The following is a 144,179-nucleotide window of genomic DNA, read 5'->3' as shown; positions in this document are numbered from 1 at the left end:
AATAAATTTATTCCTATTTTTTCTCTTAACAGTCTGTCTCATACTTCTTAATTTATTTGTCTAGCCTCTAAAAAACACAGGATCATTAATTTTGTATCTTGACAATATAATGAAATTCAAACATTTCTGCTAGGTTTAGCACCTTTAAAAAAATTATTTGAGGGTTGGGAATGGCATTATAACCACATTTATTTCATTTGCATAACTGTAGCCAGGTGCAAAGATTTCAGTGGATTTGATGTATTTGTTAATAATTAGCAACTCCAAAAAAGATGCTTTTTGTTTTTGGACCACACTCAGGTGTACTCAGGGCTTACTCCTGTTTCTGTATTCAGGGAATTCCCCTGGCAATGCTCAGGGGACCATAAATGGTGCCAGAGACCAAACCCTAGTCAATAGTGTGCAAGGCAAGCACCTTATCCAATGTACTGTCTCTGTCTCTCCAGTCTGAGAAGATTCCCAGTTTGAAAAGTGCCTTGTCCCACGAGTACACTCTACTCTATGATCTGAACTACAGAAGTGTTTTAGCCCTGGTATGAGTTTTACCCCTGGAAAAAGACTGCAGAGAAAAGAAACAGACAAGAAGAGAGAACTAATTTCGAATCTCTCACAGACCCTCAGCCTGAAGTAGTTCATATAATTTTAATAGAAAATATCCAATGATTGTCTGTACTTCAGATCAATGGGCTATGTTTCACACATGACTAAGAAGAATATGCCATCAAACACCTCATCTGCAGCATAATAGAGAATAAGAGAGAGAGGGCCTTAAGAAGTCTAATTCATCATTTTCCTGTGACTCCATTGTTCTCCTAGAAGGAAGCCATGTTTATGATGGATTCTCCTATTCCTTTCTGAGTTTTTCAATCCTGGATCTTTCTCAGCAGCTCTTGTCCCTAAAAAGTCTTTCCTCCACAGTTTTCATGTCTATACATATGTATACAGAGGCTTGGGGCTGGAGTGATAGTATGGTGAGTAGGTGCTTGCCTTGCATGTGGCTGATGCAGGTTCAATTCCTGACACCACATATGGTTCCCTAAGCACTGCAAAGAGTGGTCCTTGAGCAGAGTTAGGAGTAAGATCTGAGTACTGCTGAGTGTGGCTACATCTAAATAAAACAAAACAGCAACAACATGTATATAGGTAGAGGGGAGAGAGACAGAGAGAAAGCAAGAGGGGTTTCCACTGATAAAGAAAATAGACCCCTGCCCACATTTCAAACAGGCTAATGTCAGAAAGCAGGAGCTGCTGAGTAGCAGCTGAGTCTAGGTGACATGATGTAACCATGGAATGCATTTGGGATGCCTCTTAGTTGATCATAATCTGACTTTGTAACCATAGAATATACTTCATGCCTTTGAGATAGTCTTTCCTTGTGTTTGGGTATTTCTGCTTCAGTATTTCCCCACAAGCTGCTTTTAAATGCCCCATTCCCAATCATATATTCTATAGAATGAAACCCTCACTCTTATTCAGGTCCCAGTCTTATGAACATGAATTTACCTGGGTCCAAGAACATAATAAACTTGAGTCCTCCCTACTCTTGAAGATGCTGCTTGGTTTTTTGCTGGCTCTTCGTTAAAATTTCCATAATCACATAAATAATCTATCTGTTTTCTATTTACTAAAAGATTTCTCATTTTATCTCTCCCATTATATGTTTACTAAAAATAAAATATTGTTTTGGGGGGGAAAGACATAAAATTTATAACTTGCTACTTAAAGCAAAGAATTTCAGGCAGGTCTCTGGGGTTAAAAGTATATTAATAAGTTTCAAGTAGAGAAAGAGACAATAATAATTTTGGAATTATTTTTTGTCTAGCTGTTGGGAAAAATTTGGGGGCTCCAAACCTTTTTAAAGCAGCACTTAGCAAAGTGGTCAAGTTTAGCTTTTTGGGGATGGGGGTAGTTAAAGGGGGGAAGAATTGGGAACATACCTATCGGTGCTCTGGGGATACTCCTGGACCTAAGCCCAGAAGTCACTCCTAATGGTGCTCAGAGGACCATATGAACTGAGAACCAAACTGGGGTCAATCACATGCAAAGCAAATGTTTTACCTCATATAGGTACCTTGGTTCTCCTGGTATCTTTTCTCTCTCTCTCTCTCAATTTCTTTAAACAGAGTATTTTGACATTGTATGAATAAACTTCAGAAAGTTGTGTTGCATTTACCACATCCATAGGGGATTATAAAGTAGTTGCTTACACTGGAGGATACTAAAGCTTCTCTGTTTGGTAAAATTTGAATATCACACCTAAAGTCAACAAATCTCTGTTGCCTGCAAACACTGGGAATATGATAAATTACACAGGGTGTCCAGGAAATGACACAGCACTGGAAACATGAGCGTGGATTTTGGATTTAGATCACTCTAAAATCCAATCTCAAATATGGTTTATTGTCAATTTTTCAGTTATTCTCTTTTATCAACAGAGTTGATAATTATTTGTCACTTAAAAAAGTTCTGCTTTAGGTTATTTTTTCAGATATAAATATGGTTTCTTGACATTAAAATATGATTTCCTGTCATTAACTACAGATGGGCAGCCATGAGACATTTTCTGGTTAATGAGATGCTAGAGACTCTGGAGTAACTTGTAACTAAGAAGAACATGTCAGCTGGCAAGATGCTTTACCCTCTGTCTCACTGCTTCTTTGTGCTAGATGTCTAGCATCCATATATTTATAATTAATCCCAAGGATTGAGAGATATTGCAGGAAGTAAGGTGCTTACTTTGCACATAGCTGATCCCAGTTCAATCCCAAGCATTGCATATGATCCCCTGAGCATAGCCTGCGTTCACTCATGAGTACAGACCCAGAACAGTTCCTGAACACCCATTCTCACTCCCCAAATAAATGATATCCAGGTCAAAATGCATTCTACATGGCACAGTACAGAGGCACAAAGAATTTGGGTCTTTGAGATCTCTGAGGCTATGCAGCAATCTAAGACAGCTTTATGTATAAGCCAAACAAACTCCTTTTTGCTTAAGCTATTCACTATCCATTGCTTTATTATTTGCTGAACAAGTTGCAACTAATGTGAAAGTCACATCTAATGTCTCTGGGATTTATTTCTTCTTCTGAAATACAGGGATCTTCACCAACTGTGAAGATTTGCCTAGTTGGCATATGTAAAATTCCTAGTCCAACTCACAGTGGTAATTACAAACATTTTTATTACGGTGATTGTTTTATCATGACTACTGTTGCCCTCATTACTTATAAGATTGAGATTGGCAAAACAACAATGAGATATCATCTCACACCACAGAGACTGGCACACATTCAAAAGAACAAAAGCAATCAGTGTTGGAATGCATGGATGTGGGGAGAAAGGGATGCTCCTTCACTATTGATAGGAAGGCCGGCTGGTCCAGCCTTTTTGGAAAACAATATGGGCATTCCTTCAAAAAGCTAGAAATTGAGCTTCCATATGACCCCACCATATGACCCCACAATACCACTTCTGGAAATGCATCCCGAGGATGCAAAAAAGCATAGTAGAAATGACATCTGTACCTATATAATGACATCTGTACCTATATATCTGTACCATTGAACATATAGGTACACAATAGCCAAAATCTGGAAACAACCCAAGTGCCCTAGAACAAATGACTGGTTAAAGAAACTTTGGTACATCTACACAATGGAATATTATGCAACTATCAGGAGAGATGAAGTCATGAACTTCGCTTATAAATGGATAGACATGGAGAGTATCATGCTAAGTGAAATGAGTCAGAAAGAGAGGGACAGACATAGATGGACTGCACTCATTTGTGGAGTATAAAACAATATAACATGAGGCTGACACCTAAGGATAGTAGATACACGGGACAGATATATTGCTCCATAGCTGGAAGCCTGCCTCATGAGCAAAGAGAAGAAGACAGCTTGGAATAGAGAAGGGATCACTAAGAAAATGATGGCTTGAGGGACCAATTGGGATGGGAGATGTGTGCAGAAAGTAGATAAAGTACCAAACATGATAACCTCTCAGGGTCTGTATTGCAAACCATAATGCCCAAAAGTAGAGACACAGTATGGGGAATATTGTCTGCCATAGAGGCAGGGTGAGGGTGAGAAAGGGGGGTATACTGGGGATATTGGTGGTGGGAAATGTGCACTGGCGGAGGGATGGGTGTTTGATCATTGTGTGATTGTAACCCAAACATGAAAGCTTGTAACTATCTTACAGTGATTCAATAAAATTTTAAAAAAAGAAACTTTGGTACATCTACACAATGGAATATTATATAGCTGTTAGGAAAGATGAAGTCATAACATTTGCTTATGAGTGTATAATCATGGAGAGTATCATGCTAAGTGAAATGAGTCAGAAGGAGAGGGACAGACATAGAATGACTGCACTCATTTGTGGAATATAAATAACATAATGTGAGACTGACACCCAAGGACAGTAGACACAAAGTCCAGGAAGATTGATCCATAGTTGGAAGCTGATCTCATGAGCTGGGGGAGAAGGCAGCTGGAATAGAGAGGGGATCATTAAGTCAATGATGGTTGGAGGAATCGGCCGGGATGGGAGATGTGTGCAGAAAGTAGGTAAAGGACCAAACATGATAGCCTCTCACAGTATCTGTATTGCAAATCATAATGCCCAAAATTAGAGAGAGAGAGAGTATGGGGGAAACTGTCTGCCATAAAGGCAAGGGGATGGTTGGGAAGGGAGTGGGGGATACTGGGACATTGATGGTGGAAACTGTGTACTGGTGGAGAGATGGGTGTCCAATCATTGTATGACTGAAACTCAAACATGAAAGTCTTCTAACTGTATTTCATGGTGGCCCTCCTGTTGATCATCGATTTGCTGGAGCGGGCCCAGTAACGTCTCCATTGGAGATTTTGTTGTTACTGTGTCTGGCATATCGAATACTCTTGGTAGCTTGCCGGGCTCTCCGAGAGGGGCGGAGGAATCAAACTCTGGTCGGCCATGTTGGCTGCGTGCAAGGCAGACGCCCTACCCGCTGTGCTATCGCTCCAGCGATTGAATCATGGTGATCCAATGTAAAAAAAATATTGAGATTGGGTGTTTTTCTTTTGTAAAATGGAAAGCAGCAGAGCCAAGTTTTCCCTTGGTCAAGAATATCTTCTAGACAAGGTGCTAAAGTCACATTGGGATTGAAGCCAGCTGATTGAGCTCAGGTTTATAAAGAGCCTTACCGTATAAAAATCCTGTGTCTTAGCACAGTCTCTAAATTGTCAATATCTGAAACTGCCTCCCTCTGTTCTTATTTAAGGAGATTTTTCTAGCTTATTGCTAATGCATACTAACTGTTTCTAACACTTGGAGAGCAAGCTGTTGCTTTGTTTATAGTGAAACCAAATCTCTTGGCTGCATTTCATTCCTGAGCAGCAATTAAAGCAGCACAATACAAAATTAGCAGACAATCTAGTTTTTTTTAAAAAAGAGAAATATTCAGTAGTTACCACATATATAGTGCTTTTTTTCTGAGTATGTGAAATTGTCCCGATTCTGAATTGTTTAGTAAAGTATGAATTTGGCCTCCTAATTTCATAAACCTTAACCTTAAAAAAATGATCAGCTGTTGCTCTTTTTTTATTTTGTTGGGTTTGGGTTTTGGTGCTAGGCACCACAGGGATAGTGGTAGTGCCAGGGATAGAATCCGAGACCCTATGGGGTGCCAGGCATACACTCAAGTCCTTTGAGTTACCTCTTTGTTCAAGCCAGTACAAATTAGTTTTCAATGATGCCTGTTGATATTTTGGTTTAGCAATACAATAGGGCAGTGTTTTTAGGGAGTATCCCCAACAATGTTTTGAGAGAATGTCCCCAACACTTGCATACATCACAGCAGTAAGGCAGTAGACAGCCCAACCTTCCCAAAGCCCTTCTGCCTTGCTATATATCTCAAGTGGTAACTTAACAGCAAAGCCTCTTTAACTAACTTTTCACTCAGCAAATGTGGAGGAAAGTCCATGAAGGTTGAGATTCTTTCAGGAATAAAGGAAAAAGATAGCTCTGAGGCAGAGGAGATGTTTTATCTTTTCTCTTTTGTAGAATAAATTTCTTTGTACACACACACACACACACACACACACACACACACCATCCTTTGATTTTCTCACTGTAGAGAATCCTAACCAATGCAGAAAAATTTCATCAGCATTATCACTTGGGAGTTGAATCAAGTGATATGGAACAGAAAGCTTAGTGACTTGCTCCAGGTCATGCAGTCAGTTGGGAGTGAATTGAAACCAGAATCATAAACCTTAACCCTAAAACAATATTAGCTATAGTATTCCAGTACATAATAACCATCTGGAAGGCATTGCACTGCCTTATTTTTTTCTAGATTATTCTTAGAAAAATGTTATAAGCAGTTATAAAATTATCTTCATTTTATAAAGGAGGAATTAGAATCTCCAAGAGTTGAAGTAATTTGATACAGGAAAGATTGTACAGTTGGTAGGGAGGTTGTCTTGCACACAGCTGATCCGGATTTGATGCCCAGCATTCCATATGGTCCCATGAATCTGTCAGGAGTGATTCCTGAGCCCAGATTCAGGAGTAAGCCTTGTATTCCACCAGGTGTGCCACTGTCCTCCGTAACCCCTCCACCTCACCTGCACACAAAAAGAGTCTAAGTAATTTGTTCAAGGTCACACAGCAAGTTATTCTAATCCTAGCATCTGGAAGTAGATGCTGGAGCTAACTCTAGTACACCTACACACTTTTCTCCATATATAACTCTCCTGCTCCCGGGCAAAGATATCCATGGGAAATGCTGTCTTTCCCATTATCTTCACATGCTAGATATTGTAGAATCCCTCACTCACAGTCAATGTTGAGGAAACGTGTTTCTAGAAGCATTAGGTAAAGACTAGAGAAGTCTAAGGTACTAGTATACTGCCAGGAAGCAAAAGAATGAAAAGTGAGCAGAGACAAGTGGCTGTCCTTCAGAATTCAGAGTGACTGCTTAACAGTTGTACCGTTCATGGTTGGCTACATTTAATGATGCCCAGGCCTGATTTACATGGTCAGATATGAAGTCAACTGCAGCGACCATCATTTTGTGAGCCTGGTTGGGCTCTTCCTACCTGCTGATTTCTATTAAGCGATATTTAGAAAAAATAATTGTGTGTGACTCTCCTGTTGGCATTAAACATAAATCATTGGTTTTCCTGGCACAGTACAATATTCAGGGAATGCAGAGAGACAAGCAATCTTTCTTTTTAATTTCTTTCTTTTTTTTTTAAAGACGCTTTGACTGAAGATGGGAGATAGTAGATAGTTTCCCATTGCAATCTGCACTCTGCTGGAGGCGCTGTGCTACGAAGAACCACTGAGCCAGCAGTAACGGATTACCACTGCAAGGGGTACCTGTGTTTAATCTTATTTTTGAATGAATTAATATTATTAGTCTTGACAAATTAATGGTATTAAATGTACAGGGTTCGTATGAGTTATGTCCACATGCACCTATTACTAAATGTGTCTCATTCTGTGTATGAAAGCTTATTAAGTCAATTCAGAGGAGTTTTCTCTTTTCTGTTTTCTAAAATACCTTCTTAGAAACCTTGAGAAGATGAACTAGTCTACATATAGATAAGTTTTTAGTGATACAAATCTGTATTTCAATCACTTTTGAAAAGGACATCATTGAGTTATTTGCCAGGGGAAGACAGGATTTATGGTGGCTTATTATATGTCCTTACAAATGCAATCATAAGTACCTACAAGAAAAATTTCTCTTCTGCACATGAGAAAATGCTCTACATCATTAATCATCAGGGAGATGCAGATCAAAACCACAATGAGATACCATCTCACACCTCAGAGACTGGCCCACATCCAAAAGAACAAAAGCAACCAATGCTGGCGCGGATGTGGCGAGAAAGGGACACTCCTTCACTGTTGGTGGGAATGCCGACTAGTTCAGCCCTTTTGGAAAACAGTATGGACGTTTCTCAAAAAATTAGAAATTGAGCTCCCATTTGACCCAGCGATACCACCCTGGGAATATACCCCAGAGAGGCAAAACTGTGTAGTCGAAGTGACATCTGCACTTGTTTGTTCATTGCAGCACTCTTTACAATAGCCAGAAACTGGAAGAAACCTGAGTGCCCAAGAACAGATGACTGGTTAAAGAAACTTTGGTACATCTACACAATGGAGTACTATGTAGCTCTTAGAAAAGATGAAGTCATGAAATTTACATACAAGTGGTACAATATGGAAAGTATCATGCTAAGCGAAATAAGTCAGAAAGAGAGGGATAGACATAGAAAGATTGCATTCATCTGGGGGATATAAAGCAACAAAATATGAGATTAATACCTAAGAATAGCTGAGATCAACACCAGGAGGATTACTCCATAGCTTAGAGGCCAGCCGGGTATTCTAGGGGAAAGGGCCGTTCAGATAGAGAAGGGAGCACCAAATAATGGGTGTTTGGAGGACCCTCCCAGGAGGGGAAATGCATGTTGAAAGTAGACTATGGACTGAACATGATTGCCACTCAATGCCTCTTTTGCAGACCACAACACTCAAAAGGAGAGAGAGAACAAAGGGGAATGCCCTGCCACAGAGGCAGGGTGGGAGGGGGGGTGGGGAGGGATATTATCCATGGTGGTGGAAAATGGGCACTGGTGGAGGGATGGGTATTTGATCATTGTGTGACCAAAACCCAAGCACAAAGATTTGTAAATCTACAACTGTACCTCATGGTGCTTCACTAATAAAAAAAAAAATTCTCTTCTGGAAGATCTGTGAGCCTTCCCACCCTTTCTCTTTTGTAGATTAAGTTTCTTTGTAAATATACACACATAGACATCATCCTTTGAAAATTTTTTTTCTAGAGAATCCTGACCAATGCAGAAAAATTTCATCAACATTATCAATTGAGAGTTGAATTAACAATGAAGCAGAAAGCTTAGGACTTGCTCCAGGTCACACAGCTAGTTGGGAGTGGACTGATAGCAGAAACAAACTCTCTTGTCCCTATTTCAATACTGTTGTTCATGTATCACCTATAGAGAGAATCACACTGGTGCCCAGTGCACACGTGAACCTTTTAGAAATCAAAACAGCCCTCTTAGATGGGATTTTGCCTTTGTGCCCAACAGGAAATACATTTAGAGCTTTAATAAAGAATAGTAAAGAGTTATGAAGAGAGGGTTATGTAGAGAGAATTCATCATCTAGGGGATGCAAGTAGGTGAGTGGTGAAAGATTTGAAGAGATGGCCACTGTGACGGAAATGGCAAATATAAGTGCCAGGATTTTGGCTTTAGGTTTGGGTTAATGATGTTGTCAGTAAATCAGTCTTACATTTGAGGTTTTTGTTTGTCATGTTTTTCTATCAACAATTTATTCCAACCCAGAAATATCAGAACCGTGTGGAGCTCGGAAGTCTGTGTTAGAAGAAAAAAGACATGACATGAAGTGGAGCACCAAAGAGACACAGCCATCCTGGCAACCTCCCATTGTCAAGGTGGAAGAAGGATAGCAACAGCCAGAGCTTATTGAATGAAATGAACTAGACAATTTCCTAAGCCTTCTCCTTGATTCAGATGATTCAATTATGTAGCAGTAACTCTGTGGAAACTTGACCCTTTGTAGCATAGGTCAAAACTATGGTCTGGGGTCCAGAGCAATAGAATAGCAGGTAGGATGCTTGCCTTGCACCTGACTAACCTGACTGCAATCCCCAGCACTGCATATTGTCCCTGAAGTCCTTCTGTGAGTGACTGCTGAGTGTAGTGCCAGGAGTAAGCTCTGGGCATTGCCAGGTGTGGCCCTCTATGATCTGGAGTGGCCAGGCAGTGAGGTTTCAGTCTAGACAAGTGCTCATGTCTGCACTGTGTCAAGTGCTCTATATCTGCAAAGTCTTAAGAAAATTCCTATTGTGTTATGTTCTGTTTAGATAGCTGTACTGACTAGTGCGACCACGTGGATGGAGCTAGAGGTGATGATGCTAAGCAAAATAAGTCGGAAAGTGAAGACAATTATGGGCAGTATCCATAGTATTCCTATGTGGAATATAAATAGCTAACACAAATAGGCTAGAAAATAGTGGCAAAAATATCATGATGGGCAAGGTTAGTGAGAAATGATGAACAGGATAATTTTGAGAATTAAAACAGCACTAGAACTTTGATGGGCATTGTGAAAGTAATAGACATATACGGATGCAAAGCTGTATATCCAAAATTAAAATGATATTGTAAATAAAAGATAAGTCAACAATTTAAAAGAAATTATTAAAATTCTGTGGTTTACAATGCCTTTTATGATGGTTTCTCATGCACATAATTCAAACATCTCAGACGTCACTAGTGTACCCCCTCAGTCTTCCAAGGAACTCAAGACCCCAGCCTCTCAAGGGCCCATCCAAATTTAATTGTACGGATTAGTTCTTTTGACCTCTATGCTACCTTTAGACCTTTGTTGCAACCTTGCTGTATATCTTTAAGCCCAACATTTAAGAGAGAACATTCTGTATCTACCCCTTAAGTCAATATTCTAACAAAAAAAATAAAATTATTCCTCTGTTGAAAGCATTCAAGAACCCACAGTGCTTCTTGAATGCAGTGCTTCTTGAATGAAAAAGAAAATGTGGGTTTCTTCCAATTTTGCCACCAATTAGCTACAGGTCCTTTGTGACTCCTGTCATCTTTCTAGATAGCCACTTCCCTTATATACAAAGTAGGATGTTACACTTACTTTGATAATCACCTTCTGCTATGAACTCCTATGATGTTTAAAGAAGGAACAAAAATCACCCTAGTTACAAATTAGTCTTATTGTTATATAGATACTTATTAAAATCTTTTCCATTCATTTCAGAAATATCTTTAATGGGTTAATATCCAAAATATATAAGGCACTGGTGGAACTTTACAAGGAAAAGACCTCCAACCCCATCCAAAATTGGGGAGAAGAAATGAACAGAAACTTCTCAAAAAAAAATTCAAATGGCCATTCACATGAAAAAAATGCTCTGTATCACTAACATCAAAGAGATGCAAATCAAAACAATAATGAGCTATCATCTTACACCACAGAAACTGGAACATATCAAAAAGAACAAGAACAACCAATGTAGATGTGGATGCAGAGAGAAAAGGCCCTTCATTCATTGTTGGTGGGAATACCAACTGTTCCAGCTATTCTGGAAAACAATATGGATGTTCCTTCAAAAACTAGAGATTGACCTTCCATATGACCCCACAATCCTACTTCTGGGAATATTTCCAAAAGACCTACAGCAGAAATGACATCTGCATTTATGTTTTCATTGCAGCACTGTTCACAATAGTCAGAATCTGGAAACAATCCCAGTGCCCGGGAACAGAAGACTGGTTTAAAGAAACTGTGGTACATCTACACAGTGGAATATTATGCAGCTGTTAGAAAAAAATGAAGTAATGAAAATTGCTTATAAATGGATGGACATGGAGATTATCCTGCTAAGTTAAATGAGTCAGAAGGAGAGGGAAAGACATAGAATAACTGCATTCCTTTATTGGTTATGAAATAACATAATATGAGACTAACACCCAAAGACAGTTGAAACAAGGGCCAGGAAGATTGCTCCACGATTGGAAGCCTGCCTCAAGTGCTGGGGGAAAGAACATTTGGGACAGAAAAGGGGCCACCATAACAATGATGGTTGGAGGGATTGCTCAGGATGGGAGATGTGTGCTGAAAACTGGTAAAGGACCAAATATGATGGTCTCTCAATATCTGTATTGCAAACCATAATGCCCAAAAGTAGAGAGAGAGTAAGAAGAAAATGCCTGCCACAGAGACAGGCAGTGGGTGTGGATGAGGTGGGGGAAGCGACAGGAGGGACACTGGGTACATTGGTGGTGGAAAATGTAAACTAGTGGAGGGATAGGTGTTGGAACATTATATGACTGAAACCCAGTCATGAAAGTTTTGTAACTTTCTATCTCACAATGACTCAATGAAAATATTTAAAGAAATAAATAACTAAATAAAAAGAAATATTCTTAATAATATATGTGAATATATATATATTCTGAAGGTATACTACTTATCCTTCAGATGATATTTTGACATCTTGTCCCATTTAATATATTCAAGCACAGTCACAAAAGAAGAAATTTTGTCTTAGAAACAAGGCTTCCAGCTAAGTTGTCTAAGTATACATTGGAATACACTGAGTGTATTTCCATGTCATACACGGGGAAAAAGATAGTGTTCTTATTGAGAGTCCTTTCTAACATCATCTGCGTTAGTCATTGCCCAGTGGAAAGAGCATGGTCTGGACAGACTCAAGACTGGGATATAATCTCAACCTGGCACCAGATATACCTGTAATCTCAAAGGAGTTTCTCATCTCTAACTTCTCAGTATTTTATGGCAGTTTATTTCAACTAATGCCATTGCCTATCTAATAGCAAATAAATTGTCAAGGCCTCCAGAAAGTGCTTTATTCCAGGGCAACTGCCCCAGTGTGGCCAAGGCCATTAGATCCAAAGGTAAGTTTATTCTGGGACTTTTTCACAGGTTCATGGGAAATACACCTGAAAGTAGAAGTTTCCAAGCTGTATTAAAACAATGTTGACAGGCAGATGGCTGCAGTGCACTGTTCTAAGTACAGAAGTCAAGAGGAACTGCATGAGGTGTCCTGGGCTGGGTGCTGGGTGCTTAAGGAACACTCTCACAGCTAATGGTTTTCTCAGAAGGTAAAGGAAAGCTATCACCTCTGTGAATTATTTCCAGTCAAATCAGGTCTTGCAGAAACTATTCCACTGCCACTGATGGTAAATTTTTATTTATTTGGTCCTTCAATGGTGTGGCCACCTTAGTTTCTAGCTCATCCATTCTCAAAAATTCAGTGTAATTCAATTCAATATAATTTACTTCTGAGTGCATCTTCTAATGAGAGAGGAAGCTTCTCAGTTCCATCCCCAGGTCACTTCTTTTCTAAACCTGTGACACTGGGAAAATCACAGGCTTTGTGTTCTATTTTTACACTTTTTAGTAAGACTCTAACAGAATTCCTAGGCTATTTTTAACTCCTTGAAAAACTAGTCAATTAACTTCTCTGTAAAACAATGATTCCACATGTAAGTAGAGAAAATTGTATCTCCAAGACTTGTGTAGAGGTGTGACGGGTGGGGGTGGGGGTGTTAACCCAAAGCTTCTTGCAAACTTGAATTTTTCTATCCCAAAACATGTTTTTTATTCTTCTCTGATGATTCCTAGTGCTTTTTTGTGTGTGCTAGTGTTTTGTTCCACACCTGCCAGCCCTCAAATAGGCACTAATTCCCCACAATGCCAAGGTCTAACTAATACTTAAATGCTTATTTTTTTTTTCAAGTTCTGTTTGTGTTGCCCATGACACTAATTTATGGTTAGATTACAATGATGGCTAATACAATCATTTAATTTGCTTAAAACTTTAATCTGGGGGTGAAATCACCCCAAGTGCTTTTTAATCATTTTTATTTTAAAATTCTTCCACAATTTCTCCCTCCATACCTCACCTTACTCTAGGTATATTAGGAACAACTAACTGTGAACTTGTCTGGGTAAAAATGCCCTAAGCTATTCTTTAAGTTAATTATCACTTTTTTTTTGGTTCTGTGAATGGCTGTTCAATGACATTGTCAGCAAGTGGAATAAACCAAATTACTTTAATTATGGAGTAATTGCACAGAGTGATGGTAATTAAATTTTGATCAGTTTAAGTGAGTGAATTAATTGCTCTTACTTGGAATGCACACCACATCAAGAAGAGTTGTTTTGTAGTTTAATTAACACCATCCACTAAAGTCTTATCATATCTAAAATGTAGACAATTAATGAGTTTGATATTATTCTCACCTTCACAAGAACTAGGATTGAATACATGCTGAGAAAGGTAGTATAGAAGGGAATCATACAAACTTAATATTCTTGTCACTTGTATAAATATATTGGTTACAATCTCTACTTTGCCTTCTGGAGAAATGTGCAAATAGAAATATTTCCATATAATTAGCTCCTGGCCTCATTTTATTTCAATAGTCCCTGATCTGTACAACAGTATCCATTTCAAAATTTTTTAGTGTTTTGAATTTCTACAGCCTGCATTTCACTGTGAATCAGTCACTTACTTCCCTTTTAACTTAGGGACTCTCTGTAAAGATGGGCTTGGAGACTTCACAAAATTTGATGCTTTATTATTCATAACTTATTAGATACATAATGCCATTCTAGTTGTCAATGCTGAACAATTAAGAAATTTTTGGAGGGAAGTTTCCTGCCTAGATCTAGATCAGTCAGTAATGATTAGCCCTGACTATAAGTCAGAATCACTTTTAAAACTTTTTAAAACTTACTTATGTCCAGACTCTATTCTGAATTCAAAAGGGAGTGGTATCCATACATGAGTATGTTTTAAAAGCTTCTTGGTATGAGTCTAAAGAGATTATACAGGGGTCAAGAACTTGCCTTGAGTGTAGCCAACCCTGGTTTGATCCCCAGCACCACATACGAATCCACTGATCCTAGAGTACCTGCAGGTGTGATCCAATGACCCTCACCCCCAACCAAATAAACAAAAAAAAAATGTTCCTTAAGCGGTTCTAATGTGTATAGTGCACAGCAGATTAATATTAAGCAGATTAAGACCCATGATTTAGAAAGTTCATCTATCCCATCAAATCTCAGAAGGAGATAGAATTATCACAAATTTCCAGGTTGAGACCCTCTCTGCTCCTTTTGTCTCTTATGAGCCAATTTTTCAGAAACATTTCACAATCATGCCTCAGAGTAGATGAATCTCAGTTTACGAACTAGAGAAGCAAAGATGCATAGAAAATGGGCTGCACTATATAGGATCCACACCACAGTTCCTTCCGACCATCTGCTCGCTGCTCCACTATTCCAGGTGAGGCTTGCCTCCAGCTAACATCACTGGGCCTAATCTGAATGGGAGGCAGACCCTCCCTTCTGACAAGGTCCGAGCAGCTTCCACACCTGGCCTGGCCATATTAAGTGCCCGCACCACAGCTCCTGAAGCACACTGTCAGTGAGTAGAAGCTCTGAATAGCAGAACAGAAGCTGAACAAAAGATCAAGGAATTCCAAAACGAAGAGGAAGCAGCTAGGAAACAGCAGAAGGTGGAAAATTGTCTTAAGGAAATAAACAGCAAACCATAGAACTATAGGATAAGCTAAAGGGGAACAATTTAAGAATCATTAAAGTCCCTGAAGAACAAGAAGTCAAATGTGATGAAGAAATAATAGTTAAAGAAATCATCAATAAGAATTTCCCAGAGTTGAGATGGCAGCCGCACGGGAGCCTTGTGGACAGCAGATTTGAGCCGGGGGCGGGGGGCAGCGGGGGCCTCATGGGAAGGGGGGCGTTCTGGGCCATCCTTCACGCCCGACCGAGGTCACCGGCTGCCCCCCACGGGCGGCTCTCCAGCACGGCCACGGCCCCGGAGGCACAAGGACTTAGCACAGAGAACCAGCCGCTTGGAGCAGAAAAGCAAATGGACTATGTGTTAAACCGAGCCACCAAGCTGTAGAAAGCAAATCATTTCACAACACTGTTTCAGCATATCTGATTGGGGGGGGGGTCGTAAACTCTAAACAATAATCGTGTATCTTCTATCGAAACAATGTATCTAGTCATAGTAGATAGAGTATTAACTAGAACTCATCTGCCTCACAGGAATTGGGAGGGGTGGGAGGTGGGGTTCTATTGGGGTTCACGGTTAAAAATAAGTATTGGTAAAGGGAAATGTGTTTGATACTTACATGACTGAGACCTAAACCCGAAAGCTCTGTAACTTTTCCCACAGTGATTCAATAAAGAAATAAACTATAAAAAAAAAAAAAAGAATTTCCCAGAGTTGAAGATTACAGGCATGAGATCCAAAAGGCCCAAAGGATCTCAGTGACAATAGACTCAACTAGGAAAACTCCAAGAAACATTGTACTCAAAATAACAAAATCCAAAGATAAAGATAAAATACTGAAAACAGTAAGATCATAAAAGGAACTTATATTCATATGAAAGCCCATAAGATGTACAACAGCTCTATCAAATGAAACGTGTAAGCCAGAAGAGTATGGAGGAAGATAGTACAAAAATGTCATCAAAATCAGCACCTCACCAAGACTACTCTAGCCAGGTAAATTCTCATTCAGATTTGAAAGAATGATACAGAGTTTCATGAACAGGCAGCAGCTTAGGGAATTCATAGCCTCGAAGCCAGATTTGCGTGAAGCCTGAAAAGAGCTCTAAAAGGCAGGGCAAATTTACCATGAGTCATTAAGTATAATACTCACAAATGGTATGTATGTGTGCCCTAATCTACATTAAGAAAGGTATGTTGACTTCTAACTTGCTGAAGGAGGGATTTTACACATTTCCAAAAAAATGTATTTATATCTTATTCCTATTGGTTAAATCACTTAGCAATCAACAATCGTAAAATGGCTTTTGTTGGTTTATTTTCTGATAATTCCAGTTGCCATTCCTTGAAGTTTTGTTGGAGCAAATAATATGAAATAAATTTGTTATATGCTTGCCAAGATAGCCTGCTGAAGGCTGGGAGGTAACCTGGGAACGTTGGTGGAGGGAGGGAGACATTGATGATGAGAACGCTGTTGAAACACTGAATGCCTGAAACAACTCTATTATGAACAACTTTGTAAGTCATGGTTTTTTTAATAAAAAGTAAAAGAAAAAAAGAAAATGGACATGATATATTGAGATATCTTGGCTATTGTTTTATTATATGCCAAGTAAGAAAAGATGTATTAGGCCAGAAAAACAGTATTCGATCAAGGCATTTGCCTTGGATGCAGTGGACTCTGGTTCTAACTTAGTATTGTGTATAGTCCCCCAAGCATCACCAGGAGTGATCCTGAGCACAGAGCCAGGAATAAGCCCTGAGCATCACTGGGTATTTCCCAAAACTGAAAAAAAAAAATCTAAAGAGAAGAAAAAGAGGGAATGTTCTAAACTTCAGGCCTGTTAATATGTCTGCCATTGACTTGATGGTCACTTCATAAGTATCAATGGGTAAGGATGATTAAATAGAGCTGGCTGGGGAATGGGATTTGCTAATTCAGCCTTGATCTGTATAATAAGAATTCAGGGCCATGCACTGTCAAAACCACATTTCCATAAAGAAGGCATAAAGATGGGCAATCAGTATATAAAAAAGAGCACCTCATCACTTATCATCAGGGAAATAAATATCAAAACAACAACGAGATATCACCTCACAACAGTCAGACTGGCACACATTATAAAGAATAGAGGAACCTGGAGAGATAGTACAGTGGATAAGGTGCTTGCCTTGCATGCAGCTAACCTTGAATTGATCCTCAGCACTCCATATAGTCCTCCAGCATCACTAGGAGTGATCCCTCAGCGCAGTGCCAGGAGTAAGCCCTGAACATCTCCAGGTGTGCCCACACCCAGAAAGAGTAGAAACTGACAGGACTAGTACAGATGTGTGTGTGTGTCGGGGGGTGGGGGTGGGGGGCTCATCCCCTGTTTGGTGTGAGTGTTATCTGGTTCAGCCTCTATGGAAAATAGTATGGAGAGTTCTCACAATATTAAGAATAGGGCAGTTCCACTTGACATTTACTTCCAGAGAACAAAAATGTTCATTTGGAAAGATATATACATACTTATATTCATTGAGGCACTACTTACAATAGTCAAGATCTTAAGACAACCCATGTGTTCAGTAAATAAGGAAGATGTAGTATATATGCACAATGGAATAAGAAATTATGAAATTCTGCAATTTGTGGCAACTTGGACAGGACTGAAGGGTATCATGCTGAGCAAAATGAATCAAAGGAAAAAGGACAAATACTTAATTATCTCTCTCACTTGTGGAATTTAAAAAAAAACATAGTTAATGAACAATGGCCAAGAAAAGACCCTAAGAATCTGCCTATAAAACTGAGTTTGTTGAGGCCCGAGTGGGAGATGTGTGCCAGGAATAGAATCAGGGTTGAGTGTACCTCTCTGGCCATACACAGAACTGGGCTTTTTCAGGGTATCTCACGGAAGTCTTTAAGAAGCTACAGGCCTATTCTGAGTTGGATCCATTAAGAATTGGGGCATTTAATAGTTTCATCTAGGCAAAGGAAGGATTAATTTGGGCTTGGCATCATGGCATCCCCATACTAGTTGGGAAAGGCAGGGATTTCATCAATGGTGCCATTATAGAGAAGCTTGCGTTTCAGTCATGCTTGTGGAGAGAAGTTGTCTGGTCTGTGTTCTCTGAGACATTTAGATTTGGTTTGGAAAAGTCACTCACTAGTTTCCAAGGAAGTTTGTTACTTTCTGAAGGGACAAGGCTTATGATTGCCATTTTCAGTCACCAGGACTTAAATATTAAAGAGAGTTTTTTAAAAGTAGAATAAGGGCCAGGAACATAGCTGAAAGGGCTGGAGCACATGTTCTGCATAAGAATAAAAGGTTTGAATCCTCAGCACCACACAGTTCTGCTGAGCACTGCCAAGGGTTTCCCCCAAGCATGGAACTGAGAATAGCCTTTTAGCCTCCAGGTGTGGTCTAGAAGCAAAACAAACAATGTGGAAGAACAATGCAATAAAATTACTGTTTTGGAAAAAACCCTCAGGTGGCTATGTGGGAGCTTCTGATGGGGCAAGACTGGGTACACATGGCACAACAGGAACAGAAACAAGGGTCCCCAGGAGTAAAGGTGGAGAAGGCAAGGCTTTTAAAGGGAACTACTAAGCAATGTGATCTTCTGGGACAGAAAAGAGAAGGGGTGAGATATGACAGTTCAACAAGATATAATAGGGGCTGGAGAGATGCAGGGGTACGGATCTTGCCTAGCACCCAGCAGACCCTGGTTTGATCACTGGCACCATATGTGGCACCCAGAACCCTGCCAAGAGTGATCCCTGAGCGCACACCCAGGAGAAAGCCTTGAGTATCACTGGGAGTTGTCCAAATCAATAAAAATAACAAAAATAGAAGAGAAAAAAAACAATGCAAAATGTCTTCTCTTTCACTGGGAAAACTACTTAAAAATTGCAAAGTATTGGCTTTTTTGCTAAAATACAAAAGTCAGTGTTTACTAATTTCCTAATGGAACAAAAGTGATTTGTTAGGCATCTAAAATTGTCCCTCTCTGGGAAGACCCCTACTATATTAGTCTTTTCTAACTAAGGGTACAAAATGTATGCAACCTGTTTATTCATCTTCATGGGATTCAGACCAAAGAGACCAAGCAGAGACATTCAGTCTCAGATTTTCATAAAAGTCTAACTCCATCTCTTAGCACAAGGTCAAGAGTCCTGAATTAGCTACCAGATGTCTGGGCAGGTGGTGAAATTGGGTCAGGTATCCAGCTCACTCCCAGTTTCCTGGGCTCTCTTCATCTTACCGGCCCCATTGGAAAGATGAAAGGGACCATTCTGGGCAAACAACAAAGAAACTGGTAGAATGTACCTAATCTCAAAAAATTAGAAGTAAAAAAATAGAGAAAAGAAAGGTTTCTTGGGGCTGGAGCAGTAGCACTGCGAGTAGGGCATTTGCCTTGCACATGGTCGACCTGGGTTTGTTCCCCAGCATCCCATATGGTCCCCCGAGCACCACCAGGGGTAATTCCTGAGTACAGAATCAGGAGTAACCCCTGAGCATCACCAGGTGTGAGCCCCCCCCCCAAAAAAAAAGGTTTCTTTAGTATCAAGCAGGAGAACAGTAGTCACTGAGTTTAGAGGAGCAGGACTTAAGTTCTCATCTTACTATTGTCCTACTTTTAGTGTTTTTAAATTGCATCTTTTTATATTAAAACAGAAGAGAACAACGCAGAGTCTCCTGCCCCTGTGCCTGGTTGTCCTCACCAGGGCCCCTTGGAGGGGGGCGAGTTGAGTTTTCCTCTCTGTCCTGAGCAGAGCCCCAGCAGCTGAAGACCTCCGGGACCCAGCCACAGCTATGCTAAGACCACTCTCAACACACTCTCACACATGAAGAAGCTGGCAGAGGAATCCAGGTGTGTGGGACTGGCGCTGAGATCTGCAAGCCTGCTCAGTTCGAGACTGGGCCTACTCCACCCAGACCCCCCATCTGCCGGTAGCTAGATAGTTACACCCACCAACTGCCATGTATCCCCATCAACGGCCAAGATCCAGAGACTGTAAAACCAAGCTCCTGGAAGCATGCAGCCACATTCGCAGCCATGTTACCTCTTATTGTCTAGTTCTCGCTCTCAGAGAACCCAGCAGGCTACCAAGAGTATCCTGCCTGCATATATGCCTGACTAGGAACACTTGTAAAAGTGATTAGAGGCAGCCCCAAAAGCCTCCATCCCTCTCGGAGAGCCCAGCAAGCTATTGAGAGTATCCTGCCTGCACGCAGAGCCTAGCAAGCTACCCGTGGTGTACTCGATATGCCAAAAACAGTAACAATGATGGTCATCATACCCCTGACTCTGAAAGAGCCCCCAGTATGCCATCAGGCTACACTAGTATGTGACAGGGACGAAAGGAGATGTTACTAGTGCCCACTCAAGCAAATCAATGAACAACAGGTTGATAGTGATAGTGATATTAAAACAGATGTATTAAGAAGACGCATGGAATAGATGGGAAACTGAACTAAATGATGAAATCAGTAACACCAAATCACAATATATTGCAACTATAAATGGTCATAAGATAGAAATTTGGGTCATTTGGTCGGAAGAGGGATTTGACAAGATCCAAAAGATCTCTTAACCTTTTGTTTTGTTAATTTGTTTGGGGAGATTTTTTTCAAGTCAGTTCAGTTTAATCTCTGGCAGCACATTTATATAAATAGCTTTGAGCTGAGTGCTTCTTAACATCTACTTCTACTCCATTTAACATAAATGTTTGGAGGCACAGACATTGGTTTGAGAGCACTATTTAATAAAACTTTGATGTCTTATTTACCCAGCACTCCTACAGCCATATTCTGCAGATTAATCTTTTATAAACTGTTTTTTAAGCTAAATAAAACACTCGGAAAGTGAGGATTCTGTTAGTTCGTGACCTCATGTTTTAGTGGAGAAAAAATGGCTTTGCAACCCATAAAATGTGTTAATGTAGGGATAGAAATCTTTATCCTCTGCTTATACTGGGTCCAATCAACAGACTGGATTAGGACCTACATAAGCTGACATTAGCATTAAAACAAATATTTAAAAACACGTGTATCCATTGCTAGTACATTACATACAGAGCTGTATTTCTTGGTAATAAAACATACCTTAACCTCAAAACACTTACCAGAAACCATGACTGTATGTGAAGTTGGATACACAAATTATGATTTACACCACTTTTTCAATTAATAGCTGAGGAATGATTTATTTTTTTATTTTTTTTATGTTTGTAGAAGTAATTTATTGAAAAATAGTAACTTATACTTATTTTCTCAGTTGAACCATTTGTGTTAAAATGTTTTCTCTTTTTAAAAAGTTGATTAGGTTTTTGGAGGACCGAGAGCTGGTATACTGGGTAGGTTACTTGCCTTGCATGTTACCTATCCAGGTTTGGTTCCTGGTACCACATTTCGTCCCCCCCACCCCATGCCCTGCCAGGATTGATTATTGAGTGCAGAACTAGGAGTTAGCTCTGACCACAGCTGGGTGTGACTCCCCAAATCAGATGGGGTGCCAGGAATCAAACCCGAGTTGGCTGCATGCAAGACAATTTCCCTAGCCATTGTACTATCACTCTGGCTTTTTTTACATTTTTATTTTTATTTATTTTTTTTTATCATTTTTTTATTAGTGAAACACCATGAAGTACACTTATAGACTTATAAATTTTTGTGCTTGGGTTTCAGTTATACAATGATCAAGTACCCATCCCTCCACCAGTGCCCATCCTCCCCCACCACGGGTCCTAGCATCCCTCCCACCCCCCATCTTCCCCCCCACCCCCCCCTCCCACCCTGCCGCAGTGGCAGGGCATTTGAGGAATGATTTAAAAACTGATTAGTAAGAGTGCAGATAAAAAAAAGAGGGTAACTTGTGCCATTTGTTTCCATGTCTTTTCCATGTCTTTGAATGTGTCTGACTGCATGCTGAAGGTGTCTTCCAGAGATGAACTGCATGATGACGTTCAGATTTTCCAACTCAATAACTCAATATTGTGGCAATAGGTGCAAAAAGTCATCCATATTTCCAAAACTCATAATGAATCTAATTATCTAGAAAATACAGTGACATGACAAACAGCTACATGGTTCTTTGAATTATTAAAAAAAAAAGTACAAATTTACATATTTCAAAATGCATCTCATTTTCCACTCAGTTACCTAACTTGTTTTTATTTTGAGGCCACACCCACCCCATCTGCCTGAGGCTACTTCCAGCTCTGTGTTATGGGGGTCCTCCCTGGTGGTGTTCAGGATACCATGTGAATCCAGGGATTAAAGTGGGATCAGCCACATACAAGGCGAGCACTTTAACCTCTGAATTGTCTTTTGGCCCAGAAATTACCTCTCTTTATCCAACATCATATTTTCACTGAGGAACTCATTTCTTCATCTGCTTTATTTTGGGCACCTTTCATGTGTTTCCATTCTGATATCCCCTAAACCCACCCCTATAAGTGTAATATATTGTTTCTGTTCTCATGGAGTTTACAGTGAAGAATTTTACATTACGGGTTAATTGATGACCTACTATGAAAATAAAGTCAACTATCTAAGCTTCAGTGTCCAACAGGTGCAAAAAGGTGCAACAGATGCAAAAAAAGTCATCAATGTCTCCAAAATTCACAATGACATCTAATCATCCAGAAAATGCCATGACATGACATACAGCTATACAGTTCACATACATACTAGGTCATATATATATATACTCTCTCTGCTTGTGGTAGGTGGAAAGTCATTGTTGGACTAAAGCAGTCAGTTCAAGCTTTGAGAGGATATGGGTATTAAACTGATTCATAAAAGAAGATAGGTAGAGGCAACAGTGTGCTGGTAAAAATCTATTCTTTGTTGCTTTTGCCAACTTCCATGAACATTCCCACCATAGTTGATTTAAAGTTACCAACCTAACCCACGAAACATAAAAAGAGAAAGTGAGGTATTTGCACTGGACTCCTTTGAGTGACTCTATCACCACTGAATATGAAATTGACAAGAAAGGATTCATTCTCTCTATAGTTTTTTGTTTGGGAGAGAGATTTTTATTTGGCATAGGGAGGGAGTGTTGGTTGGTTTTGTTTGAAGGCCACATCCACTGGTGCTGAGAGTTTAGTCTTGGATCTGTGCTCAGGAATCATTCCTGGTGCTGCTTGGGAGACCATACCTGGTGCTGGGAATTGAACTGGGGTTGGCACATGCAAGATAAGATAAATACCTTACCTGCTATACTATCTCTGTGGTCCCATCAACAGGAGACACAATGGTGTTTTTGTTGCATCCAAATAACAAAATTTCAATTCTCTCCATTTCCTCTCAATGGCAAATTCAAGAACAGCCCTAATTAAAAATTGAATAGAAATAAAAATTACATTATGGGGTCTTTTCTATGAAAGGTGATGATACTGACTTAATTTCAAGGCCTTCGGGGATATTTTCCCAAAGTGATGGTCGTCTCTCCTTGGTCTAATGATAACCTTTTTCTCAGTGTATTTTATGAACAAGATACACATTTCCAAGATGATGGTCTCAGATTAGAAGTGTGCTCCGTGTCCTTAGAACAGATCAAAGTTCCATACAATCACAGAATTAGCTGGCTGTAAAACTTGGTAGAACTTAGATTTTCTGTCTCTTAGCTATATGTTTGAAGTGTTCAGTGGGGACCCCAAATCCTGATTTCATCTCTCAAGAAATGTTAAAATGCTTCAGGCAAATCTGACTTTAATTCACCATGACTGCTAAAACAGAAGATTTGGAAACAAAAGTCATAACAAATCTCCTGTGTGATATCAGAGCTCTTTGGGGGACATTCTACAGCAGTTGCCTTGGATATATGGGTGTATCGAAAAAATAACTAACATAACAAGTATTTCTAGCTATTTTCTAAGTGCAGTTTTAAGGCTGCAGAGAGAGAAAAGAATTTTTATCCATCCATTTATCTATTCACCCATCCATACATTCAACTGTAAAAGAAGCTAGACCTCATTTTACTTGTATTGTCTCTCTCTTTTTCACTTTCAATTTTGCTCCTGTCTTTTTTGCTGGGAAAGAGAAATTCCCCCACATGAAACAACCCCAAACCCTAAAAAAAATAGCTCTTAAAATAACTGCTGACAGTTTCTGGTATGCTACTGTTCCAGTGATTCCCAAAAGTCATGAGAGTCAGAGTAATCTCCAACTGTCTGCTGCAAGGTTAGTTTTGTAGCACTTAGAGACCAATAGAATTGCAGCCTGTGCCAACCCTCAAATCCATAACCCTCTCTTCTCAGTCTACAAGACATCGATACTTCATAATCTAAGAGAATTGCTGCCTCTTCTAATTCATATTTGTAGCAGCAAAATAAAACCTTTCATCTCCATTTAAATCGCTTGACTATTTCTTCTCCCCACCACAAAAAAATATTTGTTGAGCATCTCCACTGGCCAAGCACTAACCTGTTGCTTGAGGTACATCAGTGTAGAAAGACTCCTTGCCCCCTTGAGGTATCTATTCCAGCAGAACTTGAAGTTATGAGCTTCCTGGTTTGGAATTAGACAACATAATAGAGGAGATTATAAAAGTAAAGACTGATGGAAGAATTCTAGGATTCTAGCTCCTTTGCCAAATACTATTTATATCCACAATCCTCTTTGTTTGTTTGCTTGCTTGCTTGCTTGTTTTGGGGCCACACCTGTTTGCAGTGCTCAGGGGTTACTCCTGGGTCTGTGTTCAGGAATCACTTAGGGTGGCCCTCAAGGGACCATCTGATTTGCCAACTGGGTTGCCAGCAGGCAACGCAAACACACTGTTATACTTTCTCCAGCCTCCTCCACAATCTTCCTTCTAACCTCCTGTTTTCATTCTAAATTGAAATAATGACCTGATTTTTCTAGATTCTGCACTCTCCAAAAGGACTGTAAGTACCAGTCACAAAAATGGTATGAAATGGAAGATAAAAAATTCAAATCATACTTTCTTTGACAGAAGATTAAAGAAAAAAAACTGAAGGAAAGGATATAAAACCTACTAATTTTTCTGAGTATACTATAATACACATAGCTTATAATATTTTGTGAGAATTAATGTATAAAAGAAAGCATTTATTGTCTAGAATTGCTAAATCATAATGATAATAAAAAGTGGGCTAATTTTGGGGATCAAATTGTGCAAGGCAAGTACAGTGGATAGGGCACTTGCTGTGTATACGATTTGATCCCAAGGACCCTGAGCACTGCTAGAAGTGATCCCTCAGCACAGAGCTAGGAGTAAGCTCTGAGCACTGCTGGGTGCGTGGCCCAAAAACAAACCCCCCAAATGGGCTAATTTTAAGTTGGTCTTATTTTTTTTAGGTTCTGGCAGACAGTACACTTTGATGTCTGTTTCTTGGGTCAAGCACACCTGTCACCCATCACTTCTCCCTGGGTCACACAACTATTCTTTCAAATGCTGCTTAGATTCAAGTCATTTAGAGGGGCTTCTCCTTCAGGGCATGACAAATGACTTATAGTGTCTGTTTCTTCTATGGTCTTCTGTAGCCACTATACTCTGTATCTCTGAATTAGCCCTTATTTAAGTATATCCTTAAATGTGCACATTCCTTTTTCCCACAAAGCTTGTATCTCCACAAACAGAACCTACAGAGGCCAGGACTCAGTCTGCCATCCATCACCTATCAATAACCTAGCAGTAATTGTTCATCAGTTGGTAGCAGAAGAGTGTTTACTGTATGCAAATAGGAACCCCAGAAAGGCCCCTTGGCTCACAGGTAGACAAATATATTGAGGCTCGATGTGGGACTGCACTGCACTCCCTGCTAATTCCAGAAATGTCTAATGACCCAATGGAAGACACACTGTCCCGGGGGAAGAGTTGGGGAGTGGGGAGGGGGTTATCAGCTGCAAACCTAGCCTGATAGCAACAAACCAAGAATTAAAGGGCAAATGTATATCAATAGACCTCACCTTGCAATTTTTGGGGTTTGGTGAGGAAGACAACATATACTAGAGGTGATAAAGAGTGAACTGTCACTGTCACTGTCCTCCCATTGTTCATCGATTTGCTCAAGCAGGCCCAGTAACATTGTGAGACTTGTTACTGTGTTTGGCATATCGAATACGTCCCGGGTAGCTTGCCAGACCTTGCCATGCGGGCGAGATACTCTCAGTAGCTTGCTGGGCTCTCCGAGAGGGGCAGAGAAATCGAACTCAGGTCGACCATGTTGGCCACATGCAAGGCTAATGCCCACTCGCTGTGCTATCGCTCCAGCCCAAGGAGTGAACATCAGATGCGAAGAACAAAGTACCTGATTTGGCTGAACTTTCTCACTCCCACACTAAAGATTTCTGGGCTTGTACTTTGCCTGTTGTTTGGATCTTCTGTTTTGGGTTTGGCTATGTCAATAATTTGGAAATTGATTTTTCTTGCTTAGGTCACACAAAAAATTGTGTGTTTTAAAAGCTTTTTGTTGTTATTTTGTCTAGATCAGTTTGCATTACATTAGTCCTTAAAGACTTGTGGAGTTTCTCCAAAGGTTTGTTGATTGAAATTAAGCTGAATCAGCGCTAACCTTACTTTTCACTTGTGTTTATCTGTCTTTTACTCCTTTATTTGTACCAGTAAACTAATAAAAAGGGGAAAAAGGTAGTTAAAGAGTAAGATGTACTGCCTCCAAGGTAAGGAAATATACCTGGGTCACAGAGAAGAAAGGAAGAAAGTAAAGACTTTTCTGAGGTCCAAACAGGGCTCCCTAGGACCAACATAGAAGAAAGTCACTGCAGAGGCTGGGATTCTGCACCACTTGATCACAAATCCCTTTTCAATCCACAAACAATGGTAGGACCACCGGGAAAGCAGCATTCTGATGGGGGGAGGGGGGTGACAGGGGTGGGGGGTCGGGGTGTAGGGAGGGCAGTGCAATTAGTAGCCTTAGGAAGGGGCCTGGTGCCTGGGAGGAGAGTGACTTATGCATTAAAAACACATTTTGCTCCAAGTCCTGAGCTAATCATGTTCTTCATGAACATCAGCTATTTGCCATGGGCATTGGGTCTCCCAGATTTGATGTCACAGAACTGGACGGCAGCTGATTGACTTTGTGCAGGAAACCATGGGAGCACAGTTCCCTCCCCAAACATCGGACCTATTGGTCAGATGAGCAGACCCCTCCACCAGCTGCTGAATGCAGGGTGCTTTCCAGTAGCTGTTTATTCATGCAGTAGGGAGGTCACTGATTGCCCAGGTTGGTGAAAACCCAGAAAGTGTAGATGACAATAAGAAAGTAATCCTACTGGGTTAAGGGGAAGGTAGATAGCCACAAATCATAAATAAACAAAATAGTTTGAGCTCAAATATCCAGAGGGACAGAGCTGTGTCCCCAGGGTAGAGCAGTGATTTGGAAGAAACTGATTAGCAAGGATGGCTGGCAGATTGCTTGGCCCTGCAGGGGAAAAGAGAGGGAACACAAACTTGGGAGTGTGGTGGAGTTGGGAGTGGGGGTGGGGAGCCTCACATTCTCTCGCCTTTACCCCTGGGGGAGACTAATTAACTGCTACCTATTACTAAGCTCTGTAGCTACTCAGAGACTGTAGGTCTCAGCCCAGGCTGAACATTGCAACCCCTGGGGGCTTCCAAAATGGCCCCAACCAACCCTTTCAGAGATTATAATTTAATTGGTTTGCAATGTTGGGAGGTGTGTGTGGGGGTGCATCTGGATTTTTCTAAATTCCCCCAGGTGGTTCGAATGTGCAGCTGTCAAGGTTGAAAACCCATTGTTTGGAGCCAGCCCTGACAAAGGGCACCTAACATTTATTGAGCAACTACTATCCTCAGGCACTACTCTAGATGTTTCACAAGGATGACTCCTAATCCTTAAAATCAATCTGCAGTTAGGTAAGCACTTGTCATTTTTTCAGAAGGGACTAAACTAAACCTTAAGGAAAAGTAAAAGTTCCCAGAGCATCTATCCACTCTGCCCCAAATCCAATCCTTTCCCCATACAGCAACAGCTCCTCTGGAAAGACACAGCCACCATTTCCAATACATAAAGGAGACGTAGAAAGACCAGAGTTATCATCTCCAACACTGTTCTCTATTATTTGGGGACCACATCCAGTGTTATCAGGGGTAACTCCTGGTAGTACTCAATGGACCACATGTGGTGCCTGGGATCAAGCTGGGGTTGGCCATTAACAAAGTAAATGCCTTAACACTATCTCTCTGACCCTCAAACACTCTTCATTAAAGTGTTAAAAATTGCGGAAAGACCGCACACACTTTTTTCTGTCAATATCCTATAGTCATTTTAGAACCTATGTCTGCTTCCTCACAGTTCTCTTGAAAAGCAATTTTAAAAGCTTCTGTTATCACTTCATCTTTCTCATTTTTATAACATTATGTCAGACCCTAAGAGATAGAGCAAAGAGAACACATAGTGTTTGTCTTAGGAAAACATCTTGTTGAATAGCAAATGTTAGGTGAGGCTACTTCAGAATAGTAATATAGGGCAGGGGAGCAAAATATTTGCAAACCAGTGAATTGCTCTAACCTCTCCTTATTTCAGAAACATGCTCTTGGGCCTGAGAAACAGCTATCTAAAGCTTTGCATGTGGGAGGCCCAGGTTCAATCCCTGGGCACTGCGGATGGTGCCCCTTAAGCACCACCAGGAGCAACCACCAACACAGAGCAAGGAGTAGTTCCTGGACATCGCTGGGATGGCCAAGAAACAAGCAAAAACCAAAACAGACAAACAAAGAACTGTGTGGTTTTCATATAAATGCATCAACATCCTGTAGAAGGTTGCTAGCAATGCAGACTCTCAGATTCTGTCTCGGACCTATTAATTCCCAATCTTTCTCATTTACAACCCCACTTGAAACATTTATATATTAAAGTTTGAGAAATGTGATTATTTCTCATTATTTCTTTTCCTTTTTTTTGTTTTTTTGTTTTTGAAGGGTATAAAGGCAATTCTCCCCATCGCTCTCAAAGTACATGAAACTAAGATGAGCAGGGAACCAGAATCTAGTTTATAACTAAGTCTTTTGTCAGGCTTCCTCCATGGCCCCAGGTGCCCTTGGCACAGCTGCTGATATTTAGTTACGTTCTGCACCAGCAATTCTAGCATTTGGGAAGTGAAATTCATTTTTCTCTTTCTGGCTTATGAAAGCCTAGGGCAAAGGAGGTGAAGAAAGGGGAGTTGGGAGGAAATCAGTATTGATAGTATCAGGTAGAGCAGTTAGGTCAGATTATTTTCAGTTTAGATTCTGATATTTTATTGGGGACTTGGCAGTCTATCTCTTAATTGAAGCCGGGAGAATTTCTTTAATAAGGCCATGAGCAAAGCTGTGTTGAGCTAAAGGGCTCAACATTGAACTCCTTAGTGCTTGTATTGTGTTACACCCCCTAAAGAGGGCCCATGTTCTGCTCTCTGGAATAATTACTCTTGGACTCAATCAGTGGCATCCTCTCAAGCATGATCTTCAGACACTTGTAGTATTAATTGTCCCATTTAATAAGAGAACTGCAGTCCCATTTAACCTTAAACACAAGCATAGTTTTCGTTTCTTTGGGTAGCAAAGTGAACTCAGCTCATAGATTGCCTCTGTAACAAGTTTTGTTTCAGTATTAAGAATAAAGACCTACCTTTACTACAGAAGAGACTTAAAAACGAAACCTACTTAAAAAGAGGAATGAATTTGCACCTCTTAGGAACCTCTTTGGTGCTGAGACATGCAGGTGATTTGAAAACAAACTATATTAATCTTGCAAAGTCACAAAATTATGCCATATAGTATTTGCACTTGAGAAAATTCATTATGATTCTAAGTCATGGGTTAGAAATATAATTAAACTGATTAGTGTCATAGGAAGGAAATAAAAAGCCAGACTTGTGATAGCTTCCCTTCCCCCCACACATACTCACTTCCCAGAAAGGCTCTTAAAGGAACATTTAAAACACAAGCCTTTGTTCCCTCAATCTATGGTGCTTGGGTCAGGTGGACCCTGTGGTGTGGCTGAAATATTTCAAACAGTCACTCACAAATGTGTCATTTGACCTGCTGTTCTCCCAAAGAGGTATGAAAAATGTGTTTCTTGCTGAGATAACTTGAAATCAAATAAACATAATCTCTTTAATTCTTTCTAAATAGTTCCATATTTTACATCTAAACACAACAGAATACAAAGCTCTAAGCTTTATTTTTTAAAAGTTTAAATTTTGAAAATTTTATGTGTTACTGGTTTTTTTTTCCCCTTTCAGTTTCTGTTGGTTTCATTCTAAGAGTATAATTTATATTTGCAGACCAAGTGAATCTATCCCCTTTGGAGATATGCACAAATGATGACAATATTTTTACATGGTGTGTGTGTGTGTGTGTACACACATTCACGATGTGTTTGTGTGTGTGCTTGTGTGTGTGTGTGTGTGTGTGTGTGCGCTTGCTTTTCTAAAAGTGTAGAGGGAAGTCTTCAACGAAGCTTGCAACAAATTGAAAGATATTTCCTTATGTAAAATTGGTTCTGGTCCATTGTTTTTATTTATCTGCAATAATGGTATTCACTCAAGTTTGTAATAACACTGTCATGGCTGAAGGGAGTTTGTTTTAGGTATTATATCTATTATCTGCCTCCTCACCCTTCTTTCTGCAGAATCTCCAAGGAGAAAGTCTGAATGTGGTTCGGATTGAGGAAAATGAAAAAAAAAAAAAAAGCTTCCCTAAAACCACACTGAGCAGGGTGTTATTTTAGATTGCGCTAAGATTTTTAATAATTCTTATTTGTTTGTCCTTGGTATTGAGCATTGAATAAAGCAGAACTTGCCTTTTTCTTAGAGGGGAATTATGAGTCCGGGAATCATCGTTTCATGTTCTATTCATTTTCTTTGCAGGTTTGAGACAAGCCTACCTAACCTTTTGCCCAAACAAGGAATATTTCTCTAGGGCTCCCTGGCATTGGATAAGTCGTGCTGTTTGGAAGGGTTCGCTTTATGTCGCTACCACTAGAGTGTGCTCTATTGCCATAAGATCCACAATGTCTTTCTCCACAGAATTGGCAAAGGAAATGGAGAAGATGCCCAGAAAAAAAAGGGGGGGAAAGGTGTTTCTATCTAATGACACAAGCTCCCTCTTAACTGTCTTAAGCCCTGAGTCTGGATTATGTTGCAGGATTTGACTAAGGTGGAAATGAAGGCTTGAGCTCCAATATTGGCGATATTTGGGGTGAGTTTATTTTATTTTAATTTTGCATCTGAATTAGCTCCTTTTCCAATAGAAAAGGTGGGGTATAAGAAATATTCCTTTCCCCTGCCGCCAAAATATATATTTTCAGACAATAATACTTTCACTCTTTTTATCTATTGAGTGTGGGTGTGACCCCAGTATGTGGGTGGGGAGACTTGAGAAAAATTTCTCTCTGGAGTGGAATGTCTATTGTTCAAGTCTCTAGTTCTTGAAAGAGACCCTCCCCAGCGTTGGGGCCCTGAAAACACAGTCCACAGGCCAGCACATTGCTGGGGGACCTTTGGGTATTCAGATAACTTAAACCAACCTGTCTTTCCCTTCAGCCTTCCATGAAATAGGGCAGTGTTTCCCAACCTTCCTTCACTGTGGCCCCTTCAGATCTTGTTTTCTTCCTGTGGGTGCTTCCCCCCTCTCCCCAGCTACTGGTTGATTCACTCGTTGCATACTATTTAGCAGTTGACACTTATGCCCCCAACTGCCCTTGGAATATCCTGGTGGCCTCTAGTTGAGAAACCCTGAAATAGAGCACTGCTCCATCTTTACCCCTACCCAGAAAAAGCAGGTCCCCGAGATTTTCTCCAGGGCCCAGTCCTCTGGCTCCTCTTGTGTCCCCAGTTGACTCACAGTTTTTCCTGCTGCTCTTGTTCTTGGGCCTTTAAACAACTTCAGGGCTGTGGGGAATGAAGAAGAAATTTCCCCCAAACTCCGAATTTTTTCTGGGTCGATGAACAATCAAATGAACAGTAGACGGTTTAGTAAAATAATTGACATATATATGGAGAGTCTCCATAGATATAAATTTTATTTATTTATTTATTTATTTTTTCTTTTTGGGTAACACCCGGCGATGCTCAGGAGTTACTCCTGGCTCTGCACTCAGTAATCACTCCTGGTGGTGCTCGGGGGACCATATGGGATGCTGGGAATCGAACCCGGGTCAGCCGCGTGCAAGGCAAACGCCCTGCCCACAGTAGATACAATTTTAAACTGAAAATGAATGGGTTTTTAAAAGGTTAAGACTTGCTGTTCAGAGTTGGTGATTCCAACCTTTCCTTTCTACCCCACAAACCTGTCTTCTACCCCACATTCTGAAGTGTGGAAACTACTGGTCTATCCACTGAGCTTTCCTCTCATTTGCTCAGGTTTTCCTGTTAATTCCCTACATTTTATTAAATGGGTGTTAACACCTTACCCTTTCTTTTTTTTTCCTTCTTTCTTTATGATTTGGGAGTTAGGAAGTCTGCATAGGAACTAACAGGATGCAGTGGTAGCTAACTCAGCACTTCATAAACTTGGCACAATTAGTCCAGACTATGATTACAGTCTCAGGTAGTCCCTGTTGCCAGTGGAATTCAGAGAACATGCAATAGACACAGCCAGTTCCAGGCTTTTGAGTGTATACAATTTTAAGAGCTTGTTTTTTTTTGGCTTTTCGGGTCACAACTGGTGATGCAGAGGGGTTACTCCTGGCTCATGCACTCAGGAATCACTTCTGGCGGTGCTCAGGGGACCATATAGGATGCTGGGAATGGAACCCAGATGGGCCAGATGCAAGGCAAACGCCCTCCCGCTGTACTATTGCTCCAGACCAAGGTCCATATTTAAGAAAGAGGATATAAAATTATGAATACTAAATTTAGTGTAAGGTTTTAGGAGAGGTTATGCAAAAGATAAATCTTGAAATTTGATCTTCATTAACTTCATACTAAAATCGTATCTGACGCAAGTTGAAATTTGAAAAGAGAAATGTTATAGATTAAGGAAGATTTAGCAGATTTATAAGCCAAGGGGAAGGCCTGGATCTTATATGAACCTTAATTTATACATATTTGCTATTTAAACATGTGTATGAGGCAACCAGTGAAATTTAGTACTAAAAGAATAGCTAATAATTGTTGCTAACTTGTTAGCATTATGATTACAATATAGATACTTGTTAGCATTTTGATGACAATATATACATTTAAAAATGAATGAGAGGCCAGAATGATAGTCCAGTGGGGAAGGCTGTTGCCTTCCATGTGGCCAACCTGGGTTCGATCCCTAGCATCCCATATGTTCCCCTGAGTGCTGCCAGGAATAATTTCTGAGTAGTAATCCTTGAGCATCACTGGGTGTGACCGAAAAAGCAGTAATAATAATAATAATAATAATAATAATAATAAGAGAATGGAAGACCATATCTGTGACAGTCACTTTTGGGCAGGGAGGAGGTGGGGCGGTTGGCAACCCAGTGGTATACACGGCACTCACGGATCACTCCTGGTGGGCTTGGGGGTCCATTTGAGGTGCTGGGGATAGAATCTGGGTCAGCCATGTTCAAGGCAAGTGCCCTACCCACAATGCTGTTCCCACAGTTGCTCCAGCCTGGTTACTGCAATTTCTAATATTAGAAGAGAGACAAGAAAGGTTAAATTTGGCTTCTTGAATGTGCTCTAGTGGTGAAAAGTAAAATTTCTTCCTACTCTATTTGGGTTACTAACTCTTCATGTTGTTTCCCCCTGGGTTCCCTGAGAGCCTACCCTGTGCTCTGAGCTGGAGGCCCCGGGTTTGTTTGCTGGAGTACACCATGTCTTCCCAATTCCAGGTGTTCGCAATGCCTCCTTATTCACTCCTTCCTCAAGAAGGCCTCCTCTGGCAAACTTCAGTTTCATTTCAATTCAGAGATTCTTTTGAAGTCACTAGGTAATTCCCATAATATCCGTAACAACCTGAATGTCCCATTCATAGCCTTTACTACAGTGTTTTAATGATCAAACTCTTTATCCTGTGACTCCCACAATAAGATTGGTAAACTCTGGGAAAACAGGAGTAATACATGACACACTTATCATTGTTTGACCACTACACAAAACCTGGCATATAATAGTAGCCAGTTGATATTTTTGAAATAAATAATAATGCCCAACATTTGTTGGAAGCTTATCCTATGTCAGACTAAGCATTTAATCTAATTTTTTATTCAATTCTCATAACTTTCCCATTTAATCAAAATTAAAAATTAAAAAGGCAGAGCAATGTGCCAGCTAGTATGATAGAGGTGGGATCTGAGCTCAGGAAGTCTAACTCTAGGACCTATAGAGATGCCCATTTTCCTCTAGTGCTGAAGGGAAATGATTCCTGACAGGCACTTTGACTACCATGTTCCTCGGTTCTAGCAAGACTCACATTCTGCCAAGAAGTCTATCTCCCAGTTCTTGAGTGCTTCCTGTAATCCAGCATGCTCTTAGTTCGTTTCCCATTCCTGCTGCTCAAGAAACTTCCCTCTATTTCTACAAAGGTGTATTTCTTATTTGTGGGAGGGTATTGGTCCACACCTTGCAGTTCTCAGAGCTCACTCTATGCTCAGGTAACATTGCTGGCAATATTCAGGGGACCAAGTGTGGTGTTGGTGGTGGTGGTGGTGGTGGTGGTGGGGAATTGAAAGGTTATTCACATGCAAGGTAAGTGTCTTAGCCCTTATACTATCTCTCTAGTCCCAAAAGTTTATATTTTATGAATTTATTTCCAGGACATTGCCTTATAAGGCTTTAGAATCTACTAAACCCATCTTCTTTCATGTGCACATGAGAAAGAAGTATACATGTCATTGGTCCCTCAAGTAACATATTGGAATGCTGATAGTAACACATGATGAATGGCCCCTTAACTAAGCCCATTGGTTTATATCTAGCATTTTCCAAATGTCCTGAGACCGACTTCATGATTCAATAAAATGACATACTCAACAAGGGGCATTCCACAGGGAAACAGGACTTCTATTTGGAAAAACAAAACACTCTGAAGATTTTTGTCCTAGTCACTGTCCAGCCTGCCATATGCTTCCTCTTGATAGATGTCTTATGTGTTCTGAAACTCTTCATCTAGTTTATCTTTGACTTCACATGGCCTTATTGCTAATCCTTCTGTGGTAAGGATTTAAGTATCGGCATTCTTGCCTTTCTCATCTGGGAGTGAACTCAGGATCTGAGATATCATCTAATTCAGGGCTTCTTCACCTTTCCCCACTTGTGACCACTTTTCCCCAAGAAATGCCAGAGGTGTGCACTGCCAAAAGTACATTGGATTCATGACGTCTTTGGTTTTGAATTAATTTTTTAGCTTTCGTGCATTCATAAAATGTTTCCTAGTGCAAACATTTTCACACACCTCTATTCAGTTATGCAATATCATGTGGGGTGGTGACCCCACAGTTTAAGAAGCTTGGATCTAATAGAGTGCAACCTCAGGACCAAGAGTATGACATATGTGGGGCTCAGTTCAAAAGGTATTACTCCATACTCTACCTGAGCTCTCATTCGTTAGAGAGAGCCAGTTTTCCTCTGAGGTCTTTCATGTGAGAAGTAAGGGAATTTTCATTTATCAACTGACCCATTCACTCCTATAATCTAGATAGAAGAAAAAAAATGATCCATCTTAATTTACTTTGGAAAACAAATTCAACCACTCTTCTGGATGGTTTAGTTGTAAGAATCCTGACTTTTAGAATATTTTTATTAAATAATTATTTTCTAAATCCCAATTATTAGTTGTTTTCTAAAGAAGGAAGTCATCAGTCTCAGAAAATATTAAAATGCAGTCTGGTGGCTGGAGATACAGTACAAGAGGTAAGGCACTTTCCTGGCATGCAACCGTGACCCTGGTTCAATCCTGGGCACTCTAGGAGTCCTTGTAGGTAGCACCGTACCCCTCAAAGATCTGACGTGGAGCTACTCCATGTCTACCTTCAACCTTTCTATAGTGAGGTGTCGGCTGAGGCTAAATACAGGCCTTAAGTTCCATGTAGAGACTTGCTTTTTCTGGGAAACTGAGATACCACATAAATGTCACTGCTTCCATTTGGTTTTGCCTTCAAGAGTCCCAGGGCCAAATTGGAGATTCTGTAAGCCCACACATTCAAATATTGACTTTCCCTTCAAGTGAATATTCTGTTTCTAATTCACATATTCCTGGATTTGACTTTACATTGTACACTGTGGTACCTGTTGAATGTGTAAACTTGGCTTAATGACATTTCCTGATTTTCCAATCAAACACTAATCAAGGTGCTGCTGTGAAGACATTTTATAGGTGTGATTAAAAAATCATCATTGTTTGACTTTAGAAGATTGAGCAAGTAAGATGACTCAAAGGACTCAAGCTCATTAGTTTCTTATGGAGGACCCTGGTTTGGCACCTGGCACTGAATGTATGGTTCACTGAGCACTGTCAGATAGGAAGGAATTAATGATGTCAGGAAAGAAGAGAGGAAGGATTGATAGCTATCCTAAATCATCTGAGTAGGCCTGATTCAATCAATTCAAAGACACTAAAAGCAGAGCTGACGGATTCCTATTGAAGACGTTGAAGAAACCATTCCACTGTGCACAGTCACTTCACTCCATGCCCCAGGATTCTGACTTGCTCCAGCATATGACTTATTCCATAGACATAAGGTTTTTCTCACTGGTCCTGACTATTCTATAGGTAATTATTTGTAATTATGTATGTCTACATCTATGTCTATCTATATATCTTTACTAGTTGTTTCTCAAAATTCTATATGGTACACTTTTTTCTCTTTTTTTCCCCAGTAATTATTATCTCTTACCTCTTGTATAAAGAAAAAATACACATTCGGTAAATAGTCTTTATAGAGTTTATTGAATCAAGTCCCATATAGGCCAAGGATCAAGTCCCACTACCATGTGCTACCTCAATTCTCTTCCACCTTCATACCTTCTAGCTTCATTCCTTCCTTTCTTTGACTCCATACTCTCTAGCCTCCTCTACATCTTTACTTCCTCACTTTCACTCTTCAGATGCTCTCATGGATTACAAAAAACTCATGACATTTCAACCCCTGTGCATTCTCATACTACTGCTCACTTTCCCTGCATGCAAGGCCCTCCCGTTGATCGTCGATTTGCTCGAGCGGGCCCAGTAACATCTCCATTGGAGACTTTGTTGTTACTGTGTCTGGCATATCGAATACTCTCGGTAGCTTGCTGGGCTCTCCGAGAGGGGTGGAGGAATCGAACTCGGGTCGGCCATGTTGGCCGCTTGTAAGGCGAACGCCCTACCGCTGTGCTATCGCTCCAGCCCTGCATGCAAATGTGTTCATTTTTCCCTTCTGTTTCCTCAGTTTTTAGCCAACTGTTACTTGAAACTAACATTTTGAACCTTCATAGTTTCCATTAAGGGCTGGAGCGATAGCACAGCAGTAGTGCATTTGCCTTGAGAGCAGCTGGCCTGGCCGAGCCAGGTTAAATTCTTCAACCCCTCTCTGAGAGCCTGGCAAGCTACCGTGAGTATCACGCCTGCATGTCAAAGTCTGGCAAGCTACTGTGACATAATCAATATGCCAAACACAGTAACAACAAGTCTCACAATGGAGACATTACTGGGCCTGCTCGAGCAAATTGATGAACAACGGGAGGACAGTGCTACAGTGCTATAGACAATGCTAGTTTCAATTACCTTCACGTCACTAAATCTGATGTTAGATGGACCTGCTGGTTACCTCCTTTACCAGCCATTCATAACTTTTTCTTTTGTATTAGAATCTGGAGATCTGGATAGAAACACACACACACACACACACACACACACACACACACACACACTTCTTAAGTTTTCTTTGCCACAGGGGCGGCCTATTAGTTTTTGACTACTGAGGTTGTGACTACAACTGTGACTACTACAGTCACAGCCATGCTCAAGGCTACTCTTCACATGCTCAGATGAACCTCACGCATGAAGGAACCAGAAGAGGAACGCAGGTATGCGGGACCCGGGGCTGAGATGTCCAAGCCTGCTCGGATCGGTACTGGGCCTCCTCCACCCAGATCCCCCATTTTCCAGTAGCTTGGCAGTCACACCCACAAACTCCCCCCCCCAATTCTGCCCCCATGCCATGTAATCCCATCCAAGGCCAAGATCCAGAGATTATAAAACAAAGCTCCAGAAGTGCGTGGCTGCATTCTTGGCTGCACGACCACTTATAGTCTAGCCCACTGATATACCTAAAGCAGCACACATGTGTTTGGTTTTAACATACTTGCTTGTATTCTCTTATATATGTTCTCCATCCCTCTCGGAGAGCTGGCAAGCTACTGAGAATATCCTGCACGCACTGCAGACCCTGGCAAGCTACCCATAACGTATTCGATACACCCAAAATAGTAACAATAATGGGTCTCATTCCCCTGACTCTGAAAGAGCCTCCAATACGGCACCGTTGCGAAGGACGAGTAAGGAAAGACTGCTGAAATCTCAGGGCTGGGGTGAATGGAGACATTACTGCCACCCGCTCAAGCAAATCGATGAACAATGGGATGATACAGTGATACAGTGATAGTGAGGTTTAGAGTATAATCATAAAATAATATTTCCAGAATATTCTCTAAATGGATTGCCCTTATCTTTTCTTGTTCTTTCTCAAATAAAGATATAAGGTTTTGGAGCAGTTGGAGTCATTTTGGAGAGCAAATTATCTTGGTAATGTAAAATGGTTTGGGCAAAAAAGAGATAAAAGGAGATCAGTTCTATGTATAATGATTTCAAGGAGTTGCCAAACCAGGTGGGTCTGAGTTCACTCAGACCTGCTCTACATGAAAGAATTAGCTTTTGCATGGTTAAGCTACCATAGCAAGGTATTGGCTACAGTAGCGAAATGAAAGCCCTAACAGATACAGAAATTTATTATTGTTAATTTTCACTAAACTCAATATTTGTTAAGAAATGTTTGTTTGTGCTCGCTTCGGCAGCACATACATTAAAATTGGAAAGAAATGTTTGTTAAGCAAAATATTTGTTAAGTACAATTTAATAATATTTGTACCTGTCAGCATTGTAGTTACAAGTATATAATGGAAATAAGACAGACAAAGTCAAGGACAAGGGATTATAGCTCAGTGGTAGTGCATGTGTCTTACATATACCAGATACTTTCTCTCTCCTCTCTCTCTCTCTCTCTCTCTCTCTCCTTCCCTACCTTCCTCCCTCCCTCTCCCCTTTTAACTAATTCATTCATCCATTCACCCAACACCCAAATTCATGCTCCACTACTTATCTATACACCAAGACATGGGCAAAGAATTATGCCCTTTTGAAAGTAATATTCCAGAATAAAAATTTGTGGTTTTATTTTGGAATCACCTCCGGAGGAGCTTGGAGGGATCAGAACTCTGGCTCTAGTGTGTAAAGCAGTTCCCCAGCCCACTGAGCCATCTTCCTGATTCCCAGATTTATTTTTTAAGTTCAATAGCAAAAGAATAAGTGGATTTGAGAGAGAGATTGAGAGATTTTTGGGGAGAAGAGGTTTACTCCTGGCTCTAAGCTCAGGGATCAGTCCTGGCAGTGCTCAACATGTAATATACAGTGCCAGCAATCAGATTTGAGTCAACTGTGTGCAAGCAAGTACCTGAACCCCTTTATTGTCTCTCCAGCCCCAGGAATAAAAACAAAACAAAAAATGAAAAACAAGTGCAGGGGCTGGAGCGATTGTACAGCAGGTAGGGCATTTGCCTTGCACGTGGCCAACCCGGGTTCAATTCCCAGCATCCCATATGGTCCCCTGAGCACCGCCAGGAGTAATTCCTGAGTGGATGAGCCAGGAGCAACCCTTGTATATTGCTGGGTGTGACCCCCCCACCAAAAATTCAAATGTATACTTGATTCAGTCAGTATTACTCATTGGCATGCTCCTTCATCCAAGAAATGGGAGACAGTATAATTTAAAAATTCATTATTACCAAAAATTTAGCAGACTGAAACAGCATTCATAACTTCCCAGTTTTCCTAAGACATAAATTTGTCATCTGTGTCAGTATCTCCCACAAGCCACAAGAATTAGAGGCAGAACAAGACCCTAGTGGGGAAAGGTCCTGGGCAATTCCAGTATACCAGTGCATGGCAGCTTGCTAGACTGAGGTCACTGATCCTTGCTGACGGCTGGATGGCAGTGACTTATGTGAACCTCTCTGTAGACCTCTTGACAATGTAGATGGCTTCACCAAAGAAACAAGTTGGAGAGAGAAAGAGAGAGAGAGAGAGAGAGAGAGAGAGAGAGAGAGAGAACACTAAATTAGTCAGTCTTTTACATTTATTTCATTTTCACATGCTTCTTAAAAATCTTCATTGAGATGTGTTTTGCAGTACTGTTAATGAATGGTTCATTGAGATGTGTTTTGCAGTACTGTTAATGAATGGTTCCTATATACATCATTCCAACACACCTGCCTCCAAAGGATCCACTTTCCTCCACTGAGGTTCCTAAAGACCCCTCCCTTTCAGGCCCCTCCCATGTCTCACCTCCACCCTAAAGCTCACTTTTATGGACCAACTCTCCAGTTCTGTCGCCTGTAGCCCTTTGTTGCTCCCTGACCATCACACTTTTAAAATATCAGTGTAAGCTATATCAGAGATATTTTTATATGGATTATTGTTGGTTAACAATTGTTTTTTTTTAAATAACCTAACCTTGTAAGTGATATCCATGTCTTGTTTGATACTGATAGTGACGACATCCCTGAGTCTAACCCTCACACCAAGGTTAAGTGATCATGTAGGAGTGAGTATTAAACTCAGAGACTATGGGCAGCTGTTTTTGAGCATCTGCCCGCAGGAACACACAAGGGTGGCCTAGAAAGCATTGTTGACACAATGACTGTCAATCAACCTGAGTGCATGTCAATTACTCTATGGTAGGGACACAGTGTTCCTGGTGAATCAATCGTTTCTAACATGTTTCAGATGGTCTCCTCTAGTCTTCAGTATAATTGAGCTGCATTCCACTGAGGTTGCCCTCTTCCAGTGTCCCTCAACAATAATTGCAATCATAATGTAAAATATAAGCTTCAGAATTGTACTAAAAGCCTGCAGTGTGGATGACCAGGAGTCCTATTATATTTTTGCACTGCAGCTTTTGGGAAGTAAATTGTAGTCATTTTATTTACCGCTTTGTGGCCAAAGCTCCACCAAAATACTTTTTTTTATTCAAGTAGAAGACACCATTATCAAAGATGAGTAATTTGTATTAAAATAGAAGTTCAAGTTTCCCAGTTCAGTGAGTAAATTTTTCTCATTTTTATGAGAATTTCGTTTGTTTCTTATTTTGATTTTGGGGTCATATACAAGGTGCTCGGACTTCCTTCCTCCTCGACCCCATGCAATTCCAGGGATCAGACCCGGGACTCCTGCATGCACAGTCTGTGCTCCAGCCCTTTAAGCCATCTAAGCCATCTCTCTGCCTCTTTGCAATTTATTTGGGGGATAGGAGAGATGAACCACACCCTGAGATGCTCAGAGCTACTTCTGGATCTGTGCTCAGAAGTCTCACCTAATCTATTTGGGGGATCATATGCGGAACCAGGGTTAGGTAGGATGATGCATATAAAATTTATTTTTAAGTTTTTTAGTCTTACCTGGAAGTGCTGGGGTTGGGGTTGGGGGTGGTGTTACCCTCTGCTGTGTGCTAGAGGTGGGCAAATGGTAACTATGAATTGACAGGAGTAGGCCCTATATGCCATGCATATGACCCACATATGGCTTCCTGAGCACCGCTAAGAGTGATCCCTGAACCCAGAACCAGGAGTAAGTCCTGAGCACCATCTTGTGTGGGCCCCCCTCAACACAAAAAAATAATAATCTTTAACAGTAAAATTTAAAGCTTACCCAACGGATCGAATCATCAACAGACGGACTTACACTGACCCACATGCGATGAATGTCGAGATCGAGATGGGTGCACGCACTGCCTGCTTGCCTGGCTTTGGGCAGTTCGTGTAGTTCCACCCCGCGCCGCAGGGGGCGGACGCGGCTCTCCCTCGCTCCCGCTTCCCAGCCTCGCGGCGGTCTCTGTCGGACCCAACCAAGTCAGCGCCACGGCGGGGGGGGGAGACACCACCGAAACGGCTTGCGGTTTTAGAGAAGGTTCGCCCGCGTCTCGAGCGACTGGAAGGCGTTTACGTCTTTTCTTGGAGGACCGTGGGCGCCCACGCGTGATGCGCTCCAAGAAGTCTCGCAGGGCTGGGGGGAGGGTTCCTCTGTGACCCGCGTCTCACCTTCCCCCCTCGCTCGGACCGAGGAAGGTGCGGCCCAGCCTGCGGCGCCCGGACCGGAAGCCAATGCGGTGGCCGCGCGGCCCGGGGCTCGCCGGTGGCCCCGGGAGCTCTGTGCGAACCGAGCCCTTGGGCCGGCAGGGCTCTCCTTCCTCGGTCCCCACCGGCCCATGGGTCACCATGGCGACGGCAGGGACGCGGCCCGGGGGGCGGGCATCCCCGAAGGAGTGGCGGCCCCGCTCGGGGGCCCTGCGGGGCGGCGTCGCCGTGTTCGCCGCGGTGGCCGCGGTGTTCACCCTCACGCTGCCCCCCTCGGTGCCGGGGGGAGACTCGGGTAAAGTACTCTCAGGGTGGTCTTCCCTGCCCCTCCTTGCTCTCCGGGCCGGCTCACGGGGTATGGGGGTGGAGGGGTTCCCCGCTTCCCATTCTCCCCGGACCTGGGTTCTTCTCACGGTGTCCAGGCGCGGCTGGTGGGTTTCACCTGATGGAGACTTTTAATCCCGTGACATTTGCCTGGCTTTGAAGTTTTGTTTGCGGGCCGTTTTTGGGGGGGTGTGGGAGAATGGAAGCGGGCGGCCGGCGTGCACAGGCTTCACTTTCTTGAGCCCTGGCTGTGCTCGTGGTGGCAGGAGCGCGCACCTGTAGAGGGTTCCCAGGCGGCTGGTACCCGTGCAGTGGGCAGAAGGTGATGCAGAGGGGAACTAAGACACCGGCCCGGGAGAGGGGCAAGTGCCACCTGCATAGTGGCTCAGCCGGACCGGCCGCCGAGGTGTTCTTGTACTTGAAACCTGAACCTTGAGAAGGTTCACACTGGGGTGGGGGTGGGAGGGGGGGCACTTCAAAGAAAGCCCTTTGCGGCTTCAAGCAAAGTGCTTCTATTTCAAACCGACACGAAAGGGGCAAGGCTCACTCACGGCCGTTTCAACCACAGGGCTTAATTAGTTACCTCTCTGGGACGAGAAAAATCCAGGTTTTGCATTCGGTTTGGCTGTCAGGTTCAGTGATTGTCCATGCCTGATAGGGGACGGTAATTGGCCATGGTCAGGATGCACCTGTCCGGGGGTGGGGGCGGGGGGGGGCATGCAGTAGAGAGCCTGTAAAAGGAAAGAAGTGGAGGGCCCTAGTTAACCCTTTGCTGCCTGCCCATAGAGCCCCAAGTTTATTTTAGTGGCGTGAAACCAGGAGCCTTTGCTTACATTTCCTCTTCATAGGGTAGAGAGGGGCGGCGGAGTTGGAGGTTCCTGCCCGGGTCTGGGTCCTTGTCTTGTTGTGGGCAGCGGCTAAGTTCTTCCCCAGGCTCCACGTGGGAAGGATTTGCGTCTCCGCTTAATCTAGTTCTTTGCCATGCGGCTCTCTCAGTAAACTGACTTCTGTCAAGAGAATGAGCTAGCACCTCACTCTGACACCTCTGTCATTTTATGACCTAATCTTGGGGGTGGTATCCCAGGTTCTATTTCGCTTATGGAAGTTTGTAAGACCAGCCCACATGCAGGGACGAGAGGATTATGCAGAATGCAGGGAGTTGGAGGTGAAGGGGCCTTCCTCAGGGCTGCCTGCCAGGCTGAGGAGCCTTGACATTTGCAAGTCTTTTTTTTTTTTTTTTAATTTATTGAATCACCTTGAGATACACTTAACAAGCTTTCATGTTTCAGTTACAGTCACACAATGATCAAGCAACCATCCCTCCACCAGTGCATATTCTCCACCAGCAATATCCCCCCCTACCCCAGCATCCCCCCATCCAACCCTTCCCTTGTCTCCATGGCAGACAATTTTCCCCCATGCTCTCTCTCTGCTTTTAGGCATTATGGTTTGCAATAGAGATACTGAGAGGTTATGTTTGGTCCTTTATCTATTGTCCTCACACATCTTCCATAACGATCGATCCCTCCAACCATCATTGACTTAGTGTTCCCTTCTCTATTCCAGCTGCCCCATTCATGAGACAGGTTTCCAACTATGGAGCAATCCTCCTGGCCCTTGTGTCTACTGTCCTTGGGTGTCAGTCTCATGTTATTTTATATTCCACAATTGAGTGCAGTCCTTCTATGTCTGTCCCTCTCTGACTCATTTCACTTAGCATGATACTCTCCATGTCTATCCACTTATAAGCAGACATTTGCAAGTCTTTACCTTTGTTCTCCCAGGTCTAGTGAACAAGACACAGGGGCAGGGTTTTGTTCATGGTTAGGAAGGAGTGGAGTTCCATGTCTCCAAGGTTTATAGTAAATCACAGGAACAGTTTGATAGTTGGGAGAAGTTCTTCATGAAGAGCATTACTGGTAGTTGGTTAGTTCAATGCCCCCCCTAAGCAAAAGGAAAGTATTGAAAGCTACCATAGTTGTTTGACCCTAAAATATGGGGTGGGATGAATAACAGCCGACATTCCACTTATTAGATGCCAGATTATTGCCGAGTGCTTTGTATGGCTGAGGCTTAATACTCCTGAACTGCCAGAAGAGTAGCTCTCAGTATCATCCCATTTGGGGGGTGAGGTTCTTTTCCAGCCACGTTTTGGAGGCCACTCCTTGTTAATCCCCAGGGAGATAGTGCTGAAGGCCATCAAGGCCACATGCACTCATGTCAAACTTAGGACCCAAGCATTCAAAGCTTACACCTAAGCCCTCTGCACTCTCCCCTGTTACACTGCCTTATATAGATGACAAAACAAGTTTAATTGTGTACAGAACCACAACCACAAGCAGGGTCAGTCAAGGATAAAACCAAGTAGACTCAGAATTTCACAAATTTTATTTATTTTTTTGTTAAATCCACTGTAACCATCTGTAGTGTTATTTAATGTCTTATTTGAAACCTGTGATTGTATTAATGCTGTCTACTCCTTTTTCCCAATAAAGCTGATCTTCACTTTGAGTTACAAAACTTTGTCCTAATTTAAGTTTAACACTATAGAGTGGTTGCTTCTATTATTTTAATGTGTATTTTGGGGAATAAAAAATTAATCTTTACAAGTGTTGCGAGTAAAATGTGTCTAACCTTTGACACCGATGTTATATCAAATGTATTGTTACAAAAAATATTTTTCATCAATAAATGAAAAAATATCTCAAAACCAATGCAAAGCATGTGTTTTTTTCCCGATATATCTCAAATTATACTCGCTAAATATGTATCACCTTGTGGTGTAACTGCCAAAATTAATATCCACACAGTTTGATACTCAGTTGATTTGTGGACAGAAGTCCTTTATAAGAGAGGCTTTCCTTTCTAATAGATCTTCTGGGAGGGAGGAATAAATTATGCTATGTAAGTATCCATATATTTTAAGGATATTGCCTTCAATAGATTTGTTATATGGCAATATTCTATAATATAAAGTAGATCCAGAGACCTGGGTTTTGTAGAAGTTAAGCTTCTGCTATCAACTCTGAGCTTGTGTATCCAAGACAAAAACCATGACTTTCAGATTTGAATATATTTCAGAATCACCTGGGAAACTTGTGCCCCAAGACCATAAATTCATAGTTTAAGTGGGTTTGGTGTGTGGTCAGGGCATCATTTTTAAAAAGCACTCAGGAATTTTGACGCAGTCAGACATAGATGAGGAAAAACCTACTGTGAAAATAAGGGGAAACCCAGAATACACTTTAGTTATTTTTTAAAAATTGCTCAAAAAATTATTCACTTTATTACCAGCATTAAGAGTATCACCCTTTAGCTCTTTGTTAAGAATACTTTATTTTAAAAGTTATCTTTTCCATTTAAAATTTAATACTTGATAAAAGTTGATGGAACTTAATTCTTAATTACATTCCAGGTTTATCTCTATAACAGCTCTAGCAAAGAATAACTATTCATTTTTTTATGGTATAAGGTTTGTAAAAGGTATAAAGTTTTCTTTTTTTTTTTTTTTTTTTTTTTCTTTTTGGGTCACACCTGGTGATGCACAGGGGTTACTGCTGGCTCATGCACTCAGGAATTACTCCTGTGGTGCTCGGGGAGCCATATGAGATGCTGGGAATCGAACCCAGGTCAGCCGTATGCAAGGCAAATACCCTACCCGCTGTACTATCACTGCAGCCCCTAAAGGGTGGTTTTCTTAATGTTAAACATAGTTTTAAGTAAATTTAGATGGAGAGGAAACAGTGACCTTGAAATTTAGTATTACCATGTTTTTTGGCACTTACAGATAAGGATGAAAAACATTAAAACTAGGACTGAGGGGCCCAGGGACAGTCCAGCGGGGTAAGGTACTTGTCTTGCTTGCAACTGGCCCAAGTCGTATCCCTGACACTCCAAAAGGCTCCCTCCAAGCCCTCCAAGAGTGATCCCTGAGCTCAGATCCAGTAGTAAACCCTGAGCACAGCTGTTGTGCCTCCCCCCCCCAAAGCAAAACTGGAACTGAAGATATAGATAGCATACTGAGTGAAATTATAAAATATCTTTGGTTGTAGACTGTTTTAAATATTTTTAGATCATAAACAATTTTAAAAGGCTTATAAGATTCAAAAAGGAACTGTTTTCTGAGATGCCCTTGAGTACTAAATTGACTTCAGTGAGTACTGCCTGCCCTAGTTGGGTTTCTGTAAAGCTAGCAGCCCTTCACACTTAAGTAGGGAATCTGAGGAGCAGGGATGATACTGTGATCAACCTCTATTGGTCAACCTCTATGTACAGGGCCTGCCTTCCATCCTTTGTGTGTGATCAGATGGATAGATGATACACTGATCCTGAAATGGTTTGGGAACAGATTCTCAACTTAGTATAAAAAAACATGAAGAATATAAGACAGTCCATTGTTGTAAGTGTTAAATAGATAGACTCAAAGGAAAAGGAGAAAGAAGGCTGAATGGAAAGGTGTCACTGAGAAGGTGACAAGCCAACTAGATTTCGAAGAATCTAGGTGATCTTGAAGAATGCTGAAGGTGCCCAACGGGACCCTTCGCAGGGAGTACAGGGTGATATGATTTGGCCGGGAGCATAGTTTTCATGGTTTTCATTGCAAAGTCACCTTAAGTTGTAGAGGGCCCTGTATGTCGTTCTGAGGAATTTGAATTTCATTCACTAAATAAGGGCGGGCTGGAGCGATAGCACAGCGGGTAGGACGTTCGCCTTACAAGCGGCCAACATGGCCAACCCGAGTTCGATTCCTCCGCCCCTCTCGGAGAGCCTGGCAAGCTACCGAGAGTATTCGATATGCCAGACACAGTAACAACAAAGTCTCCAATGGAGACGTTACTGGGCCCGCTCGAGCAAATAAGGGCAGCCACTGAGGAATCATAAACAAAGGGATAATCCATTCGTCCTGAGTAATGCCGTGGTGGCAGTAAGGAGTGATGTCAGCATGAAGTTTAGTTGAAGGAAAAGTTTGGTCAAAGCTATTGCTATAGCCCAGTTTGAGGGGATAAAGGTCTGAGTTGTGCCTGCAGCTGTAGACATTAAAAGCAGAGTGTTTTGATATAGATTGAAAGATAGAAAATAGTGTATTTCCAATAGGTAATATTAAACTTTCATAAATCATTAATAATTTTTTTAATCATCCCTCTATTATGAACAGAGACAAGCCAGAAATAGTTTTTACTTCTGAGTATTTAAAAAACAAAATCAAAATCAGCATTTTGCAAATATACTTATTTTATAAATCTTGAAAATTGCCAGTAATGACAATGATCTATTAGTATGTAATTATTAATTTTGTGGTTTGAAAATATGTGGTATATGGTAGAGTTTACAAAAATTACTTGAAGTTAATACACATTTGAAAAATATTTTCAATTTCCGGTATTTTCAATTAACCCAAATGTTAATTTGGAATGATGGAATGTCATACTTTATGGAGTGTTCAAACCTCAGCTGCTTTACCTTTTATATCTCAAGGAGATTGCTTATTTGTTTTGAGTCTCACCCAGTGGTGCTTGAGAGATCATACGTAGAGCTGGCGATCAAGCCTAAGCCTGCATGCAGAGAACACACCTAGTCCATCTAGTCATCTCTGTCTCCGTATGGTTGCATCTTTGTAGATTTGTACCTAATACCTAAGCAGTGGGCTGGAGCGATAGCACAGCGAGTAAGGTGTTTGCCTTGCACGTGGCTGACATGGCCAACCCGGGTTCAATTCCCCCACCCCTCTCGGAGAGCTCCGCAATACTACCGAGAGTATCTCGCCCACATGACAAAACCTGGCAAGCTACCCATGACATATTCAATATGCTAAAAACAGTAACAAGTCTCACAATTCGTTATGAGACGTTACTGGTGCCCACTCGAGCAAATCGGTGAACTACAGGAGGACAGTGCTACAGTGCACTGCTACCTAAGTGATATTATGGCATTTTGCATTAATGTTTTATTAGCAGTCACATAAGTTCAAGTGTGTACAGTTTTCAGGAAGGAAAATAACTTTAAAAAAAAATTGGAATCAGCTGTGTTTTTACTGACCAGTTATTAAAAACTATCAAAGATAATTTGTTCATTAAGACTTAAGGGAGAAAATATTCTTGCTCTATTTCATGCTGTTAAATCTCTACAGATTTGCAGTTTTATCCAGTCAAATTAATGCAAAACCCCAGTGCAAGCATTTGGATTTTGAAAACTTTGGAGGAGTGTCATTTCCTAATAGTAATTATTGGTTTTACATTATTTTTTCACAGGGGAACTGATCACAGCCGCACATGAGCTTGGAGTAAGTATTAGTTTTATTGTTTAATCAATGCTCTCATTAACAGTTTTAGGAATTAAGAAAGTTTAATTAAGCATGGAGTAAAGTAGATTAATTTATTTTCAAACCCCAGTTTTTAGTAACTTATAAGTACAGTACGTGACAATTTACTTTAAGTTTTAAATCCAATTAAACTAAATTATAAAGCAAAGCCTTTACTATATATACAGTAGCTGGCTTATTACCCCAAATTTTGTATAAGCTGTGGAGAATAAAATAAATCGGGTTAACAATTTTAATAAGTTTATTATTTAATAAACTTTATTATGGTGCATGATCCCTTTTAGGCAAGACGTTAGGACTGTCAGTGTGGCGGTAATCCTGTAGCAGTGTGGTCTTTTAACTTTCTAACCAATACGATAGATCAGGACCTGCTTCTTTTTCAATAGTTTTTTTAAATGACCCTAATGTACTGTGAACCCAGAGAACAAATTGCTTAGAGAACTGACAATGAAATGTGTCACCCCTTCTTGAGGTGACATACCATGTGATAGATGCTGCCAAATCCACTAAAGAAAATATTTTATTTGTATTGGGACAAGAGGATTACAATGGAAAACTACATACAGCTCATGCACTTAAGTCTTCATACCTGCCACCAAAAGGGCTGCTCTTCACTTAAAGCCAGTGGGACTCTTCCTGTGCTAGACGAAAACCTTCTTCTAACTTGCTTAATTTTCCCATAGGTTGCCCATCCTCCTGGTTACCCCTTGTTCACTCTGGTGGCTAAACTGGCGACTCTACTCTTTCCTTTTGGCTCAATTGCCTATCGAGTTAATCTTCTCTGTGGCTTGTTTGGAGCAGTAGCTGCATCATTACTTTTTTCCACTGTTGTCAGGTAAAGTAATTAATTGGTTGAAATTCTTTTTTTTTCTTTTTAAATAAAAGTATTTTTGACTAACTGGAAATGAAGCCTTCATATCGGACAAGCACATACATTAACAAACAAGAACAAAAACTGGTTTTCTGAACAGCTTTCTTGACCAGTTGTGTGATTTCACTTTCTTAACTTATAGTGATTCTATATGCATTTGACCCCTCAAATGATTACACAATTGGTTTTATTTATACTATGGAGACAAAGTTGTCACCTATTCATTATCACAGTTCTCTGTTTAGGCAGAACTAAAGAGCTTTGTCATTTTATGAAGATGCAGATGGGTCAGTTTCATTCAACAATATGAGGTTCAGCTTTTGCTAGATGGTAAATAACACTTAATTACTCAGCAGTATTGATGATAGGTGGGTGCATAACAGATCCAGAACAAGTTCCAATCATGTTCTAAATATGCACATGGTGTATACTTTTAAAATGAGGCTATTAAGAAAAGTCAATTTGGGATAAGATTTATTTAAGGTTTCAATTTGTTCCTATATTGCTGAAGGGGAGATAGGCAAATTAGTGCCCACTAACTTCATTTAAGAATGCTTTCCTAATTTGGAAGGCTGTATTATTTTTAAAAACCAGGTCATTAGTTTATGATACTGGTGAAGTCATTTTTCTGTGATATTATTGCCTCCATTTTTAAGTGAGTCTAGCTTATGATTAGGAGAATTGTACTGAAAAATAAAAATTTAATGGTGAAAAAATAATTCAAATACTTCTTTCAAAGACCAGTGCTCATTCTATTATAAATGCAGGCATTCTTACATGGAAACATAGTATAATTTGAACAGCTTCCGATGTCTTTTTTGAAGACAGATGCTTTATTTGCATTTGTCATAATACCGCTTTTTAGTTGGCTCCTTTCTAAATTTTCTGAGTTATTGAAAGATAAAAGTTAATGTAATTACAAATCTTGTAAACCTGTTAGTAGAAAGTTTTAAGATTGAAATATTATATTATCACTTATTAAATGTTTCTCTATATTATTTGTTTCTATTCCAGTCTGACATGGTCAGATGAAATGTTTTTGTTTTTTTTTGGGGGGGTGTTTTTTTTTTTTTTAGCTTTTTGGGTCACACCTGGCGATGCACATGGGTTACTCCTGGCTCGGCACTTAGAAATTACTCTTGGCGGTGCTCAGGGAACCATATGCGATGCTGGGAATCGAACTCGGGTTGGCCACATGCAAGGCAAACATACTACCTGCTGTGCTATTGCTCCAAGCCCCAGGAGTGAAATGTTTTAAAAAATCCTTCTCAACTTGAATTGTTTAGTGTTATATTTTATTTTTTCACAGTGATTAGAATGATTTTTATAAGAATTGTACCTTTTATAAATGACTCCCATTTTTATTGTGGGAAAATAATACATTTTTATTTTAAAATATCTAGGTTAAAATTTAGAACATTCTTTTTCTGTACTGAATATATGAATTACTGGTTTACTCAAGACATTCTAAGATAAACATTTTTTCTAATTTTTAACTAATTCAGTCATTTCAACTAATATTTATCATTTAATGGTTTATCTCAATTTTCAAGGGTCATTTCTATACAGTTTACATAGATTTAAATGGCTATACTGTTTACATAGACTTAAATGGCATGCAGATATAAATGGCTCTTAAGTCACGTTTCCTAACACTTTTCCATGTTTCTCAGTACCTTTATTATTGGTGCCTTTTTATGTGCAAACCGCTATAAAAACATATATTAAAAATCTTTATTTTTATACAATCTAAATAGCTTTGGGCAATAATTTTGAGTTGCCCTATTATTGTACTTGATTCTTTAGGTTTTCAGATTAGTACACCAGTTCATATGGAGACTTTCTTTTCATAAAGTCTATACAAATTAACAATAAGTTTGTATAGTTGATGACAATTTTAAATTAAATTCTTATAATACTAATGTGAATATTTGAGTGGTTTTAGCAATACAGGACTTTGGAAAAAATTGCTTTCTTTAAGAAAAGATATCTAACAATATTATCTCTTACATGTATTTTAATATGAAAAATACTTCATTATTTTCAATACAAATAATTGACAAGGTACATGTCCTTTGGGAACAACCTAGTTCAAGTGGCAAATCTGTTTTGTCAAACAATAGACACCCTTCAGGAAAGAGCAAGCCATCTCTATGGTAATAGGACTAACAGTAGCCTATTGATCGAATGGAAGAAGACATTATACAATGTCAGCTGGCTTGTTACAATTTCATTTGTTGTATGACCTGAACTTAACCTTTAAAACCTTTCTTCTGTGAATATAAACTCAACAGCAGGACACAGTTCTTGTATAGCCATTACAGTGACAGCTTTTTTCCAGTCCTAGCATACAGTAAAACCTTTACAAGTTGACTCCTTTATCAAAATTTGTTTAGGAGACATTTCACTACTTTAATCATTTACAGACCAAATAATTTTGTTTTGTTGTTGACTATTGAAGGGTTCTGATCCAGGAAACAGTTTTCTTCTTTTTCCTCCCATCACTTACGAGAACATTACTGTACATGTAGGATTAGTGATGACTGGTGTGCAGTAAATTAATTCTTGTAACAGGTTTAGATTTTTTTCAGGTAATTGTTCACATAGCATTCACTATATTTAGCTCTTGGGGTGGACATAAAGACCTTCTGTACCTTTTAAACAAAGATTGTATTTCAAAAGCAAATTTCTGTTTAAATGTGTTGATGTAAAAAGCTCCATTTTTTTTCAGTAAACATGACTTAGAGTGAAAGAACAATTTATTCGTTGTTTCCAATTACTCTGTAATTTTTGCTTTTCTTGCATCTTTCTCTCGCTTTTAAAAGCTGTAAGATGTCATTAACACTGCATTTTTTGTCAATCTTTCCTAATGGCTGGCAAGAACGCATTTGTATTTGCCTTGCCTTAATGTAGAAAGCATTTGAGTATAACACATTGAAAGCTGTATGTGTCACTGTAGTTTATTGAATTAAAAATAGTAATATTGGGGTGGTCATTTCTCTATACATTTTATTTATGTATTGTCCCCTTAAGGGACATTTTTAAGCATGCGTTATGTTAAGGGAGTCTAATCTAATACATTTTGTTTATATAAAGTAGCATGCATTTTATTAATGTTAATACCTATGTACTTAAGACTGTGTAATACTATTAGTGACTTAGATGAATTGGAATTTTCTCTTTTAAGGTCATTGAAGGAAATGATTTTTTAAATTTAAGCATTGATATTTAAAGTATCATTTGAAATTCACAAATTCAACTAATAGAAAATAAAGAAGCTATTGGTAATAAGTTACTAACATGAATATGATTTAGTATTCCTTAGAACTTGAATTTCAAATTTTCTGAGAAACACTGAACTAAGTCTTACAAACAGAATAAGGAAGGACTCTAAAATCACTATCATTAAATGTCGCCAGGCTAACATTTCATATGTTCTGGTGGCACTAAAAGAGAATGATTGAGGATGTTGATAGCATTGTATAATTTTTTTTACCTTGGGGAAGACTTAAATTGCTTATGATCTCAGATGAGGGCATATCTTGTATCAATTATTTTGGTAGTTCCAGGAAAGGAATGTGTTCTCAATAGGCTTCATAGTCAGCCTATCCTTTCACACTAATATGAAACTATGCGGAACTATAAAAGAAATTATTCAACAAATTTATTGTGCTTTCAGGTGAAAGAGCTAAAGGCTTTATAATTGAACTATTTAAATTTTTAACATCAGTAAAATCGTTTTACTTTTAGTCAAAATTTAGAAGTTGTTTTAAAAAAAGTAAGACAAAGTCACTGAACATTGAATAGTTTTTCAGGTTTGCTTTTATTTTAAAGTACTGCTTTAGGAAACTTGAACCAAAAGCCTCCAGATCCCACTAGCATTGTATGATCAGAGGTGAGATCCCTAATGTCAAGTAGGGTACTTAGAACTTAGAATAATTAAAGATCTGTGAAGCACTCTGCTTACCGCAGAGAACTTTTAATCAATTTTTGCAATATTTAAATATTTTCTGGCAGATTATTTTGTGTCAGTATTTTATTTATGGAAAATTTTGTTTTCTATAAGTTTATCTCTAAATATTTTGCTTCTGCAAAAAATCAATTTGATTTGACTTTAGGAAAATGGACACTAGATTCTGAGCACTGTCTGCTATTCTTAGAGTTATGAGCTAATATTCCATTTAACAAAAAGTAGAAAATTAGAATGCCATACCTCAGAGAATGTAGAACCTCCTGCTTAAGAGATATTTGGATTTTCCAGCTCAAAGAGTATTTTAGATTACTGCCATAGAGAATAATGTGCAGCTCTTCCTAATTTTGGAGGTAACTATGCATAAGTAACAAATAGTCACCAAGTTTTTGTGGTTGAAGAAGAATGGAAAGTACTGGAGCATTAATTTCCATTCAAGGGAATATCTCTCTTGATCCCTGGTTAATTGATCATATATTTCTCTCATGCTTGTATTAAAACTGCATTGACTCCGACTAGTTAAGCATATTAAAAGCTTGGTTCATTTGCATTTTCTTATAAGTAGAGAGACATATTAAGCTCAAATAGCAGTACTTCATTTTGAAGGGAAAAAAGCAGGGCAAAACTCTTTTTTTTAAGACTGTAGAGTCTTTTCTGACAGCTAGTCAGAGTTAGAATTAGTTCAAGGAAATGTTAATAATGCACCGGCTGGCCTAATCCCTTTGATATCACCAGGTATCCTCCTGTTCATGGGTTAATTGCTTTAAAAGCGAAGGCAATATTCTGAGCGGTGGGCCGCTTCACCTTTTCACAGCTGTTACCATTGAGTGACAACTAAATCCCATGTGTAAGATGAGGAAGAGCTCAATCTCCAATTGGGAGAAAATTTATGTAAACCACAATCCCTTCAGAATGTGCGGAAGTCATAGACTTTCTTGATTTACTCTGCTTTTCCCAGAAAGCTCTATTGTTCACTTTCCTAAGTCCCATCAACCCTTTGTAGCAGAATATCACAGCGGCAGCAGATAGCTTGAAATATATAAATGCTATCATAGCTCTGATTAATAGCAGTGCTTATGAGTCAAGTCTGATAACAGTGCAGCTCTCCACTCAATTTCAGATACTGCTAATGGAATCTGTCTTCTCCAATTGTAATATGAGAAGGCCTAATTTGCCATGGAGCTTGGAGCTGTCACCAGTAGGGGATTGTGGGGTCAGATGGGAGCTGCCAGGTTTTTGCCCTGCAGCTTGTATCTCTCACTTTGAATAGAGCAGCCCCCTGCCTGCCAGTTAGCTGATAGGCCGCCCTGGGGTTTATGCCACTATATACAATAGGAAAAGGCTACATAGGCTGACTTTATAATTGTGAAGCTAGCTCATATTTCCACAGCTACTGTGCTGCATAATTTCTAATAAGTGGTTTTAACAAATGTCAGATTATGAAAAGTTTCCTCAATTACGAAAACTTATAAAACATTTAAATTGCTAAATCTGTTTCCTGCTGGGATTTTGCCACTGGAACTAGTCATCAGTCATTATGGCTATAATAATAAACATGTACATTTCTTAAAAATACAAATGAAATTATAGAACATAACTTACACAGTTTTGCTACTATTCTAAGCCATTAAAATAGAAAACATCTTAATAAATTGGAAAAAGTGTGCTTAATACTATATCTCAGTTGTTTATTGAGTTGGTTATAGTTGATGTTGATGAAAGTTTTATACCTTATGTTGATTTTAGTTACTTAGATCTTTTTTAGTTTATTTCACATGTCTTTGGTATCTTTACAATTAAAAAAATTATGCATCACCTTCTCAGTTTTCAGTTTAAAAGGATTTGGTGTCTTGACCAGTGCTTTTGAGAATATCTTACAATAAACTTTTAACCAAACACAGTTTTGTTTCTAAATACAAAATACAGTCAAAATTGAATAACAAGATAATCTTGAGGTCTTGTGTGATTTTTAACGTTTCAAGTAAAATTGATGACAGTGTGTAATTTACGGGTTATTTTAAATTAGACTGTGCCTTAAGAAGATAGTCACTCCCACTGGTAAGTTATTTGGTACCATGAAAACTTAGCAAAACGTAAAGTATATTTGATGATTGTTATAAAGGCCAGTTAACTGTTCTTCTTTTGGTGATTCAGATATAATTTGATGGGAATAATAAAATGAATCATTTTGGAGTTTGAATTGCTTTATCTTTTATTGTTAATGCAGAGACCCTAATTCTAATGGTGGTTATGTGATTACATTTTATTTATAGAAGCCATTCATATTCCTAGTCCCTTTATTTCAGTTGTGTTTCTTTACTTTTGGAGAGATTATATTTCCCAGTTTAATTTAGTATTTTTAACCAGGAATTAATCTTTGTGTCTTTCTATATACTTCTAGATGATATTTATTTGGCTGAAAATTTGGGGCAGGAGCAGTTTCCTTCTTATTGAATGGATAAAATAGAGCTATTCTTGGTAGGATTTTGTTTGGAGTAAAAGTGATTTCCTTTTTAATCTGAAGACCAGAACTAATTTGGAAAATTATTAAATCGCATGGAAATATTTTATAGTGTATAGGTGTCATTGTAGTGGCTTCAGAGATATAATTTTGATATACTGTATCTTATATTATTGATATATGTTCATTGGGTTAAATTTGAAAAAAAGAAAAAACTTTGATTTTTCCTAAATTTTTATGAAGTGTAATTTGCTTACAGAGCATCTGGCAAATAATTGTGAAATGTTTTTCACAAAAGTATTGAGTGAACTCCCTCCAAATGTAAGAGAGTTTGCTGTCATCTTGTAATAGTTTAGCTTTCCAGATTGACCATCACTCAGGTCCAAGGAAGTGATCAAGAAATGCAGGTTATGTGACTGAGTCAGAAGGAGCATGTGTAACTTTCATGAACAAGACCTAGAAACAGAAGACTTGGGAGGATGGGACTCTTGCTTTCCCAGTAATCCATTGCAACTTTTCCAGTCATGAGTAAGGGTTGACTCTACTGCTCACAATACTGCCAGAAGCAGGTTGTGGCCTCTATTCCTCAATTTTACTCAATTCATACGGGAATTTTCCATGTAAAGGGGGAGGGTATTGTGTCCTCCATGCTGGGTTCTTTGGATGCAAGTAACACTGAAGACAAATATATTCATGAATTTTATGAGGCACGTCAAATGTGTATTCTGAAAGAATTTCAGGTTTCTATTATTTGCCTTTTGATTGAGGGTTAGACAAACATGTGACTACACATGAAAATCAAATACCGTGTAGTGGAAAGAAAAATATACCTTATCATTGATTGCAAACCTGTGTCAATGGTGTAAATTGTAACCTCCTGATTTATCCATTGTGTCAACAGAAGAATAGTATTCCATCAGTGAGAAAAATACTGCACAGCAGTACCTTTCTCAGGAATCTGATCTAGGTCTCTGATTTGGCAAATCCAAGGAAAGTTGGCTTGGTTTTAACCACAGAATCCTGATCCTCACATTTATTAGGGATGTTCTTAATAGCATCTCATATTTTACCACAGTGTGAGAATTCTGTCATTTGCAAAATTATCTGTATGGAAATTTTTAAACAAGTATGTTTTCATACTCTTTAGTTACATTCCCTATGCATTTACTGTATCTCCTGGAATGAGAAACACATGTTTTTAGTGATATTTAGACATTTATTTATTGTAAGTATATAACAATATATTTCATACATGACATACATTCTTATGAAAATTAGCACTTAATGACTTTCATATTATTTTATATTTTAATTACCTATATAATTGCTTTACTCCAGTAGTGTGAGGACTTGAAAAATGAGCATACAGTATTAAATTCTTTTCTAAGTCAAATAATAAAGAAATTTGGTACTGACTTGTGACTTTTATGTACTGTGGTTATGGTTATCGTTTTAAATTATAGTAATGGTGTTTGAAGTATATATCTTCGCCTATCCTCGATAGATATTATCTTACTATAATATAGGTTAATATTTATTTGTAGAAGTGATTCTTTGACCTTCTCCTCTACAACCTTAAGCAAATTATTCTGGGGATATAAAACATTTATTTTCATTCAATCCAGTCATACATACAGTATTCTTAAGTTAAAATGGAAGAAGATTTATAGTGTTTTGGAATTTATTAGTGAGTCACATGATACATAGGTAGGCTTTCTACATATTTTAATATCTTTTTTAATTTACGTGGCTTGTTGTTGATGTTTGCTTCAGTAAGATAGATGGAAGGTTGGGGTTGAAATTCAGTTCTCATCCTTTACATGTAATAGGCCCTGGATTTATTCCCCACATACCTACCACCCCTTGACATAACTTTGACAAGTTAAAACATATAACATTTGGAATATTCCAATATCTTATTTTGCCAAAAATATTATTCCAATATCTTATTCCAATAAGATATTATATTCCAATATTATTCCAGTATCTTATTACAATATCTTATTTTGCCAAAATAATATTTAAACACTTGTTTAATTTTGGATAGAATAATAAAATGATTAGGCTGGAGCGATAGCACAGCAGGTAGGGTGTTTGCCTTGCATTCGGCTGACAAGGCCGACCCGAGTTTGATTCCTCCACCCCTCTGGGAGAGCCCGGCAAGCTACCGAGAGTATCTTGCCCACACGGCAAAGCCTGGCAAACTACTCATATCGTATTTGATATGCCAAACACTGTAACAAGTCTCACAATGCTACTGGGCCCACTCGAGCAAATCGATGAACAACGGGAGGACAGTGACAGTGACAATAAAATGATTAGTTCTCAGTTTCTCTTTTAATTTAAACACCACAATTTACAAAGTTGTTCATAATAGTTGTTAATTGCATTAAATGTTCCAAAACCAGTCTCACCACCGTTGTTACCTTACCTCTACCAGTATCCTCTGTTACCCACCCACCTTCCAAGTTTTCCCCCTTCGCAGGTACTAATAAATTTACTTCATTTTGCTTGTTTATACTAAAGTGCAAATGAAATTATCAGAAAATAGAAAAGAAAAGTCAGTTTGTGATAATATATCTCATAATGTTATAACTTTGATGATTTGCTGAGCTGATATTAGTTGAGCCTTTTGTGTTACTGTTTTTGGTTGTTGATCTTGGTGGGCTTCTTATGTAACTTTCCTCTCAGATTTGCTGTGCTCCTACTGGTTTGTCAGTACTGTGGAATTTGGAGGAGATGTGATGTGGCCACATATGCTTCAAGAGCTGTGAAGCTGTATCATTTATATGTCAGAGGAGGTGGAGATCGACTGTGGTGGCTACTGGGCCTCCCTGTAAGGGAGAGTAATCTACCTGCCCCCATTCCTAGAAGACTGCAGGGTTTTTAGCCCCAAACTGATCTACCAGGGATGATTTGGCAGCTTGGTGGCTTCTTCTCTTAGTTTCTGTAAGATATATCCATTTGTATATCACTTAATTTTTTAAAGTGATGTAATAAAATGAAACCTTAAATTCTCCTTTTACTTTTCCTTTGTTATTAAGAAACTATTTTATTTAAAATTGCAGCTATTGGGGCTGGATAGATAGTACAGCAGCTACTAGGTCACTTGCCTTACACATGGCTGACCAGGGTTCAGCTTCCCATATAGTACCTGGAGCATTATCAGGAATGTGATCCCTGAGTACAGAGCCAGGAGTAACCCCTGAGTACTGCTGCCAGGTGTGGTCCCAATCCCCCAAAATCAAAAAATTAAAAATAAAAATGTCAGCAATGATAAAGAACAGGGTTCTTAAAAGATATAGACTTTAAGAGCCATAGTATAGCAGTAAGGTGCTTGCCTCACACATGGCCAACCTGGTCAATTCCTGGTACCCCTGAAAATCCCCTGAGCACCACCAGGAGTGACCCTGGAATGCAGAGCCAAGAGTAAGCCCTGAGCACTGGTGAGTGTGGCCCAAAACTGCATCGCCCCCCCCCCCCGCCCCGCCAAAAAAGAAGAGGAAAGGGAAAAGGAAATAGAAACAAATTTTTCTCAATACCCAAACCTTTACTTTTAATATTTTTGTAACTATTAAGAAAGGCTGATTTCTTTAAAATGACATAAAGAATTTTATAAAGCATTATTTGAACTTAGGTATAGATCATTAGAAACCATTATCTCTTGGGTACAGTTAAAAATTAAATATAAAGTATTTCTGAAAAATATATATGGGAATATTTTGTTTTTAAAAAGTCAAGTAACTTCTGGGGATCCACATATGTGTAAAAAGTAGCATATAATCTTAAAATTTTAAACACACTAATATGCTGACATTGTTTCCCAGTGGTATCAATAATAGCCCAAAATAATTTTTTGTAGTCCATTACGAAGTGTAAACCCCTAAATGTTAGCTTTGTAATCCATTATAGAGAGAATTTTAAATTCCTCAAATCTGGTTTCCTTACTGTGGTTGCAGTTAAATACCGTAAAAGTTTTCAGTTCCTTGGACCTATATGTATGTTTTGAAATAAAGAAATCTGTTGATTCAGTATCCATTTAATATACTTAATGTGATGAGAACCAAGAGATGAGGTAACCATTGTAGGCTTAGCTAAAGTATCTTAAAGAACACTTGTTAGAAAGGTCATGCCTATGGAAGGTTATAAAAGTTAGCAGTTAACCAAGAGTTCCAGACACGAATAAACTCATGCAAAAACGCAAATGTGGAGAAAAAGTGTATAAGTATATAGGGACTTACATATCAAACAGTATTGCTGAAAGATAAAGACAAATGTGAGATGGGCCATGTCCAAAAAGAATGGTATTCTGGATAGGCTGAGAACAAATTTTGAAAGGTCTTCTCTTTTATCACGAGGAGCTTGTAATAGTATGGGTAGTTTGTTTATTTTTGTTTTGTTTTGTTTTTGTGGTATTTTTCCACTGGGTGGGGAACTCCCAAGCCATGGTCAAGAGACCCAGCGCCCTTGCCAGCAATTCTCGGCCAACCAGGCCAGCACATAAGTGCAAAGGCAGTTCAATATGGGGATCACCTGAACCACCCTATAATAGGTTTTATAAAAGTGGTTTTATAACCAGAGATAATAAAAGTATAATCAAAGTTTACCTATAACAGGTTTTATAATCTACGAGAAGTCACTAAAGGAGTACAGAAGTGTATAATATCTTTAGGGGCAGCTGGGGAGGCCCTGACAGCTCTCCCCTTCGCCGCCCGCGGGTTTGGAATGGGCCCAGGCTGCTCCCCAAGCCAGGGCGGCCCAGACCATGGGGCAGACAGAGGAGGAAATAAGGGCCAAGCAGGTTGATTGATCAGATGCCATTTATTCCATTCTCCCCGTGCGCCTGCCCCAGTCTCTCTGAGCCTTCGTACTAGTCTCACACTGCCCTTCATTCCTGTCTCCTGTCTCTTCCACTCATCTCTCTGTGCTCTATCTCACAGCCTGGGCTCTCCACATGTCTGCTTCTGTATTCATCTACATTCTTATCTCTCTGTCTTGTCCCCTTGCTAGTCTCTCCACACTCTATCATGCTGCCCTGTGCTCTCTCCCTCTCTCCAGCTCTCTTGTCTCTCCAACTCCCCCGTCCTAGCCCCTCATTCCTCTGTCCCAGCTCTCTGGATTCAGCCTCTCTTCCACTAGTCTGTCTACCCCTACTTGTATCTCTCCCCGTTGCCCTCTGGGCCCATGCTACACCCTGTCTGGTAGCAAAATCAATATAAGAAAGCCCTTTCTGAGGGCCCACCAGGAAATACCACCTAGGATATTCCAAAGCCCTTCCTGACTGCCCAAGGGCAAAATACTTAAGGCGTTTTTCTCCTTTCCTCAGTCCAATAACTCTATCAACATCTTAATACTAGTCATTTTTGTATGGACACAGTAAGAGATACATTGAGGCTTGTAGGGTAGCTCTCCTGGAAACATCTTGCTACAGACTCAGACTACAGAGCTCAGGCCAGGTTAAACATTCCTAACCCTAGCAGGGTCCAAATGTAGTTATTACTTTTTGAATCATGACAGCATTTGCCCATGACCAGGCTCTTATAATTAAAGCATAAGGCACTTTGGCCAGGCCCATCTCGATGCCAGGGTAGCACATAGCTTACCGCTTGCCCTGGTTCCGTCCAGTCCCTTGTCGGGACCCTGCTTTTGGGGGTGCTAGGAAGTAAGGGAAGCTGAAACTTAGGTCTAGAGAACAAATGCCCAGGAGAAAATAATACTGAGAGTCACATTACAAAAGCATAGCATATACTGTCTTGTGTCCATACAAAAAGGACATTGCTCTGAATAAACTATGCAAAGGAGAAGAGAAAAACAATATTTACAAGTTTTATTATTTACAGATATATATATATCTGTAAATAATCTGTAAGTAAGTAAAGTATATCTGTAAATAATCTGTATATATCTGTAAATATATCTGTAAATAATAAATAAATATTATTTATTTACAGAGCACAAAGAAAGAAATTACAAATAAACAGAGGAATGGGAGTACTATGATGGGAGCAACCCAATAAACCTAAACTACCTGAGGCTATGCAGGAAGGACAAAACTGTTATCCTAAAGAGAGGGAAAATGCTAGATCAGATAAATATCAAAGTGGGTGAGGGAGATTACTGGGGGTGTTGTTTGTTTGTTTGTGGTCAACACCCAGTGGTGCTTAGGAGGGACATATAGTGCCAGGGATCAAACTGGGTTCAGCCACCTACAAGACATGAACCTTTACCCCTGTATTATCTCTCTGACCCCAGATCAGGAAAATATTAGATTCCTCACCCTGTTAGTTCTGGTGGGTTTAGAACTGGGGACAGATAGCAAACTAAGCTGATGCACTGGAGAGAATACAGCAGTGATGGTAATGGATGGTGAGAAGAGGGTGAGTTTTCAGAATGAAGTGAAAATGAATGTCACGTGTTTAACAGAAAAAAAAAAGGTCTCCTATTAGGTTTTTTTTAAAAAAAGAAAAAAGTAGGGACTGAAGTGATAGTATAGTGGGTAGGGCGTTTACTTTGCATGGGGCTGGGCTGGCTGGAGTGATAGCACAGTGGTAGGGCGTTTGCCTTGCGTGCAGTCAGCCTGGCCGAGCCCCTCTCGGAGAGCCCAGCAAGCTACTGAGAGTATTTAATGTGCCAAACACAGTAACAAAAAGTCTCACAATGAAGACGTTACTGGGCCCACTCGAGCAAATCGATGAACAGTGGGAGGACAGGACAGGACAGGACAGACCTGGTTTCAATTCCTGGCATCCCATATGGTCCCCTGAGCATGGCCAAGAGAGGAGTAATTCCTGAGTGCAGAGCCAGGAGTAGCCCTGGAGCATCACTGGGTGTGACTGAAAAAGCAAAAATTTAAAAAAAAATTTTTTTAAAAAATAAAAGAAAAGCAGAGATAGAGAATATAGGATCAGGACTTTTTTTTTTTTATAATCACCCAAATTAAATTTATTTTCTCTTCTGGTAAGAGAAATGTCAAATTTCAGGTGTTTTTTTTTATTAGTGAAACACCATGAGGTACAGTTGTAGATTTACAATTTTTTGTGCTTGGGTTTCGATTATACAATGATCAGATACCCATCCCTCCACCAGTGCCCATTTTCCACCACCATGGATAATATCCCTCCCCCCCCATCCACCCCATCCCACCCTGCCTCTGTGGCAGGGCATTCCCTTTTGTTCTCTCTCACCTTTTGGGTGTTGTGGTCGAGCAGGACTTGTTTTAGGGAAGAGGATGATGAATTAGTTTTGCACAGCAGGTGGACACTGAGGTTCTGAAGGGTCTCCAAGGTGAACGTGGCTCTGGAGTGAGGCTTTGGCTTTGGCTTTGCTGTTGAGATTTGGCAGTTGAAATCAAGATAGTGGATAGAGCCACCCAGGCTGTCTGCCAGCATGTAGAGCGAGGAAAACAGTTGCCTGAGAATGAAATCAGCTTTCAAGAAGGTAATGGAAAAAGGAAAAAGAGGAGTTAGTTAGAGAAAACACAAAGGGAAGATCCAGAACCACAGAGGAAGAAGAGAGGGAGGTGGGAGCCCAGGTGTGGTCTCCGAGGTGTGTCTGGGAGAGTGATCCTTGCATGGCAGAGAGAACATGAGAGCATCTCTTAGATGTCATCGGGCACTAATTTAGACAAATGTCTGGTAGAGAGTGGAGGGCCAAGGTCAAAGTTGTGGACAGTATGAGGTTAATCCGTGCCCACCTATGTCCCTTCATGATAGTACCCTAAAGGCAGTTTACTTTGCAGTCATTTATCTCTCATTAAGTTGAAATGAAGCATGCTCAAAAAATACTCAAGGAATATGTGTAGAACCATACAATGAGACTTCCTTCCTACAGAGTCAGTGAATGAGTCTTCAGGAAAGTCTTTATTATCACCATTACCAACATCTCCCCTTCACATGTCAGCAAATCACACAGGCAGCGTGTGTGAGACTAATACCCAAGGATAGTAAAAACAAGGACTGGGAGAACTGGATCACTGTTCGAAGCTTGCCATAGTGCCATGGGGGAGGCGGGACAATTAGGATAGAGAAGGGATCGTTATGACAATGGTAATTGGAAATAATCACTCTGAATAAGAACTGAGTGCTTGTTTACAATAGCCAGGATCTGGAAAAAACCCCAAGTGCCTGAGAACAGATGACTCGTTAAAGAAATTTTGGTACATCTACACAATGGAATATTATGCAGCTGTTAGAAAAGACGAAGTCATGAAATTTGCATATAAGTGGATCAACATGGAGAGAATCATGCTAAGTGAAATGGGTTAAAAAGAGAGGGACAGGGGCCGGAGCGATAGCACAGCGGGTAGGGCATTTGCCTTGCACGCAGCCAACATGGGCGACCTGGGTTCGATTCCCAGCATCCCATATGGTCCCCTGAGCACTACCAGGAGTGATTCCTGAGTGCATGAGCCAGGAGTAACCCCTGAGCATCCCCGGGTGTGACCCAAAAAGTAAAAAAAAAAAAAAGAGAGAGGGACAGACTTAGAAGATTTGCACTCATTTGTGGAATATAAAGTAACAGAATGGAAGATTAACACCCAAGGATAGTAGAGATAAGGACCAGGAGGATTGCTTCACAGCTTGAAAGCTGGCCTCACATGCTGGGGGGAAAGGCAGCTTAGTTAGAGAAGGGAACACCAAGTAAAGGGTGCTTGGGGGGGCTCGCTCGGGATGGTAGATGCATGCTGAAAGTAGACTATAAACCGAACATGATGGTCACATAATACCTGCATTGCAAACCACAACACCCTAAAGGAGAGAGAGAGTAAAGGGCAATTCACCTGCCACAGAGGCGGGGGGGGGGGGGGGGGGGGGAGGGAAGGGGAGGGATACTGGGAACATTGGTGGTGGAGAATGGGCACTGGTGGAGGGATGGATACTTGAACATTGTATGACTGAAACGTAAGCACGAAATTTTGTAAGTCTGTAGCTCTACCTCACGGTGATTCATTAAAATTTTTATTTAAAAAAAGTAATAAAATAAAAAATAAAAAGAACTGAGTACTGAGAGTAGGTAAAAGGGATATATATATCATATATATATATATAGAGAGAGAGAGAGAGATAGATAGATAGATAGATAGATAGATAGATAGATAGATATAACCTTTCAGTACTTGTATTGCAAACCACAGTGCCTAAATGGAAAGAGACAAAGCTAGGCACAGAGAGACATAGAAAGAGAAGAAAAGTATCTACTGCCATAGATGCAGGCTGGTGGGTGGGAGTGTGGCAGGAGGTGGTGATAAGAACTGTACACTGGTGAAGGGAGGGGTGTTGGGACATATGTGACTAAAACTCAATCATGAAAACTTTGTAACTGTGTCTCACTGTGATTCAATAAAAGAGGGGATTTTTTTTAATATGAAAAGAAATCTCTGTCCACGCATACTTGACTAGAATAAAAACATCAGTTTTCACTGAGTGTAGAGCAGTCAGAACACTTATATCTTCCTGGTGTGAATGTAAAATGGTTCACAGTTTAGCAGTTCCTTGAAGATTAAATATAGGGAGTTGCCCTGTGACCTACCAATTGCCCTTCTAGGTTTAGACACACTCAAAGTGAAAGTGTACACACAAAAACTTGTACGTGAATATTTATACCAGCATTATTTCTAATAGCTAAAAGGTGAAAGAACCTAAAGTCTCAGCAATAGAAGAATGGATGAGCAACATTTACTATAGCTATATAGTGGAATATTAATTCAGATATAAAAATGAATAAAATATTGGTACATGCTAGAGATTGAATGAATCTTGAAATAATCATGCTGAGTCAAAGTCAGTCACCAAAGTCTTCATACCCTATTCCATTCAGATGAACACCACGCAGAGCAAAATCTAGAGGAAGAAAGTAGGTTAGTGGGTGTTAAAGCCTAGATGTAGGAATAGGGATGGGATAAAGGGATAATGATAGCTACAGTCACTGTCACTGTCCTCCCATTGTTCATCAAATTACTTGAGCGGGCACCAGTAACATCTCCATTGTGAGACTTGTTGTTACTGTTTTTGGCGTATCGAATACGACAGGGATGGAGGAATTAAACCCAGGTCGGCTGCTTGCAAGGCAAACGCCCTACCTGCTGTGCTATAGCTCCAATAGATGGCTTTTCTTTTCCTTTTCTCGTTTTTTTTTTTTAGTGTGTGTGTGTGTGTGTGTGTGTGTGTGTGTGTGTGTGTGTATAGTAAGTTGGGATAGAAAACCTCCAACCCCATCAAAAAACGGGGAGAAGAAATGAACAGAAGTTTCCTCAAAAAAGAAATACAGGTGGCCAAAAGGCACATGAAAAAATGCTCCACATCACTAGCCATCAGGATAGAGATGCAAATCAAAACAACAATGAGATATCATCTCACATCACAGAGACTGGCACACATTCAAAAGAACAAAAGCAACCAGTGCTGGCGTGGATGTGGGGAAAAAGGGACACTGATTCATGGTTGGTGGGAATGCCCACTAGTCCAGCCTTTCTGGAAAACAATATGGACACTTCTTCAAAAACTAGAAATTGAGCTTCCATATGACCCCACAATACCACTTCTGGGAATATATCCTGAGGATGCAAAAAAGCACAGTAGAAATGACATCTGTATCTATATGTTCATTGCAGCACTGTTCACAATAGCCAAAATCTGGAAACAACCCAAGTGCCCTAGAACAGATGAATGGTTAAAGAAACTTTGGTACATCTACACAATGGAATACTATACAGCTGTCAGGAGAGATGAAGTCATGAACTTTGCTTATAAATGGATAGACATGGAGAGTATCATGCTAAGTGAAATGAGTCAGAAAGAGAGGAACAGACACGGAAGAACTGCACATTTGTGGAGTATGAAACAACATAACATGAAGCTGACATCTAAGGATAGTAGATAAACTGGACAGATAGATTACTTCATAGCTGGAAGCCTGCCTCATGAGCAAAGGGGAGAAGGCAGCTGAAATAGAGAAGGGAACACTAAGAAAAAGATGGCTGGAGGAATCGGTTGGGATGGGAGATGTGTGAAGAAAGTAGATAAAGGACCAAACATGATAATCTCCCAGGGTCTATATTGCAAACCATAATGCCCAAAAGTAGAGAGAGATTATGGGAAATCATGTCTGCCATGAAGGCAGAGGCCGGGTGGGAAAGGGGAGGTATACTGGGGATATTGGTGGTGGGCAATGTGCACTGGTGGAGGGATGGGTGTTTGATCATTGTGTGATTGTAACCCAAACATGAAAGCTTGTAACTATCTCAGTGATTCAATAAAAAAAAAAGATTTATTGTAGATTTTTTGTTGTGATAAAAATGTTAAAAAAATTTATTGTAAACACATTACCTAAACTGTAACAAATTATAAAAAAATTGTTGACCATAGTGGTTAGAACAATAGTACAGAGAGTAGGGTGCTTGCCTTGCACATAATCAATCCAGGTTTGATCCTGGCACCCCCTATGGTCCCCTGAGCACTGCTGAATGTGGCGCAAATTTTTTTTTTAAGTTGTGAAAAAATTGACTGTGATAATAACTAGACATACCTGTGAATGCACTGAAAACCTTTGTACAATTTTAAGTGAGTGCATTGCATGGTATGTGAATTATGTTTTGAGAGGCTGGAGAAATAGTGCCAGGGTTAAGGTGCTTACCCCAGTTGAATTCCTAGTCCCACATCATCTGAGCACCACAAGCAGTGATCCCTGAGCACAGGCCCAAGAGTAGTCCCTGAGTACTGCTGGATGTGGCCCCCAAATCCAAAAAAATAGTTTGTATCTTGAAATTGTATCTTGCTTTTGCTTTTTTTTGAAAGGGGGGGGGTCACACCTGGCTCTGCCCTCAGGAATTACCCCTGGTGCTGCTCAGGGGACCATATGGGATGCTGGGAATCGAACCCGGGTTGGCCACGTGCAAGGCAAATGCCCTACCCGCTGTGCTATTGCTCTAGCCCCTTGAAGTTGTATCTTACAGAAAGAAATATTCAGTTCTAGAATTGGTCGAATAAAAGAAAAGGACATTGAAACACTCACAAAATGGTTAAGAATACTGGATGATCAGGCTTTGCGTTGGAAATATCCAGAGTTCTAGATAAGCATGTTCTGGGGAAATTACCGTGCTCTCTGGGTGCTGTATATCTCACCTCCACCAACAACACTCACTGATCTGCATTCAGAGCAGTTCCCTAAAAGCTGCTGTCATTGTTGGGGAAATGATGTGTAAATGCTACCAACCATGCATGTATGGAGTCTGCCCTATTCTCTGCATTTTTTTGTAGTTGGGTATCATTCAAATAGAGAAAGGAATTTGAAGTGTTAAACAGTCGGGGGTGGAGGGGATGGGGGGGGGAGTAAAGAAGGAAGGCAGGAGGAAAGGATATTTTTTTGCTTCAGTTTATATTAGGACTACGATCCAAATTCAAGTAGATATAGTTTGACTTTTAAGCAAATTATAAACTAAACTAAATAAAAAATACTCAAAGATTTAAAAGTGAGACAGAGAGACAGGGAGGACAGATAGTACAGCAGGTAAGGTTCTTGCCTTGTACATGGTCTACCTGTGTTTGATTTTGGTTCCTAAGCCCTGTGAGAAATGATCCCTGAGTACAGAGCCAGGAGTAAGTCCTGAGGACAGTTGGATGTGGCCCCAAAAGGGTAAAAATTCAGATTATGCCCTTTTATTTGATTCCTTTATTCTCATTTCAGAACTCTTATTCGTGTATTTCATTTGTCTTTACCTTGTTTTTTTTGAATATCTAGAAAAAATTTTTTGTAGAATAGTTTAAAATTTTTCTTTTGTTTTTTCTGTGTTCAGGGATTATTCCTAGTTCTTACTCAAGGATCATTTTTTTTTTAATGTAGGTGTACTGCTATTTATTCCGCCATTGATTCAGCTGATTGAACTGGGCATGAACTCCACATTACTTTTTTTTCTTTTTTTTTTTAACTGAATCACTATGAGATACAGTTACAAAGCGTTCATGTTTTAGATTCAACCAGAAGATGATCGAACATCCATCCCTCCACCAGTGCTCACTTTCTACCACTAGTGTCCCCAGTATATCCCCCCCACCCCCATCCCAGTTCTCACCTTGCCTCCATGGCAGAAAATTTCCCCAGTACTCTCTCTCTCTACTTTTGGCCATTATGTTTTGCTCAGATTTTCTCGCCATCATTACAGCCTGCCTGTCAGGGGCAGATGTTAGATCATTTATTGTCCATTGTTCATTTTGAATATCATGGGTGCCATGGCTGCTCACTTCTGGAATCCTAGATTGTAGATGGTTGGGTTCCAGAGACATTTCTCTAGGGAACTAATCCATTTTGGGATTCATTTGGGCATCTCAGGATCAGGGCTGTTGGTGCACTAAGATGGTACCTGGAGGCACATTGTGGGTGTGACAGCAGGTGGGGAGCCAGGCAAGGACATCCCGGTGCCTCTTCTGCCATGCAGCATGGAGATTTAGTCCTGGAACTCACATACCTGGGCCTTGATTATAGCAGTTCTTGGTTGCTAGGATTCCATCAGGAGTATTTGGGGAGACTGCACCTGCTCCATCTGGGGTCCCAGTGAAATTGGCTCAGTATGGGGCCCAGATCTATCCAGCTCTGTGGTATCTTCTGGGACTCACTACTGTGTCTCTGGCTTTTGATCTCTTGCAAGATTTATTTATGGGTCTCAGAAGGAAGGCCAGTAATAGAGTGGTGCTGGAGTTGGTTTGTGGGGATGACTGCCAGTGCTTGCACATGTATTGGGGAGTTGGGGGAGGTAGCCTACTCCAACTCCATGAAATCCTGGAGATTTCAGTCACAAAGCCCGCATACCCAAATTTTCTTGGTGAGGTCTGTCCTGAGACAGTAGAGACACGCCAGGGGCATGGCAGCGATTTTGGAATTATGGGGGGGATCCACGTGGACAGGAACAGGCCAACCTGCCTCCCTACTATTTACCCCAGTCTGTTCCGCCATGCATGGGTCCGAGATTAACTGTGGCTTTTGATTTATTTCAAGATTTATCCATGGGTCTTTGAAATAAGGCCAATAAATGAGCTTGTATAGCTGAGCCGGAGGTGGTTTGTGGGCATGACTCCCACATACTTAACTTTGGACCATTTAATTTCTTGGTCCCAAGTTGCTGGGGTCCGACCAAAGGCATAGCGGAAATTTGGGGATGTCAGGAAGCCTGAAGGCACCATTGGGCTGCTGATGCTCTTTGTTCCACAGGTACAGGTTGACCTGTTGGTGGCACCATTCCCCCTCAAGGATCATTCTTGATAGTGCTTGGGAAACCGTATCTAATGCAGAATCGAACCCAGTTGTCTGCATTCAAGGCAAGCACCCTGCCCTCTATACTATCTCTCAGGCCCTATAGAATGCTTTTAAATTTGTCTTCTGTTTTGTTCATGATAGCATGTTTTGGGGGTCAAGAGTACCATAGAAATAATGCTGTTATTTTAACCAGAGCAGATCCAGAAGCATAAGATGTTTGTCTAGTTACTGATCTATTAACTTTCATCTTATGTTTGACAGGTTTGCTACTGTCTCCATTTCCCCTTATAAATAATCTTTTAAAGGAGATTACCTGGGCTACAGAGAGCACTCAAAGAGTTGAATGAGTACTGTGCGTGCAGAAGACCCATGTTCGGTCCTCAGTACCACTTGGTCTCCAAGCACTGCCAGGAGCAACCCCTGAGCACTGCTAGGTATGACTCAAAAACCAAATAAATACAGATTAAACTTAAGGGATATGCTTTCAGACTGTGTACATATTTCTGTTATTATAATACCTTTACTCACTAATTTTGGTATTATTATTATTATGGTTGCCAAATTGCAATTTTCCCCCCATTTCTCATCTAATTATTTATTAAATTTCAGTGAACTTATTTCTTCCACATTTGTGTAATGGTATCGCTATGATTTATAGATTGTTAGTTATGATTGTGTTACAGTTCATTATAATAATTATTTGATTCTGAATATATTTTGATCATCCTCACTAAGCACTTACTTCTGGGTACATAATGTTTCAGATTCCTTTTGTGCTGAGCTATTTCTGCCTGGAATTAGCCATTTTTCTCAAGAAGCTAGTATAGTTTTGAATAGAGAAAGGAATCAGTTATCTTTGGTTTTGTTTGGGGGCTACATCTGGCTGTTCTCAGGGCTTACTCCTGGCTCTGTGCTCAGGGATCACTCCTGAGCGTGCTCAGGGAATCATAATGGATGCTGAGTATAAAACTAAGGTCAGCCGCATGCACGGCAGGCACTCTACCTGCTCTCCTATCTCTCCAGCCTAGAATCATGTGTCTTAAATTTCCAAATTAATATCGGCAGGTGAAACTTTAACGTGACAAATACTTTAATATTTTTTATTCTTCATTTTCATTCTTTATTTTATTCTTTATTCTTTCATTTACTGTTTTCTTCTGTGCTTCAGAATAGATGCTTCTGACATAGATGAGGAAGTTTAACTTCAATTTAAATTTCTAAAATATTATTAGAAACAACTTTTTTAGACGGTTACCTAACAACCATTAGATAATAACAAAAAGATATTTGTTGATAGACTAAAAATCTAGGAATTAAGAGATTTGAGTTCCGAAAAGGATTCAGCATGATCAACCATATCCACACGATAACCAAGCTCATTGAGGTTTCTCGAGAGTTCAAGATACCGCTCTGTCTAATGTTTATTGATTTAAAGAAGGCCTTTGATTCTGTTGAGACTGAAGCGGTCATCGAAGCCTTAGCCAAACAGGGTGTTCAAACTCAGTACAACAGAATCCTCTGCGAGCTGTATTACAGATTCACCACCAGGATCTCACCATTCTACAAGGAAGTGATCACCTACGTAGAGAGGGGTTTGGCATGGTGATACTATTTCACCTTCAGTGCCACCCTCAAGAACGTCATGTGACGACTGGAATGGGAAGGAATGGGAGTGAAGATAGATGGTTGGCAACTACATCACCTCCGCTTTGTTAATGGCATTGTTCTAATAATACCAAACATTAACCAAGTGGCATAAATGCTGGCCAACTTTGATTGTGAGTGTGGAAAGGTCTGACTTCACCTGAATCTCACCAAGACAATGTTCATGAAAAATGAACTAGTCCCTGACATTCCATTTGCTCTCAATGAAAAGAACCATCTTCGAATGCAGCAGCTATGTGTACCTGGGTTGAGAACTCAACATGAGGAATGACTTGGCATCAGAACTGCGCAGGAGGAAGAGAGCAGCTTGGAACAGATTCAAGAGCGTCGAAGAAGTTGTTAAGAGGATGAAGAAACTCCGGCTCTGGGAACATCTTTTTTTTTTTTCTTTTTTTTTTTCCCCTTTATTTTATTTTATTTTTTTTAAAGTTGTAGATTTACAATTTTTTGTGCTTTGTTTTCAATTATACAATGATCAGATACCCATCCCTCCACCAGTGCCCATTTTCCACCACCATGGATAATATCCCTCCCACCCCCATCCCCCCATCCCCCCGTCTCTGTGGCAGGGCAATCCCCTGTGTTCTCTCTCTCCTTTTGGGTGTTGTGGTCTGCAAAAGAGGCATTGAGTGGCAAACATGTTCAGTCCATAGTCTACTTTCGACATGCATCTCCCCTCCTGGGAGGATCCTCCAAACATCCTTTATTTGGTGCTCCCTTCTCTATCTGAATAGCCCTTTCCTCTAGGATACCCGGCTGGCCTCTAAGTTATGGAGTAATCCTCCTGGTGCTGATCTCAGCTATTCTTGGGTATTAATCTCATACTTTCTTACTTTATATCCCCCAGATGAATGCAATCTTTCTATGTCTATCCCTCTCTTTCTGACTCATTTCGCTTAGCATGATACTTTCCATATTGTACCACTTGTATGTAAATTTCATGACTTCATCTTTTCTAAGAGCTACATAGTACTCCATTGTGTAGATGTACCAAAGTTCCTTTAACCAGTCATCTGTTCTTGGGCATTCAGGTTTCTTCCAGTTTCTGGCTATTGTAAAGAGGGCTGCAATGAACAAACAAGTGCAGATGTCACTTCGACTATACATTTTTGCCTCTCTGGGATATATTCCCAGGAGTGGTATTGCTGGGTCAAATGGGAGCTCAATTTCTAATTTTTTGAGAATCGTCCATACTGTTTTCCAGAAGGGCTGAACCAGTGGACATTCCCACCAACAGTGAAGGAGTGTCCCTTTATCGCCACATCCACGCCAGCATCGGTTGCTTTTGTTCTTTTTGATGTGGGCCAGTCTCTGAGGTGTGAGATGGTATCTCATTGTGGTTTTGATCTGCATCTCCCTGATGATTAATGATGTAGAGCATTTTCTCATGTGCTTTTTTGCCATTCGGATTTCTTCTTTGAGAAAGTTTCTGTTCATTTCATTGCCCCATTTTTGGATGGGGTTGGATGTTTTCTTCTTGTGGAGTTTAACCAGTATTTTGTATATCCTGGATATCAACCCCTTGTCAGATGTGTATTCGGTGAATATCCTTTCCCATTCTGTAGACTGTCTTTGTATTTTGGTCACTGTTTCTTTGGAGGTGCAGAAGCTTCTTAGCTTAAGATAGTCCCATTTATCTATCTCTGTTTTCACTTGCTCGGCCAGTGGCGTGGCATCTTTGAAGATACCATTAGCTTCAATGTCATGGAGGGTTTTGCCAACTTTATCTTCAATGTACCTTATGGTTTCTGGTCTGATGTTGAGGTCTTTAATCCATTTTGATCTTACTTTTGTACATGGTGTTAGAACATCTTTTTCACGCTACCATTGTTCCTGCCCTACCACACACCTCAGAGACCTAGACCCTACAGAAACAGGACAAGAACGCTATTCGGGTATCACAAAGAGGAATTAAAAGAGCTATGCTTGGAGTATCACACTTCACTCAAGTGAGAGAAGGAATCCAGAGTTCTGTACTCTGTTGACAATCGAGAATCAAGGACACTGTCTTATTTGCTAAGGTGTAGAAAATCAGATGGGCTGGAAACATAATGTGATTTAGAGACGACCACTGGACTAGAGCTGTTACCGACTGGATTCCAAGGGATGTCAAAAGGTGGCCGTCCACCTACAAAATGATCAGACTTCTTCGTCAAGACCCTGAACAAATGGTTTAGGTTCTTCGTGTTCCTTCAGCGAGCAGATGCCATTGGGCTACACTAGCACATGACAGGGACAAATGTAGACGTTACTGGCACCTGCTAGAGCAAATTGACAACGGAATGACAATTGATACAAGGGAAGAAATTTGAGAAAAGAGTAAAGTTTGAATAAATAGTAAAGATCAAAGAGGATAATAAATTGAGGCTTACAGTATGAGCAAAAATAAGGCTTTAGGAATTGGCTTGTTTTAGATTTTTATGTTTATATCACTGCAGATTTAATCACAGAGTTTTGCTTATTCACTGGGTCACTGTCCATTGCAATAATTATTTTGATTCTCAAGTTAAGCACGTGCCTAACTTTGATCAGCTTGACTAATTTATGGAGATGATAATGTTGGTAATTACTGCTAGGTATCATTCGGTTTATTGGAAGCCTGGATTTTAGATGGGCTCTTTTAGGATTTATCTCATAGGCAATGAAGATTTTTTGAATTTTGGAGCTAAGTAGTCATAAATGTTTTAGAACGTTTGATCTAATGTTATATTGTGAAATAGCTTGGAAACCAGAAGACAAGAAACCATTAAAATAACTAAAGAGCCAGAGAGATAGTACAGGTGCGTAAGATGGACTGCCAGGTTTGATCTCTCCTGCTGCAAATAGTTCACCAGCACTGCCAGGAGTAACCCCTGAGCACAGAGTCATTACTTGGCCATGCTTATATGAGGCCCTTGGTTCAGTTTCAGGTGCCATTGAAAAAGATAGTAACATATCTGAGGCAGTAGGAATGGAAATCAGAAGGGGTTTATTTGGAAAGTAATTTAGAAAGAAATACTGACTATAGGGGGCCAGAATGATAATATAGGGGATTAGGTGTTTGCCTCACACCTGGTCAACCTTTGTTCTGTCTCTGGCACCCATTATGGTCTGCTGAGCCCTCCAGGAGTGATCCCTGAGAGCAGAACCAGGAATAAGTCCTGAACACAGCTAGGTGTGTCCTCAAAACAAAAAACAAGAAAAAAGAAGAAAGGAAGGGAGGGAAGGAGGGAGGGAGGAAGGAAGGGAGGGAGGGAGGGAGGGAGGGAGGGAGGGAAGACTTTACTGTTTTGAATCAGTGTCACTTGGAAAATGTGACATTCTGAAAGAAACAGGAAACTTTTATTTTTAAAAAATAAGGGGAGGAAAAGCCAAATGAATTGCAAAGAGAAACTCAAAGGGAAAAATTCTGGTGACACTAAAATTTATTTTAAATTTTTTCTATGATGGTTGATTAAAGGCCATCAAATTACTCCATAACAGTTGAGTTAAGAAATAATGACTTAGAATAATCTAATATCATGATAATTAGTCACAATTATTATTCAGTAATGCTTTCTGAATTTCTTAACACATTAAAATTTGATGATTGATGATAGCTTCGGTTTTCACAGTTTTAGATTAATAGTGGAGTAGACAGTTGTTTTGGTTGGATATGCTACAGTATATTCAAATGCATTACAAGTTTCAGATCATGTGCCTGAATTAAGATTCCTGATTCCTGGTTGATCTGAAATACCTAACTTGTTGTCGTTTAGTGATGAGAAATTGATTTATAGGTGTGAGTTTTGTTTTTCTGTGTTACTGGAATTCACATTCCCATTACTCTTTTAAACAAAAAATTAGGGTTGTGGGCTACCAAGCAATCCTCAGGAAGCTTGGGATCCCCTCCAGGCTGGTGGTTTAATGTATCATTGCAGGAGTTCAAGAGCCCTGCTTAGTGCTACTCCGACTCTGCAGTGTCAGAGATCACCTGAGCCACCTGGAGTTGATCCAGGCTTCCAGGATCACATCGGTGATGCTCAGGGAACTGTGTGATGCTAGAGATTGAACCAGGCTTGATCACATGCAGCTACACACCTTAACCCTTGTATTATCCTTCCATCACAAAGAATGTATTAGTAGTAGAGTAAACAGTAACAGAATGATATAAGGACAGGAGGGAGATAGAAAAGGTGAGATTAGAAAGAAACTGTCCCCTGAGAAAAGTATCAGGAGAATAGGCCCAATAAATGCAAACAGGATATACAGAAGATCTACTCAAACGTCCTGCCCCTCCCAAGCCCTTTGCGATCATTGTGCATGTCTTAAACCAAATGTAAAGTGATCACCAATTTCCCTAGTTAAGAAAATGTAAAAGGAGAAAGTTTTTCTCCTTTCTTTAACATCCTACTTAATCCCCATGCCCCAGCTTTCCTATTCTTCCCTTCATTTTCTGAAATAAGGTTTATACTGAATTTGGCCCTCTGCTTTCAGTCTTGACCTAAGGACAAGAACTTGAGTGCTTTATACAGTACATGCTTTCCACGTGTGAGGCCCTGGGTTCAATCCCTGCTACTGCAAACCAGATATGCGTGCGCGCGCGCGCGCGCGCACACACACACACACACACACACACACACACACACATTTTAAACCCAGGCTTAATATAAAAAAATTTTTAGAAATGAATAATTTAGTTTATAAGATCTTAAAATTACCAAGTATTATAATGGAGCTTCTACTGTACTATATGTCGATAGACATAAAAGGTGCTTAGAGTGGACTATTATGAAGTCCATTATTAGGAAGTGAGAATGAGTGTTCCCGATTAGGCATTTTGCTATTTCATTTATATTTGCTCTTTAACATTTCACTCTTAACCAGACCTTCATTCTTTGTAGATGTAGTAAAAAAAAAAATGACACAGGTTTGTTATCTCTCTAGCTACTACTGTCTCTTCAGACTGTCTGAACTGGCTTGAATCCTAAAGGGTACATCTGAGAACTAAACCATATTCCGTCCATAGGATACCAAGTAGGTCTGCTCACTTGTTTGTTGATAGGTTAATATATAGACTTCCTAATTAAAATTGTTTGAAAGAAATTATCACATGAAGTAATGTATTAACCATCTTATGTGTTAGGCTAGAGCTGGGTGGCTGTCATCATTTCTGCTGTTACAGTTTATAAAGAGGAAAATAAAATCGGTTCTTTCATTGGGAAAGAAGCTTTCATGTTATCTGTATTTGCAGGCTTTCTGGCTCCTATGCTGGAGGAATCCTTGCTGCGGGGGTGTTTTCATTTTCTCGTCTAACATGGCAGTGGTCCATTACGGCAGAGGTTTTTAGCTTGAACAATCTGTTTGTGGGGCTGCTTATGGCTCTCACTGTACATTTTGAGGAGGCAGCTACTGCAGAAGAAAGATCAAAGGTAACCCATTTTGATCAAAGTGAAGTGACTTTTTTGTTTTAATTAATAGTCAGCCACTCTATTTCTCTTTTTAAACTTTGATTTAGGTACCCGTGACTATCTAAATTTCTGATTACTTTGATAATCAGAAAATACTCAGAATCAGTACCTTCTGACTATTGCCTAGGTAATTTAGGCCTGTTGCAAGAGAAAATGTTTTCAGTTCTAATGCTGTAACCCTTGAGATCCTTTATAAAACATGCCATTGTTATTTCCCCCGTAGAGACCAGAAGCTATTTTCAGGGAAAGAGAGGTTATGAAACCCCCATTTATGTCCTGTGAGATGGACAGAACTTTTTAGCTATTTTCACAAATGTATTTATGTGTGTGTTTGTCTATTAAATATCAAACCTTAAATTAATTACCTGTAAAAGATAAAAATTAAAATACTTTGCAAACTAAAATAAGAGAATTAAATATAGAAGCAAAATAGTTCAGAAGAAACCACCATAGATTCCAAGTCAAATTTTTTGAAATATGGAGAAAACCTGACTTCTAAGAGCTTATAGTCCATGTTTTGGAAAATGCTAATTCATCTTACTATAACAGAGCCTGCATTATTAAAGAGTTAGGAAACAGGAGCTAGAGAGATAGTACAGGGGATAAACTCCTGTCTTGCTTGTGTCCAGCCCCACTAGATCTCTGGAAAAACATGATCCCCCGAGTACTGCCAGGAGTAACCCTAGGACACAAATCCAGAAGTAGCCTCCAAGCACTGCCAGGTGTGACCCAACCCTCTCCCCAAAAGGATACAGAACAAATTATGAATGATCTGTGGTCTTCATAAACACACAGTGATATTATTAAAGTTTATTTTTTGTTTAGACTTTTGTTACAAGAATTATAGGTTTATGAAAAACAAGTTTTTTTAATTATTATTTAACAGGAAAAAAGTAAAAGAGAAGGAATTGTTAAACCAGTTACAAATTTTACACATAAAAGAATCACATAATACCTTATTAATATGCAGAACTTTCTACAACTTTTTAAAGACTGTCACTTATGGTCAAACTGCACCAGGGTCAGGGATATAGGTAGAGTACTTGCCTTTCATGCATGGCGGCCTGAGTGTGGTGGGCTTGATCTCAAGCACCACACACACAAACACACACACACACACACACACACACACAAAGTCAAACTGTAGTAGTTTGATAAAATTGGAAAATAGTAATAAAAAAAAATGAGTGTAAGCTGTTTGCTTTGCACGTAGCCAAGCTAGGTTCAGTCCCTGACACCTCAAATGGTTACCAGAGCCCTACCAGGAGTAAGCCCTGAGCACTGATTGGTATGGCCCAACATCCCCTCACCTCAAATAATAAGAGTAATAAATATTAATGAATATTAAAACAAATGCTTGCATCTAAGAGATTGATTTTAACCAGATCTGTGATAGAAATGCTTGTTTTTAATGTGAGATGTTGTTTTATTATTATTGTGCTTAGAATTATTGATGAATTTTTAACTTAGTTTTTGTTTGTTTTATTTTCAGATAGCTAAAATTGGTGCTTTCTGTTGTGGCCTTAGCTTATGCAATCAGCATACAATAGTGCTCTATATTTTGTGCATAATACCATGGATTCTCTTACGACTTTTAAAAGAGAAGGTAGGTTTTAAAATTTGGTTAAAATGAAAATTCATATTATTTTATTTTGGCTCCAGGTGGCATCATTTAACATTAGTGGTATCAGAAAATGTAGAACCTTGTAATTTTTTTAATTGAATATCTATGAGATAGACCATTGTAAAGGTGTTCATGTTTCAGTCATACAATGATCCAACACTTATCCCTCCACTAGTGTACATTGTACATTTTGCAACACCAGTGTCCCCTGTTTCCCTTTCATCACCCCCATCCCGCACCCCAGCCCCTTTATGGCAGGCACTTCTCTCTCTCTCTCTCTCTCTCTCTCTCTCTCTCTCTCTCTCTCTCTCTCTCTCTCTCTTTCTCTCCTTTTGTGCATTGTTATTTGCAATACAGGTGTTAAGAGCTCATCGTGTTTGTTTAGGGCGTTCAGTATTTTTACCAGGAAAGTAAAGCAGGGGTAGTTTTTTTAACTGGGTGGCAACCTTGGAATTTGTACGTTACTGCTGAGGCTTTGGGAAGTACAGGGAGGTGGGGGAAGGTAACCTGTCCCAACTCTGAGAAAGCCTGGAGATTTCAGTCACAAAACATCACATATCTGGATTTCAGTAGATTATATCTCAGAGAGGTTTGTCCTGAGACAATGGAGTCTGGTTGGGGGCATGGTGACTATTTTGGATTGTGGAAGTAAGTGGCTACCAGGGGTTCTGCTTGGGCATGCACCAGGCTGACCTGTCCCCTCTGATTTATCCTGGTCTGTTTAGCTTTGTGCAGGTCTAAGATTAACTGCAGCTTTTGATCTCTTTCGAGATTAAATTATGGGTCTCTGAAACTAGGCCGACAAATGAGCTTGTGTAATTGAGCGGGAGGTGGTTTCTGGGCGTAATTCTCACATACCTAACTTTTGGTTTAATTTATCGGGAAACTTGGTCCCAGATTATTGGGATCCAGCCAGACACACAGCAGCAATTTTGGGGTATCAGGAAGCCTGAAGGCACCATCTGGCTGCTGGTGCACTAACCGTGTGGGTAAGGTTGACCTGCTGGCAGCACCACATCCTGTACTATTTTTGAGTTTTATAAATAAATAACCTTAGATCCTAACAACACTTTAAAATGGGACTTACAAATACTATGCAATATTGAGTGCAGTGATATCTGGCCTGATTCATCTGATTTCTGTTTTCTTTCTGATTATAAACACACCTCAATGAGAATAGACTAAATAGGACTTGAAACTATAATAGTTACTGTCCTTAATTGTTGTATGCACTCTGAGACAATGGCGAGTACTAAGAGTACTTCATTCATTCATCCATCTGTGTGGAGTGACTGCTCATGCTAGAGGCTGCCAGGGAAACTGGAGATTCAGCACATAGTAAAACAGATACGGTTGCTGCAGCTGTGCACCAGCTAATGCAATTGCTGGGGAGTGGCTTTTCTTAGAACAGACTTTCCAAGAATAAAAAATGTTTGTTTGTGTGTGTGTGTCTCTATGTGTGTGTTTCCTGTCATTATAATAAAAGATGATCATTTAAAAAGCTATATAGACTATCACTTGGTTAGGCACTGGGTATTGTAGGGTACCCATAAGGAGAAGGGAAAGAGCTGAGTTAGCCACAAGTCCTTGGAAAGATCGAGGCCCTGGGACTGCCAGTCTTCCAGATAAAAGCCTGTATGAACACATTTCACTTGAATTATATTATTTAATTTGTTAATTCCTCTTCAGGCCCATCTGCTTATTATTTTATTGTTACTTATACCCAGAGATAACAGAGTTACATTAGAAAAGTAAAATTATAGCGAAATAACAAAACAGTTACCTCAAAGTTTCAGGTACTAGTGTTAATGTACTTGAATGTATTTTGTTTCTTAGCTTCTTAGAGTAGTTTGGAGATGCTAAAATTCTTATGTAATTTTTTTTAAAAAATCAATAAAAAGGAAACGTAACTATTGATAGGAAAGATCTAGTTTTTTCCTCCCTTAGATTTGAATTCTGCTAACTCAACCATGTAAAACCTTATATAAGAAATACTGACTAGGATCTGTATTGCAAACCTTTATGCCCAAAAGTAGAAAGAGACTATGGGGGGAAATTGTCTGCCATAGAGGCAGGGAGAGGGTTGGGTTTGGTGGGTTTGGGGAGTTTGGGGGGTGGGGGGAGATACTGGGGACATTGGTGGTGGAAAATGTGCACTGGTAGAGGGATGGGTGTTCAATCATTGTATGACTGAAACTCAAACATGAAAGCTTTCTAACTGTATCTCACAGTAATTCAATAAAAAAAATTTTTTTAGGGCTGGAGTGATAGTATAGCAGGGAGGGTGTTTGCCTTGCACGCGGCCAACCCAGGTTCTATCCCCAGCATCCCATAAGGTCTCCTGAGCACTGCTAGGAGTAACTCCTGAGTGCAGAGCCAGGAGGAACCCCTTGAACATTGCGAGGTGTGACCCAAAAAAGCAAAAAAAAATTTTTAAAGAAATATTAACTAGGGCCAGAGGGAACTACAATAGGTAGGGCATTTTCCTTGTATGCAACAGACCTGAGTTTAATCATAGATACCCCATATGATTCCCAAGCCTGCCAGTAGCGATTCCTGAGCACAGAATCAGGAGTAAGACTTGAGCATCACCAGGTATGGACCCAACGACAACAACAATAAAAATATATATATTAAACAGTAATCGGCAATATCTTCAATCAGGGTTTTCTTGAGCATAGAGAAAATGTGTTAGATTTTCTTTTAGAATAGCAACTCTTGATTTAAAACATGAAGATTAGGCTAGAAACATAGTATAACAGGTAAAGCATTTGCCTTGCATGCAGCCAACCTGGGTTTGATCCCCAGCACTGCATATGGTCCCTGAGTTTGATCCTTAGACTGATCACATGATCCCCGGAGCCCTGCCAGAAGTGACCTCTGAGCCCAAAGCCAGGAGTAAGCCCTGAGCATTGGAGGTGTGGCTCAAAAGCAAACACTAAAAAATAAAAAGAAGATGTGCGTCAATTTTTCACTGAACACAAGCAAAACTAGCCCCAAATATTCCCATACTTTGTAGTTAGTATTGGTTTTTAATATGTAGTGGAAGCAAACCCCTCTGGGACAAGCATAAATCTATTTTATATCATTTTATTTTGAGCTTTATTTTATTTTAGACACTATGGTTTGCAGTCTTGTTAATGGTAGGGCTTCTTGCATCACTCCCTCCACCAGAGGGTCTGCTTCCCCCCACCACTGTCTCAGTGTCCCCTCTGTCATCTTCCTCCTCATTTCCTCTCACCACAACCCCTTCCCACCATGATTAGCTTCCTATTGAAGGCCAGATCTCAGTTTCTGTTGCCTGGAGGCATTTGTCACTCCCCCAGTGGCACTGTAGCACAGTTGTTCATCAATTTGCCCCAGCGGGCACCAGTAACGTCTCCTTTGTGAGACTTGTTGTTACTGTTTTTGGCATAGCGAATATGTCACAGGTGGCTTGCCAGGCTTTGCCATGCAGGCAGGATACTCTCAGTAGCTTGCTGGGCTCTCCGAGAGGGGAGGAAGAACCGAACCCAGGTCGACTGTGTGCAAGGCAAATGCCCTACCTGCTGTGCTATTGCTCCAGCCCACTCCCCTGGTATGTATTTAAATTTTTTTTCAAATGATTTTATTTTTATTTAGGCACTGTGATTTACAAATGTATAAAGTTGGTTTTTAAATGGCCAATTTGGGTCTGGAGAGATAGTTGAGGGCGTAAGGTACTTACCTTGCACACCAACCCAGGTTCAATCCCAGCACCATATATAGTCTCCTAACCATTTCCAGGGCATAGAGAAATAAGCCCTGACTACTCCCCTTCCCCCTCCCAAACAAACAAGCAAACAGGAGACATTATATTAAAAATCATAACAAAGACGTGTATTTTGTCCTTTGGAATACAAGCCTGAAAATGCCCAGTTTTTTCCTCATGAATTGTGGGGTACACAGATAGGGTTGCATTCACATCCTGATACTAGCCAGGCTGCCTCCCCCTGCCCCACATCCCAGCTTCATTAAGATATAATTGGCTGGGGCTTGAGCCATAGTACAGTGAGTAGACACTTGCCTTGCATGCAACAGACTGAGTTTGATCCCCAGCACCCAGTGGTCCTTCAGACCTTTCAGGAGTAGTTTCTCAGTGCAGAGCCAGGATCAACCCCCTGAGTACCAGCAGGTATGGCCCAAAGACAAAAAAAAAAAACAGCAACAAGAAGAGATATATAAACAGCATAGAATAAGTTTAAGGTGTACACTGTGATGATTCAGCGTATGTACGTTTTACAGAATGATTACGTCAATAAATGAGATGCCTCCATTATCTTATGAAGTTAATAATTGTGTTTTGAGAAGCCTTGTAAGGCCTCTTTCAAATAGACAATACAATATTGTTAACTATACTCACTATGCTGTATATTATTAGAATTCAACAACTTACTCTTCTATTTTTTTTTTGGTGGGGGCACACCCAGCGTGCCCAAGGGACAATTCCCAGCTTAGTGCTTCTTCTGGTGGTGGTGTTGGTGGCAGGGGTGATGTGGACCATATGGTTCTGGGGATGGCATCTAGCCTTCTGCAGGCACAGGCATGCACTCCAGCCCCCAGCTCTGACTTTCCTACCCCTTAATACCCTGATCACTGGAAGCTTGGACCCTTTGCTTACCTTCACTCATCTACCTCTATTTCTGGCAACCGCCAATCTACTGCTTGTCTGAGTAAAATTTTACTAGAGTCCAACTCTACGTGATGATTGTACAGTTTTTGTCCTTCTTTGTCATCTGACTTATTTATTTCACTTCCCTTAATAACTCCAGTGTCTCATCAGTGTTTCGTAAATGGCAGTGTGGCCTTTGTTCCCCTGGCTGAATAATACTGGCATCATAAGTGGAGGCACGAGGCTGCACCACACCAGGGGCTGCAGATTTCTCTTCAAGATCCCAATTTCCTTCAAATACATTCCCAAAGTGGAGTTGCTGAATCATCTGGTAGATACGTTTTTAGTTTTTTGAAGTGGCTAATCTTTTTCAAAGTGACTCTACCAATTCACATTTCCACAAGGAGATACAGGGTCGTTTCTTTCACATCCTGATTGGAGCTTCTATTTTTGAGGATAGCCATTCTAACAGAGCTGAGGTCATGATAGCTTATTGTGCTTTTGATTTGCATTTTCTCAAATATTAACGCTGTAGTCACGTTTATCATTTCTTTTGGCTATTTGAATGTTTGGTAAATTGTTTAAGTCAGGAATCTTGCTTGTTCTTTAGTCAGATGATGAGGATGATTTTACTATTGAGTTGTATGCGTTTCTTACGTATAGGATATCAACTCCTTATCATATATGTGATTTGCAAGTGTCCTTCTGTAGGTTCCCTTTTGTAACTTGCTTATTTATTTATTTATTTATTTATTGTTTTGGTGTACAAACGTTTTCTTGTGGTATAGGCCCCACTTTAAAAGTTTTGCCTTCAAAACTTGTGGTTTGGTGTAATATCTGAGAAATTACTGCCAAGACCAAAGTCAAGGAGCGTCTCCCATATATATTTTTATACCCCCCCACTCCCACTCCAAGATTTACAGTTCAGATCTTATATTTAAGGCTCCAATCTGCTTTAATATTTGAGAGTGGTCAAAGATAAAAGTCCTATTCAATTCTACTTATAGTCACCTGCTTTTCCAAACAATGTTTGCTGAAATAGTATTCTTTTCCCATTGAGTTTTTTTACTTTCTTGTCAAATATTGTTCAGTGTCACTCACACACACACACACACACACACACACACACACATTTGGGCTCTCAGTTCTTTTTCTTTGGTCTGTGGGTCTGTTTTTTTTTTTTATTTTAACAATAATTTTTATTAAGGTGTGGTTAACATACAGAAAGCTGTGCATATGTAATATATGTAAAGATCAGTTTAGGGGTTACCTGTTTTTTTTTTCCCTTTATTTTATTTTATTTATTTTTTACAGTTGTAGATTTACAATTTTTTGTGCTTTGGTATCAATTATACAATGATCAGATACCCATCCTTCCACCAGTGCCCATTTTCCACCACCATGGATAATATCCCTCCCACCCCCATCCCCCCCATCCCCCCTGTCTCTGTGGCAGGGCAATCCCCTGTGTTCTCTCTCTCCTTTTGGGTGTTGTGGTCTGCAAAAGAGGCATTGAGTGGCAAACATGTTCAGTCCATAGTCTACTTTCGACATGCATCTCCCCTCCTGGGAGGATCCTCCAAACATCCTTTATTTGGTGCTCCCTTCTCTATCTGAACTGCCCTTTCCTCTAGGATACCCGGCTGGCCTCTAAGTTATGGAGTAATCCTCCTGGTGCTGATCTCAGCTATTCTTGGGTATTAATCTCATACTTTCTTACTTTATATCCCCCAGATGAATGCAATCTTTCTATGTCTATCCCTCTCTTTCTGACTCATTTCGCTTAGCATGATACTTTCCATATTGTACCACTTGTATGTAAATTTCATGACTTCATCTTTTCTAAGAGCTACATAGTACTCCATTGTGTAGATGTACCAAAGTTTCTTTAACCAGTCATCTGTTCTTGGGCATTCAGGTTTCTTCCAGTTTCTGGCTATTGTAAAGAGTGCTGCAATGAACAAACAAGTGCAGATGTCACTTCGACTATACATTTTTGCCTCTCTGGGATATATTCCCAGGAGTGGTATTGCTGGGTCAAATGGGAGCTCAATTTCTAATTTTTTGAGAATCGTCCATACTGTTTTCCAGAAGGGCTGAACCAGTGGACATTCCCACCAACAGTGAAGGAGTGTCCCTTTCTCGCCACATCCACGCCAGCATCGGTTGCTTTTGTTCTTTTGAATGTGGGCCAGTCTCTGAGGTGTGAGATGGTATCTCATTGTGGTTTTGATCTGCATCTCCCTGATGGTTAATGATGTAGAGCATTTTCTCATGTGCTTTTTTGCCATTTGGATTTCTTCTTTGAGAAAGAAGCTTAAACTAAGAAGCTTCTGCACCTCCAAAGAAACAGTGACCAAAATACAAAGACAGTCTACAGAATGGGAAAGAATATTCACCGAATACACATCTGACAAGGGGTTGATATCCAGGATATACAAAATACTGGTTAAACTCCACAAGAAGAAAACATCCAACCCCATCCAAAAATGGGGCAATGAAATGAACAGAAACTTTCTCAAAGAAGAAATCCGAATGGCAAAAAAGCACATGAGAAAATGCTCTACATCATTAACCATCAGGGAGATGCAGATCAAAACCACAATGAGATACCATCTCACACATCAGAGACTGTGGGTCTGTTTTGATGCAAATACAATATCATGACAATTACCAGAGTTTTAAAATATAATTGAACCCAGGTAATGTGATACCTCCACCTTTTGATTTTGTCATTATTGCTATGACTACTCTTTTTACAGTTCTGTGCACATTTTAGGATCCCTATTTAAATTCTTTTCCTTTTGGTTTCTGGTTCATACATGGTGATCCTCAGGGCTTATTCCTGGCTCATGCCCAGGGATCACTCCCGGTGAAGCTTAGGAGACCAAATGGGAATGGTTCCAGATCAAACCCAGATCAGTTATGTGCAAGGCAAGTGCCCTACCTGCTGTACTGTCTTACTAGTCCCAAAATTCTTTAAAAAGTATCATTGAAAATGGGTATGTATCTTTTAGGTAGATAGATGGATAGATGGATAGATATGTACGTATGTGTATATGAATCTTGATAGGAATGCTTTCACACTATAGATGATTTGGGGTTGTTCTAATTATGGTTAAAACTGTAAGTTTTAATGATTCATTCTTCCAACTCATGAAACTTGTGATACTTTCCATTTATTTGTCTTCTTCAATTTATTTAACCAATGTGCATAGTTTTTAGTTTAAAGTTTTTAGTTAACATTCTTGGTTAAATCGTGTTCCTAGGAGACCAGATAGATTGTACAGGGATTAAGGTACTTGCTTCGCACACGATTGACCCTAGTTCTATCCCTGACTTTGCATATGGTCCTCCAAGCACTGCCAGGAATGATCCCAGAGTATCGAGCCAGAAGTCCGAGTAATGATTGGGTGTGACTGAAATCCCTTTCCCCAGTTATGTTCCTTGGTATGTATTGCTTTTGATGGCAATATAAATGGGATTTTTAAAAAAATTTTGACCCCTGGATAGTTCATTATATTATTCTCGATCAAATCATTAATTTTGCATGTTGATTTTTATATCCTGAAATTTTTCTATGAACTTTTTTTTGTTTTTGACTGAAGTGCTGAAGCTTGAACCCATGGTGAAGCACTTGCTGGCTTGCTTCTGAGGAGCCACATCCCTAGCCCACTGCAACTTTCCTCGCTTACTTGTTCTAATTTTTTTGACAAGATATTGAGGATTTTCTATATATGTGTGTATATATAAAATCATGTCAGATGCAAACAGGTTATTTCACTCCTTTCTTATAACATGCCTTTTATTTCTTTTTGTTTCCTGATTAATTCAATTAGGACTGTTTTTATGAATAGCAAAGTCACATTGTTCTATTAGCTATTTCTTTTACTCTTTCCATGCTATCATTGTTTTCTTTTCTTTTGGGAGGATGAGGGGTGTCATAGGGAGCACGCCCAGCAATGCTCAGAACTTACTCCTGGCTCCATGTTCAGAAATCACTTTTGGCAGGACTGGGGGGGACTGCTGGTTGGACTTACATAGTCTATGTGCAAGGCCAGTAATCTACCCACTGAGAAATCTCTTCAGCCCCTCATGTCATTGTTTTCAATGTACCTCATTACCATTTGAGAAACATCAAATTAAATGAATACTGCAATAAAAGCACTCCACTTTTAATTAATATTTATTTGATAATGCCAATAGAATCTACGACTTAGTCTGCTTTGGGTAGATGCTTTGTCACATGATTATACTTTTTTTGTCAATGAAAATTGACAATTTCCAATGATGATATTTGTGAGAGTCTCTTTCCATTACTGAAACTACTACTCAATAGAATCTATGACTTAGTCTGCTTTTGGTGGATGCTTTGTCACATGTTTATACTTTTTTGTCAAAGAAAATTGACAATTTCCAATGATAATATTTGTAAGAGTCTCTTTCCGTTACTGAAACTATTACACTATGGATCTCTCTAGTGACCTATAATGCTTTTGGATTTAATCTTTGCATTGATTCACTAACATTTCACTTCTTTTTTTTATTTCACTTCTTTTATAAATGTTCAGATGAGAAATATATTCTTATATGAAGCAATATTGTTCCATATAGTCACAAATTTCCTTTAGTCCTCCATCATCTGTGTCAAATGAGAAGAAAGGGGGCATTTGGATAAATTCGGAGGTTATATAAAAGCTAGCTTCATTTGTGCCATGGAATGTTTGAAACTCTTGTAGAAAAAATCAGTTTGTCGATATGTAATCATAGTAGAGTATATAGAGTGTCTGTTCCTGATGAGAGGAATGAAGTGAATTGGTATGAGAACAGTATTTGGGGCATATTCAAAACCAGCCAGCCAACTCAATCCCTTCCAAGTGGGTTATCTCAGCTGTGCAATGCTGCATGTCATGACATGGTTTTAAATGTAAAAGATGCAGTAAACATGATACTCCTAAGTCTTTGTTAATATTATTTGCTTCACTCAGATTTCACCTGCCATGCAAAGGAGTTCAGGCTGATGCAATTTTCTAGTAATCCACAGTAATCAGGAGGTTTAACACAGTATTCTGTGGTGACTTAATATAAATTGAGAGATCAGCTCTGAGTAAACAGACTTGATGTTTTCTTTGCTGTATTCTTGAAGTTCCAGAATGAAGTAGACTAAAATAAACAGTGTCACACGGCACACTGTGCTCTGCTGCAGGAACTCTCCTTGGGCTCCCTGCTGAAGCTGAGCCTGTGCTTCACTGCTGGTTTGCTGCCCTATGTCTACCTGCCCATCTCATCCTACCTTAGTCGAGCCCGCTGGACCTGGGGAGACCAGACAACATTGCTTGGATTTTTGACACATTTTCTCAGGGAAGAATATGGAACATTCAGTCTGGTAAATTTCTAATGAGATTCCTTTTTAGAAAAATAAGTGGAAAAACTTCCGTGTTTAAGCTGGACTTTTAACAAAACAATCATTGGTGGGGGTCGGAGAGATAGTACAGCAGGTAGAGTGCTTGCATTGCATGTAGTAGGTGATCCTGGTTTGATTCCCAGTACCACAAATGGTCCCCAGAGGACCACTAGGAATGATCCCTGAGCACAGAACCAGGATTAAGCCTGAGCGTCGCATGAGCACCACTGGGTATGGCCCCAAAACAAAGCGAAACAAAAATTGGGAGGTGGGGGTGGGGTGCCAAAGATTTTGTACTGGGGTAAAGTGCTTGCCTTGCATATGGTCAGCACCAGTTTGACCCTTGGTACCATATATGATCCCCTCAGACCCACCAAGAATAAACCCTGAGCCTAAAGCTGGGAGTAAGACCTAAGCACAATTGGATGTGGCCCCAAAATAAACCATAGTAAAAAAAAAAAAAAGAAGAAAGTAATGTCAGAAGGATGTATATTATATGGTGCAAATATAAACTATGCAGAAGTTAACCATGTATTACTTAAGGATAAAAAATGTAGTAGCGAAATTACATGTTTTTTACAAAGTAGGAGATTAAGCAACACAACAAGACTTTATAACTTACTTTGAGGTTTTCATGAGGAATTCTTTGTTGTGTTTATTTGGGAGACGGTCACACCCGGTGATATTCAGGGAACCATGTGATGCTGGGGATTGAACCTGCAGCTTCTGCATGCAAAGTATGCTCCCCATCCTGTCAGCCATTTCCTCAGCCCCTTTTCTGTTTTTTCAATAAATGGTCATTCAGTCATTTTTTTGTTTGTTTCTTCGCAGGGCCAAGGATAGAATCTAGTGCCTAACACATCCATGGCATATACTCTGTCACTGAGCTACATTCCTGGTCCCAGGACTATAGATTTTTAAAAACTCACTATTTCTTAAATATGCACCATATGCTGCTTGTAATGTAAGAGATAGTGCATAATAAAGTAGGTTAATAAAAATCATTCTTTTTTTACTTAGAGAGTTTGATACTTTAAATTTATGCTGTGGGTTATTTATATGTATTGCTTCTTACAGATTCCAGATTTTAAATTTGTATAATTTATTCTTGATTAGGAGATTTTAGACTAACAAGTGAATAATGAGCTCTAAGTACCCATAAACAGCTATAGACAGTCTAACAAGTGTACAAAATCTCTTAATTTATTAATATGTTAATAATTCCTGGTGGAACAGTTAACTGATTTTTGACCAATTATTATTTCTAAAATTCTTCCTCAGAGATAGCCTTGTTTAGTTTTCACTGACTTAAAATATTTTTTTCCTGGGGCCTGAAAGATAATATAGCAGGTAAGGCATTTGCCTTGTACATGGCTGACCTGGGGTTCAATCCCAGCCACCCAATATATTCTCCCAAGACTGCCAGAATTGATCTCTGAGCACCACCGGATATGATCCAAAAATAAAAACAAACTTAAAAATTCTTAGTAAGGCCCTGCAGAAATTAAAAGAAGGGAAATATTACATTATATATTAAAACATTTACCTTTTAAAATAAGATTGTTGAATATAGTAGCTTAAACAAGCTTCAGCTAAATGTGTGCACAACTGAACTTTCATTTTTTTTTAATATTTAGGCCAAATCTGAAGTAGGATCCAGTATGTCTGAAATATTGCTGTGAGTATCAAATATTTGAAAATATTTTTGAATGGATTTTCTGTTCCTTTAAATGATTTTTTGGATTTCTTTTTATTTTTATAAAGTTGCTCACAATAATTCAGTATATTTAAGTACATTTAATATTTGAACACCAATCCCAGCACCAATGAACCTTCCCACCACCCTAATTCAAATGTCTCCACCCCAAATCCCCAACCGTGCCCCTCCCAAGCAGAAACGGAACAATTGCTTTTGTATTACTTATGAATAATCTGCTGAAAATGGTCGAATAAAGTTTCCTTAGAGGAAAGTGTGTGTATATCATCCTGGAGCCATTAAGCCCTTGTGTAAGAGATTACTAACATGTTTGTTAAACCCCATCAAATGTTGTGCGCTACTCTTGGTACATCAGTGGTGTAGAGTATGAGAGTTCGCTCCAGAAATTCAAAAATTTAGAATACAATTATACAACAGATTCACTCATAGGTGAGGCTCATCTGAGCCTGTGGAGAGTGGGCCTGAGCCTGATGGCTATTGAGTTCTGGAGAATTTTGACTGCCGGGTCTCTGTTGAGATGGAGAGGGAAACTCACCCGCTCCCCTCTGAGTGTCCCTGGTTAAGACATCTGGAGACATCTCTGCAGTGTGTCATTCGTTCTATGTTGCTCTCCTCCGGGAGCTTTATTTCTGAGTCCCTGGATTATGGCCATTGAGATGCTATGGTGCCAGAGGCAGTTTGTGGGTATTACTGCCAAGCTACTGGTAAACTTAGTAGATGGAAGAAGGAGGCCCATTCCTGCTCTGAGCAAGCTTGGAGATTTCAGTCACAGGTCCTGTGATTTTTTTGGATTTCTTAGTTAACTTTTTTTGTGAAATATACCTTTGCAATAAAGTTTGTGTATATTCATTACACAAGTGTATCTTCTATACATCTTGGCATTTTGTTCAATAAGATAAAGCTTACCTTATGAGCAATAAATACAGTAGTGAAGTTGAATATTAAGAGACTGTATAGAAAAAACAGAGAGAGACTGTATAGATCCTATTAAAACATTTCCACTTTCAATTGAATACAAAATTACCCAATGTTCTGTTGCTTGTGTTATGTTTTTTATGTCTGTTTTCTTTGGAGAGACTTTGTAACACTATATTTAGCATATTGTGAACACTTGTTATTTGGAATTGAGTCATGCCTTAAAATTATTTTTAAACTTTTCTTTTGAGGGTACCTGGAAGTGTCCAGCTTTGTGCTTCAGGGTAATCCTCAGAAGTGCTCAGGGCACTGCAGTGCTGGGGACAAAACCTGGGTCTCCCACTTGCAATCCATGCACTCAGCCCATTGATTTATTTCTGACTCCTGGTTATTTATTGATTGATTAATTGGTGAGAAGGACTTTGGTGACATATAGCGAGGCTTGAAGGCTGCTTCTGGCTCTGTGCTCAGAGTCACTCCTGGTGGTACTTGGGGACCATACTTAGTGCCAGGATCAGCTCTGCAAGCAAAAGCAAGCAGCAACCCGTGTACATTCTCACTGTCCTACTTACATCTTAATTCTTTGTAGCTTCATTTAATGTCTCTTAAGATTTTTCCTTTAGACCACCTATCCATAAGCTCTATTTTTGACATATTTTCACATACAACTTTTTTAGAGATAGCTTAAGCAAATATATTTCATCTATGGTTTCTACTAGCATTCTTAAAAAGATAGGTTAATATTTGCCTAAAATTCCATACAATGGAACTGGAGCAATAGCACAGAGGGTAGGGCGTTTGCCTTGCGCGCGGCCGACCCAGGTACGATTCCCAGCATCCCATATGGATGAGCACCACCAGGAGTAATTCCTGAGTGCAGAGCCAGGAGTAACCCCTGTGCATCGCCAGGTATGACCCAAAAAGCAAAAAAAAAAAAAAAAAAAAAAAAAATCATACAAATTTTTGGGGGCCAAAGACATAGTACAGTGGGTAAGACATTTCATGCTCCTTACTTACTCAGGAATCACCAGGAGTAAGTACTGAGTGCGGAGCCAGGAGTCAGCCCAAAGCACCACCAAGTATTTAGCAAAGGACACACGGTCCTCCCGTTGTTCATCGATTTACTTGAGCGGGCCCAGTAACATCTCCATCATGAGACTTGTTGTTACTGTGTTTGGCATATTGAATACATCACGGGTAGCTTGGCAGGCTGTACCATGCGGGCGAGATACTCTCCGTAGCTTGGCAGGCTCTCCGAGAGGGGCGGAGGAATCGAACTTGGGTCGGCCATATTGACTGCGTGCAAGGCAAATGCCCTACCGCTGTGCTGTCGCTCCAGCCCAAGTATTTAGGTATGACCCCAAAACAAAACAAAAATTATACAAATTGAGTCCGCTTGAAAAATATCCATACCTATAATATTTTTTAATATTTTTAAATAAAATTAGGAAGAAGGAAAGTGATTATTATAATAGTATAATCCTAATAATCACTTATTATAATCCTAACTGATTATTAATTTGAAATTTTCAGAGAATATTTTGCCTCTACTTATGAGGCAGTTCAGAGGTTCTCACAATTTCTTTTTTTTTTTTTTATTTTGGGGAAAGGGGGAGGAGACATGCCTAGCACTGCCCAGGGATCGCTCATGGTGGGCTCAGGGGACCATGTGGGATGCTATGGATTGAATCCAGGTTGGCTACATGCAAGGCAAGCACCCTACCTGCTGTACATTCTCTCTGGCCCAGTTTCTGTTGTCTTTATTTGCTAGCTTCCTTGCTTCCATTGTCCTGTTTATAAATGTTTTTGCATTTTAAAAAGTAATCATAATATGCAGGTTGTTTTATTAGTCTGCTCTTTATTAATCTTCATTTTATGCTATATCTTGGAAAATATTTCCCTACCACTAGCTACTCTTATCCTTTGTTACTGGTTCTCACAATTGATTTGAAATTGTTCTTTTTGTTGTTGAGATTTCATGACTTTTTCCTTTTTTATTGACAATAAGGTAGCAAAAAACTGTTTCTTGTGTGTGTGTGGGGTGGGGGTCATACCTGGCAGTGCTCAGGGCTAACTCTTGACTCTGCACTCAGAGATCACTTCTGGCAGGCTTGAGTTACCATATGGAATACCAGGGATTGAACCCAGGTCAGCCACATGCAAGGCAAGCAGCCTAGCTGCTGTACTATTGCTCCAGCCCCCAGAAGTTGTTTCCTTTTAAAGAAGAATTTTACCAGTGTTTCTGATCTTTTAATTGATTTTTGCTTTGCTCCAACCACAGTCTGTTTTATTCTACCTGTCTGCTGGGGTTGTTATCATGCCCAAGATGACTGGGACATTTTTCATTAATAAATCCCACATGTACTACAAAGAACCCTCTAGGGTAATTTTAGGCCATGCATCTAACTTTCATTGATTACATATAAAAAATCATCTATTTGGGACTTTCGAAGGCCTCCTTTCCATTGAAATCGTAGCAATAAGGTTATATACCCAGAGACAATGACAAAACTGATGACCATTCACAACCATACTGTTCCAGCCAAGTCATAAGGTAGAATGGGAGACATAATTCCAGCACTTTCTGATTAAGAGAATTTCTAGTCTTTAATTGTTTTAAGTGTACACGCGTGTGGAGAAAGGCAATTTTAATTAACTTATTAGAAAATCCTTCAGTATGATGGAACCTAATCATCTACCTTTTCCCAGTCAAGCAAATTAAATGCTTTTCCCATGCATATCTCTAAATTGCAATTCTATACAAGAAAATTATTAAATCTAACCCTAGGCAGTGACCATATTTCAGAGCTTACATTTAAGCAACAGATCTTCAAGAATTAATTTTGAGACTGACTTCATTCCTTTTGAAGAATGTTTGAAATGGGCCTCATGCTGGAATCAATTTTTCAAGTGTATTTGAAAATGAGTAAGGATATTTTCTCGTAGTAGATGAATCTCCATTAATAAAATACATATTGTGTGGTTTCCATAATTATGGCATCACATTTTCTCCAGTAAAATTGCCAGTAGGAAGACGGAAGTTCTTTAAGATGGTGTATGGAGTTCTTTTTTAAAAATTGGATGCTGTTAAAACCATTATAGAATTCAAATAATACTTGGGAAATGCTTATTAGTTAATGGAAGAATTTAGGTTAATTATAGTGGGGGAAAATGTCTCTATAGCAGCTTAAAAATTTTTTTGAACCTGAAAAATAGGAAGCCTTAAAAATTTTTTTTTTAATTTTTGTCACTGTGAGTTACATTGTTAAAGATATATTTCCATGCATACAACTTTCCAACACCACACTTCCTACCAGAGTATCTACTTCCTCCATTGTCCCTGGGGCCCTCTCTTATATTCCCTTCTGTTGGTCTGCCTGCCATGGTAAACTAAGTTTGATTCTATAGCCTTTTAAGGAAGAAGTTGGTAAACCCAGAGAAGAACAGATGGATATCACTTTTCTTGTCTCTCCTTCCTTCCTTCCTTCCTTCCTTCCTTCCTTCCTTCCTTCCTTCCTTTCTTCCTTCCTTCCTTCCTTCCTCTTTTCCTTTCTTCCAGGTTAGATGTCCTGACAACTACTTGATTTAATTTTTTTGTTTTGTTTTTGTTTTGTTTTACGGGACTACACACAATGATACTCAGGCATTATCCTTGGCAGGACTCAGGAACCATATGTGGAGCCAGGGATAGAAACAGCCGTGCACTAGGCAGTAGCCCTACCTGCTATACTCTTGCTCAAGCCCCTTGATTTAATTTTGTATTCAGTTACAAAATTGGAGGTCATATTTGCATTGCTAATTGAACAAAGTTCAAGAACTTATTCAAATGACACATTGTCAAAACAGTTAGGGATCTAAATTTGGGGCTCAGAATGAGGCTGTAACTGATGGTGTGCTTACCTTAGATGTAGTGCCCGAGTTTGGCACCACATATGGTCCCCTGAGTATCTTCATGAGTGAGCACAAAGCCAGAATTAAGCTCTGAGCACAGTATGCAATGGCCCCAAACACAAACAAACACAAAAATGAAAAAATATATAAATTGGTTAACAATGTCAATATATCAATATCCCAAATACAGAAGTTATTTTTCTCATATATTTGTAAGCAAATTATGTAAATTTGTAACCAAATGTTATCATTGGAAAACATAAGGGCTTAACTTTCTTATAGCACTTTTTCTCCATAATGTAAGACAAAATCATTTAGAAATATGACTGTAGTCCTTGAAATTAAGTGTATAAGCAGATGTTAATGGCTTTGGTTTCTTTAGAATGTTTTCTTTGGAATTAACCAGCTTTACATTCTGCTAACAATTAGTTATTTTGTCTTTTATAGTTCTCAAGTAACAAATATGAGGGAAGAACTCTCATTCAACATTCAAGCCCTGGCAATTTGGGCAAACATATGTCTCCCTAGAAAGTGAGTAATGTAATTCCTTTTTGTTGTTATTTTCCCATGTTTATTAATTAATATTTCAATTTTCATTATATAATATTTCCACTTTCATTATATAATATTTCATTGTTTTATATTCCAAAAAAGTATCACTGTCTTCCTGTTGTTCATTGATTGCCTCGAGCAGGCCCCAGTAATGTCTCCTTCGTCCTAGCCCTGAGATTTTAAAAAGTGCCACATTTGAGGCTCTTTCAGGGTCAGTAGAATGAGACCCATCATTGTTACTGGTTTTTGGCATATTGAATATGCCACGGGGAGTTTGCCAGACTCTGCTGTGTGGGCAGGATACTTTTGGTAGCCTGCCAGGTTCTCCAGAGTAAGAACTAGATGATAAGATGCCTCCGGGAACAGGGTTTTATAGCTCTGGGTCTTGACCGTTGATGGGATTACATGGCGCCGGGGTCATTTGGTGGGTGTAACGCCTACATACTGGAAGATGGGGGATCTGGGTGGAGGAAGCCCCAGTCCCAACCCATGCACGACAGGGCCCCTTGGAGAAGAGTGGGTTGAGTTTCCCACCCCACCCCGAGCAGAGCCCCGGCAGCTGAAGACCGGTTCCAGCCACAGCCATGCTTAAGAACACTCTCCACACGTTCGGACGAGCCTCACGCATGAAGGAACCAGCAGAGGAACCCAGGTGTGCAGGGCCGGGGGCGTAGATCTCCAAGCCTGCTTGGGTTGGGACTGGGGCCTCCTCCACCCAGATCCCCCATCTTCCAGTATGCAGGCGTTAACACCCACCAAATGCCCCCGGTGCCGTGTAATCCCATCAATGGCCAAGATCCAAAAAAGTAATCTCTTATATTGCAAATCATTTCTATTAGGGTTAATATAATTTCATACAGTCTTTTTTTAAACACCATTGTTTTATTATTTTTTTGGTTTTGTTTTGTTTTGGTTTGGTTTTGGATTTGGGCCATTCCTAACAATGCTCATGGGTTACTCCTGGCTCTGCACTTAGTAATAACTCCTGGTAGGCTTGGGGGACCATATGGGATGCTAGAGATCAGGATCCAAAGCTGGGGATCAAAAGTTGGGTTGGTTACATGCAAGGTAAGAGCCTTACCCGCTCTACTATCTCTCCAGCCCCCATCTCCAAAAATCTTAGATTGCTCTTATTTTTATAAGCAATATCATAGCATTGTATACATTAATTTAAATCTACATTTCTGGTTATAGCTTTAAGATTTATGCTTACATGTCAAATGACTGGATCAATGAGTATGAACATTTAAGACGCCTAGTCCATATTATAAAATTAACTTGAAGATTGTGTAATATGTTCTCAAGCTTTGTATTCTCACCATTTGAGCTTCTCCTTTTAAATGTTTATTATTTTTTAGGGGGATGAGAAATAGTACAGCAGTCAGGGTGCTTGCCTTGCACATGGCCATCCTTGGTTTGATCTTCAGCATCCCATTTGGTTCCCCAAGCACTGCCAAGAATGATTTCTGAGTGCAGAGCCAGCAGTAACCTTGAGCCCTGGCTGGGTCTGCCCCCAAGCCAAAAAGAAATAATAATAAAAAGTCATTATTTTGATATTTGAAATTATTCTTATTTTAGATGTGCTTAATTTCATCTTTAATGTAATAATCAATACAACTTTTATGTAATTTAAAGTTTAACTTCATAGTTCCAAATTAGATTGTCCACTATATGCAGTACAATGTATAATATATTGTTAGGTTTTGGTTATCTATTTCAACTTAGAATTTTAAGTCTGAAATTTTTCTTTATTAGGTTTTGGTTATCTATTTCAACTTAGAATTTTAAGTCTGAAATTTTTCTTTATTTTTTACCTAAAGGTGTAAAGTTATATAAATTCATATATTTATTATAATTTGAAACTAAGTAGAATTCCTATTTAATGTTATATAAATAACTTTGAACATATTTAAAATTTTTTTACAGGGACAAACAGACTCCATTATTAGTATGGCTTTTTACTGGAATGCTTTGCATTTATTCATTATTCTTTGCTTGGAGAGCAAATTTAGATATTTCAAAACCACTTTTCATGGGTGTGGTAAGTCTTATGTAAATATATTCTTTGATCACTAATAAAAAAGAAAAAAAAAAACAATTAACAAAGAAAAAAAAAATATTCTTTGAGCAGAAAGTCAGTAATACACAAATATGTCTTCATGAATCGTGTAGATGAGCAAATTATCTCAGAAATAGTTAAAATTACATTTACATGTACCTTATTAGATCCCCCAAACTTAAATTTCTGCACCAGTAAGGCTAAGGCCCCTTTTTAGAAAAACCCCAGTCTTTAATTACGCAGTAGTTAAATGTAAAATTGATGTGAGGAAGGTTTAAGTTAGTCATTATATATATATATATATATATATATATATATCCAGAAATAAGCATCTGCATATTGCATTTCTTCTAGTTATTTTTTTAATAGCAAAGAAATATGTATTATAACAGCTTTGGTTTTGAGATTATAAAAGACTTTGCCTCATTTCCAGGCTTTCCAGACTCATGTCTGTTGAAAGAGCAGCTGTGTTTCTGTTGGGCTCCAGGTTCCATCTCTGAATTAGCTTAATTTTTTTTTAACAGCTGACTCCAAGATCTAATAAATAATACCTTACTTGACTACCTGAATCCATTGAGAAACAAAATAGACCAGAGTATTGGTGAGTGAATCACCTTTATTGAGGCATAATTTGGAGAACACAGCTCTGAACAAGGTCATCCTAATCCTGTACCTCCACATGGCCGGGAACCCCCCACTAGTCATGGTCAGTGTCCCACAGGATGGGCCTCTCTCCATCTCATCTCACTGGGACTCCAGAGAGAGTCTTTCCCTGGGCAGCTCCTATCCAAGAGAATAAATGAGAAAAGGAAGGACTAGGGGCCAGTCCGAGTCCCCAAAGTTCCCCCTTCAGTTCCATTCCTAGAGTCACATAGAAGTAAGGAAGGCAGGGTGAGAGAGGCAATCAGGAGTCAGATGGAGCTTAGGAACACTGGGAGCAAAGAAAACAAAAGCATCTCTCTTCTGCTTTATATACTGCAGGAGTTCGAGATAAAGGCTGTGGATCCAAGAGAGGATTCACATGTCCAGTTTGGAAGGAGGAATGTTTGGACATTGGGAGATAAATGTTGTGTGGCCTTGCCTTGGCAAGACCAGAATGGCAGCAGGCGGAGGCGACTAGGTGCATTCAGTACATCCTTAAAATACACAGGGACCCGGTGGATAAAGCACGCAACAGAACACTGGGGTTTCTTGTCTCTTACAGGTGGAGCGATTCTGGATGCAGAGCAATGCTGTGGTGGCTGTCCTTGCTGGCATTGGTTTGGCTGCTGTCATTTCAGAGTGTCACCGAGTGCTGAACATCAGCGGGCTCCGGTGTCTGGAGTGGCTTTCAGCAATTCTTTTTGTAACTTACCAGTTATATTCTAATTACAGGTAATTTATCATTTATGAAAAGTAGTGTTCAATCTGTAATCATTTGGCTATTTTGATTCTAGGACTTTATTTCATCTTTAACATGTATTGGTTTTCGAAGGAAGACAACTTTTGTTCTGATACAAAGGTTCTTGAATTTGAAGTCTTTTGTTTGTTTCTTTTTTTAAATTAGAATCTAAGCAGGAGTGACGTAGAGGGCATGGGAAAGAAGGGCACTGCTTGCAAATTTTGTACATAATTTCCTTTAAGGAACCCTAGAAAACCTTTGTAGAATCTGAAGTATATGCAACTCCATAATCTAAAATATTTAAATGAAGAATAAAGACATTGGAAAGTTTTATGCACCTTAAAACAGTCCACATTATTCTTCAACAATTTCATGTTTTGAGTAGGTACCTGGTTCTTATATAGCTCATTCTGTAGTTGTGAATATTGTTTTTAAATATCAAAAGTTCTGAAATTTTCTTAACTATATGTATTACCAGTGCTATCTGAATTTCTAAAAATCTACTTACCTATGAAATTTCAGCATAACAAAAACATGTTCAAGTTAAAGTTCATTAGTCAGCTCATTAGTTTCCCACAGAACTGGGTAAACAGTACAAAAGTAGAAGACTCCATTGGACTTTTTTTTTAGTGAGATTTGATTAAATTTATTGGTTGGTTTTAAAATTAAAATGTAGACTGGACTGAACATGTTTGCCACTCAATGCCTCTTTTGCTGAACACAACACCCAAAAGGAGAGAGAGAACAAAAGGGAATGCCCTGCCACGGTGGCAGGGGGGGATGGGGGTGGGGGGGAGGGATATTATCCTGGTGGTGGAAAATGGGCACTGGTGGAGGGATGGGTATTTGATCATGGTATGACCGAAATCCAAGCACAAAAATTTGTAAATCTACAACTGTACCTCATGGTGTTTCACTAATAAAAAAAAAAATTAAAATGTCTCTTTCCTCTTTCTTTTTTTTTTTTCTTTTTGGGTCACACCCGGCAATGCACAGGGGTTACTCCTGGCTCTGCGCTCAGAAATTACCCCTAGCGGTGCTCAGGGGACCATATGGGATGCTGGGAATCAAACCCGGGTCAGCCACGTGCAAGGCAAACGCCCTACCCACTGTGCTATTGCTCCAGCCCCAAAATGTCTCTTTCAACTTAACTTTAAAAACCTGATGTTCTATATTGGCATCAGTGTTGAGAGGATATATTCTATACACAGCTCAGTTCATTCTAGAGGGTTTTCCTATCTTTTTATTTTTATTTTTTTAATTTTTTTTTTTAGTTTATTTAAAAATCATGGTTTACAAAGTTGTTTGTAATACAGTTGTTATGGACATTCAATGTTCCAACACCAATCCCACCACCGGTGTGACCTTCCCTTCACCATGTCCAGCTTTTCCCAACCACTTCCTATGTCTGCTGCCTTAGCAGGCACAAAATAATTTATTTTATATTTAACTTGTTACAACTAAATGCTAATGGAATTATCAAAAAATACTACAGTAAAAGAAAATTTGTGAAAATTGTTCTATCTCACCATGGGGTCTTTGTCTGAGGATTTACTAAGCTGTCTTTATTATGTTGAGCCTTCAGCTATTATTTTGTTTTGTTTTTTTCCTGTTGAGTTTAGTTGAATTCTGTATTACTTTCCCATCTAATTTGGTGTACTCCTACCAGGATGTCAGTATTGTGGAATTTGTAGGTGTCGTGTGGTGACCTATTCTCCAGAAACTCTAGAATCTGCAGAACTGAGCCATGAACATGACTGCGGTTGTGGGATGTAGGTGTGGCTGCTGGGGTTTCTGAAAGTACAGGGGTCATGGAGTGCGGGGAGGAGGAATTTGAAGGAGGCTGTCCTCTCCCATTCTGAGAAGACCCCATAGTTCTCAGCCTGAGAACCCATATACCTAGAATTTTCATAGGGTTGGTGTCTCTGCAGAGATTAGTTGAGAAGCAATGGAGTTGGGTCTTGACATGGCGGCAGCTGTTGGGGTGTAGACGCAGCTGCTTGGGCTTCAGCAGGTTGGGCACTCACCCGCCCCCCCTCCCTACGGCACCCTCAAACTTTCATCCAGGAGACTGGTGTACCCATACATTTTAATGGCTTGCACCTCCTCCAGGATTTAGTGAAGAATCTTAAAGTGGGGGCCGATAGAAGAGTTTACAAGACAGTGGCTATGGGATGTCCTTTCCGTCTTTTTTTTAATTGACTTATTATTTTTAATTCAATCAAAGTGAGATACGCAGTTACAAAGTTGTTCATGGTTGGGTTTCAGTCATATAATGTTCCAACACCTGTCCCTTCACCAGTGTACATTTCCCAACACCCATATCCCCAGTTCCCCAACCCCTACCTGGTGCCTTTATGCTCTATGGCAGTCTCTCTCTCTCTCTCTCTCTCTCTCTCTCTCTCTCTCTCTCTCTCTCTTTCCCTCCTCTCCCTCCCTTCTTCCCTCCCTCCCTCTTTCTTCCCTTCTCCCTCTCCCTCACCCCACCCCGCCCTACTTTGGGGCATCGTGGTTTGCAGTATAGATATTGAAAGGTTATCTGGTAGATTCCTTTACCTACTTTCAATACTCAGTTCCTGTCCAGAAAGATCATTTCCACTATTTCCACTATTGTTGTCTACTGGTTACCTTCTCTTTTCTATCTTAACTATCCTAACTGCCCTTCACTCCCACTGCTGCCCCCACTACCACACACACACACACACACACACACACACACACACACACACACACAATCTTGTGGCAAGCTTCCAAACATTGACCAGTCCTCCAGGGCCCTTGCTTCCCCTAACTTTGGATATTAGTCTCACGCCTTTTTTTTTTTAATATCCCACAAATGAATGCAGTCATTCTATATCTGTCCCTCTTTTTCTGACTCATCCCATCTCTTTAAATGTCAGCATGTGTCTGCTTCAGTCAGAGCTTCCTCCAGGGATGTCTGCACTGCCAAGTGATTTTACTTTGTTTGGAATCTTTTCCTTGGCCATATAAATGAAATAAATAAAATTCAGCTTTCTTAGATGGTAGGAAACCATTGCATCTGTGCTTTTTTTTTGTTGTTTTTAACTGTGTGATTTGGGGTTTGTTTTTTGTTTTTAATTTTGAGGTACCTGATGTTCTGCCACTGAGCCACATCCCCAGTGGCATCCTTTGTAAAGGCAAGGCTAATTTTCTAGCCCTAAAAATATTTGTTTGCTTTCTGTGTCTAACCTAGTGATTCAACTTTAGGCTGTGTTTCTGAATATTGTCATATGTAACAGACCTAATGATATTAGGAAGAATGTTGCTTGTTCCATATTTTAGTGCTTTTGCTCTCTTATAACCTTCTCCACACAAACACCACACTCCCTACCATGGAAAGCTTTCATGCCATTTTTCTCTGAAGTTAGAAGGTACAGTTCAGGGTCTGGAGCAATAGCACAGGCACCTAAAAAGATCAGGGGGTGAGGGGCTGGAGAGAGAGCACAGCGGGTAGGGCATTTGCCTTGCACACGGCTGACCCAGGTTCGATTCCCAGCATCCCATATGGTCACCTGAGCACCACCAGGAGTAATTCCTGAGTGCAGAGCCAGGAGTAACCCCTGTGCCTGTATGCAGCCAACCAGGGCTAAATCTGCAGCACCTCATTTGATTCCACAAGTCCTGCCAGGAGTGATCCCTGAGCAGAGTCAGGAGTAAGCCCTGAGTACTGCTAGGGAAGGGAGGAAGGGAGGGAGTTCATGATTGGAAAACAGGACGGCTGCTGGTGTCAATCACTTTGCAATGCCCAGAGAGAAGCAAACAACTCAATCTGTTTCTTCCCTTTTCATTCAGGAAAAGGTGGAAAGGATGAGCTTTGCATGCAAGAATCATATAAATGTCAAACCTATGTCAAAAAATGGTAGATTTCTTTTTTGAATGCTTGCCCCATATTTTAGGTATGGGAGTGTCAAGGCCAGCAATACTGGGAATCGAGCTTAGGGCTTCTCCTCCTTTCACAATTTTGAACATTCCTTTGGACTAAATACATGAACGTGAAATTACCATAAATTCCTAATTGAGTCATAAATCTTAGTATTTTTAGTGAAGTTGAGCATACTTTCAGATTTTTTTAAAAAAAGCCAGATTTAAAAAAAAGGGATTTAATCGAATATAAACTAATTCCCTTTTTCTAGAAATGGATGTGAATTCCAGAAGTATATCAGCACATCTATTTTTTCAATTGCATGATTAGTTTTTTTTAAAACAGGTAATAGCAACCTCTTTCAAATACATACATCTTCTTAGAAGCTATAAATTTGAACAGTATGAAACACTAAATGTAGATTGTGTTATAAGAAAGGAATGGAGGGGCCGGAGTGATAGCACAACAAGTAGGACGTTTGCCTGGCACACGGCCGACCCGGATTCGATTCCCGGCATCCTATATGATCCCCTGAGCACTGGCAGGAGTAATTCCTGAGTGAAAAGCCAGGAGTAAACCCCTGAGCATTGCTGGGTGTGACCCAAAAAGGAAAAAAAAAAAAGGAATGGATTAGAAAATAAGTCCATTCTTAATGTAGCAATATGTTGTTGTTTAATGCTTTTCTTATTTTTACTTAGCATTTGTGACCAAAGAACCAACTATGTGATCGATAAATTTGCAAAGAATCTTCTTGCTTCTATGCCTCGTGATGCAATTATCTTACTCAGAGGAGATCTTCCAGGAAATTCTCTCCGTTACCTGCATTATTGTGAGGGGCTGAGGCCAGATGTTTCTTTAGTGGATCAGGAAGTAAGTATATGAAATATACTCTTAGAATATAGTGATAGTGGTAATTTAAAAACATTTAAAGCTGTTTTTAAATAATGAATGGGTACACTTTTTATGATCACTCTTAGGAAGAATATATGCCACTTTCTTCTATTTTAACTCGCTCTGGCGAGGACAGCCAGGTGCGGGGCCAGGAGATTCTGCGCTGTTCTCTTCCAGGAGGTGGGGTGGGTTTTATAGTCTCTGGGTCTTGGCCATTGATAGGATTACATGGTGGCGGGGGTGGGGGGCGGGGGGAGGACAGTTGGTGGGTGTGACCCCTGGTGGCAGAATCTCCTGCCCCCCTCCCCCCGCGCCTGGCTGTCCTCACCGGGGCCCCTTGAAGGGGGGCGGGTTGAGTTTCCCTCCCTGCCCCAAGCAGAGCCCCGGCAGCCGAAGACCTCCAGAACCATCCACAACCATGCTGAGACTGCTCTCCACACGCCTGAAGGTACTGGCAGAGGAACAAAGGCATGCAGGTCCCGGGGCTGAGATCTCCAAGCATGCTCAAATAGGGGCTGAGCATCCTCCACCCAGATCCCCCACACATAGTTTTATTTATATTTAAATGTTTTAATTTTTTAGAAGGAATATATATTACCTCTACATTTTATTTCACAAAACATTTGAGACTTGAGGGCCTGAGAGATGGTGCACGGATTAAGGCACTTGCCTTATAGGCAGCTGACCCCAGTTAGATCCTGGCACCACATTTGGTCCCTTTAATAACACCAAGAGTTACCCCTGAGCAAAGATTCAGGGGTGACCCCCAGGTGTTGTCACCCACCCAAACAAAAGAGCCACAGTAAATAACTAGTATCTGTGTACCCACCATCCAGCTCTCAAATAAATACCAGCATAATGGAAGCCTCTTGTGTAATCATCTTCCATAGCATTTCTTTTTGTTTGAAATGTATTTTATTTTAGGCACTGTGGTTTACAATAATGTTAATGGAAAGGTTTCATGCATACAACATTTCAGCACCACACCCTCCACCAGAGTGTCCGCTTCCCTCTGCCATTGCCCCTTTTGTGGTGTAGAAGTTTCTACATTTGATGTAGTCTCATTTGTTTATTCTGGTAGCATGGCTAATTGCATTGATACTGTCATTGATGATGCAACTAGATTTAATGCCGCAACCATTAGGGTGTAATATCAAAGTCTTTATTGATTTTGTTGTGACTTTTGTGCATGGTGTTAGAAAGGGGTCTGAGTTAATTCGTTTTGCATGTTTTTCCCAGCACCATTTGTTAAATAAGACATCAAAAGATCATATCATACGTTGGATATAGAATGTTATGACCTCCAAATACTAAAACTATTAGGTAACAAAATTTAACTCAGGAAATATTTCGGGGGTAATTATAATATATACCTAGATTAAAATTAAGCATCGTTATTCAAACAATGATATCCAAATGTTAAGAATATTCTATAGTAATGATTTTCATTTAACCAGAATACTATGCAAGGATATATAATGAATTTAATGATTCTAATAAATTCAAATAACCCAAAAGGTTTTCTTTCAGTTGTTGTTAATTTGTAGCCATACCTAGGAGTGCTCTGTGCTTAGAGTCACCGGGGCACTCTCTGGGCAGCACTGCAGTATGGTTTTGCTCCCAGTGCTATTCAGGGACTTATGTGGTGCCAAGGATCAAGCCCAGGGTTCCAATATGCTAAGATCCCAGAATTTCATATGTGCAAGGCAAATACTTTTAGAATCTCTGAGCTACATCCTCAGCAATAAAAGAGTTTCGAACTTTGAGGGCAAGATAATCAAAAGGAGTATTTCAGGGTAAGGGGTTATATCTTCTTCTTTAAAGACAAACTACTATTATTTTAATGCATGAGGAGAATAATGACATTTCTATATTTTGCCTATAATGTTATCAAAGACATTTTAACCTCAGCGAACTTAATGTGAGCACTGTTCTATACTAGACGATTTGCTGAGTGCTAAGGCCCAGAGATGGGAACACACAGTCCCCTCTCTCTAGGAGCTGGCAGTCTAGGAAGAAATCAGCTAACACTGTATCTATGGGTCCTGCAAAGTGCTGTAGGAGCATAACATTCTCACTGCGGAAAGCCAGGAGGCCATCCCAGAAGAAGGGATATGTAAGCAGATTATGAAGCTTGAATACACAAGTTCTGGGTATAGTAAAGGAAGAAGGACATTCTGAGTAATTCTTCAGATGCATGAAAGTAACAGGAAACTGGGGTATTCTATAATTGTCAGAGCTTAGGAGATGAAACCCAAAGCTTAAATCATAGAGAAGTTGAGCCATGTACCTTGATCAAACTATATATTTGTGTGTGTGCATGTATATATACATATATACACATATTTACATATAGCTACATATATAGTCAATTATATATTTAATAATTTTACGTATAATTTAGTTATTATATTTGATAAGCTTGGTTCTTTTCAAAGAAATTCACTAAAAGCTTGACATTGTATAATTTTTATTATATTATTTTTATTTTTATATTATTTTTCTGACAGATGATGACTTATGAGTGGTATTTACCTAAGATGGCAAAGCATTTACCAGGTGTCAACTTTCCTGGGAACCGGTGGAATCCTGTCGAAGGAATATTACCTGGTGGGATGGTCACATTTAATCTTGATCATTTTCTTGAAATAAATAAACAGTAAGCATTCTTTTCCTATAATAGCTTTTCTAAAGTCTTAAGCTTTTCTAAAATTGTTTATGTACAGCTGTGCTTCATCCAAAAGACCAATTTTCTACACCTATTTCCCTGTCACTTGTGAGATTATCTTTGTAATTAAATTGCATATCTGTGCATAAATGAGGCCAGACAGAAATAAATGTTATTGTTCTGGGTAAAGAAAAAATAAAGACAGATTAACAAGAATAGCAAATAAGATCTTAGTGCAATTCAGAGAAAATGGGGATGTGCCTGCCTACTTGAAACCGTTGCAGATGGATCGCAAGCAATTATCGTTTCCCCCTGATCAACACTGTGGCACTCTTTAAAGTGGAAAGCAAATGTTTTCCAGGAATAATCACTATGTAAAAATAGCTTAAGGAGTTTTATAATAAGAAATAAGACATTTTTATAAATAAGAAAAACACCTATGGCTATGATGGCTGAGATAACGTGAGAATGCTGGATTCTACACTTGAAACATAAATTCATTCATAGTTAAGGTCAAGACTAAATAACTACTTCAATGGTACATTGCTGAACATTTCTCCTGTCTATGAAATGCTTAGGACTGTCCAGAGTATAAAGAAGAAAACCTTATTTCAGTGGGAGTATGGTGCCGCCAGCAGGTCAATCTGTACCTGTGAGGTGAGTGCATCAGCAGCCTGATGGCACCTTCAGACTTTCAGATACCCCCAGAATTGCTGCTGTGCCTTTGGACAGACCCCAAAAACTTGGGGCAAAGTTTAGCAAGAAAACAAATGGCCAAAAATTATGTATGTGGGAGACACACCCACAAACCACCTCCGACTCAGCTATATAATTTGAGGCATGGCCTTTCTGGTTCCTGATTGAACTGCTTAACGGCCATGATCCCAGAGACTCAGAAACAAATCTCAAAACCCAACAACTCTTGGCAGAAATGAGTCCGGTCCCTGCAGTATGCTACCAGTGCTAGGCCATCCCAAGTGGGAATAGGTTTTGTGTCTTGGCCTGATCCTCCTGGCGGCCCAGTGGCCACCATCCTCCAGAGGCCACTGGACAGTCAGGTTTGGGCCCGCAGTGACTAGATACGTGGGGCCTCACAGGATGGGGGTGGAGCCAGTCCTTCCCTCCCCGTTCCAACGAGACCTCAAGTCGCCACCCACAAACAGCCTCTCTGGCTCCTGATCAAGTTACTTAATTGCCATGATCCTAGATACTCAGGAACAAATCTCGGAACCCAGCAAGTTCTGGCAAGAATTTCTTCCAGATTTGTTAAAATTTCGGAATTTCAAAATCACACGACCACAACTGCAACCACGCGACATATGTTATTCATAACCAGCAATGGAAAACAAATAGTCTTACTGTTGCCTTTTTGGCAGATCTGAGTGTTGGGGTAAAATCCCAAATAATAATGGTGGGTGTGGTGTCAAAATATTGAATATAATCAAAGTAGAGAGAGAGTAATTTGGAAATCATCTGCCCCACAGGTAGGGGGAGGGTGTGGGATGGGGATATACAGGGGTTTTGGGAGGTGGAGAATGGGCACTGGTGAAGATACGGGTGTTTCATTGTATGACCAAGACTTAAACCCAAAAGCTTTGTAACTGCTCTCACAGTGATTAAATAAATAAAATTATAAAAAATGGGGGAAAAAAAGTAAGGTAGAATTCATGCACAATTCAGTCAGCCTAATCAGTGGCTGAATAAAGAGCAGTACTCCTACATTTAAAAAAAAAAAAACCTTATTTCTTAATTTTTAAGCAGTACTTATAAGCAGTACTTCAGAAATTCTTTGGAAATTCCAAAATTAAATTATCGCTTACTGGGAACATAGTAATGAGGTACTTTCTGTGTTCAGAACATGACATTTTCTGTGCTCATGAAATCTTACAAAAGGATAGATATAATGTGTGGTGGAAGAGTAACATTTGGTTGTGCCATTTTGGAATAAAATAGTAAGAACCATTAACTTCTCCAGATAAGATGCCCTTTTTTGGGTGAATTTTATTTAATTCAACCTCACAATTTTTTATTGAGTCTACTATATTCCAGTTTGTTAGTAATTCTGGACCCTGGCACTAACGTAAAACTGTTTCGGATTCAAGTAGACCACAATATAGTTGTAAAATGTATGTACATTCACTACTAGTCGTCATAATATGACAGAATAAACTTTCCATTAGCAAAAACTCTCCACTTTACTGAGACACAATAAAGATTTAATATATTTTAGTGCTAAATGTTTAATGCATTTACTGAATGAGTGATTCAATTGACAGTATAAAGTACTACTTTTTTCTAGAAGCATGGATGAAGAAATAATGAATTCTGTCTGGAGCATTCACTCAACATTTATTAACTGCCAGGTGTCCAGAATATACTGCCTATTGGCTACAGATATGTGGGCATGATTTCTGCTACTATATTTCAGAGAGGGCTTCAGATGATGCCTCACACATTGAACAGACAAATTACAGTATCTAGTTAATGTGATAACATTGGTGTGGAGGAAATGACAGGGTCCTAAATGGTAAGCAGTTTTCCAAGAAGAGGGGAAGCAGCTGCTTCCTGCTGGACTCAGGGGTAACTGGTGTCTTGCTGTGTACGGAACCCAGTACTTAGGTGGCAGGGTGAGAGGGGTCATACGGAGAGGTGGTGGACCCAGATCCTGAATGGCTTTGCCCTATAGCCACAGATGAAACCTGCCTCATGAGTTTATTGTATGTTGCTCATTGAAACTAATCAAAACAGACAAGACTAAAAAGATCAGTCTAGTCTACCACCATCATTTCAGGATCTCATCCTTTGGTTTTGTTTTTAGGGTAATAGTCAGCTGTGCTCAGGGCTTTCTTCTGGCTCTGTGCTCAGGGACGGTTCTTGGTGGTGCTCAGGAGTTCATATGTGGTGCCAGGGATTGAACCCAGGTTGGCTGCATGTAAAGGAGGTGCCTTACCTGCTGTACAATCTCTCTGACTCCCCCATTCATTTTTTCAATTGAGATATTACTTTACAACACTGTTTAAGTTACCAATGTATGGTTTCTCAACTCAGTAACTAGATTCATCACACTCTCCACCAGAAGTCCAGTCCTCATTTCACCACCAACTATAAAATCCCCTCTATTTTTTCCACCTACCTACGCCCCGCCCCCCACCCCCACACCATCTCTCTGTAATCATTCCGTTGTTAAAATCTAAGAATTTTTTGTTTGCTTTGTTCATTTGCTTGTTTCTTTATATCTCACAAATGAGTGATATCACTAATTTCTTCTGAATTATTTAACATAGAACAATCCCCTTAAAGTTCATTCTCTTTTTTTAATTTTTTTTAAATTTTATTTTCAAAGTATTGTTCACAGTAATTGATTACATTCAATATTTCAACACCAACCCCACCACTGTTATACCTTCCCACCACTATTATTTCAAATTTTCCCACCACTACCCAAGCCTGCCCCAAAGGCAGATGCTAAATAGTTTATTTTGTATTGCTTGGTATGAGTAATTGACTAATAGTGATCCAAAAAGGTTTTCTTAGAGGAAAGTGTGTGAAAATTGTTGTATCTCATCTTGGAGCCATCATGCCCTTATGTTAGAGATGATTAACATGTTAAAGTTTGAGTCTTGTCTACTAATATACATACATATTTATGTACATATACATTTTTTATCAAGATTGGTTGTCTTCTACCTTACACTCTATCAATTGTGGTATGTTACTCTTGGTATTTCAGTGGCATAGAGTATGAGATGTCACATGGCTGTGGAAAAGACTGCATACTCCTGGAATTCTAAAATTTTTCCATAGGATTCTAGAACTAGAGTTAATATTTTTTTTAACTGGATGATGATTTGGGTGGTACGGAGGCATCTCTGCGGTGTGTTAATCTCTTCTGAGATTCATTTGTGGGTCTCTGGATCATGGCCATTAATGCACTTAAATGGCACCCAGAGACAGTTCGTGGGTGTGACTGCCAGGAAAGCGGAAGTGCAGGGAGATGGTAGAGGGGGCCCATTCCTAAGTCCAGAAGCCTGGAGATTTCAGTCACAAGTCCCACACAGTGTTTTCAATGGATTCAATCTCATGCATGGGAGGCTTGGAGTGAGCCTATGAAGGTTGGCTGTGAGCATGGCAGTGATTAGGTTCTGGAGGTTTGTGGCCGGGGTTCTTTTGGAACAGGTAGAGGGACACACTTGCCCCACTCCAAGATGCCCAGATAATATCAGCCCGACATAAGGTGGGGAGACATCTCTATAGTGTGTTACTCTTTTCCAATATTCATTTGTGAGCTTAAAGTTCATTTTTGATTTTTGCAAATGGCAAACTCTTATGACTGAGTGGTAAACCATTGTGTGTGTGTGTATATATATATATATATGTATATGTATATATACATATATATGTATGTATATATGACCACATATATACATATATATGTATGTATATATGTCTGTTTTATGCAGACATCTGTTATCAGGCACTAGAATTTTTTCTTATTACTTATTGTACTACAGTGTACAGAGGAGTTTCTATATCATTTTGATTCAGTGTTTCCATATTCTTCATATAAATAAATAGAGTGGAATTACTGGCTCATGTCTAATACTGACTGCAGATCCCTAATCCTCATAATCACTCATCTCTTCTCCAATTCTTCTGTAGCTTTACTTTTTCCGGAGTGCCATTCAGTGGATTTATAGATTATATTACCTCGTGATACTGATATATTTTACATAACAAAATGCCTTTAGGATCCATCTAAATAGTTGGGTTAATCAATAGTTCATCTCTTTTTATTGTCGGGTAGTATCCTTTCATCTGGAGTGCCATACTTTTTCCATTCATTTGCTGAAGGACATTTGGGTCATTTCTATGCGGGGACATCTGTGAATAGAGCTGCTATAGACACTCATCTATAGGTTTGTGTCTGACTGTGTTTTTCACGCTTAGAAATATATTGGATATTGAATTGGAAAGATTGGATTCTTTGTTTTCTTTCTGTTGAGCTTTGAAAGTCACTTTTTTGTTCTATTTTTGTGTGTGTGAGAATCAGCCAGTATTGGAACTGTTTTTTGCGGGGAGGGGTTGTAGAGGGCGGAAATCCTACAGTGCTGGGGATCAAGCCCAGTGTTCCCACTTGCTAAGTATTTGATCCAGTTCTTTAAGCCATCTCCCGAGCTCTTGGGAGTTCTTCATATATTTTACATGCAAATCCTGTGTAAAATATGTAATTTATAAGGAAAAATGGGGGGAGAGTGGCTTTGCAGGAGTCTCACACATGGGATCTCACTTGCTCTACTTGTAGAATCGACATCAAGAGATTACAGAAGCATAATATTTTGGCAATAGGGCAGCCTATAATCATTGTTCCTGGCGCCCCAAGGGAGGGGGGGAATATGTGACCTTGACCCCCTTCCTGGTCTGAGATCCTCAGCAAGAGGAAACATTTATAACTTTAAAACATTTTCTATTTTGATGAAATACAGTTGGAATTTTTTCCTTCTTTTATTGTGAATTTTTTTTTTTCTGCTTCAGCCTTACTTTGCCACAGTTTGGGGCTACTCCTGGCCCTGTGCTAGGGGATTTCCCTTTGAAGTGTTTTGGGAACCAGGTGGTGCCATGAATTGCATTCAAGCTTTCAGCATGCAGACCACGTGTTCAACTCATGGAGCTATCTCTTCAGGCTTGGCATTTCTCCTTTTATGCATAATATCTGAAAACATTTTCCCGAGTCAAAGAGATAGTATAGCAGGTAGGGGGCTTGCTTTGTTATCAACTGACCAGGCTTTGATCCCCAGCATCCCAGATAGTCTCCCAGCCCTGCAAGTACCACCAGGAGTAATTCCTGAGTACAGAGCCAGGAGTAACCCCTGAGCACCATTAAATATGGTCCCAAGACAAAACAAAACAAAAATACATCTTTTCTAATGCTCACTCACAAATATTTTTGCATGTTTTCATGTAAAATTTTATAATTTTATGTTTTACATTTTAAATCTGTTATTCGTTTTGAGTTAAATTTTATAAGGGCATAGTATAGGACAAGGTTTTTGTCATATAGTTATCAAATTGTATTAATCTGTTAAAATATTGTTCATTCTTTATAGAATTGTACTTATAACTTTTTCTGTATTTACTGAAAAATTCTCTCATTTTTAATTAACTTCAATCTGATTAGTATTTTCGTGGTATATCTTTTTTATCCTTTTGCTTTTAATCATCTCAATTGGTTTTCTTGTAGACAGCATATATTTAGATCTTGTTTTATTATTCACTCTGACAATGTCTCTCTTTTCGTTGTATATTTAAAATAACCATGCTAATTCAATTATCGATAAGCATGGGCACATATCTACTATTTTATTATTTGCCTCTTATTCTCTTTTTGAAAAACTTACTCACCCCTACCTATTGTTGCTCTTGATGTTGTTACTGCAGTGACTGACAGTCACACACATTCCTAGCTGCAGTGCTCACTTGTTTAGTTAAAGTGCTCACCATGGGTGACTGTGCTGCTACGCATGCTCACCAGTGCTCACATTTCCCAGCCAGGGTACCTGCCTATCTTTTTAGATGAGGTGCTTACCAGAGGTCAGACCCTCTTGTGGTGCTTCCACAAACCTAACTGGAATTTGACCAGAAACTCCTGGCAGCCCCAGAGAGCTCAGAGAGCAGAACTGCTGGAGTGAGGCTTGGCCCACATGAACATTGGGGACTGTTTGCTTGCAGGGGAGGAGCTTGGAATTCCTACATTGATCCTCAATACACTGATATTATTTAAAATAAATAATTTTAAATTATTTATTGAGATTTTATCCTGTGTCTTGGTAAAAAAAAAAAATCTTGAGGCTGGAGCACAGTGGGTAGGGCATTTTTGCCTTGCATGTGTCCGACCCGAGTTTGATTCCCAGCACCCTATATGGTCCCCTGAGCACTGCCAAGAGTAATTCCTGAGTGCAGAGCCAGGAGTAACCCCTGTGCATCACTAGGTATGACCCAAAAAACAAAACAAAAAGAAAAATCTTAGTGGTAGATTAGGGATTGGGGGTCTACATACATACTTAATGTTTTCACAGTTTACCTAGATTTAATATTTTACCAGTTCAAGAGAAATGTAGAAAACTTAAGGTTAATCTCACACTGCTGCCTTCTCTCCACTGGTTCCAATATTGTTCTTGTTTCCAAAGTACTTGCCATGTGTCTGAACTGAGTTGTACCCAGTAGCCAGCCCAGGATCAAGGTCATGGTCTGTCCTATGACATTTCAAGTTTATGACTTATTTCAAGTTTTCTTTTGAGTCCGCTTCATCTGTGCTGAGCTGAGAGATGAGCCTGTTATTCATGTTGTTTATCCACAACTTTATGGGTTTGTGCGCTCACCCTTCCCTTCTTCACCCCTCTCAAAATTGGTGAGTGAACACTATGATATATATTGAGGTTGCTCTCTTGATCTCTCTTTTCTCCCGGTTCACCCCGGGACTTTGCAGGTCACGGAGCCCTCCTTTCTGACTCTCTAGCCTACCAATTTGGAATTTCTTTTCTCCTTCTGCCACAGCCATGCCAGTGGCCATGTCTACTCTTGGGACCACTGTGGGGGTGCAAAGAGACAGAGAACCATGGGGCTTTCTTTGCCCTAGGGGCCTACAACACAGCTCTTCTGATTAAGATGTGTCTCTTCCTTCATGGTTGTAGAAACCAGCTCCACTGGGAGTAGGGATACAGCGGGAAGGGGGAGTTTTTAACTTTAAAATTTTAGTTGAGTGATGGCTATTAATTCAATGATTAGAAAACTGATAATAGTACCATGCTAAGCTTTTGTCCTGGTGTTGAGGAGGACCTTTATTTTGCTGCTTGCCTCTGTGGCCACCCAGTATGACCTCTTGATACCAGGGGGAAATCCAGGAGAGCCTCTCAGTCCCCGCCAACCCTCAGCAGATCCCTTTCTTACTCCCCAGGGGCAAATAAACAAATAAACAAACAAGCATTGAAAGAGGGCTTTCCTGAGACCTCTTTTTTGTCCTCATTTGGCTTGCACTTCTGGGTGCCAAAGTTCTTTTCTGTCCGGGCCAAGTAAAAGGGGAAGGGGGAAATGATTTGGTGGAACTGAGAATTCTGATTTTTCTGCCCCCATCTGATTTTTAGCTTGTCCTCTTCAGAGTCTGCAATAGTTGTTCCCTCTAGTCTTGCTGGAAATCCTAGTTGCCTGCAGCCAGAGAGGCAAGGCAGCATGTTTTCGCTTCATCTGTCCTAGAAATCACACTCAGTTCCAAGCATCAGAAGCTGCATTTCATCTTAAACAGCTCTGAGAGTGACACCCAGTTCACAGATGCAGAGACTGGCACAACTAGTGAAGTAATTTCCCCCAAGTCCTGGTGATCATAAATGGCAGGGAAAATCCTAGTCAGAAGTGCCTTGTTTCAATGTAGAGGAAAGTTTTTGTACCCTAAGTAATTTCTCAGTATATGCCTTTTTTTTTCCTACTTAGAGATGCCTATTAAGACAGATACTACACATGAGAACTGGTTTATTAAATTTTTAATGCTGTTGAATCAGACTTGTCTAAACCATTCCATTAAAAATTTCTGTGGGACTTGAAGTTTCTAAAAACCCTTCAAATCAAATTATTTTGATTCAGTAGATATTGTGGGTTAGCTATAGATGATGTTATGTGGAATTCAGAGTTAATTCAGAGATGTAGAACCTGTCTGCAAAATGTTACTAGATTGCTCAGAGAGATTTTTCTATTTATTTACCTTGAAGTCAAAAACATTTTGTTTTCTCTTAATAGAAAAGAAACCTTTGTTTGTATAGGAATTCATGAAGGTGACCCAACTTGGAAGAAGAAATATTCACTCTGGCCATGGGGTTCTTGTGACAAATTTGTTCCTTTGGAGAATGTGTTCCATCCTGAGAAATGGATAAAACTTACAAGAAATATCTATAACTGGACTGAAGAGTATGGAAGGTAAGAAGAACTGTTCTGCGCATCAGAGAAGGTTGTTTTTTGTTTGTTTCTCTGTTTTTGCTTTTTGGGTCACACCCAGCAATGCACAGAGGTTACTCCTGGCTTTGTACTCAGTAATTACTTCTGGCGGTGCTCAGGGGACCATATGGGATGCTGGGAATCTAACCTGGATTGGCTGCATGCAGCAAGGTAAACACCCTACCCACTGTACTATCGCTCCAGCCCCATCAGAGAAGATTTTTGTGCCTTAAATATGTCACAAAATTTTAAAATGCCTTTCAATTTTGTTCTTTTTCTTTATGAATTGTTCATGTTGTTACTGGTTGCCCATCAAGTATTATAAATGGAGAAGAAAATGATGGCTTTCCTGCCCTTATGTCTGAAGAGCAGTGAGGAGGGGACAGGAAAGCAAGGCCTGGTAGAGTGGACACCGCAGTGGTCCAGCACCAGCATCATCCTCTTCCACCCTTCCCTGTAGCTATTCCCCAACCTGTTTCTCACTCTCAACACAAAGGGACTCACTGGTTGCAGTGGAGCTTGGAAAGCCCTCTGTTACCCAGGAAAGTTTCCACTCGTGCAGAAACTTACCCTCTTTCTTATTCCTCAAGAGTGGCAGGTGAGTGGTCCGGAGGAAGGAAAGTCTCCTGAGAAACTTTTCCTACCCAGTTTGTCCTCAGTCTAGTTACAGACTTTGGGGCATGGCTGGTTCTCCTCAGAGCCTTTTCACGTAAGAGTTGACCTTCTCCCATATAAACAGTGAGTTATTGCCTCCATGGCGTGTTTTTTAAAATTATGTACATATTTAAGGGCCAGAGGGTAGAGTAGGTAAAGTGCTTGCTTGCCTACTCATAGCTGATCCTGATTCAGTCCCCAGCACCGCACATGGATCCCAAACCCTTAGTGATTCCTGAGCACAGAGCCTGGAGTTAGTCCTGATCATTGCCACGTATGGCCCCAAAAACAAAATAATAACTTGTGAACACTGTTTATGTTTTGGGGACCACATATCTGTGGTACTCAGGGGACCACAGAGTACCTGGGACTGAACCCTGGATTCCTGTTTGCAAAGCAAGTGCCATGGCCCTTTGAGCCATCTCCCTAGTCCCCACAAACCATTTAAAGATTAAATAACCTACTGCTGATAATTCAAGAACAGCAGGCTAACCCACAGGGTATGGAGTGTGGGGGTTGGGGGCACAAGGGTGTGGGAGGATGCCACAAGCTCTTTTCAACTGATAGGAGTAAACGAACCACAAAGCTGTGCCACAACAGAGCTGGATAATGGTTCTGTAATACCCATCCCATCCCTGTCATGAGGGAGAGATAGAATATCACCAGCTCTCCTGACAGCTCACAGCAGCAGGCATGCACACACACACACACACACACACACACACACACACACACACACACACACACATACATACACCATTCTTGGTCTCCATTCAGTCCCAACAGACCTGTAAGGGAGATTCTATTCACAAGGGGGAAGAAGTTGGTGTATTGGATTGTGACAGCATTCTTAGAGCTGCCTCTTCACTCCCACCCTGTGTGGAAGCCAGCCTGCCCTTCCCATCTGTTCCCCCTTGGCCCTGGATTTATATTCACTGGCTGGTAGTACCTGTGTCCACAGAGTGACCCAGGTCTCACCCCACTCTAGTGCCATCTGAGTTTGTAATAACAGCAGACTCCAGATGTCTCCAGCCTCTCCATTGATCATGCTAGACACATGTATCATGAGGCAGGGATGTGACGCTGTGGTTGAGTGCATCTCTGGCCTGTCAGAAGGACGAGGTTTGTGCCCTAACACTGCAAAAATATAAATTAAAAACACATTTGCCAAATTCCCAGTGGTGGCACATTTCCAGGAGAATAATTGTTTTGTTTTCAGTACTTCAAGATCTGTTATTGGCCTAATAAAACACGGGTCATGTGATTGTATGGAAGCCAGGAAGCCCTCCCTGTCCGCCCCCTCCTGACTCCTAAACAGAAAAATGTCACTGTTTTCTTGTAATTCTAGGTTTGCTTCGTCTTCTTGGGAATCTGTGGCCAATGAAGAGATGTGGCAAGCAAGGTGACTGAGTCTACATTTTGGGGTTGGCACTCTGGTTTTTAGTAAACCAGGGAAAGAGCCTGTGATGCTTTCATTTGGGGAGTGGGGAGGAGAGTGAATGGTGAGACAGAAAATAACATTTGTGAGCCATTATTTTGTTTGAGATACTGGTGATCATTGTACACATATGGTCCCCTTTCATCCTCACACCCTCCTATGAGAAGTTAGGATCATCCCATTTTACCAAAGAACGAGCCGGGGTGAGCCGTGGCTTGTCAAGGCCACAGTGCTGCTAATGAGAGCCCAAAACAGGCGCCTGTGTCACCCAGGGGTGCTCGTTGGGTCTGTGCTGTCCTGATGTGGCTCAGCCTGTGGGAGTATCACTGAGCGATTCATAGTCGATGATGGCCCCGTATCTACATGTAATGTAGCCGTTCATGCTTTCATCCCTTATTGAATACTTCCTAGACTCTGATACCACACTGACAGAGACACCACTTGCATTAAAACTGCACAGCTCCTCCTCATGAGGCTCCAAAATTTGAAAGTTCACATGCTAAATGCTAAAGTTTTCCTGTTGTTCATGCGGGGGGTCACTTCATGGTGTTCTGTCATTCTTTTTAAACAATCCAAGTACCTAACACTAACCAGCTTTGGTCTAAGTAGGCTTGTAAGTGGTTTGAATGACACAAACATGGGTTGCAGGTACAGCGGAAGTCCTTCCTTCCTCAATAATGTACCAATCCCCCCTCTGTGTCCCCCTTTATGTAAGGACCCATACTTACATGAAGAGACATAAGGACTTATGTGATTATAAAGAGGCTCTTAGAAAACTGAAAAAGTCAGCTCCAGAATAGCAATCACAAAACTAAGTATGAGGTAGTAGTGTTTTGAAGGCTGTGCAGTTCAAGCTATCAGTCTTATCCCTAGATCAAGTTATAGGGGTAGATACTTGCTTTGAAGCACTGGTCAAAAAGTTTGATCAGTGTGTTTGTACAGTTCTTCACTGTGGTTGAATGTGGGAAAGCTACAGGAGATCATGTAATAGAAGAAAGTTGCTCATTATCCAATCAGGTATCAATTTAATTGTGTGTTCAGTACAAGTAGGGATAAGCTCATGTGGTCAGAGGGTCCAGCCACCTTTGAAGAACTGGTCAGACATGGCAAGAGCATTTACACTGAGATCATTCAGGAACATGCTGACAAACTTGGCAAGGCCTCCGCTTCCCAGCTGCTCCTGCATTATGGTGACATACATGCATGATCACACATGATATAGAAGAGTGGAAATATGCACAAGGTTCTTGCTAAAAGATTTGGCCATCAATGGATAATGCAGTGTCTTGGCTGAGGCGGGAAAGAGGTGTTGCTTTTGGTTTTGCATAAACTTCTATGAATGTGAGGGTGAAAATGACATAGTAAAGGACTTGGTATGGATGTGATTTTAATTTTAATTCCTTCTGTCTCCGTGCCAGGATGAAAACCCCCTTCTTCATCTTTAGCTTGGCAGAATCTGCTAACATGCCTGTGACTGTAAAAGCTGAATTCTACACTCATGCATATAACGTAGGTTATGCTTCATATACACACGAATAGATTTGTTTGGGATGGTGGTAATGACTTGGTTAGAGAGAAGGGGGGATTGGCAAAGGAAAGGGACTTTTTTCTTTTTGGTTTTATTGAGTATTATAAAGTAGGACTGTGAAAAAATTCCTTTATGTATCTAATGTGTGGTGCACATGGTACACAAATAGCCTCTAATGTGTTGTCAACTGTGGTTGGCAAAGTAACAGCTGCTCCTAAGGATGTCTGTGTCCTAATATTGAAGACCTGGATATATAAGGACATGGCAAAGGGGACCTTTGGGTGTGATTAAGTCAAGAATCTCCTGACAGGGACTTTTATCTTGAATAATCTACATAAGTTAATATCACAGGGTTCCTTGTCAGGGCAAATGGGGAGTCAGGAATCATCATGACAAGGAGAGATCAGAGAGAAGCTGCCGAAGATACTGGTCTGGGAGATAGGGGGAAGGAGCCTCAGTTAAGGGAGCTGGAAAGGGCCAGGATAGATTCAGGAACTTTCTGGAGATGCAGAATTCTGCTAGTTTCATAGGATCAGGTGCCATGACTTCGTGACCTCCAGAAGAATAAGATAATTAATGTATGCTATAGGTTTGTGGTTGTTTCGTTCTGGGGTTTTTTGATCACTCCTGGAAGGATTCAGGAGGACCATATGCAGGGAATGAACTCAGGTTGACGCCATGCGAGTCCCTTCCCTCCTGTACCATCTCTCCAGCCTCCACTATTATGTTGTTTTAAGCCACAACATTTCTTTTTTTTTTAATTTTTGTTAGTGAATCATCGTGCGGTACAGTTGGAGACTTACAAATTTTTGTGCTTGAGTTTCAGTTATACAATGATCCAGTACCCATCCCTCCACCAGTGCCCATTCTCTGTCATTTACATTTTTTTTAAATTTTTGTTAGTGAAACACCATGAGGTACAGTTGTAGATTTACAAATTTTTGTGCTTGGGTTTCAATTGTACATTGATCAAACACCCATCCCTCCACCAGTGCTCATTTTCCAAGCCACAACATTTCTGATGATGTGTCATCACAGCAAATGGGAGCATTTGAAGCCACAAACCAATCTGGCAGGCTGTTCTCTCTGCCCAAGTCTGAGCCCTCTACCCTTGCTGTGATTGAGATTTCATGAGAAAAGGCGAAGTTTCCAGAGACTGACTCTATCTTCTGTGCTCACAGAAGTCAACCCAGCCTTCTAAACACCCAGACACCCAGGGTTCTGTCACTGTCCTCTCAGACAGGCTGAGGACAGACAGGGGAGAGAATCGCCATGGTTGTACTCCCCGCATTTCTGTGACTTCCAGCCCTGGGCTTCTCAGGCACATCAGAGATAGTCTGGGCTCCGGACACAGAAGCAGCAGTAGCCCAGCCAGGATCCAGGAAAACAGAGCCATGAGCCGAGTGGTTGGACAGTGCAGGGGGCTTCTGCTCTTTCGGGGCTGTTGTTAGGAGGTGAAATGTCAAAATAGCCAAGGATGAGCTGCTTTACCTCTGAAATTTTCTTGTGATCTGTTTATTGTGCCATGCCCAGTATTTTCTGAGTGCCCCATCTGTGCCAGCTCGCCTGGTGGAGAAAAGCCTCTTTCCAGCTCTCAGAGGAGAAGGCTCGAGAGGGAGCTAGAAGAATGAGTGCTGAGTTCAGTTGGACCTTGTGGGTGGTGGAAGCAGTGGCAGAGGTGCCATGGAGGTTTTCTGGGGAGATGTCACTGAGTCAGCTTGAAGGATGAAGAGGAGCAGGTCAGACACGGGGCAGCAGCTGAGGCATTGAGGGGCACACGTGGGAAGCCCAGGATGGCACAGCCAAGTGCCTACTGGCGCATCTTTGTAAGAGCAGCCTCTGACAGCCCAGATTTAAGGCCCTATTCCTGACTCGGTGACCTTCCTAGGCCTCAAAGCTTCCCTTTAAAGTAAAAAAGCAGGCTTTAAACTTAAGAGATCCAGGCCGGAATAATGGTGCAGCAGGTAGAGCATTTGCCTTGCATGGAGCCTATATGGGCTCTATTCCTGGCATTACATATGGTTCCCCAAGCACTGCCAGGAGTGATTTCTGAGTGCAGAGCCAGGAGTAACCCCTGAGCATCACCGGGTGTGGCCCAGAACAAAAAAATAAAATAAACTTAGAGATCATCTCTCATTCCTGTTCCCCTCCTGTCCTACTTACCTCTGATATTCTGAGCTTCTTTGAAAAACCAAGACTAAGGAGAAGAAAACTGAGACTTAACAGATGTTTCAGACTTTTCTCACTAGCCTGCTCAGTGTGAGGCAGCTCCTAACTCCTGAATGTGGAGTCCCTGTGAGTCCTGGTCACTCTAGCACAGCCTGCAGGTGTCTCATTCAGTCTCCCAGGTGTGTGTCAGCGAGACCAGGGCTGAATTTTCAAGGATGTTGTTGTTAGGTGTAAAGGGTATTTTTGTTAGTATTTCTATTATCCCACTCAGAAAATCAGGTTCTAGCGATGCTACTGAGTTTGGAGGTAGTACGAGGGTGGTCAATCCCTTTTATCCTTAGGAAACTCTTGGTAAATTGACTATGTTTTCAGTAAGTAGACTCAGGGCCCAGTAATACAGGCAGAGGAGGAAATAGGACTCCCCATGGTGAGAAATAACCACTTCTCTTTACAGTATGTGGCTAACTCAGCTAGACTGGAATGCTGACGAGTCAGTGACAGGGGGTTCTGGCCATTCTAATGCCCAAGTCTGGAGCAGAAAGGTCAGGAGCGCACCTGTGTTCTAAAGAGTCAACGTCCATTTGAACTCCCAACTCAGTGGGGGTTTGAACCTTCGGGAAATGAAGCACCTGGCATTGTCCAGGCACCTTCTTTGTGCTAGGCAGCATGCCCTGTGCCTGTCCTTTTGTGCCCTAAGGAAGCTCTGGTGGAGGCAAAGTGGAGAGATGGAGAAAGGAAGAAGGCTAACGGGAAAGGGAGAGAAACTTGGACTATTCCACTGAGACAATAAAGGACAGGAGACTGGCTGGATAGCTTTGATGTGTATGAAAATTGCCCCAAAGCTGAAGAGATAGTACAGCAAGTAAGGCACTTGCCTTGAGTTTATTCACCAGGGCTTGATCCCTGACACCATAGATAGTTCCCCAAGCCCTGCCAGGAGTGATCCCTTAAGCACAAAGCATGGAGTAAGGCATGGCCCCAAAATGAAAAGAAAATGCCTGGTGATTGCCATTTATGGAATGAAGGAAACCAAGGGGAGGATTGGCTTCAGAAAGCATCTTGAAGACTCATGGTTATTACTAACCCGATTTTCATAACAAACCTGGGTTGTGTTACTTTTTTCTGGGGGATTCTCATAGGCTAGATGGGGTAGACAGCTTTTTGCTCTGGAGTAGAAGGAGCCGCAGGGATGCCAGTGAGGTCCCTTCCATTGAACAACGGGTATGGATGCAGTGGTGACTCAAAGAGCATGATCCCTGGGGAACGCGTCCTTGCCAACTGTGGAGTCACAATTTCCAATAGAACTGACTCTAATATGACAGTTCCCAGTAAGGCTATGAAATTCCCCAATCAGCATAATAAAAAGCTTAATATTCAGTTTTGCATATTGGTGACCACTTCTTCATTGATTTAATTTGAATATTTTCCCCTTTTGAAAAAAGCCCAGTATCTCAAATCCTAACTGTCCAGTGACTAGTTTCTGATGTCGAAAAACAAAAACCCCAAGTCTTGCGAGCAGCTTTAGCTGACCAAAATTGTAATCCTGGGCTCCTGTGATGATTTTAAGTGTGTCCCTTTCAGGAGTCCCCAAAGCTCTGTTCCACCCAGCTTCATTGATGATGGGATTTTCAGAACCTCTATTTTGTTGCTACTCTTACTACTGTTGTTTTTAATGTAGAGAGACATTTATGTGAAAATATGAGACAAAATTTAAATCCCTTCAAGTTTCGTTTTCCATGCAGTTTTCTAAAGAAAGCTATTTTTTTTTTCTCCTACAGCTAAATTTAGAGTTTCAGCCTTCCTGCCTGTTGAGTAAATAGCTTTCTGTGAATTAGAACTAAATCCCTTTCCCAGAACATCTTTCTGGAGGAAGACCATTTTGTACTGACACAGTATGTCTTAGGGGTCCTCTGCAGCTGCCGAGAAAACCCAGAAGCAGTTTCAGAGGAAGCACATTTGCCTCCTGCTACTGTCATAATTACAGCAACATCCTTGAATTTTCTGCATGGCCTAGCAACGATTAGATTTCTACTGTTGGCTGCTTGGAGTGTGTGTGTGTGTGTGTGTGTGTCTGTGTGTGTGTGTCTGTGTGTGTCTGTGTGTCTGTGTGTGTCTGTGTGCTCACATACATGTTATTACCCCTCTTCCTCTGTGTTTTCTGTTACATTGAGGGGGAAAAAAAAGTCAAGAGGTAACAGTGGCCTGCAACTTTTTTGCATTCTTCCAGCTTTATAAGGAACTTGTCTCTTCACAAAGGCAGCACCCTGTGAATTGGCACAAGAACTATGCCATCGCCTGCGAGCGGATGCTGCACCTTGGGGAAAGCCGTGCCACACCAGAAGTTTTGTTATCGGAAACCATCAGACATTTTCGTCTCTACACCCAGAGAGCTCAGAATGATCCACAGCTGGCTGACATTTTGGTGGCTCTAAAGCACCTAAGAAAAGAACTGCAGAGTCTGAGAAATATGAAAAATGCCTGAGACAGCAAAATGTGAAAAACCTGCTCAGTGTTCAGCTTCCAAAATGCCCAAGTCCCAAAGTTCTTCCTCCAAGAAAAGATAATGTGTGTAAAACAAAGACATGAGTATCTTACCTGGCACAGCAGGGGGAGGGGGGTGGAACACTGGTGACTGAGATGTGTTCTTTATGCAAATTCTGTTTTTTCCATGTGACCAAATTTGTATTACAGTGAGACTGACTAAGAAAATATTCCTACGTCCACATGCTTCATCAAGCGAATGTGCTTGGCCAGATTCTAAGAAGAATGAATTGTTTTTCAGGGACTGACACAATCCACCATCAGTCTGGCCCTGCGTGTTGGGGTGGGTTTTAAAGGTTAAAGCCTTAAAAATAAAACTAATTTCGAAGCTGAAAACTCTTCTTCCCAGAGATGAGGTCATTTTTTTTATTTAAAGGAAAAAAAGATCAAATCGTGGTACACTGCAAGTCAGAATGCTTTTTTTTTAAAGTAGATGTGGTTGTTACATAATCTTATACTTCAAGCTAAATAAATACCAGCCAGAATTTTTTTTTAAGTTGGAGTTCTATTGTCTTAGATAATTCTTTGAAATCACTAAAAACTGAAACAAACTTGTGTTAGTATGTTTTCAGTTGCATAGCTGGCCAGTATAAAAGGATTTAGCGTCTCCTTAATTTTATATTTATGTTACACTTCTTCTTTACCTCATAAATCAGGGCCCAATAATTAATAGACTCCAGCTGCCAAAACGTGAAAAAAAAAATAAAGTGAAGGGGGGCACCTGGGGGAGCCTGGGGAAGTAGTTCAAAAAATTCAATTCTGTTACAAGCATCTTTTATACATATTACTAAAGAGAACATAGTAAGAAATGCAAATAATAGTTCTTTATTTTATTATGACAGTTAATTAATAGCAACCTGTTTTAATGAATAAAGTCACTCAGAGTCCTTCAGCACTTCCTAAGTAGAGGCCCGAATCTGTAGCGATTCTTTCTCCCCAATTGTATAGCTCCTAGACGCCAAGCACTATATAGGCCCCTGTATAGAAATGCTCACTAATGAAGAGGGAGGGCTCGAAGCTTGTCTGCATTCAAAGATCACTGGTGAGTCATTCAGCAAGAAAAGGCCCCTTACCAGGAATAGTCACAGTTCCGTGGCATTGTACTAGCAAAAGGGTCTGATCAAAGGTCTCCTGTGGAGCTTGCATGGTTCCCTTTCATACGACGACCATAATTAAAACCACTAATTCTCTTTTAAAATGCTGCAGGATGCCATGTAGGCATCTGTCTGGAGTGTCCTTTGTGATGTCATAAGCTGTTAAGGACCAGTGCCGAGGGCTTTTGAGTGAAATGCCAGTCATGAAGGTGCTTCAAGACAAGGGTGCCTCTAAAAGCTTGACAGGGCCTTGACTGCACAATTCGAGCTGAATTTGCCCCTTGTCAGCTGCCAGTAAATAAATCTCAAAGGGGGAAAAGCTGAAGTTTCATTACCTGATCCATGGGGCTTTGTTGGTTTTGGCATCACACAGGGGAAGCTCTTGCCCCTCCATTCTGCGGGTTTGAAGATGTCCATTGGAGCCTGCAGTGCCTGGACAGGGTTCAGAGCGGAACCTTTTGAAGAGTGTCAATAGTTGTAACAGTTCAGCTGTTAGGAAGACAAATAAACGGAGGAGCTCATTAATCCGCTTTTGGCTCTCAGTGCCTTTTGCCCTTTTATCACAGCCTTATTAGGCTCCTACTCATCTTGAACCAGGGAAAAAATGAATTGAAGTTGTTGAGTACTAATTGGCAAAGACTTTTAATCGTGGGCCAAGAACTTTCACTGACTTGAAAGTAACTTCTCCACAGGGAAGAACCCCAAACCTGGTGCACCTTAAAACAAAAACCTGTTGGAGTTCAGTGTGGTGTAAAATTTCAGGGAGCACTGATAAATTGTCTGAAGCTTAGCCAGCAGAAAGAAATTATGTCAGATTATGATTCCTGCTTTCCTTCTTCAAACTACAATAAATTCAAATAAATATCTCCTAGCAATGCATCATCTATCAGTACGGAGAGAGATCACATGCGGATCTCGAGGATGGTGTTTGTTCCCGAACATTTTAACTCTATGGTGGGACTATTCATCTGAGCGCCCATAGACACATGATGTCAGAGGAGCTTTAGAAAAAGTAGTATTTCCTATGAGTGGTTTTAAAAGTGGCAAATGAACACCTCTTTTGAGAATATCTGCTCTTAATTTGATATCTGTCCTGTGGCACTGTATATCTGAATATGTTGTGTGTTGGCAGTTGTCAAATGGCGCACAGGTTGTTCTCTTTGTACAATTGGGGCTTGGAACTTCTCTCTCTCTCTCTCTCTCTCTCTCTCTCTCTCTCTTTCTCCCTCTCCCTCTCCCTCTCCCTCTCCTTCTCCCTCTCCCTCTCCCTCTCCCTCTCCTTCTCCCTCTCCCTCTCCCTCTCCCTCTCCCTCTCCCTCTCCTCTCTTGTCAGTGATGTTGGCCCAAAGCAAAAAGGACTATAATTACTTTTTTTTAATCATCAGTAAGTTAAAAAAAAAAAAAGAATAGCAAACTGAGCTGAGATCTGGGAACATTGGGCTTTGTTCCCAGATCAAATACTTTGAAGATTTCTTTCCTTTCTATTGTGTATAGTTAAACAAGTGACTTTATTTCTCTTTTTCTCTTGCTCTCCTTGGCTAGTGCACAAAGACCATAAAATCTGACAGAAGGAGTTTCCTTTAGTTTAACTCCCCGACAGGAAGAGAATGTAAAGGAGGTGACTTCTCACGCAGGGTTTGGCCAGCTTTATTCTAACAGTGTCCCCGGAGTGCCAGGGGTTGGCTGAACGACAGGAACCCCACAAGGCCAGCTTCTGCCTGGACTTTGGCCTGAGGAGTAAGTGGGAGCCAGCAAAACTGTCTGTCTCTCCACATGCTGCAGTGCCCTGCTGCCCAACCCCAGGCTGGCACGCACCCCGGAGGGCAAGTGGAAAAGGGGATTGTGGCTTCCATGTTCTCGGACAAACCTCCCTCAGCCCTTCTCTCAGATGGAAAGTATGCCTGGTCCTGGATGCTAACTTTCTTCTTTCCTTTGTTTTTTCAAAGGACCCATTTTGTTAGATGCTTTTCTTCTTAATTGTACAGCCCAGATAAAAATCAATTGCTAATATATGATATGAAATGTTCAATTAGGAATTAGGGTTTTTTTTTTCTGTCCATGTTAACGTATTAGCTTTTATGGAGTTTACGTAAAGCTCATCCTGATTATTAGGGTTATCTTCTGGTTTGCTGAGTTTTTTAAGTCATCAGACTCGGGTGCACAGGATGGTTTTTACATGTATACCATAAGTGTGAAACAGTGTGAGCCCTTAATCATAGCTCCCACCAAGGTCCCTCAGAATTTAAAGATTGGGGGTGGGGGAGAGAGAAGTGGAAGAATAGTACCAAACTTGAAACAAATGGATTCTGCAACAGTAAATTCTTTTCATTCTGGTATAGTTCGAAATGCACCAATGAAGAGTATTAACTAAAATTCTATTCTTCTGACTCCAAATCCTGTGGCTACGTAAAGAAAAACTCCCAACCCAGTAAGCGATCCCACTGCTTTTGTTTCTCCTCAGAGTTTGTTGTAGATGCAAAACCATTTTGAAGCTTATACTCACAAACAAACAAGTAATGTTTCCAGGGTTTCTGGGAACTGCTAAAGGCCAAGATCTTGGCACCACATTACAGAGCAAACAGGAACTAAAGCTTCAGCCATGATCATATTCAATGAAGACATCATTGTCAGAACCCTCTGAAGGTCTGTTTGATTTGGATCAGCAAGGATGGTATGGGGGGGCGGGGAGCCCCAGGAAGGGCACCATGTGCTTACCTGAATATAGGAAAATAAACAGGAGACGGTCTTAAGAAAATCAGTTTTCAGGAAGAAGGAAAGCTAATTGCTTTCAATAGTCTAACATATTTGGTGGAAATTTGATGAAAAGATTAACAATGTCATATTGGGTGTGGGGTGGGGTAAGTAAAGATTTCAAAACTAACCACAAAGCCGCAATTCTTGGGCCAAGGCTCAAAGAGCTAGGGTGGATGCTTTGCATGCAGGGGGTCTGGAGTTGAGCCCTGGCACCACATGGTCTCCTGAGCACCACTGAGAGTAGCCCCTGAACACCACCAGGTGTGGAACAAGAAGCAGAACAAAAAGAAAATCCAGCAATTGTTGACTTATAAATAGAATTATCTCCATCTTTCTGCAGATCGAAGTGTAACTGGTAAAGTTAATTTTTGGTAATATCCGTATTAGAATGACTGTAAAAAAGTTGAGTTGATAACACTTAAACAAGTTTTAAGGTAGATAAGAACAAGAGGTCAAATAATTGAAATGTTTGTATACTAGTTGCCATTCAATGAAGATAATGTTAAATAAAGATCTAATGAAAAATAGAAATAAACCAAATGTAAGATTTAACCCTTTCAGGCTAGAGGGGTAGTACAGATGGTAAGGTATTTACTTGCCTAGCACATAGTTGATCGAGACTTGATCCCCTTCACTCCATATTGTTCCCCAATTTCGGCCAGAAGTGATCCCTTGATTACAAAGGCAGGAGCAAGCTCTGAACAACACTGGGTATTACCAAAAATAAAAACATATTTTTAAAAGTGAACTCTTTCACAAGTTTTAGTTGTTTAGATTTTTTTAAATAAATTTGTGTAAGTACTATCAGGGCAGAAAGTACAGTAGAGTACAATTTTCCCATTGGTGAGTTTATTATGTACTATGTCCTATTTTTCAAGTAAAAAAGGAACTGTAATCAGTTTCTCTTTAGAAGGGTCTTTAGAAGGTAATGTGCCAGGGCATGTAAGAAAAGAGTCCTACCTGCTATACTATTGTTCTAAAGACCCTTCTCTTTAGAAGGGTCTGCTATTTAAAAGGAGCTATTATGCAACTTTTTTGTTCTGAACTTCACTCAACAGTGTTCAGGAGTCACTCCTGGCAGTACTCAGAAATTGTGCTGTGCAGGATTGAGCCTGGCCCTCCTGTATGCAAAGCATACACTCAGCCCACTGAGCTCTCTCCAGTTCTGTTGTGTAACTTTTGTTTGTTTGTTTGTTTGTTTGTTTGTGGATCACACCTGGTGGTGTTCAGGGCTTTCTTGAGGCTCTGTGCTCAGGGATCACTACTGGCAGGTTCTGCAGACCATGTGGGATGTTAGGAATTAAAACCAGGCCAGCTGTGTGCAAGGTAAGTGCCCTACCTGCTATAATTTTTCTCTAGCACCAATGTTGTGTAACTTTTTAAAGAAGATATTTTGAGATTTTACTCATCTGAATGAAACATTCCCTGAATTTTTTAAACATTATTAATGCTTATGGATACTATTTACATGAAAGTTTATTAGTGCTAATAAAGGGAACAGTACTTGAGAGGTCAGGACCAGTTTTCTCATCCTTGAGTTATATTGCAGTGGAACCTGAATCTACCCTGAACCTTTGAGTATCCTGTAAGACACCAGAAATTCCTGTAATACCCTGTTACAAATACAAAGGCTGGAACTCAATAACTGCACAGAGAGCCCACTGACGATTTATAGTCTGGGAAGAAGACCCAAAGACTTGAATGTTCTTACAGCATCTGCCCTCAGAATCTGTTTTAAAAATGGAAGGAGGACATTATATTTCAATTTTATAACTTAAAAAATGTAATGTGCCAGGGCATGTAAGAAAAGAGTCCTACCTGCTATACTATTGCTCTGACCTCTAAAATGAGTTGTTTGGGGGTGGAGGAAAGGTCACACCCAGCAGTGCTCAGGGGTTGCTCCTGATTCTGCACTCACTCAGGAAGTATTACTGGTGGTGCTCAGAGGACCATATAGGATGTCAGAGATCAAACCTGTGTCAGCCTGTGCACAGCAAACACCGTACCCGCTGTACTATTGCTCTGGCCCTTAAAAAGGTTTTATTTGTGTGTTTTATTTTGTTTTAAGGGAAGATGATTCATTTATCAAAACACTGTGGTTTCTTATGTTTCAAAATTTAACAGCCAGCCCCAGAAGTGAGAAAAATTTTCAGAAGGTTTGTTTATCCTTTGGAAAGATATGAAATTATACCCCTCAAACATATATTCATGTAGACTAAACATCTCCATTTAAATACATTTTAAATTATTTTAACCTCCTTCCCTTTTTACCTTTACCTTCCCTTTATTTTGTATTGTTATTATTATTGCTTTCATTGAGAGGACCAGGTCCTGCACACGGTCAGCTGTGGTGTGTGGAGATCAATCGGTATGGCATGTGGGGAGTGCCAGGGATGGACCAGGGGCCTCCGAGGTGAGCACTCTGCCACTGAGCTTAGTCCCCAAATACACTTTCAAAAAAGAGAATAATGGAAAAAACAAAGTCCACTTCTACAGAGTTCACAGTGGGGGAGCGCACTGTACTCAGTGATTTTGCTTATTGACAGTGTCATCATTTTTCACTCAAATTAAGACATATTCCTTCATTGTTGGACCAGAAGACTAAATAGTCGCCATCTTTTGTTTGGTTTCGTTTTGGGCAGGGTTCAGAGCGTATTCTTACCTCCATGGTGAGGGGTGATACCTGGCTGTGCTCTGGGGACCATAACTGATCAAAACTGAGTCAGCCGCATTAAAGGCAGGTGCCTTAAGTTCTGGACTATCTCCCAGCTTTCTTTTTCTTCCATCAACCAGAATTTTAACTATTAACTTATACAGTCACTTGTATTCACCCGGAGCAAGTTCCTCGGGGCACACAATTTTACCTAGTTGGAATAATGTTCAAAATTGGTCATGAATCAGTATAGTGGGATTTGATCAGCTTTCATTAATGAAATAGAATAAAGAATATTATAGTACGGCTAAGATAACAGGTCATTATTGTTTCATAAAACTTTCATTTCATAGGTGTGTATATCTAACATTTACATATAAATCTATAAATGTTTTTTTGTGTGCTAGGTTACAATATAAAACATACTTATTTTGTCACTATAGAAATAAATGTGAAATAAATGTGAAGCCACTGGCCAACTTTATCGAATGTTAATACTAAAGAGGTGAATAAGGTATGTTCTAGTATAACAAACTTGCATTACTAATCCAGCTTGATGACTGAAGAAACTGTAGCCTGTATTAGGTCAGTGATTTGGTTAATATCCCACAGCAATGTCATGGGGATGCTGAGACTAGAACATAAAGTTTCTGGGTCAACCTGGAATCTTTCCTCACTCCCATCACAGCTAAATGGAACTAGCTACATTACACCATCAACTCTGTGCCACATTCAGTCTCCCTCAAAGAAGACATATTAAGTCTATAAAAGCATATGACATTAAGAATTATATCTTAGGAAATTACTGAAAGCCATACAGTGAAGTTCTTTTGTCTCCTCTTCCAAACCTCTGGAATGTTATTCACCCTTCAATAAAGTCAAGGGTCAGAGAAAGAGCTCAATGGACTGAGTGCATGCTTAATATGTAGGAGGTACAAGTTTGATTCCCTGCCCACATGTTTCCCCAAGCACAAAACTGGAAGTTGCCCCTGAGTAGCACCAGCCTAGTCCAAAAGCAAACAAAAAAGAGGCCAATTGTATCACTGACTTTTAATGGGTAATTTTCCTGTTAGTTCTCAATTTAGGAATACATATATAAATTAAAAGGTGAGTGTGGCAGCACCCAAAAGGAGAGAGAGAGAACAAAAGGGAATGCCCTGCCACAGAGGCGGGGTGGGGTGGGAGGGATACTTGGATCATTGGTGGTGGAGAATGGGCACTGGTGGAGGGATGGGTATTCTATCATTGTATAACTGAAACCCAAGCACAAAAATTTGTCAGTCTACAACTGTACCTCATGGTGTTTCACTAATTAAAATTTTTTAAAAAAAGTGAATATCGTAGTGTGCTTAGAAAAAGTCACGTTGTAATTCACGAGCTTATTAGCATATATTACATTTCAGCCACTGAAGCCTATTTGAAAAAATTTTTTCCTGGGCTGGAGTGATAGTACAGTGAATAGGACACTTGCCTTGAACATGGCTGATCCAGGTTTGATCCCCAACATCCCAGATGGTTCCCTGAGTATACCAAGAATCAATAGTGATTCCTGAGCACAGAGCCAGGAGTAAGCCTGAGTATTGCTAGGTGTGACCCCCCCCCCAAAAAAAGAAGGAAATTTTTTTCCAGTTTATATATTTCTCTGTCTCCTAAAATAGATTCAAACATCCTTTTTATGTTTTTTTTATGTTTTATGGAACTAGACTTGTCCTCTCAAAACCTTGGTGCTGGAGCCATAGTACAGCAGGTAGAGTGTTTGCTCTGCACACAGTCGACTAGGGTTTGATCCTTGATACCATATATGGTCCCCTGAGCCTGACTAGGAGTGATCCCCAAGTGTAGAGTCCAGAGTGAAGAGTAAGCCTTAAACACTTCTGGATGTGGCCCCCAAAGAAACAAAAATAAGATACAAACTAAAACGAAGATCATATGGAAGAAAACGCTTATGATTTGGTTCCATCCCTAAATTCAAAATCTTTAATAATTCAGAAGGGCAGAGGCCTCACTAAGGATGGAAATGCCTTGTTTTCTAATTATGAACTTACCCAGTTGCCTAAGCAATAGAAGGATTTATCCTTCTAAATCTGGTTATATATATATATATATATATATATATATATGATTTGTAAAGATATGTAATAACTTGTTATTATCTATTATTGTAACAATAAATCCCATTAAGTATCTATTGAATGACCTCAAAGATCAGAAAACAGCTGAAGTATTTGTCATAGCTGGAATAATTCAAGCCTGTATCCTTGGAAGGCAAGTCAATTTGTGATGCAGTGTTTTGAGGTTTGTTTGAGGTTTGGGGCCACACTTGGCAATGTTCAGGACTACTCCATGGTGTCTGGATTGGAACCTGGACCTTCCTGCTTGCCAAGCTTCTGCTCAGCCCATTGAGCTCTCTCTCCAACCTGAGACCCCATCTGATGTGTGTAGCCTAACTGCACTATGCACCCCCTCTGCTTTTGGTACGGATGACCTCTTTCACAGAGCTGATAAGATTTCTCTCCTTGGAAAATATTATATTCTTTTGGTTGTGCTTCGGGGTAGGGATTGGGGTTCAGGATGGAAACACCTGAAATATGGTGGTAGGAATGTGTGATGGTGGTGGGATTGGTGTTTGAATATTAAATGTAATCAAATATTGTGAACTACTTTATAAAATAAAAATATATAAAAACAAAAAATTTCTCTCCTTAAACATGTCTTCCTGGGCTAGAGCGATAGCACAGTGGTAGGGCGTTTGCCTTGCACGCAGCCAATATAGCTGACCCGAGTTTGATTCCTCCACCCCTCTCGGAGAGCCCGGCAAGCTACCAAGAATATCTTGCCCGCACGGCCGAGCCTGGCAAGCTACCCGTGACGTACTCGATATGCCAAACACAGTAAAAACAAGTCTCACGATAGAGACGTTACTGGGTCTGCTCGAGCAAATAGATGAACAATGGGAGGACCTTGATCTCCTTGAAACATGTCTTCCTGTGAACTAGTAAAGAGCTGATCCTCAGATCCTATGCCCATGGAATACTGTTAATTTGTATAGAGCATGTGAACCTGTACAAGATCACACAGAACTAGAACTTTGCTATAAAGCAAACTGTTATTTAAAAAGAAAAAATCCCTGCATTGCTTCACATCAGAAGAAAAAGATAGACACAGAACGATCTCTCTCACATGTGGGTCTTAAAGATATACAGCAAGGTATGGACCAGAGAGTGTACAGTGAATAATACAAGGATGTCACCTGGTGTGTTCATTTTGTCCTTGAAAAAGCAGAAACCTAGCCCTTCCCACCTCTTCCACTCCTGCACCCAGATTACAAGCTGTTCTAAAAGCCACCTGCCTACCTGCTGTACTGTGTTGTGGAGGGCTGAACTGGACCCCAAAGTCTGTCATTTGATGAGACAGAATAAGTTTCTGGAGAATGCGTAGATATAGCAGACTTGCTGCATGGTGTGGCTGTAAGTGACAAAATGATCTGAGGCACAAAGTATGTTGAATAGTTGAATAGTACCTGGCACATACCTACTGCTCACAGTGCTGGCTGCTTCATTAACATACAGAACAACTAGTTCTTACCTACTTCCATAAAACACATTTTCAAAGATTCCTCAGGAGGTTGGAGCAATACTACAGTGAATAGAGTGCTTGCCTTGCAAACAGCCAGCCTGAGTTTGATCCTCAGCATCCCGTACGGCTCCCCAAGTCCTGCCAGGAGTGATCCCTAAGCACAGAGTCAAGAGTAAGCCCTGAGCACTACCAGGCATAGTCAAAAACAATAAAAGATCTCTGCATTACTTCTCATTTTATTTTAAAGCCTTCAGTGAATATACATTTAGAAAATATTAGTAATTATAAGTCATGTGTTTTACAAGTCTTGTAGAAAATTGTAAGTCTTGTAGAAGGAAGGAAGCCAGCTCTATGTGTTGAGAAACATGTCTCCTCTGAGTGGACACACACACACACACACACACACACACACACACACCATAGAACCCTGTGTTCTTTCATGAATATTACTCCCACTCACCTGCTCACCCTAAAATGCAATTTGGAGGTCATACCCAGCTGTGTTGAGGGACTATCCTTGGCTCTGCTCAGGAGTGAACCCTGGTGGTGTTCGATAGACCATACAGGATTCTGGGGATGGTACCAAGGGTCTGTCTGTTGAGTGAAAGGCAGGTGCCCTGCCGGCGCTGCTGTCTCTCGGGGCCCATCAACTTGTCTTTTGATACCATCTTTCCTTCCCATGGAGCCTCCAATGTGGTCATCCCAGGGACCACACAGAAAACAGGCTCTTGATGGCCAGCAAGGAACAGAGTGCCGGGTCCAGAGCACAGGCTGCTGCTGAACTGGTTTGCTTTTGCTTTTTGTCTTTGCTTCCCCACGACTTTCCCTTTGTTGTGTTGATGCTGGAAGGGGTGAGCACTTATGGGCCCCCACTTTCTGTGCTGCTCACCGGGAGCACACATGCTGCCTGGGAAGGCCACTGGGTACCTGACACTATGGGGGGGGGGGGGGAGGGAATAAAGGTCCCGGAAGTGGGGGAGGGAGTTGAGATCCTAAACCTCTAAGTTGGCTGAGTGGTGCGCCTGTCGCCTGTCGGTAGGATTAGGAAAGGCTTGTCCTAGTCATTTGTTCAAATCCATTCATCAATAAGCATTTTCTAAGCTGGAGGAGAAGGGGAATCAGACAAGTGCCTGCCCACCCCGCTCCTGCCCCACAAAGTTCCGTTCTTCAAGGGGAGAATGCCACCATGTATGTGTTTTTCCTTCTTCATCTCTTGTTTAGTTTTAGTGCTCAGGGTCACTGCCAGTGGTGCTTGGGAGTCCAGCACAGTGCTGGAGATCCAGCCCCAGCTTCTGGTGTGCAAAGCCTTGTGAGCTATCTACTGGGCAAGTGGCGGCCTGGTACCACCTATTTTCCCTACCACCCATTCCACTCCACAGGAATTTCAAACCTGTTTTCTCTTTGTTACAGATGCTCCCAGAGAAATAGTCACCTCCACCTCTTCAGCAGAAAGGAAATACTTTGCCACCTTTGGAGATGTCTGTGTCTCTTCCTGAAGTTGTCTAGAGCCCCCACTAAGGCCCAGAGGAGCTCCCCTGGATCATGCTTGCATTTTAGCCCACCCCCTCCCACCCTCATTCCCACCTAGATCCTCATAGTCTGATCTCCTGGGCCAGGCCTTATTCTTCTGCAAATTTCAGGAACCACAGATTCAAAGACTTGTACCTGCCGTGAAGAAGTGTTCTCACCACCTCCACTGCAGCCTGCAGTGACCTAGAGAGGAGGAGACAGGTAGGAGAGGCAGGCAGAGTGCTCATAGCCTCAAAGCCTGATCTCTGTGCCCTCCTCTTCACATCTGGAATAACAAGACTCACGCCCCCCAGAACGAGAAGAGATCAGCATGTCTGCATTCTCTTGCCAAGATAACATAAACTTCTGAGCCACCAATAACTCAATGCTTTACATGCAGGAAGGAAGTCCAGATTCGATGCTGGACAAATGCATTTTTCCACAAGCACCACTAGGAGCAGTCCCTGAGCATAAAGCTGGGAGTAGCCCCTGAACACAAGCAGGTATGACCTCCAAAACCAAAAAGAAAAGAATGTAACCTCGGTCTCAAGAAAACATTAGTTAAACCCAGGCTGAAGGGCATTTTCCCTGTCCAATGTTCTTTGAAAGTATCATAGCATAAAACCCTGTAGAAGGCAAGGAAAAACACAATTTACAGGACAACATAATGACAGCCAAATGCCTTGAGGAACAGCATGTAGAAGCCTAAAGAGGATATTTGTGGACACTTGGTGAAATTCAAATTCCAGTCAGCTTAGTTCTCAGGAGTGTCTTGATTTTGATCATTATACTAATGGGTGAGAACAAGTGATGCTGGTTAAGGGAATTCCACACTGCTTTGGCTAATTTTCTTTAATTCTAAATACCCCCTCTGCCCCCAATAAAAGGAATATACATTTTGGTAAGGCAAAGCACTTTTTCCCTTTTGCTCCTTGTCACTCTGAATGGACCAAGCCTCAGGAGGGGCAATAGAGAGAACCACCAGCTTTGTTTCCTTCCCGCACTAAGGATCAAAGACACAGGAGCCTCAGGTCAAAGGCCACGGGGCAATCACCAGGGAGGATAGGTGGTCTCTGGACTCCAGTCCCCTATCTTGTGGGTCCTGGATAATGTGCGGTTTGGGAAAGGGCAGGGTATTACCAGTATCCTGGGGAGACTCAGGAGAGGACTATGGGTGTTTTGGTTTTGTGGGGAAGAGGGGCACATTGCTTAGAGGCTACTCCTGACTAATGCTCAAGAGGTTGCTTCCAGGGCTGGAGTGATAGCACAGCCAGTAGGGCTTTTGCCTTGGACGCGGCCAACCTGGGTTTGATTCCCAGCATCCCATATGGTCCCCGGAGCACTCTCAGGAGTAATTCCTGAGTGCAGAGCCAGGAGCAACCCCTGAGCATCGCTGGGTGTTATCCAAAAAGCCATATTTATTTAAATAAATAAATAAATCACTGTCACTGTCACTGTTCTCCCGTTGTTCAACAATTTGCTCCAGTGGGCCCAGTAACATTGTGAGACTTGTTACTATGTTTGGCATATCGAATACGTCACAGGAAGCTTGCCAGCCTTTGCCGTTCGGGCGAGATAGATACATAAATAAATAAATAGATAAATAAATAAACAAATAAAAGAGTTTGCTTCTAATGGTGCTTGAGGGGCTTGCAATGCCAGGCCTCAAAGCAGGGCCTCCTGCACGTAGACCCAAGCCTGTACACTGGCCCCGGGAGCCCACTCTCCGGCCCTGTCTTCACCCACTTTGAAGATAGCAGGACCGAGTCTCGGATTATTTCTCTGGTCCGAGAGTTTTCTCTTCAGTCAGTCACTACAGGAGAAGAGGGGAGGAAGGCAAAGCCCCCTTAATACTCTAATTCTTTCCAAAGATGATTCAGGTTTTTGTAGCTTCATTAGCATTTGCAGATAGAAATACATTTTAAGTGGCATTATGCTAAGTAATTATTCTTGCAGGATATAAAATTAAACACATTTTACTCAGCGTGAAATTATTCCTGCCACGTACCGAGGAGGGTGACAGCTTGAGAGTTTGGACAGTAGCTTGGTGGAAGGGGAGAAGCGATCACTGTGTTGGAAAGGAATACACAGCGGAGATATCCCAGAAAAGGTAAGTCCGTGTAGCAAAAGAATTTTGGCTGGGTGGGATATTAAACCTGCTACTCTGAATTTCACACCGTGCATTGCGTGCAGAATGACGATGCCAAAAATTAATTGAAAATAATGCGACTTGCCTTGTGTACTCTATCCAGTAGAGGGCATAGCAGATAAGCATTGTGTATAGCTGCGACTTAACCACTGATAAGACTTGTTTGTAATTGCTTCTGTAAAGATATGTAGCAACATGCTTGGATGCTTATTTACATTTAGGAATGTGGTTTGGAATAGGAGGTTTAGATTTATAACTTTTTTTTGTTTTTCAATCCATGGGAGAATTTTGCTTGTTGCATTATATTTACCAATGTGCAATGTTACATTGCTGGATTTAATTGTTACAGTACAGTGAATTATTCTATTATTTCTTCCCCTTTTTTTATCCTAAGGACAACTCAAACTTTCTAGGCTTTAGGGCAGGATAAAATGGCTCTGAGCATGTCAATGTCTCAAGAGCACATTATTTTCTTATTGGATTGTATTAACTTTACAGATAGAAATTTGAAGGAGAATTAGAAGGCTTAGAGATGGAAATTTGGAGAAGAATGGCCTTGGAAGATTTCTGGAGGGGTTCACTGGTAAGTCACTTTGAAAGCTGAGCATGCTAATTCTCATAGCCAGAGACAGCGGAACCTCTGAATGATCTGGAAGGGGGCATAGTGTGGCTAAGAAAGAAGAGAATCTTGTGTCACAGTCAGAACTGCCGAAGGATTGTTCTGTCTTCTTCCCTCTTTCTAGCTCTTTCTCTCCTCCCCCTGCCTCTCACCATTCGAACTGGCACAGATTTCTCTTGTGTAAACTCCTAATAGGGCAACTTTCCATGATCTCGGCAGAGGGTGTTTGGCGGTTCCACTTAGTTTAAAAAACAAACACTGTCTCCTGCCTCCGAAGCACAGATTTGGATCCAAAGGACAGCAACATGACATATATAAACAAACATTCATCCATATGCACTCTAAATTGCAGCTGAAGGAGAGCCGTGGGGGTCAGGCACAGCAGAATCAAACCCAGAAAACAAGGCTGAGGCTGAAGTTTGTTTCCCAAGGCTGGAGCAGCTGGGCGTGGGGCCCCCTGGGCTCCTGTGTGCTGCAGCCTGGCGGGAGCCCTGCACCCTGCTTGCTCCAGGCTCCAGAATCCACCTCCACTGCAGATTCCCCTCTACTATCTCTTGGATTTTTCCCATCTGGTATGCTTCCACATAACCCCCAGTTCAGGGTGGGGGGGGGGCTTCCACCAGGACAGAATGGTCACTGAACAAGCCTCTAGATGGGGACATGGGCGCATGGGCACAGGGAATAGACTTGCTCTGTGTCCTTTTCCATTTTTAGTTTCTAACCATGAAGTGTTGTAGCCTGTGACTATCCGCATGGACATGAACAGTTCAATGGCAGAGGAACAGAATCTGACCCAGCCCCAGGGGTGACTTGCCCCATCCTGGCCTAATTTTGTCAGCCTTTCTTTCTCCTTCTGGTAACTTCATGAAGGAATAATAATTACCTTTCTTCCAAGACCATGCTCTTCTGCAGATCTTGCCATCACTTTGCCTTTGAAACTTTTCTTTTTTTTTTGGCTTTCTGGGTCACACCTGGGGATGCACAGGGCTTACTCCTGACTCATGCACTCTTGAATTACCCTTGGCAGTGCTCGGGGGACTATATGGGATGCTGGGTCAAGGCAAATGCCCTACCCACTGTGCTATCACTCCAGCCCCGCCTTTGAAACTTTTATTTGAATATCAAACTTTCATTTGTATATCACATTTTTATTTGTAAATCACACTGTCTCTATCCAAGGGGACTCCTTGCCATGGTGGTAGAGGACCCCAGTCTTGACAGAAAGGGAAAATAAAGCAGGGAAGGGATAGGAAAAACCATTTAGCATTAGAAAGCATAGGGATGTGACTCAGGGGCAGAGTACTTGCCTTACCTTGATGAGTTCCTGAGTTCTAACCCAGTAAAGAAACAAAAACAAATATTGATCATCAGTAAGGAGCTATGGCAGAAGAATTTGACTCTAAGATTAGTTGGATTTAGGATGAATTCAAATTTAACGTGAAAGCTAGTCTCCAGAACTGCCTCCCACCCATTCTTCAAAACTTTATGGGGATACTGTCCATTGGGTGGTGCTATTTTAGAACATTATATAGATGGCCTCGAAAAGAAAGACCTTAATCACTGTACTATCTCTCTGTCCCAACCTGTTTTTTCTATTGGCAGCTGCAGCTGATGTAAGAGCCACATCAGAGGTCACATACACTGTCCTGTGAGTTTTAGAAGCTGAATGATCACTCAGAATGAAAAGCATAACCCACGGAGTCCACAGATGTGAGCACTGCAGAGAAACACAGTGGAGCTGGTCTGTGTGGAGCTTTCTGCAATGCACAAGGGAAAGCCCAAGGGAAGCGAACCCCACTGCCCCCTAGCTTTGTGTTACCTGTGACCGTCAGCATGGACATGGACTGTTTTCATCTTTTTATTGATTTACTTATTTTGACAGGTTCTTTTAAAAATGTAGATTCCTATGTGTTAGTCAATGAAAAAACAGCATAGTCCTTTAGGAGATTTGTCACTCTAGGAGGCCAAAGAGAAGCAAAAAAAGCTATTATGTTCTTTTTTTTTTCTTTTAATGGTGGTATAATTGATGTGATACATTATGTGAGTTTCAGATGTACCACATAAACTCTTTAATATTTGTGTGTAGTATAAAGTGATCACCACACCAAAGCTAGCAATCATCTGTCCCTATGAGTAGTTCCAATGACTTTTTTCTTGTAATGAGTTTTTTTTTGCAGCTGTTTTTTTTTTTTGGTGTTTGTTTGTTTTGTTTTGTTTTTGTTTTTGGTGGGGAATAATGCCACTACAAGCACAGCAAAGCATGCACTATACTAAGCAGAGTCCTTATCTCTGGATGAGAACTTTAAAATCTATACTCTCACAGAGACAAAGACAGATAAAAAGAGAGAGAAGGGCCTGCTATAGAGGCAGGCTGGAGAAGTGGAAGTGATGGGAGAGAACATGGGGACACTGGCGCTGGAAATATACACTCGTGGAGGGATAGGTGTTGGAACACTATATGACTGAAACCTAAGCATGATAGTTTTGTAAGGATCTAAAAATAATAATCACTGTAAATCACTGTAAATCCCGTTGTTCATCGATTTGCTCAAACTGGCACCAGTAACATCTCCCAACAAATTGTGAGACTTGTTGTTACTGTGTTTGGCATATCGAATACGTCACAGGTAGTTTGCCAGGCTTTGCCGTGTGGGCGAGATACTCTTGGTAGCTTGCCAGGCTCTCCGAGAAGGGCAGAGGAACCAAACTCTGGTTGGCCATATTGGCCGCTTGCAAGGCAAACGCCCTACCCGCTGTGCTATTGCTCCAGCCCAAAAATAATAATAATAATTTAATTAAATTAAAAAATAAAATCTACTCTCTTGGGACCAGAGAGATACTCAGTGGGCTGGGTATGTGCTTTGCATGTGGGAGACCTTGATTTGCTCCCTGTGCCACATGATCCCCTGAGCAGCCCTGGAAGTTATTCTCAAGCACAGAACCAGGTGTGGTCCCAAAATAAAAGAAAAATTAAAGAAAATATGCTCTCTTGGCTGGGAATATGACTCTGTGACCAAGGATCTGCCATGCATGCCTGAGATCTGGAATCAATCCCCAGCACTTAAAAAAATTTTAATTAAGTAGAACAAAATCTACTCTATTATAACTTTCAAATAGGTGATACAGAACTGTTGATTGTAGTCACCGTGCTATTTTTTCTATCCCAGGACTTATTTATATTCTAATTTATCCCTTCACCTATTTCATCCATAGCCCCAACCTCCTGTGACAACTACCAGTCTGTTCTCTGTATCTATGAAATTGATTTGTTTGTTCTTATTATTATTTATCTTATAAGGGAGGTCAGATGACATTTTTCTTTTCTATTTTACTTAGCATAATGTCATCGTGTTGTTACAAATAATAAAATGACCTTTTAATGGCTGAGTGATCATCCATTACACATATTATATAACAACTCCTTTTTTATATTCAGGTAACATGATTTACAGCAGAATAAATATTCATGCTTTAAGCATACAATGTTACTGCATCACTCCCTGTCACCACAGTACCAATATCCCTCCACAGCTGCCCTAGGTCCCTTCTTGTCCTCCCTCTGCCCTCCCCAGCTGGTGACCTCAATTCTGTTGTCATAGTATAAGACTTGTTTTTCACTGGGCATTTTTTATTTCCATCCTTTTTTCTTTCTTGATACATCTCCTGTGAGTGAGATCAGCTGGCGTTCTTTGTCTTTCTGCTTCTGACTTATTTATTTTAACATGGCACCTTCTAATTCCATCCATGTTGCAGTAAAAAGCAGGATTTTATTTTTTCTCATAGCTAAGTATTTTATTTTTCTCACAGCTGAATATTATATATGCATATAGACATGTAATGATAAATAAACTGGTACTGATATCCTGTGAATAACCAGCATTATTGAGATAGGAAACAAAGGCAAAGACAGAGAAAGAGAAACCCTCATGAGCTTACTCTAGTCTCCTTTCTTCCACTTCTTGGCTATCACTACTTAACTGAGAACATCAATGTCATTGAATTTCTCCCTTCCTAACCATCAGACCCATCCACTTTTGCCCCATCTTCCCTTCTTCACTGCTGAACCATCCTCCCATCAAAAGTCAACCCAAGGGAGCTGGAGTGATAGCACAGCGAATAGGGCATTTGCCTTTGCACACAGATGACCTGGATTCGATTCCCAGCATCCCATATGGTCCCCTGAGCACTGCAAGGAGTAATTTCTGAGTGCAGAGTCAGGAGTAACCCCTGTTCAATGCCAGGTATGACCCAAAAAGCAAAAAATAAAAACAAAAGTCAACCCAAAACCCTATGCTAGCAGCCTTCAAGAACTCAGTTGCCTGAGTTCAAGAACACCAGTCTGTATTCCTGGTGTCTCATTTCTTCCCTCTTCCTCTCCCCATCACCCCCAGCAAATATTTCCTTAATTTTTTTCTTACACATCTATAATTAGATCAGAGTTTAACTGATCCAGGTTGGGTGCAATTGAATTTGGCTCCAGGCTCTTGAAATTATGTCTCATTTTTCTGGGATTAGCAGTATGTATTCTTCTCATTGCAATGTCAGGCACTTCAGAGAAAGCCAAACCACACAAACCCCCTTTCTAGCCTCTGTTGACATTTCATACATGCTAGCAAGTCAGTTGCCCAAGCTCAAAGTAAAAGGTATGAGAAGGAAATTTCTGCCCTTATGAGGCCGTGCTCAAGTTGTGGCTGTGTGAATTCATCACAGACCAAGGAGCAGGTGAATAACCAAGAAAATCATATAAGCTACTGTTGGTCTCTGTTGTTACCCATTTGATTTGATTAGAACATCATCGGGGCTGTATGTGGTATAGTTGCTCTTGCATCCCATCCTCCCCGGGTTCAACCTCACATGCCACTCTCAAGTCATCATTTCCTTCTAGATGAGCCCAGAACCTTTGACCAGGAATCTATGACTCACCAAATGTAGATAAATCACTAGTGTGTCCCCATCATACTGCTTCTACTAACCCCCACATCCCTCACTACCCAATGACTCACATCAAGTGAGTCAAGGTTAAGCTCCATAAACTCAACCCACACTCCAGCTCCTTCTTCTGAACAGGGATTTAACACCACCTTGGCTCTCAGGACATTCCAAGAGAACATAGGCAAGAATGATGTGAATGCAGGGTCACAGAATAAGGCTAGGAATTCAATCAATAGGATATGGGGATAG

General features: G+C 40.5%; 1 protein-coding gene across 1 annotated transcript; it reads left to right on the top strand.

Moving 5' to 3' along the window:
• Positions 1-42,440: 42,440 nt before the first annotated feature.
• Positions 42,441-124,952, top strand: TMEM260 (transmembrane protein 260). The gene is given in 17 exon segments (XM_056133572.1): positions 42,441-42,634; positions 42,636-42,732; positions 49,010-49,041; positions 49,764-49,915; positions 77,504-77,681; positions 79,213-79,326; positions 89,181-89,360; positions 91,016-91,056; positions 96,349-96,432; positions 98,380-98,494; positions 99,717-99,886; positions 104,475-104,646; positions 107,178-107,326; positions 116,120-116,296; positions 118,317-118,370; positions 119,825-119,915; positions 124,331-124,952. Coding segments are annotated over 17 exon segments (2,127 nt in total). The 5' UTR covers positions 42,441-42,568; the 3' UTR covers positions 124,586-124,952.
• The last annotated feature ends 19,227 nt before the right edge of the window (positions 124,953-144,179 follow it).

This window comes from Sorex fumeus, unplaced genomic scaffold (assembly GCF_029834395.1).
Source record: "Sorex fumeus unplaced genomic scaffold, SorFum_2.1 ptg000098l, whole genome shotgun sequence".
In the NCBI taxonomy this organism is placed as follows: domain Eukaryota; kingdom Metazoa; phylum Chordata; class Mammalia; order Eulipotyphla; family Soricidae; genus Sorex; species Sorex fumeus.
This window is presented reverse-complemented; position numbering and strand designations above follow the sequence as displayed.